The following is a 109,254-nucleotide window of genomic DNA, read 5'->3' as shown; positions in this document are numbered from 1 at the left end:
CACACAAGCTTGGTACACCAATTGGGCCCCACAAGACTCACTCCCCCACTCACCAAAAAGGCTAAGCAGGGGAGAACTGGCTCGTGGAGAACAGGTGGCTCGTGGACGCCACCTGCTGGTTAGTTAGATAAAGTGTACTCCACGAAGCTGTAGATCTGATAAATTAGAGATAAGGACTTCAATAGGTCTACAAACCCTAAAAGAACCCTATCAAGTTCAGCAAATGCCACGAGGCCAAAAACAACAGAAAATTATAAAGCATATGAAAAAACCAGACGATATGGATAACCCAAGCCCAAGCACCCAAATCAAAAGACCAGAAGAGACACAGCACCTAGAGCAGCTACTCAAAGAACTAAAGATGAACAATGAGACCATAGTACGGGATATGAAGGAAATCAAGAAGACTCTAGAAGAGCATAAAGAAGACATTGCAAGACTAAATGAAAAAATGGATGATCTTATGGAAATTAAAGAAACTGTTGACCAAATTAAAAAAGATTCTGGACACTCATAGTACAAGACTAGAGGAAGTTGAACAACGAATCAGTGACCTGGAAGATGACAGAATGGAAAATGAAAGCATAAAAGAAAGAATGGGGAAAAAAATTGAAAAAATCGAAATGGACCTCAGGAATATGATAGATAATATGAAACATCCAAATATAAGACTCATTGGTGTCCCAGAAGGGGAAGAAAAGGGTAAAGGTCTAGGAAGAGTATTCAAAGAAATTGTTGGGGAAAACTTCCCAAATCTTCAAAACAACATAAATACACAAATCATAAATGCTCAGCGAACTCCAAATAGAATAAATCCAAATAAACCCACTCCGAGACATATACTGATCACACTGTCAAACACAGAAGAGAAGGAGCAAGTTCTGAAAGCAGCAAGAGAAAAGCAATTCACCACATACAAAGGAAACAGCATAAGACTAAGTAGTGACTACTCAGCAGCCACCATGGAGGCAAGAAGGCAGTGGCACGATATATTTAAAATTCTGAGTGAGAAAAATTTCCAGCCAAGAATACTTTATCCAGCAAAGCTCTCCTTCAAATTTGAGGGAGAGCTTAAATTTTTCACAGACCAACAAATGCTGAGAGAATTTGCTAACAAGAGACCTGCCCTACTGGAGATACTAAAGGGAGCCCTACAGACAGAGAAACAAAGACAGGACAGAGAGACTTGGAGAAAGGTTCAGTACTAAAGAGATTCGGTATGGGTACAATAAAGGATATTAATAGAGAGAGGGAAAAATATGACAAACATAAACCAAAGGATAAGATGGCCGATTCAAGAAATGCCTTCACGGTTTTAACATTGAATGTAAATGGATTAAACTCCCCAATTAAAAGATACAGATTCGCAGAATGGATCAAAAAAAATGAACCATCAATATGTTGCATACAAGAGACTCATCTTAGACACAGGGACACAAAGAAACTGAAAGTGAAAGGATGGAAAAAAATATTTCATGCAAGCTACAGCCAAAAGAAAGCAGGTGTAGCAATATTAATCTCAGATAAAATAGACTTCAAATGCAGGGATGTTTTGAGAGACAAAGAAGGCCACTACATACTAATAAAAGGGGCAATTCAGCAAGAAGAAATAACAATCGTAAATGTCTACGCACCCAATCAAGGTGCCACAAAATACATGAGAGAAACACTGGCAAAACTAAAGGAAGCAATTGATGTTTCCACAATAATTGTGGGAGACTTCAACACATCACTCTCTCCGATAGATAGATCAACCAGACAGAAGACCAATAAGGAAATTGAAAACCTAAACAATCTGATAAATGAATTAGATTTAACAGACATATACAGGACATTACATCCCAAATCACCAGGATACACATACTTTTCTAGTGCTCATGGAACTTTCTCCAGAATAGATCATATGCTGGGACATAAAACAAGCCTCAATAAATTTAAAAAGATTGAAATTATTCAAAGCACATTCTCTGACCACAATGGAATACAATTAGAAGTCAATAACCATCAGAGACTTAGAAAATTCACAAATACCTGGAGGTTAAACAACACACTCCTAAACAATCAGTGGGTTCAAGAAGAAATAGCAAGAGAAATTGCTAAATATATAGTGACGAATGAAAATGAGAACACAACATACCAAAACCTATGGGATGCAGCAAAAGCAGTGCTAAGGGGGAAATTTATAGCACTAAACGCATATATTAAAAAGGAAGAAAGAGCCAAAATCAAAGAACTAATGGATCAACTGAAGAAGCTAGAAAATGAACAGCAAACCAATCCTAAACCAAGTAGAAGAAAAGAAATAACAAGGATTAAAGCAGAAATAAATGACATAGAGAACAAAAAAACAATAGAGAGGATAAATATCACCAAAAGTTGGTTCTTTGAGAAGATCAACAAGATTGACAAGCCCCTAGCTAGACTGACAAAATCAAAAAGAGAGAAGACCCATATAAACAAAATAATGAATGAAAAAGGTGACATAACTGCAGATCCTGAAGAAATTAAAAAAATTATAAGAGGATATTATGAACAATTGTATGGCAACAAACTGGATAATGTAGAAGAAATGGACAATTTCCTGGAAACATATGAACAACCTAGACTGACCAGAGAAGAAATAGAAGACCTCAACCAACCCATCACAAGCAAAGAGATCCAATCAGTCATCAAAAATCTTCCCACAAATAAATGCCCAGGGCCAGATGGCTTCACAGGGGAATTCTACCAAACTTTCCAGAAAGAACTGACACCAATCTTACTCAAACTCTTTCAAAACATTGAAGAAAATGGAAGACTACCTAACTCATTTTATGAAGCTAACATCAATCTAATACCAAAACCAGGCAAAGATGCTACAAAAAAGGAAAACTACCGGCCAATCTCCCTAATGAATATAGATGCAAAAATCCTCAACAAAATACTTGCAAATCGAATCCAAAGACACATTAAAAAAATCATACACCATGACCAAGTGGGGTTCATTCCAGGCATGCAAGGATGGTTCAACATAAGAAAAACAATCAATGTATTACAACACATTAAAAACTCGAAAGGGAAAAATCAAATGATCATCTCAATAGATGCTGAAAAAGCATTTGACAAAATCCAACATCCCTTTTTGATAAAAACACTTCAAAAGGTAGGAATTGAAGGAAACTTCCTCAACATGATAAAGAGCATATATGAAAAACCCACAGCCAGCATAGTACTCAATGGTGAGAGACTGAAAGCCTTCCCTCTAAGATCAGGAACAAGACAAGGATGCCCGCTGTCACCACTGTTATTCAACATTGTGCTGGAAGTGCTAGCCAGGGCAATCCGGCAAGACAAAGAAATAAAAGGCATCCAAATTGGAAAAGAAGAAGTAAAACTGTCATTGTTTGCAGATGATATGATCTTATATCTAGAAAACCCTGAGAAATCGACGATACAGCTACTAGAGCTAATAAACCAATTTAGCAAAGTAGCGGGATACAAGATTAATGCACATAAGTCAGTAATGTTTCTATATGCTAGAAATGAACAAACTGAAGAGACACTCAAGAAAAAGATACCATTTTCAATAGCAACTAAAAAAATCAAGTACCTAGGAATAAACTTAACCAAAGATGTAAAAGACCTATACAAAGAAAACTACATAACTCTACTAAAAGAAATAGAAGGGGACCTTAAAAGATGGAAAAATATTCCATGTTCATGGATAGGAAGGCTAGTCATTAAGATGTCAATTCTACCCAAACTCATCTACAGATTCAATGCAATCCCAATCAAAATTCCAACAACCTACTTTGCAGACTTGGAAAAGCTAGTTATCAAATTTATTTGGAAAGGGAAGATGCCTCGAATTGCTAAAGACACACTAAAAAAGAAAAACGAAGTGAGAGGACTTACACTCCCTGACTTTGAAGCTTATTATAAAGCCACAGTTGCCAAAACAGCATGGTACTGGCACAAAGATAGACATATAGATCAATGGAATCGAATTGAGAATTCAGAGATAGACCCTCAGATCTATGGCCGACTGATCTTTGATAAGGCCCCCAAAGTCACCGAACTGAGCCATAATGGTCTTTTCAACAAATGGGGCTGGGAGAGTTGGATATCCATATCCAAAAGAATGAAAGAGGACCCCTACCTCACCCCCTACACAAAAATTAACTCAAAATGGACCAAAGATCTCAATATAAAAGAAAGTACCATAAAACTCCTAGAAGATAATGTAGGAAAACATCTTCAAGACCTTGTATTAGGCGGCCACTTCCTAGACTTTACACCCAAAGCACAAGCAACAAAAGAGAAAATAGATAAATGGGAACTCCTCAAGCTTAGAAGTTTCTGCACCTCAAAGGAATTTCTCAAAAAGGTAAAGAGGCAGCCAACTCAATGGGAAAAAATTTTTGGAAACCATGTATCTGACAAAAGACTGATATCTTGCATATACAAAGAAATCTTACAACTCAATGACAATAGTACAGACAGCCCAATTATAAAATGGGCAAAAGATATGAAAAGACAGTTCTCTGAAGAGGAAATACAAATGGCCAAGAAACACATGAAAAAATGTTCAGCTTCACTAGCTATTAGAGAGATGCAAATTAAGACCACAAGGAGATACCATCTAACACCGGTTAGAATGGCTGCCATTAAACAAACAGGAAACTACAAATGCTGGAGGGGATGTGGAGAAATTGGAACTCTTATTCATTGTTGGTGGGACTGTATAATGGTTCAGCCACTCTGGAAGTCAGTCTGGCAGTTCCTTAGAAAACTAGATATAGAGTTACCATTCGATCCAGCGATTGCACTTCTCGGTATATACCCGTAAGATCGGAAAGCAGTGACACGAACAGATATCTGCACGCCAATGTTCACAGCAGCATTATTCACAATTGCCAAGAGATGGAAACAACCCAAATGTCCTTCAACAGATGAGTGGATAAATAAAATGTGGTATATACACACGATGGAATACTACGCGCCAGTAAGAAGGAACGATCTCGTGAAACATATGACAACATGGATGAACCTTGAAGACATAATGCTGAGCGAAATAAGCCAGGCACAAAAAGAGAAATATTATATGCTACCACTAATGTGAACTTTGAAAAATGTAAAACAAATGGTTTATAATGTAGAATGTAGGGGAACTAGCAGTAGAGAGCAATTAAGGAAGGGGGAACAATAATCCAAGAAGAACAGATAAGCTATTTAATGTTCTGGGGATGCCCAGAAATGACTATGGTCTGTTAATTTCTGATGGATATAGTAGGAACAAGTTCACAGAAATGTTGCTATATTAGGTAACTTTCTTGGGGTAAAGTAGGAACATGTTGGAAGTTAAGCAGTTATCTTAGGTTAGTTGTCTTTTTCTTACTCCCTTGTTATGGTCTCTTTGAAATGTTCTTTTATTGTATGTTTGTTTTCTTTTTAACTTTTTTTTTCATACAGTTGATTTAAAAAGAAGGGAAAGTTAAAAAAAAAAAAAAAGAAAAACAAGGAAAAAAAAAAGATGTAGTGCCCCCTTGAGGAGCCTGTGGAGAATGCAGGGGTATTCGCCTACCCCACCTCCATGGTTGCTAACATGACCACAGACATAGGGGACTGGTGGTTGGATGGGTTGAGCCCTCTACCATAAGTTTTACCCTTGGGAAGACGGTTGCTGCAAAGGAGAGGCTAGGCCTCCCTATATTTGTGCCTAAGAGTCTCCTCCTGAATGCCTCTTTGTTGCTCAGATGTGGCCCTCTCTCTCTGGCTAAGCCAACTTGAAAGGTGAAATCACTGCCCTCCCCCCTACGTGGGATCAGACACCCAGGGAAGTGAATCTCCCTGGCAACGTGGAATATGACTCCCGGGGAGGAATGTAGACCCGGCATCGTGGGACGGAGAACATCTTCTTGACCAAAAGGGGGATGTGAAAGGAAATGAAATAAGCTTCAGTGGCAGAGAGATTCCAAAACGAGCCGAGAGATCACTCTGGTGGGCACTCTTACGCACACTTTAGACAACCCTTTTTAGGTTCTAAAGAATTGGGGTAGCTGGTGGTGGATACCTGAAACTATCAAACTACAACCCAGAACCCATGAATCTCGAAGACAGTTGTATAAAAATGTAGCTTATGAGGGGTGACAATGGGATTGGGAAAGCCATAAGGACCAAACTCCACTTTGTCTAGTTTATGGATGGATGTGTAGAAAAGTAGGGGAAGGAAACAAACAGACAAAGGTACCCAGTGTTCTTTTTTACTTCAATTGCTCTTTTTCACTCTAATTATTATTCTTGTTATTTTTGTGTGTGTGCTAATGAAGGTGTCAGGGATTGATTTAGGTGATGAATGTACAACTATGTAATGGTAGTGTAAACAATCGAAAGTACAATTTGTTTTGTATGACTGCGTGGTATGTGAATATATCTCAATAAAATGATGATTAAAAAAAAATCAAATCGGATCCAATGCTCTAGCTTTACAATTCATTTAATATTTTGTTCATTTCCAGAACTTTCCTGGAAACCTTACGTGTTCATTTTCCCTGATGAACCTTGGCACCATTCTGTCAAATCCAAAAATTTTCCTGTTAGTGTTTTCACTGGGATTGCATTGATTTCTGGTTAAATTTAGAGGACTCTGACATCTTTTCAAAACAGATTCTTTGTTTCTGTGATAAGTTGAATTATGCACCCCAGAAAAAAAACATGTTTTTAATCCCATTCCTGAGGGTGTGAACCCATTGTAAATAGGACCTTTTGAAGATGTTTTTTAGTGAAGGAGTGGCCAAATGAATCAAGATGGGTCTTAATTCTCTTCCTGGAGGCCTAATAAAAGAGAAAGTCATGGGGAGGATTTGGAAGCTGGAAGCCAAGGAAAGCTGGAAGAGAAAGGAGAGAACATTGCCATGTAATGGGAAAGCCCAGAAACCCAAGGATTACCAGCCAGTGAAGACACAACTGACCCCAAGACGAAGCAAGCTTTCTGGCTCTGAAACCATGAAGCAATAAATTCCATTTTTTTTTTAAAGCCAACCTATTGTGTCTTTGTCATAGCATCCAGGAAACAACACATTCTCCAAAAACAATAATTTTCATATCACTAATTCAAACTTCCTTGTGCCAATTTGAATGTATTATGTCCCCCAAACACCATTATCTTTGATGTAATCTTGTGTGGGTGGAACTATCAGTGTTAATTAGATTGTAATTCTTTGAGTGTTTCGATGGAGATGCGCCCCACCCAACTGTGGGTGATGACTCTGATTGGATAATTTCCATGGAGGTGTTGGCCCACCCATTCAGGGAGGGTCTGAATTAAATTACTGGTGCATTATATAAGATCAGACAGAAGGAGCAAGTTGCTACAACCAAGAGGGACACTTTGAAGACAGAATAGGAGCTGCAGATGAGAGACATTTTGAAGATGGCCGTTGAAAGCAGACTCTTGCTCTGGAGAAGCTGAGAGAGGACAAATATCCCAAGCGCAACTAAGAGTGACATCTTTGAGGAACTGCAGCCTAGAGAGGAACGTCCTGGGAGAAAGCCATTTTGAAACCAGAAGTTTGGAGCAGATGCCAGCAACATGCCTTCCCAGCTAACAGAGGTTTTCTGGACACCATTGGCCATCCTCCAGTGAAGGTACCCGATTGCTGATGTGTTACCTTGGACACTTTATGGCCTTAAGACTGTAACTGTGTAACCAAATAAACCCCCTTTTATAAAAGCCAATCCATCTCTGGTGTTTTGCATCCCGGCAGCATTAGCAAACTACAACACTCCTTTTCTATTACAGCAGACTTTTAAATCTTTCTTCATCTATGTCCTCCACATTTCTTGGGAAGTTTGCTGCTGATCATTTTATGATGGTTGCTATGATAAATTAAATCTTTACTTCCACAACAAATAAAGTTGTATAATTACAGCCAGGTTCAAAGATTGATTCCGTAGGTTCGGGTTGAGACCCCAAGGAATGTGAATTGTTATTCCATGTTCTGGCTCGTTGTAATGTGCACTAAAGTCTAGGAACCATTTTCCTTCACCTACTCGTAGTGCTGGGATATAATGGTGAACAAACAGGCACAGTTCCTGTTCTCATGGAACCCAGTGAACAGTAGAAACTACTGTTCAAAAGGTAAAAATCAAGGTTGTATAAAATAGGGAAAGCTACCTCTGTGGGAGTATAAATTAAGCCACTGTAACAAAGAGACCCAGAAACACAGTCACTGTACCAAGTTAGGAATTCAGTTCTCTCACCTGACGGTCCAGCGGTACAGTGCTCCAGGACAGGCAGGAAGTTCTGCTCCCTGTGGCCCTCCAGGGACCCAGCCTCCTGCAGTCCAGTGCTCTGTCATCCCCCAAGATCAGAGCAGACCACCTGCAGCAGGTCCACACTCTGCCCAAAGGAAAGAGGAGTGAGTGGGGGCGACCACCAGCTCCCTCTTTAGTGATGTGGCCTCCTGGTTGTGCCCACCATGTCCATCTGTAACCCATTACTCACAGTCACACGTGGCTTCAGCGGGGGCCGGAGAACGGCGTCCCTAGCTGAGTGGCCACGTGCCCTGCTGAAACTCTGGAGGTTTTAAAACCAAAAGATGAGATGGGGTAGTGGTAATTGGGGGACAATTGGGAATCTCCTCCATGCCATCCCTTCTTAGCCCTCACCTTCATCCGTAATTGAAACCCTGTGCCCATGAATTCAGATCGAATAAGAATCTTCCAGTGGGCAGCATTTATATTTTTTTCTGTTGCCATGTTTCATATTGCTTGGAATTTCTGAAAAATAAAGAAATGAAATTACAGTTTTGCACAGCATAGAGCTGACAAGAGGAAGCTGAGTTCTTATTTATGTGAAACTAAACAAGAGCTCTTATATTCTTCCAAATCAGCAAATCAGACATTGTTCGGAGCAAACTGCTTTCTCTGTTAAGAAATAACCTTTCATGTCAAATCAGAACCTCCATAAACTGGTAGGAAAGGAGGCCCGAGGAGGGCATGGGAATGTTCTCTTTCCCTGGATGTGGCCCATGTTTGTCTGTGCTGGAAAGGAGTCTCTGAAAAGGGTTCACCGCTATTCCTTAGGTTACAAATGGGGATACTGAGGTCCTGAGATCTGAGACTGCCAAGTTCCACTTTTTGGTTCATTTTTCATAAATAAAAACCCTCAATTTCTATGGGGTTTTACATAAGAAAGCCTCAAAGAAACTTCCGGGAGGACACACAAGAAACTGGTAACAGGTTGCCTCTGGGAGGGCAGTGAGGGTGGGTGAGACTTACTTTTTGCCAAATACCCTTTTAAACTGTGGTGGTTTTAAAACATATCTGTGACCCTTCCCAGAAAAAGGTGGCACCTACTTCTCCTCTTGAACATGGCCTGCTCCATCATTCCCCAGGGAGACAGCACTGTGCCTACCATCTTGCAGCCCAAACGAAGCAGAGAGAGCGGAGAGCAACCAACTTCCTGCCTTGAAGATGTGACCTAGAAGTCTCTTCTAGCTTATATTTTTTGCTGTTGCCACATTTTATATTATTTGGAATTTCTGAAAAATAAAGAACTGAAATGAGAGTTTTGCACAGCATAGAGCTGACAGCAACAAGCTGTACTTGTCTCTGAAGCACTGCATGTGGTGGAAGTGACATCAAAGGCCTCGGAGTCTAGTTTATAAAAGGTGATGCAGAATCTGCCTGGCTCTCTCTTGGGATGCTCTTCCTGGGGTCCTGGCCACCGTGACAGGAAGAGCCCAGACCACACCAAGAGGCTTTGGGCAGGTGTCCCGGCCCAAACCAGCGTGGACTGGGAGTGAGGAGGCTTCTTGACGACCCAGGCCCTGCCTGCCCATGAGCACACGGCAGACCCTGAGCTGACCCCACCATTCCCCAACCTCTGCAAGATGGTCATCATCGACTGCTGCTGTTTGACACCACCACATTTGGAGTGGTTTATTAAATAGCAATAAACCAAAACAATACTGTTGGATTTTTTTTTAAACCACGTATGTGGATCAGGTATGTTTTTAATTCTAAGAAGATAATAAAAGCCTTAGTGCTAAATATTTGCATAAAACCTAAAAAGTCTAGAATAACTATCTGTCTGTGTATTCTCGGGCACTACCTCAGAGCTTTTTTCCTGATTGGGGAATATTTCAAACATTCATAAAAGGGTAAGGAAAAATGTAATGAGCACCATCCCAGAGGACCCCGCTGATGAGGCAAAATCTGAGCCACGACTGTACCATAGAGAAGGAGCAGCCATGGAAATATCAGAGCAGAGCATTCCAGTGTGTGTTGTGTGTGTGGGGGGGGGGTTGCGTGCAAAGGGCCTGCGGCAGGCGCAGTGTGGCAGGTGGGGACATGGAGAGCGAGGCAGGGGCGAGTCCATAGGTAGGCAGAGAGGGGCAGGGCTGGAGCAGCTATGCCGTGTCGCTGGGGTGAGGAACCTGCTCAGGCTGAGATAAAGTGTCTCCTCGAGCTGAGGAGGCAGCACTGGGGAGATGTGGAAGAGAGTGACTGCTTGGGAGAAACAACAGATGGGATGGACCCAGAAGTCTCTTTGAGGAAATGATTTTGACATAGATCTGAATGGTTGGAGGGTGGAGGAGAGAGTTCAGGTAGGAAGTGCTGGCAGGGCCTGATCTGAGGGGTTTTGCAGGCCAAGGAGAGGAGGTTAGATTTTATTTGTGTACACTGGGAAGAAGCCATTGGAACAGTTTAAGCAGGGGACAGAAATCAGGTGTATATTTTAAAGGAATCACTGGCTGCTTTGCAGAGCGTGGAGAGATTTTAAATACGAGCTAAAATCTTTCTATGTCGTACAGGTTTGCTCATCAGAATCAAAAAGGAAGGAGGAGAAATCACTTGGCAGTTTCTCAAGTTAAACATAGAATTACCATGTGACTCGGTAATTCCACCTCTAGGTATAAACCCCAAAGAACTGAAAACAGTTATTCAAACAAAAGCTTGTACAGGAGTGTTCATAAGCAGCATTATTCGCAATAGCCAAAAATAGGAAACAATGCAAATGCCCATCAACGGACAAATGTATAGACAAAATGTGTCATACCTGTACAACAGATGGTTACTCGGCCATCACAAGGAAGGAAGTAACGACACTTTCTACAACGTGGATGAACCTTGAAAACCTGAGGCTGAAAAGAAGCCAGACCCAAAAGGCCACATAGTGTATGACTCCATTTATATGAAAAGCCCAGAACAGGCAAATCCATAGAGACAGAAAAGAGATTTGTGGTTGCCGGGCCTGGGTGTAAGGGGGGGGTGGGGGGTGGGTGCATGGCTGCTTAACGGGCAGGGGGTTTCCATTTCGGGGGATGAACATGTTCTGGAACTAGATAGTGGCGATGGTGGTACAACACCGTGACTGTACTTAATCCACTTTAAAATGCTTACAATGGTAAATATTGTGTTATGTGTGTCATCCCACACTTTCTGAAAAAAGGAAGGAGGAAAGGAAGGCACGAGGAGAGGATGAGAGGAAGGATAGGAAAAAAAAAGAAGAAGGGGTAAGAAAACAGGTCACAAAAGCCTGCCTGTGGATAAGATTGCTTGGCTCTTCGTTTCTGCAGGTTCTGGGTTCCTTGTGACCCACCTCATGACACCCTCTGGTGGCTGGTGACGTTTGTGCAGCATCCTCGGGGAGAATTGGGGCAGCAAGACACACACCCGAATGTACACAGCTAACAAAGGAGGCTTTCAGGTCAGAGAGTCTCCACTTGGGTTGTATAACTTTCCACCTGAAGCCTTCTGCAACCCCCTGGCTCCCCATCCTGTCCTGAGTATGTCAGAAAACTTCCTCACCTCGCAGAGATCAGTGGGTGGCTCATCTTCCAGGCAACATTGTAGCATCTTCCCAAAAGGGAGACTCAACAACTGCTTTCTGCTTCCCCCCACCTGTTTCCTAAACGCATTTCCTTGCCTTATGCTCATGCACGCACTTATTTTTAAAAGTTATGGCAGTTTGGTTAAGTCAACAGTCCTTTGTCTCAGCGCTTCATAAAACTTGGATTCCACTGGGTCAGCCACTGATGATTAGGGGGCAGTGGCAGCCCCTTATTTGTTCAGCTAAATGAACAAGCTGTACAATTTCCCTGTAACTAGCTATGTTACCTTCGAGAGAATCATAATTTTTTTAAGTGACATCCAATTATTTTTACAGTTTGTTCTAGCTTTCAGCATTCAACATCTAATTTTGCCTTTTGTTCTGCACCCACCATGGCTACCAGCGAGCAGCACCACAGTCCAACACATGACAGATGAGGCAATCAGCACAAACATTTGACACCCTCCGGAGAGCAAAGTCCCCAACTGAGACTCAAACGGCTTCAAGAGATGTTTTTTCATATTGCAAGTGATTTTGTCAAGTGAAATAGTTACTGGGGTCCTTACTGTGTTAGGGGAAAGTTAAAATAATTTTTAAATCAAATCTATCATGAGATGCAATTGCCCCGGCAGACTAGCAAAGATCAAAGTTTAGAAAACCTCTGTGTTGGCTAGGATGTGGGGAAATGGTGATGTTGACTACTCCGGGCAGGTGTGTAAATTTGTATAACCTCTGGAAGGGAATTTGACCAAGCCTGTCTAAACTTAAAATGCGTATGTCCTTTGACCCAGCAGATTCATTCTAAAAGTTTCTCATCCAGAGAAATGTCACACACAGGCAAAGAAGAGTCTCTGTTGCATTGAGTATAGTAGCAAAATTTGGAAGCAACCTAAATTTCCAACAGTGAAAGACGGCTTAAGACCTGGGACAGTCTTCTTCCTTTGCTAATAGAATTGATTTTTTTTTTCAAGACAGCCACGTATCCAGCCTCAAGTGATGGATCATGGTTGGTTTAAAGCAGTTGTTCTCAAAGGGGTGTGATTTTGTACTCTGGGGGACATCTGGCCATGTCTGGAGATTGTTCTGATTGTCCCAGCTGTGTGAGGGAGGAGGAAAAGAGCCGCTACTGGCATCTAGTGGGGAAAGGGCAGGGATGCTCCTAAACTCCTACAATGCACAGGACAGAATCCCCACAAAAAAGGATTATCAGGCCCTAAAATGTCAATAGTGATGATTTGAGAAACCTTGGTTTAAATCAGTCATAAAAATCCCATTCCCTGCTTTCCAACCTCCTATGCAGCAATGGGAAGCCACGTGATCCAGTTCCGGCCAATGAGATCTGAGGATAAGCCAATGAAAGCTTTTGCTTTCTTCATTAAAGAAACAGACCTGGCAGACCCCACTCTTCCTCCCTTTTTCCTGCTTTGAATACAGATGTGATATCTGGAGCTGTGGCAACAATCTTGTAACTATGAGGGAAAGGCCAAGAGAATCATAATAAAGAAGGCCCTGGCGTCAGAGTCATTTGCTGCTTACATTCAGACTTCTTGTTAAGTGAGAAATTCTCCACCCATTTGTTTAATCCTCCATGGCTGTTTTCTCTGTTTCCGGTGGCCACTCTGAATTCACACGATACTATTTAGTCTAATACTAAGTTGGAGGACCGATGAGATGATTTCAGCTATCTCAGTCCTGGTTACATCCCCAGGTACTTCCCTTCTGCATATTAAAGAGTTAAGTGTGTTCACAGAGGCCAATCAAAGAGGAGACTGGCGCAAATGACTAACCACTCAACCAGAGAGAAAATAACTTTTTCTGGTGGAGAGGGTGAGACTTGACACAAATCACTTATCACTATTACTTATTACTAGCCATTTGTTATTATTCAAAAGTACTCTTTACTTTTGAATAATAGACAGAAGCTAGAGAAGGGGGAGTGGTTACCTAATATGTGGAGAATTGTTAACGAGGGTGAAAGTAAATGTTTGGGAATGGATAGAGGTGATGGTAGGTCATTATTGGAATTATAAGTAATAGTGCCTGCCCTCCCCCCTACGTGGGATCAGACACCCAAGGGAGTGAATCTCCCTGGCCATGTGGAATATGACTCCCGGGGAGGAATGTAGACCTGGCATCGTGGGAAGGAGAACATCTTCTTGACCAAAAGGGGGATGTGAAAGGAAATGAAATAAGCTTCAGTGGCAGAAAGATTCCAAAAGGAGCTAAGAGGTCACTCTGGTGGGCACTCTTACGCACAATTTAGACAACCCTTTTTAGGTTCTAAAGAATTGGGGTAGCTGGTGGTAGATACCTGAAACTATCAAACTACAACCCAGAACCCATGAATCTTGAAGACAATTGTATAAAAAGGTAGCTTATGAGGGGTGACAATGGGATTGGGAAAGCCATAAGGACCACACTCCCCTTTGTCTAGTTTATGGATGGATGAGTAGAAAAATAGCAGAAGGAAACAAACAAACAAACAAACAAACAAACAGACAAAGGTACCCAGTGTTCTTTTTTACTTTAATTGCTCTTTTTCACTTTAATTATTATTCTTGTTATTTTTGTGTGTGTGCTAATGAAGGTGTCAGGGATTGATTTAGGTGATGAATGCACAACTATGTAATGGTACTGTGAACAATCAAATGTATGATTTATTTTGTACGACTGCGTGGTATGTGAATATATCTCAATAAAATGAAGATTTAAGAAAAAATAAGTAATAGTGCCGTGTTGTAGGTGAATTTGGTTGAAAAGGGTTGTTTAAAGTCATGTATGTCACCAATTAACATGACAAATATAGATAAGTTGTTGCATAAACTAGTATAAATTTTCAACACTGGTACAAAGTGTTAATAACAGAGTGGCATATGGGGAAAAATTACCTATGGCAAGCTACAGAGTATAGAACATAATATCTTAATATTCTTTCAACAGTAACAGGTGTACCACACCAAAACTAAGGGTCAATAAAAGGAGTGGGGGACAAGCGATACGAGGTGTTTTGGGTTTTCTTTTTGTGTGTCTGTCTGACATTTTTCTCTTAGGAGAAATGAAAATGGTCTAAAATTGAGTGTGGTGATGCTGTACAACTAAGTGATGATACTGTGAGGCACTGTAGATTTGGATGGAATATATATCTCAATAAAATCTGCAAAAAAAAAAAACCTCTTTACTATTCTTCCAAAGCCTTTTGTCATAAAAACCTGCCATTTTACTGACTGTGCAGATCCGTGCAATATATCTGCCTCAAGTTTTTTTGGTTCTATGCCTAACAGGAGAGCATGGTTCTCAATCTAGTTTTCTTTTCAAGCAGAGTAGGAGGCCCAGCCATACTGTTTTGGCTACTAATGAAGAGCCCACAATAGGCTGCATCATGTACTTAATAAACGTGTCCATGTTCCGGGAAAACAGCAATGTCTGAAGGGATCTGCTCAATAATTATTTGTCATCCTTTCAGCCCAGAATTAACACGTGGATGCCATAAAAATTTCTTCCAAAAACTTTACATTTTCTCCTTCAGCAGGGAAACATTTGAAGAAAAAAAGTCTAGTCTGTTTTAAAATATATACAAAGAATAAAAAAAAGAAGGAAAAGAAAAGAAAAGAGCAAAGAAAAAGCAAGAAAAGCAAGGCTGATTTAAAACCACTGTCAGTCCTAGACATTGTTACTTTGGATTCCATAGCCAAATATTAAACATTTCATATTACATCACACATTAAATGCACCCAACATTCACTAGGACCCCCTACATCAGAGCTGAGCTGGGTGGCAGCTGAAGTGTTATCTTCTGTAGATATTAAAATACTTAAATTGAAGTTTTTCATTTTCACATATTGTATAAAATATTTTACAGTATCAAGCATTTTGAAAAGCTTATAACCCCTAGCAACTGGGCCCTTAGAATCTCTTTGATAATATAGCCCCAGAAAGTGAAAAAAAGAAAAATTATTTCCAATGACATATTATTCAGAGGGTGATATGCATCAGAAAGTTTTTACTTTGTATTTTAAAAACAATATAAAATATATAAAATAAAAATTCATTTGGTATCAGGCAAGATATGTTTGAAGCAGAAGCAATGGCAACTGGGAGCCAGTGATGTCTCTTTGAAAGAAAATGCTAAAAGACCAAGACAAAATGAAACTCTTTACTGATTTTGAACAAGGTCAAGTAATAGTAATTCAGGATTTCAGTGCAGGTATGACATCCAGCCTCCAAGACGGCCCCAGTGATCCTCACTGGCAACTGTCACGCCCCTGTGCAGCCCCTGCCACAGCAAGCAGGGCTGGCCTAGGTAGCCAATAAGATATTGCAAGAACATAGGTGTGTGACTTTCAAGACTAGGTCATAAATGACACTGCATCTTCCACCTTGCACTCACTTGAATTACCTGCTCTGGGAGAAGCCAGCTGCTGTGACATGGGGTCACTCAGGTTGTCCATTGAAGGGCACCAGCAGTCAGCATCATCTCACCACCAGGTGAGTAAGCAGTGGTTCTTCTGGCCCAGTCAAGCCTTTAGATGAAGCTGCAATTTCAGAAGAGACGCCAGCCAGAACCACCCAGCTAAGCCACGCTTAAATTCCTAATCCACAGAACCTGAGTGATTAAGCTACTGAGTGCAGGGGACATTTGTTACACAGCATTAGATAACTAATATAGCCAGTACATAAAGTAAGTAATCAGTGGATACAAAAGGTTTGGGGGATGTGGATGATAACCTTCTTAGCAACAATTTCACCAGTCCTTCTTCCTCACAGAACTTCAATTTTGTTTTAAGAATTCTCCTTGCATCCAATTGATTCAGGGAGCATAATTCTGCCCCAGGAGAAGATCCTTGCTAGCTTTGTTCAGTCATTTGTTATTCCATTCCCTATGGAAAATGGTGTAAGAACAAGTTTGCTTGCCATGTCTACAACCATGTGAATGCTGTTTTTTTTTTAAAGTTTTCAACATTTTTTCTAATTCATCTTTTGAGGAAAAACAACTCTTATGAGTGTTTTTGTCCAAAGGAAAAGCCAAAATTCTATTCTGGAATGAAGTTTTAAGAACAAGAAGCTAAATTTCCTGCAAACTAATATAAACTTTGCTTACAAAGTTATTGCTACAAAGTTATCTGGGTGTGAGATAAATCTTTTTTATTCTTTTACACTAGGCCCCAGAGAATGGAGTGGAGTTTGACTCCAGGTTTTGGGGTTGTAGCCAAAAGTGCTCTTACAGGGACAAGGAACAATGTCAGCGCAGGACCAAGGAAAATGATGGCCTATCAGAGACCCAATTCTAGCCAGTGAGGGCAAGTCTGCTAAGGGGATTTCTGGGAAAGGTTTTCCTGCTTCTAATAAGAATCACAGGCAAGAGATGTTACCTTTCCTTCCTCTGGACATTGCTGGGTCTGCATGTGATGCATCAGTAGCATGGAACTGCTCAGCCATGTAGCTCTCAATTTGAGAAAAAAAGACCAAGCATACTGAAGATGCCAGAGCCTGGGAATCACAGAGAAATAAAGGCAGGACCTGCATTACTTCTGAATGTCTGGTTATCAAGAAAATATATTTCCCTATTGTTTAGGCAAGTTGGGTTGAGTTTTCTATTACTGTAAGCTGGAAGCATCTTGATTCAGTAGGGATCCAATAAAGCTTTGATTAAATGAAAAACTTTATTTGCTAACAATTAGATTCCAAATAGTAACTGGTAGTGGGTACATTTATTATTTTTTCATGTATTTGAAGCTCTCTCTTCTGCAACCTTATTCTTAGTCACTGGTTTGGTTGAAAAGTATTTTTTAAAATAGCGTTTCACCCACATAATTATAGCAATGCTTTAAAACAGTGGTTCCCAATCCTGGCTGCACATTAGATCAACTAGGAGAGATTACTTTTAAGTGCTGATGCCCAGCCCCAGTCCAGAGTAAGCATTCAGTACTTGCTGAAAGACCCCCAGCCCCATCTCCCACGTCTTCATCATGTGTCAACCATGCTGGCCTCCGTTCTGTTCCTCCAACATGCCAATCTCTTCCAGGATCAGGCTCCTGCACTATTTCCTGCTGCCTCACCTTTTGCAATGCTGCTTCCAGCTCATCTTTCAGGTCTCAGCTTAAATAGTCTCTTCCCAGAAAGGCCTCTCCCCCCATCTGGTCACAAACTTGTCCCATACAACCTATGGCCTCAGATGGCTCTTTCTGCAACAGGTAATTATTATTTATTATCAAATGAAGGAATAGAGTCAAGCTATTTGAACCAAGAGCTTCAATATAAAAAGAAAGAGCTATGAGACTTCAGGGAAGAGATAATTTCCAGTTGGGACAGTCAAGGAAGGCTTTTTGAAATCCTGGAGTTAGGTTTTGACAGTGGGTAGATATGATTTGATGAGGTGGGGGTGGTGGCATCATAGAAAGTGGAAACTGAATGAAGGAAGGAAGTGGAAAATGGCAGTCTACGGGAGAAAGAAAGTGCTTGGCCAGCAGATAGGGAAGGACTGGGGAGAGCGTTTTGAGGGCTAGGACCTGAGATACAGCAGGAACAGAGAGTCTAAACTGAACAAGAGCTGCAAAAGGCATTCTAAAGTAATTCCAGCTGGTGTGGAAACAAGGCAGGCTGCAGGACTGGAAGAGCAGCTCATTCTAGGCTGAAAAATAAGAATAAGAAAGTAAAAGGCATTTGGGAGTACAGTAAATCAAATTTTCTAATGTGTAAACAAGCCCCTGGAACATGAAGCAAAAATTGCCTAGAAAACCACAACCACTTGGGAGCGCTGCAGGATTCATGAATTAGCTAAAGTGTAGCAATGGCTCCCTCTTCCTGCAGAAACAAGCACTGCACTCTAAAATGGCTGAACCCTTTAATCTAAATGTACTCGGCAATCTCTGAAAAAGAGACCTGTGTGCTGTATTTATAACCTAGTGAGGATTTTGTTGTGTTTTCAGACAACATAATAAGGAACAATGCTTTAAATAAAGAAAAGCTTATTTTTCTTCTGGAATATTCAAGACTCACAACAACATCGATATAAATGAATCACTTACATAGTATCCATTCCAGAGTGAACTCAAATTTTGGGGTGCTTTAATCATCCCATGAAACTGAACAAGCCTAGCATGCCTGTCCTTTAACTAGACCAAATCCCCCTTGATGGCAAAAACACTAATTCATCTCTATATCTCTATAGTTCCTGTCATGTTTATATTTATTGGATGGAGTGTTCACTGGGGATTCTGTAGCCATGGTGGTTTGAAATTACACAAGTCCTTTTCCTTCATTCATGGATGATATCGAGTGAAAAAAGTAAGGGACAGACAGATTATACAGACTAGTATAACACCTTTTTTGTGAAGGGGAGTGAAAATATATTAGCCTCTTGTAGAAGAGAAATTCTGAAATATACAAGAAAATAATACGGGGAGGGGGGCAACTGAACAGATTGGGACAAAGACTGGAGATATTTCACTACATACTGTTTTAAACTTGTTAAATATTTGAAACATGTAAAAGTATTACCTACTTAAAAACCTAAATTAAAAATAGGAAAATATCAATATGCGACAATAACAAATATGTTAATTGTGAATTTATTACAAAAATAAATCCTAAGGTTTTTAATCATCCCCAAGACTCATTAAATACAAATCTTGTATTTATACTATACCTTAAAAACATTTATATATGTTTTAATAGGATTTTATAAAAGCAGACTTTACTCATTGTACTCAAGTTCCACTTTGAAATCCCACATTTTAAATTCAAAAAATTTACAAGTATGGTACTGTGATCTCCTCAATCCAGAAGTTCCAATCTTAGTAATGTATCCTATAGAAGTATTAGTGTACAAAAGACTTGTGTTTAAGGATGTTTTCACAGCAGCATAATGGAAAAAGTCTAGAAATAAATATTGGTAGATAGGTTAAATAAATTACAGGGCATACTAACAAGAGTATTAAAAAGAACAACAGATCTAGATGTGTTGGCATGGAAAGATATCTGCAACTACCTGCCCACCACCGCCACACACACACAAAAAAAGCTGAACATAATGTTGACAATGGTCTATTTTTGTGTGCATGTATGTATTTATTATGGGGAGAGGGGAAAGTATTAGAACACCAAACTGTTTAAAAGTACTCGTCTCTGGAAAGTAAAAGTGGGTTAAGAAGCACACCTGTAAGTCGATTAGTATCTTCCATAAATCTGCATATAAATACATCGATTCTGTTTTGTCACCTCTGTAATAACTTCCTTACAAAATGGACTACCTATATTCATCATTAGCAATTCCTCTCATTTTTGACAAGCTGCACTTAAATTCCAAGAGCCAAGTGACGTTTTTGGGCATCAACCGAGCAACCCCCCAGTACCCCAACCCCCCGAGGTTATGCCAATGCGCCAATGCTCCCACATCAAGGGCTTTCCAGCTCCGTAATGCACTCAGGGTCCCCATCTGCCTTCAGTGGCACTGCTTTAATGACCCAGGCCAGTTTTCAGAAACAGTGTTATCCAATAACCTTACACCAATTTTGCAAAAACTCTAGCTTAGCAGCTGGGACTTGAGCAGTTTTCTTTCTTTATCTGTGCGCTGACTGCTTGGGTAAACTGGAGAGTGAGTTATACATTGTACAACCCATGTCAACCTTAAGCTAAAATCTGCTTAACGCATTTTCCAAAAAGTGCGAATTCCTAGTTACTAGGAATATAACTAGCGGAGTTCCTAGTCACTCCACTCTAAAGCTAGGAACGACTTAAACCTGACTCCTCCCTACTTTACAATTGATGGGAACGGCAAAAAAAAATTCTCGGGTTAGGCATGGATCCCTAAAGGTGGCCAAATGGAGAGGGATTGTGCTCTTTGGGTTAAACAAACCCTTCTTTCAAGTCCTGTAATGGATCTCGGGATGATCTCCTGGATGCCCACCAGCTGGAAGATGGATGTACCCTGTCTGACTCGTACTCAGCCAGCCTCCCTGCAACGCCCACCTTTGGCTCTACGGTAGGTCATAATGCCTTAGCAGTACCACCCCGGGTCCAAACTTTAGCTTTAAAGGGCAAATGCCACTACTAGACTTGTGTAAACGAAGACCTAAGAACAATTGTTTCACCCACCAATCGAGTTCTATTTCTAAATTACCAATAAAACTATACAAAACCTCTCCCCGATAGTCAACACAGGAAATTTTGAGGAATCAAATTCATCTTAACCGTTAAATGTCAATCAGTAACTTTCAATTTCAATCAATTCCTATTTAAACTTTCCAGCATGCCTGACAATATACTTTTTAAATACATTACCTACCACTTCCTTCTATTCTGGTTAAATTATGACCTTTTATACAAGTCAAGTGTTTACGTTGATTCTTCTGTAGGCTCCCTTCCACCACTCCCAGTCCAGTGAAGTACCTCCTTCCTTGTGGTGTTCCACCAGAAGCTTTCCCACATTCACAGGTATCTCACGACCCCAACACCACAGTATTTTTCAACTGAATCTACAGCTAAGTGTACATTGGGAAATTCTAAACCGTAACCATCCTCCAGAATGGTTTTTTTTTGTACCCACCCACTTCAGTTCTACATAAGGCTACATCTTTCATCACCAACATTTCTCACCTCAAGGTTCCCGATGACACACTTGGTGGACTAAAAATAATCCTGATATCCCCTCAATATGCCACCCCCCCAAAAAAAAACCCTTACACTAAAAAGATAACCCACACGCTATTTGGAATGCAACAACTTTATTGAAAGAAAAGTGCAATGAAATTTCTTGAAAGCTTAAAAGGAGGTACTTAAGATACCGCCCCTCAAGCGCAGGACCAGGTGCAGGGTGGACTCTTTCTGGATGTTGTAGTCAGACAGGGTGCGGCCGTCCTCCAGCTGCTTCCCGGCAAAGATCAATCTCTGCTGGTCAGGGGGGATGCCTTCCTTGTCTTGGATCTTGGCCTTGACATTCTCAATGGTGTCACTGGGCTCCACCTCGAGGGTGATGGTCTTCCCAGTCAGGGTCTTCACGAAGATCTGCATTCCCCCTCTAAGACGCAGGACCAGGTGCAGGGTGGACTCTTTCTGGATGTTGTAGTCGGACAGGGTGCGGCCGTCTTCCAGCTGCTTCCCGGCAAAGATCAATCTCTGCTGGTCAGGGGGGATGCCTTCCTTGTCTTGGATCTTGGCCTTGACATTCTCAATGGTGTCACTGGGCTCCACCTCGAGGGTGATGGTCTTCCCAGTCAGGGTCTTCACGAAGATCTGCATTCCCCCTCTAAGACGCAGGACCAGGTGCAGGGTGGACTCTTTCTGGATGTTGTAGTCGGACAGGGTGCGGCCGTCCTCCAGCTGCTTCCCGGCAAAGATCAATCTCTGCTGGTCAGGGGGGGATGCCTTCCTTGTCTTGGATCTTGGCCTTGACATTCTCAATGGTGTCACTGGGCTCTACCTCGAGGGTGATGGTCTTCCCAGTCAGGGTCTTCACGAAGATCTGCATTCCCCCTCTAAGACGCAGGACCAGGTGCAGGGTGGACTCCTTCTGGATGTTGTAGTCGGACAGGGTGCGGCCGTCTTCCAGCTGCTTCCCGGCAAAGATCAATCTCTGCTGGTCAGGGGGGATGCCTTCCTTGTCTTGGATCTTGGCCTTGACATTCTCAATGGTGTCACTGGGCTCCACCTCGAGGGTGATGGTCTTCCCAGTCAGGGTCTTCACGAAGATCTGCATTCCCCCTCTAAGACGCAGGACCAGGTGCAGGGTGGACTCTTTCTGGATGTTGTAGTCGGACAGGGTGCGGCCGTCTTCCAGCTGCTTCCCGGCAAAGATCAATCTCTGCTGGTCAGGGGGGATGCCTTCCTTGTCTTGGATCTTGGCCTTGACATTCTCAATGGTGTCACTGGGCTCCACCTCGAGGGTGATGGTCTTCCCAGTCAGGGTCTTCACGAAGATCTGCATTCCCCCTCTAAGACGCAGGACCAGGTGCAGGGTGGACTCTTTCTGGATGTTGTAGTCGGACAGGGTGCGGCCGTCCTCCAGCTGCTTCCCGGCAAAGATCAATCTCTGCTGGTCAGGGGGGATGCCTTCCTTGTCTTGGATCTTGGCCTTGACATTCTCAATGGTGTCACTGGGCTCCACCTCGAGGGTGATGGTCTTCCCAGTCAGGGTCTTCACGAAGATCTGCATTCCCCCTCTAAGACGCAGGACCAGGTGCAGGGTGGACTCCTTCTGGATGTTGTAGTCGGACAGGGTGCGGCCGTCTTCCAGCTGCTTCCCGGCAAAGATCAATCTCTGCTGGTCAGGGGGGATGCCTTCCTTGTCTTGGATCTTGGCCTTGACATTCTCAATGGTGTCACTGGGCTCCACCTCGAGGGTGATAGTTTTACCCGTTAAGGTTTTCACAAAGATCTGCATTGTCTGTTAGAACACAAAGACAAAAAGGACCGAAGAGTTTAGAGTATAATTCACGTCATCACATACCTAATCCTTAAAAGTAAACATCGTTTACGCATTGCTACAAATCACTTAAAAAAAAAAAAAAACACACACACCTTGCAGAGGAAATGTCAGAAAATGACAGGTCAAAGGCTTGAAAAATAACCCAAATCTAGGCTTCAGCAACTTACCTGGGAAAGCACAGAAGCCTGACTAAGGTAAATTCAGAATATCACTTCCGTACCCCCCTCACCGGATACCCGTCCCCTGTCGGTTCAGCACAGCCACCCCCCAGGTCCTGAACCCTGTGTCCTGAGCCCGGGAAAAGCCGAGTGCACACGGTTACCGGCAGGGGGCCCCACCCGCGATTATGCGCTGAGAGAACGGGGCGACGTCACCTGACGGCGGTGCGGGCGGCGCCCCCCCCTGAAACCACGCGCGCGCGACCGCGGGGCGCGGCACCGCCAGCGAGCACTTCCTCCCAACGACCGGAAGGCGAGTTCGCAGACCCCGACACACCGCACCGTCTAACCCCGAGTCCCCAAACGCTGTGCAGCCCCGACCGAGGGAAACAGCCACAAACCGCCGTGGGCCTCGCTCTACCGCTGCCAAAGCCTCACAGCCCTTTCGTGCTTCCTTCCCCCTCCCCATTTACCCTCTCCAACCTCAAGGCCCGTTTTAACCCGGCTTCTTCCAGTTAGAGCCCGGACCCGGCCGCCATGGCGCTGGGTTCCTTCCCCTCAGGACCACTCAGGTCGCGGGCCCCGAGCGACTTACAGCCGCGACTGCCCCTCCGCCCCCGGCGAGCAGCACCTGCCTCTCTCCTCCCTGGCGGCCTGAGGGGCACAAGGCTCCCGGCCAGCCAGGAAACCCCCCTCCTCACCAAGTGACTGTGGCAGCGGCGAACGCAAGAACAACAGAAACCGCACTCCGAAGTCGACGGACCTCACTGCGCCGCGCCCGGCACGCCCTTATATAGTCATCGGCGGCCACCGCCCCGATGAGATCCCTCCGCAGAAACGCCGAGAAGGGACTATTTCACTCATCCCGCTTTGCCCTTTGAGGAGAAACCTAGAACCCCGAAATCATCCACTCGCCCTCCTAAAACATTCTCCCGTTAAGAATGGGACTTTGGGGCGGAGTCGGGTGGGGAGTGCGCCGCCGTCCTGAGCGGTCGGGCGGAGGGATCAACGCGTTTGCTGAGCTCTGCGGCGGAGACGTGGCCGGAGCTCGGCTAGGGGAGCAGGACGAGGGCGGGGCGCGGACGGCGCGAAAACCCGGTTCGGAGCCGCCCGCGGGTCCGGAGCGGGTGCTGGACGCCCCCTCCCCTCGGCAGCAACGGTCCCGCCGCTCGCGACCCCCGCCCTTGGCGCGCGAGGGGTTCGGGCCGAGCGCCTCCGGCCGGGTCGGGGGCCGCCTGCCCTCGCGCGCGCCCCGCGCAGCCCCCACCGAAGCCGAGGGGTCGTTACTTGGGGTCACTCGTAGGATGTTGGGAACGTGTTTGTTTTCCTGCCCCGGGGAGGGGGCAGCCCTGTCGCAGAGCCCCCCGACCCCCCGCGTGAGGCGGCCGGGCCCGTCCCCGCCCCGCGGGCACCGGGACAAGGCGAATGACTCGGCAAATCTGGCATCGGCGACGGGCGGCCGGGGGCCACAGGCCGAGGCCGAAACCCGCACCCCGGCCGCAAACCAGGGCGGCTCTGCCCCGCGGGACCAGGGTTTCAGAAAAAAAATGAGGGGAGAAGTGAGGCAGAGAAAGGAGGAAATTCCTGCTGAAAAGTGTATTAAAACTACACAGCTTTTTAAACGTATTTGAACTGGAGAAAGCCGAGGGCTATTGCCGGGCTGCTCGTCAGCCTTCCTGTTTATTCTCTGGGGCCTCGGGTTTCGGGAGGTTGTACTTGATGGTAAACAAGGAGGCCTCGAAATCTCAGTTCTCCTGATAGTTTAGTTTAGAAACCGAACACATTTAGACTTGAGATTTTAAAAGACGGTTACTGGGTCTCAGTCCTGTAAGTTTGTGAGAAAAAAAATTAATACCCCAAATATGAAATTTGCTTCTATAGGTAAATTCCATTTTGATTAAAGAGGGGAAAAAGAATCAGCGTCCAGATCTTTTTTAGTTTTATGTCAACGTATTTTGAAATGTGTCACTTCTGTGTCACTTCATTTTAATTTTTAAATACTTTAATGTGTCAACAGGGATAAACCTGGAACCTGGAAAAACAGGTTTTTAAAAGTTCACAGAGAAAAGTGTTCCTCTTACCCCTCAATTCCCCAGCCAGTTTTCCTTCTGGAACCTTCTAGAAAAATTCCCTGTGTCTACAAATATGTGCAGATGTGTATTTTAATTTCTACCCTTGAAGCCTTCAAGAAAGATAGAAAAAGCCAACTGATCCAAAGATGTTGTGCCCCTAAGGAAAGAATACATATCTATTTTAATTATACACTATATTTTTAAACATATTTAAAAAGTGAATCAAACGGAAACAACGCTGTATGTTTTTTATGGCAATCTATGTATGTATGAAAACACAAAAGATCTATTTTGAACACAAAAAAACGTGCTCCACCTAGACTTCAACCTCTGATTATTTAACATTTCCCCAGAGAATGAATCCATGTGTTATTGGCAGATGAAAAAGAATAAGAAATAAAAGTCATTTTCCAAGTTTAACCGGAGACCTCAGCACTGTCCAGTACGGAGGCTCCCGAAGTTTCGAGAAGCTTTTACAGGAAGGAAAAGCTGCGGTTCTTTCCAAGTGCCCGGCTTAGCTTCCAGCCACGCCCTGCTCGCTCCGGGCTGCTGTTCGCTGCCAGCTGCGTGACTCACCCCGAGAGGCTGAGTCACGAGCTGTGTCACAGGTTTTTTTTCAGATTCCAAACCTTAGAGAGAAAAACAGCCTGGATTTCAGGGGAGGAGGAGGGGAGGACGAGGGAAAACAGGCTGTCAGAGGCCGGGGAACGCACCAAGGGTTCTTTCCAAGGAGAAAACAAAATTCCCAGGAGGTAGATGTCTCCAGCAGGGGGGAAAAAAAATCCCTAACTCGCCCTAGCATCCCTGATTTAAGTCTCAGGGTGGGTTTTTTGTTGAATCAGACAGAAATAACTATGTCTCCAAGGACTTTGAGGTGAGCGGGGAGGAGGATAAAATGGCCTCCCAAAAGAGATGGCTGCTGCTTGTGTAGAGCAGGGGTTCTCGGCCAGGAGCGCTTTTGCCCGCTTCCCTCCCCCAGGGACCTTGAGCAGTGTCTGACTGTCACCATTCCAGGGAGGCAAAGAGGGGGCGACTCCTGGCATCTTTTGGGGTTTTGGCCAGCGATGCTGCCAAATATCCTACAATGGACAGGACAACCCCCCACAACAAAGAATTCTCAGGCCCCAAACGTCAGTAGCCCCCAGGGTGAGAAACCCTGCGCTCCAGGATTTTTGTTGTTGCCTGAGAAGGGCCCCAAAGTCTGTCCCACTTGGACTCAGATGTTGGGTGTGGAGTCACGCTCCCCAAACCTAAAATGCCTTGACCTAGAATGCAATGTGCTAGAACGTGCGAGAAGCGGGATGAGTCATTGGATCTGTAGTCATCGGATCCGTTTCCAGCTGATTCCGACATCCGTCCTTTGAAGGCGCCGCAGAAAAGCTGGCTCCCGGCAGCCACCAATGGGAAAGTGACAGAGGCCCAGCAACAGGGCGGGATTGGCGGGAGGGCGAGGGCACGTGATGGGCTGAGCTCACAAAGGGCCTGGTGGGCGGCGGTGGTGGCGGCGGCGGTGGGGAAGGGGCTTTCCTGGTCCTCGCGTCTGCGCCTGCGCCGCGGCTTCCTTTCTTCCTTCCCCGCAAAGGGTTTTCGGGACCCGTGAAGGTCACGGCCCAGTGTGTGGTTTCGTTCCGCAAATGTCCGCGAGAGCACAAGGCTCAGCAAGGGCGAAAGAAAACTGAATGAGAAAGGTTTGCCTTGCTTTGTCATCGGTTTATATAACCAAAAAAAACGGTGGTCAAGGGGATCTTGCAAGCAAAACCGAAGCAAGTGCGAGGGATTTTGTTCTTTTTCCTGTTTACATCTCTGCACTTGAATTATGTGGCTTAAAAGTAGCCAATTTTATCTCCCACAAGTCAAAATTAGACTTCAGTTCTGTTCTCAAAATTTGCCAATTAACAGCTTAGGGACATTAGGAAATTCTTTAACCTGTTTGGGCTTTGGATTTTGAAGTGTAAAATAAAACATAATGGTTGAAAAGATACCCAGCTCCTTTTCTAGAAAGCTCCATTTCCCAGCCCAAGGTTTTGACATTGGCTAGTTCCTTATGGTATTCTTTTCCTATCAGTGAACCCCGGAAAAAAATAGTCATTTACAAGATACAAAGTAAAGTATACCATAACATTACGTGCATGCCAGGCCTGATCAGTTTAGAAGTTAGAAGTAACCTCAATGCTTTGTTCTCTTAAAACCTTCCTGACATTTACGGAGTAATAACCTCCATGGGAGCTCATGGGAAACAGAAGCTGGTGAGTCACTTCATGGATTTCAGTGTCCTCATATCTTTATATAATTTTCTTTTCCTTAGTTGCTAGGGTATTGGAATAGTTAAAAGGAAGGAATTGAAATGGTGGAACTGTAACCCATAGCATCCTTTGAAATTTGTTCTGCAACTATGTCCCGGCCCGTGGGACGATCAACGGAGGCTCCAAATCCCGTGAGGGAGGAATGGTATGGGACAAGAGACGCGAAGAACGACAGCAAGACAGGTTTCTGATCAAGCTGCAAAACTTTATTGAAGAGGCAGGGTATATATGCCCTGGAGGGAGAGGGGGTGGCTAATAAGGACAGGTAGCGGTCTGGGATTGGTGATTGCTGTTGCTAGGGTGGATGGCAGATGTAGGGTTAGCATTTTTGGCGCGAACTAGCACTTTTGGCGCGAACTACTTCCGTAAAGAAGGCTGAGGGTAACTTAAGCTATTGTTGTATCAGCCCTGGCGGCCATGTTGCACATCTCCAGCATAGCTGAAGGTGGGCTTCATGCATGCTACCTTAATCGCCCTCTATATCTCCTCCCTTTGTTTTTCAAAAGGATGGAGGAAGAGTGCTGATTGAGCATTCTTTTGGCATTAACCTGCTGGGGGAAGTAGAGGCCTCATCCCCCAAGTTGTTTGTGGCTTCTGTTTTTCTGGGGAGGGGGATTTGTGCAGAGCGAACCCCTATGCAAATGAGGCATACTTCTCAAGGAGCTCGAAAATGGCCTTTAATTGTTTTGGCCCTCCTTTGCAGTGCTTTGCCTCGCACCCAGTGGTACCAATCATAGCATAAGCTAGAAGCATACTTTCGAGTTATATGCTGCTCCCGTAGGAGGGGGCTTTCTTACCCGAAAGGGTGGGTAGCAGGTAGGTTTTCTGGATCCACACCTTGGTCAGCGAGGTGAAGCCGGTGATAATGCACTTGAATAGGCTTGCCTAGGGCAGAATCAACTTGGTCCTTAACTAGCTGTATTATTCTTTTTATGGCCCAAGGTGCAAAAGATATTATAAGGAGTATGGTTATAAAGGGGCCTAATATAGGGAGGAGGTAAGGGAGAATTCCGTTGAGCCCCCAGGAGGTACTTCCTTGGGTTTCTCGCTCACGTTTGCGGTTTTCAATTCCTTCCCTAAGTTTGGTCATGGAATCTTTAACTATGCCAGAATGGTCAGCGTAAAAGCAACATTCCTCACCTAGTGCAGCACAAAGCCCTCCCTGCTTAAGGAAAAGCAGATCCAAACCTCTTCTGTTTTGGAGAACAACCTCCGATAGGGACGTAAGGGATTTTTCAAGATGGGTGATGGAGGTTTCAATGCGGGCTAAATCTTCGTCTATAGCAGCTCTTAGGTGGGAGAAGCCTTGGTTGTGGAGGATAAGAGGCGGTTCCAGCGCTTAGGCCAGCAATACCTAAAAGAGAAGCAATAGTGACAGCTGTGATAATTTCTCTTTTGTTTCTTAGCATGGTTGGAGGTTGCGCTGTTAAGTGGTGATAAAGGTCTTCCTCTGCATGGAAGAGGACATGGGGTAGCACAGCCACTAAGAGGCACATTTCCCCTGTTTCAGTGAGGGCTTTTGCTGATACACAAGGAGTAAGCCCCGTGGAAGAGCACAGCCATTTTGCCCCTATTGGGGGAATATAGAATTTACCTTCTGGAAAGGACGACTGTGCACAGACCTTTTTTAAGGAGGAGGAAATGTTACCAATACAATGCCCAGAGTGAAGAACGGATTGCATAGTAAGGCCGATTTTTCTGTTTGCATTCCAAGGACATTGTGGAGGATTGTCTTCGTCAGAAATATTAAATGAGGTATTAAGGGCTACAGCATCATAAAAAGGGGGATTAATAGAGAAACATAGCCAGCAACTGCGAGTAAGGTTAGGCTGGGAGGAGTTTAGAGAGAGAAAGGTGGCTTGGAGTATTTATAGATTGGGTTAAGCTCTACGGAAGAGCTTGAGGGTGACAGTGTTGGGTTGGTAGTAGGGGAAGAATTAGCGGGTTTGCGAGAAGGGGTAGTTGGGCGCGGGGGAGTGAGCACCACATTTGGCCCTATGGCGGATGGTTTTTGCTGTACTGCTTCTTTTTTTATTAGAATAAGAGATCCCGGGTCGGATCCTGCTAAATAGATTCGGAAGCCCCAAGTTCGACCCATGAGCCAAGAGGTATCAGTAGGGTCTAGTATGGTGAGCATAAGTTTTTTTGGACAGAGGTACCTATCGTACCAGCGGTTGCCTGGGTTTTGGCAAGTATATGGGACCTCTGTAAGATTTAGAAATTTGTCAGGGGCATAGGGTTTCCAGCTAGTGGCCAGTGTTTCACACCCCCAGTATGCACAGTAGTATTCATAGGGGGAATTGCAGTACGGTTTTCCAGGATTTGAGGATGGGCACATGTAATAATTCTGTATATTAAGGCTGCCAGGATAACCAACAGGTTTTGGATTAGGAGGGGGAAACAGATCAGTGGCATTAAAAACAAAAGAGGGGCGTCCTGCAGTGGTATTGCAAAGAATTATTTTGGAATCTTCCCATCGCGCAAGGGTCCATTTCCAAGGCTGGTGGGGGTTGGAATTGCGATCAGGATTGCCATGCGATATACTAGGTAAGAGAAGGCATAAAGCGGCAATTTTGAGTGGTAGTAGGCTTAACATGGTTGTATTGATGAAGGCTGAAGTCCTTTAGTTAAGGGAAGGAAGTCAGCAGGGTAATGCACCCCACAATGCACAGGTATGTTATAGCAAGTAAGGCTTTTTCAAATAGATTCCAATCCTTTGGGGCAATAGTAGCTAACCTGGCCGCAAATAGCAAGGCCAGAGAGCCAATTAGTAAGAGCTAATAGTTCATGTGGCCTTAGCAATGGGGCAAACCTGTAAGTTGGGCCTTTGTTGGTTGCCGGCTGCACGCAGGTTGGGCGTGTTCTGGGCAGGCTGCAGCGGGTGCTCTTCTCTGAGGGAGGGCTGGGTCGAGCGGCGACGGGGGCGGGCCCCTGGTGCCGACGCAGGCACGGGCAGCTGACGCAGGCACGGGCAGCTACCGCAGGAGTTGTGAGGTCGCTGGAGTGTTGATGCGCTGGAGGAGAAAAGAAAGAGATTTTTCTCAGGGAGAGGCTTCTTCCCTGGAGAGGTTATTATCAAGGGGGGGTTTGGGAGTTTGAGGGGTTTGCTTTGGCAGTGGTGAATTGACATGTTTAATTAGTCTTTCTGGGAGCCAGCGAGGGCCTTCTTTCTCTTGATCATATATGCAAGCAGAGCCTCGTCCCCAAATAATAACGGGGTCAGGCCCATTCCACTTCGATGTCAAGGGGTCACGCCACATAACAGTGGCTTGTTGCATTTGTGTTTTGGGATGCCAGTGTCTATCAGCTACAGATTGTCCATTAATATCTAGGGTTAAGAAGTTAAGGACAAAAAGGGCATGGTATAGAAGGTCTCGGGGACGTTGCTTTGTGAGGTTGAGAGTGCTATGAGCTAGACGGCACAGGGCATTTTTTAGGGTGCGATGTGCTCACTCTACTATTCCCTGTCCTTGGGGATTATAAGGTATTCCCGTAATGTGCTTAATTTGCAATTGCTGACAGAATGTTTGAAAGTTTTTTCCAGTATACCCAGGTCCATTATCTGTTTTAATGGTTTTAGGCTGGCCTAAAACGGTGAAGCAGTGTAGCAAATGAGAGATGACATGCTTTGAAGCTTCCCCTGATTGCAAACTAGCTAGTATGAATCCACTGTATGTATCAATACAGACATGTACATATTTAAGTTGTCCAAAACTAGCGAGATGGGTGACATCCATTTGCCAGATTTCGTTTGGGATGAGCCCTTTTGGGTTGACTCCCATATGGGGGACTGGCAGGTGAGTTACGCAGTTTTTGCAGGCTTTAACAACTTCTCTTGCCTGCTCCCTTGTAATGTTAAATTTCAGGCGGAGAGTGTTTGCATTTAAATGGTGTTGGGCATGGGCTTGAGAGGCCAGGGTTAGAGAATCGCAAAAATTGGAACATATTAGCTGGGTGGCAGCGTCTGCTAGTGCGTTACCTTCCGCTAGAGGGCCTGGCAGGTTCTGATGGGCACGGAGGTGTCCTATGAAGAAAGGGAGCTGTCGTTTGAGAATTAATTTTTGTAGCTTTGAGAATAAGGGGACTGCATTGGTGGACGGTTTGATAAATGGAGTTGTTTCTAATAGCGGTATGGACTGAGCTATATATGCACTATCAGTGTATAAATTAAAAGGTTGGTTTTGAAGGTGGGAAAAAACCTGCAGGACTGCATAGAGCTCGACAAGTTGAGCTGAGGTATAGGGAGAGCGCACGGAAAATGCTTGACCCTGGATGACATATGCTGCGGTCCCATTTGCTGAACCATCAGTAAAGACTAAGGTAGCAGAGTCTATGGGTTTTGCTTTAGTGACCTTTGGGAAAGTGAATTGATGGATTTTAGCGAACTGGATTAATGGGTCGTTTGGGTAATGATTATCAATATCGCCTAGGAATGAAGAGCATGCGATAGCCCATTCATCGTTGGTTTGGAAAAGCCAATGGATTTGATCTTGGGTGTATGGGACAATAAGGGAATCGGGATCTTTTCCAAACAGTTGGCGGCTAGTTTGCCGGCCTTTAATTATGAGGGCAGCTATAAGAGCAACGTATGGCGAGAGCACTTTTGTTGGAGTAGCTGGGAGATGAACCCAGAGTAGTAGGTGGCCTCGCCCGTTTGGTTGTTTTAAATTGGATTGCCAGAATACGCCTGTAGGCGTGTGAATTGTATGAAGAATTATAAAAATTAAAGGCTGGTGGTAGTTTATTTGAAAGCAAGTTTGATTTTGGATAGCTTGATTTATGATGGTAAGCGCTTGCATTGCCTCTGGAGTTATGCTTCGGGGAGAGGAGGGACTTGCGTCTCCTTTCAAAATATTAAAGAGTGGTAGAAGAGTTTCAGTGGGTAGTTTTAGGTAGGGGCGAAGCCATTGAATGTCTCCTAAGAGTTTTTGGAAGTCATTCAACGTTAGTAGATGGGAGGTTCGCAGTTGAATGTGGGGTGTTAAAACTTGCTGGTGCCAAAGCTCGAACCCTAGATAAGAAAAGGGGTCTGAAGTTTGTACTTTGTTAGCGGCTATTTGAAGACCTTTTGCTGTTAAATTTTTAAGAAGGTCTTGAAAACAAGAATGTAGGTTGGACATGTCCTGACTCGCTAACAGGATATCATCCATGTAATGGAGAATGTAGATCTGTGGCCATAGCTGTCTGACAGGGTTAACGGCGTCAGCAACAAATTTTTCGCATAAAGTCGGACTATTGGCCATGCCCTGTGGCAAGACTTTCCATTGAAATCGGGGCATAGGGCCTTGAAAATTGATTTGAGGAACACTAAAGGCAAAATGTTGCCTGTCTTCCGGGTGAAGAGGTATGGAGAAAAAACAATCTTTTAAATCTATGACTATTTTATGAAAATTAATAGGGATAGCAACTGGTGAAGGGAGGCCAGGTTGCAGTGCTCCCATGGGCAGCATTGCTTTGTTTACAGCTCGTAAATCTTGCAAAAGTCTCCATTTGCCTGATTTCTTTTTTATAACAAAAATAGGAGTGTTCCAAGGGGACTGAGTAGGTTCAATATGTCCGGCATTAAGTTGTTCCTGTACTAACTCTATAGCCGCTAAGGTTTTTTCCTGAGTTAGGGGCCATTGATCAACCCATACTGGTTCTATGGATTTCCAAGAGATTTTTTCAGCATGGGGTACAGGGATGTCAATGGCCGTCAGGCTAAATTTTGGGAGAGCCTGAGTCCTGTTCTAGCTATATTAGGTGTTATAGAGATGGGCTGTCTTATTCCTTGATTAGCTTTGCCTAGGCCTTTGCCAGGGAGAAAATTCATTTTTAGCATTTGAGCAGTAACTGTATCACTAGGGCTACACATAAAAACTTTCATTTGAGTTAAGATATCTCTGCCCCATAGATTGACAGGGAGATGGGGGATAACATATGGTATAACTGTACCAGTGTTTCCTTCCTCATCCTCCCATTTAAGGGTTTGTGAACAGAGTCGCCATTTTGGGAGCTGGCGGCGCCATTTTGGGTTTGACTACGTGTAACTGGAAAGGCGTAGGTGTGGTGAGCGCAATGGGGATGTGATGAGGGGGCATTTTCTGGAAGCACAAGGGCTGCAACGCTTTGAGTTGCCGACCGGAGGTCGGCGAGCAAATTGGCGGCTCGCAGCCGCTCTTGATTAGAAGTTTCTCTAAAGTTATTGGCGTGTAGCCGGAGGTTTTCTGTGGCTTCTTCCAAAGCGCGAAACTGAGGTAAGGACGTGACTGGATAAAAATGAGAATATGGTTTTGGAAAATCGGGTGCGTAAGGGGGTGGCCGAAACGGAGAAAGGGAGTTGATCGCCAAAGAGGGAGAGATTTTAGCCTCCGGTGCCTCCAAAGGGGGAGAAATTTTAGCCTCTGGTTCGATATCGTGCTGATCGGGCGACAGACTAGCTTGACTGGTTGGGGTATTTGGCCTATCCCTGTTGGGGTTTTTGTTTAGGGGGTTTTCAGGTATGTTAATAATTACTGAGCTGCATGCTGAAGCGGGGCGAGAGTGCTCTCTTAAAGCTTCCTCTCCTTTTTTGCAGAGGTTTTGAATGTCTGGAGCTAAAGAATGGACTCTTAGGATTTCATTAATTAGATTCCAATAAGAAAAGGCGGTAACCGGGACCTTTTCAGGACCAAAGGTCCGGGAATAATCTTTTAAACAGTCGCCGACTCTTAGCCAGCATTGGTGGTCTATAGTACCTTCTTGAGGGAACCAAGGGCAGGTTTTTAACAAAAAATCAAAAAAGTGCGTGAGATCCTTTTTCTTAACTCTAGTTCCTCGTGCCTTGAGCGATTGTTTGACCTGACTAATATATAATTCATGTTGGGAGATTGCTTGTCCCATGTTGGGGGTGGGGGCTTACCTTTTGTTGCTTTCTTTTCTTCTTTCCGTTTCTTCCTTTCGCCGGCACTGATCGACTGCTGAACGGATCTGTCTCGCGAGCGCGCTTCCCCGCGGCGATCCCGGGTGCGGTGAGTGTGAGAGGCCTCTCTCCTTGAGGGCGGCGTTCCGTCTCTCACAGAACTCCGGGCCCCACGTTGGGCGCCAGTTTGTCCCGGCCCGCGGGACGATCAACGGAGGCTCCAAATCCCGTGAGGGAGGAATGGTATGGGACAAGAGACACGAAGAACGACAGCAAGACAGGTTTCTGATCAAGCTGCAAAACTTTATTGAAGAGGCAGGGTATATATGCCCTGGAGGGAGAGGGGGTGGCTAGTAAGGACAGGTAGCGGTGTGGGATTGGTGGCTGCTGTTGCTAGGGTGGATGGCCAATGGGTGGCTACTGTTTAGGCGCGAACTAGCTACTGCTTAGGCGGGAACTACTGTTACTTCCTTGAAGAAGGCTAATTATAGCTTAAGCTGTTCTTGCATCGGCCCTGGCGGCCATGTTGCATGTCTCCGGCACAGCTGAAGGTGGGCTTCATGCATGCTGCCTTAATCGCCCTCTACACAACTACTTGTTAGTTTGTAATTTGAAAGCTATACCTTTTTGTATATATGTTAAATTTCGCAATAAGGAAATGACTGAAACTATGGTACTATAACTCATATTAACTTTGGAAGCTTCCTATATATCTACCAGTTAAATCATACTTCAAAATATATTACTGTTTTGTATATATGTTATATTTCATAATAAGGAAGTAACTGAAACTGTGGAATTGTAACCTATATTATTCTTTTGAAATTTGCTCTCTACTTGTTAAATTGCACTTTGAAAGTTATCACTTTTATGTATATATGTTATATTCTACAAGAAAAAGTTATGATAAATTAAAAAAAAAAAAGGAAGGGGTCAGCAAAGAGGCTCGGACACTGTCGACTTACAGGCTTGAGCTCTGAGGCCAGGAATGAGTCACCCGTCCCCGAGGCCTTTTACTGCGGCGCCAGGGAGCGTTTAGGAAGCTCCCAAAGGGGTAATTTCAGCTCACCTTTGATCTGGTGGCGATCATCAATTTACATCTTTGCCTTTACATGGTTCTGCTAATTACTCCCGGTACAGAAAGGGAAGATTGTGAGAATCCCAGCTCCAAGTATTACTGTAAGAGTAACAAATTGTTACAACGGGTCACACCCATGGTGTTTTAATACTCTACCTCTCATGAAAAAGAAAAAAGAAAGAAAGAAAAAAAAAAGAAATCAAACTGGAGATGCCGGGGATCGAACCCGGGGCCTCATACATGCAAAGCATGCGCTCTACCACTGAGCTACATCCCCTTTTTTTGCTGCTTCTTTTCTACAGAATGTCTGCTGCACTGTTTTTTTGTTTGTTTTTTAATTAAAATTTACTGTACATTCAAATAGGTGTTAGGGTTCACTAAAAGCAAACTAAATTGTCTCATGTCTCCCAAAGAGGCCTGTTCATCATAGCTTTGCAGCTAAAGTGCTAACTGATATCTGAGTCAAAGCAACCGACCCACTCTTGAATGTTGCTTCTCACCTGTTTGAAAAGGGGGCAAGGAAAATGAAAAAATTTCTTTCTAATAAAGACCCTGCCCCATTGCACCTCCACCAGAAATTTCTGGTTTCCCATCCTTTAGAACCAGTCCAACTTTCATTGATTTGGGGTTCGTACATCTGCTTGATGACTTGTCTCCCCCCCAAAACAAAACAAAACAAAACAAAATACTCTTCTGAAGATAAAAATGGGCAAACTAGAAAGAAAAGGACCCAGCTCCCAAAATCATGGCTAAACTGAGGAAGAAGTCTTTTTGCAGTATTTCACTGAAAAGAGTTATTCTTTGTGAGTTATCCTTCAGAGAGTTTATGAAGCACACCAGGAGATAGGCGGCAAAGCCCTTCACAACATTTCGGGGTGAAAGAGTGAGCGAGAGGCAAGGACAGGGCAGGAAACAGAAGGATTCTCTTTTTTCCACCAGGGCTTGAGATTTCCTGGCAGGAAATGCTGATTATGATGGAGAATCTCACCCCAAAAGGGTCCTGCCTGTTGTCCCCCAGGCAGCTCCCTCCCAACCTGCTGATGCCTGGAACTTGGCAGCTAAATACCCAGCAGCAGCTCCCAGGCAGAGTCGTCCAAGGAGAGTTCCAGGCCTGGTCCCCAGGAGCCTCCCCACCCAGCAGCTGCAATTTCCTCTTGACCTCACTTCTGCAGGTCTCAGTTTCTTCATCTGTAAAATGGAGATTGGCATACCACCCACCTCATGGGGTTGTCCTGACAATTCAAGGAGTTACACACAAAACATTTAGAGCAGTGCCTGGTTCAGGTTCGTGCTCTAAAACCCGAGCTGTAGTTATTATAAATGGAGTCATCATGACATGAATTCTGGCTTGAACTGAGCTTCACACTCTGTTTTGGGGAGACAGAGGGGAAGCACAGTGGGGAAGTGGGGTGAAGAGCCCACTGGGCTCCTGCATGAACCATCCTGTCCTTAAGCCTCTGGCTGAAGTGGGAGGGAAGGAAGGGATGGTGCCACAGGTGGTGTAATTTTGAATATAGTTTGTGAGAAAGCCAAGGGGTCACATTCTGTAGAGCTGGGGCCCACCTGCCCGGCAGCCTGAGCCATGTTTCCTCTTAGGATGAAAGCCATGGTCCTCAGCCTAGCCCCTGGGGAGCTGGCCTCTGCCCCCCTCTGATTTCCTCTGCCCCCCTCTGCCTCAGGGCACTTGGGCACACCAGGGGCTTTGCACTTGCTGTTCCTTCTGCCTGGAACACGGTTCCCAGACCTTCCCTCCCATCAGCTCTTTCATGGGGCCAGGTCCTGGCTCAGATATCAGAGTCCTTCCTGGCCCCCGCTCAAAATGTGTGCAAAATGGCCTACAAATCCGGCTCTTTCCCCATCAACCCCACTGTTGAGGTGTGTCAATTTTCTCCATGGCCTTCACCACTCCCTGAACCTGTTTCTCGACTAGTTGTTTATTGACGGTAAGCTCAGCAGGTCAGGGCCTCATCTGTCTTGTCCCTGCTATATCCCCAGTGCCTAGAAGGGCGCCTGGCACCTATTTGTAGAATGAACATGAAAATACAAATGAACGAGTGAATAAATGGATGAAAGAAAAGGAAGTTGGGTTTGTCTGCAACCAAATTGAGACAGGAAAACCTTTCCAATTAGGGCCACCCTAACTCACCTTCTCAAACCCATAAGCATTTTCTCAGGACCAGTTGGGGTGGGAGCAAGACAGAAGAAGATGAAATATTTGCAGCTGAATCAGCAGTTCCTGGCACAGCAGCACCCTGAGGACCCGGGAAATGAAAAATAACACTTCAGCGCAGAGAACTTTTTTTTTCTAGCCATGTAACTGACTATTCAGGATCTAGATTTAACTGAGTCACAGCAGAGACTCATTCGCAGAACAGAGTTTCACTTGATTTTCAGGTGTATGTAGTTTTCCAGAGAAGAATAATGAATTTCTAAGAAACGAAAAAGAAACTGGACTAGTCTCCCCGTCGGGGAATCGAACCCCGGTCTCCCGCGTGACAGGCGGGGATACTCACCACTATACTAACGAGGAGTATTTGTACTGGTGTGGTAGAGATCTACCTTCTTCTAATCTTTAACGAGTATCAAGGCATTCAAAATTTTCTCTTCCTACACTAAAATAAACAAAACAGTCCTATTAACTTAACCCAATATTAAGGCGACCATTTCCTTGTCAGTCCTAGATTTAGCTGCTAAGGTCTTCGAAGAAATTAATAGGCACTAAGCCTATAACGAACCAAACGAAGTTTCTAAAATATTGCTTGCTATTAAAATGTTCACTATTAAACAACAACAAAAAATTAACGAATAAAGAAAAGCATTAACAAACTTTATTAATAAGCATTTATGCAATAAATGAAGTCCGGAAAATCTTGACCTTCTGGGATGTTCAGAATTGGCAAATTTGAAAGTCATGTCCCCTCGGGCTTCTCCTGGATGCTGTCCTTTATGTTTTAAATAAAGTGAGACCCCTCATTTAAACAGATAGAATCAGAGATACACCCTCCCGGCTCCACTTTCGCGTGGGGATAAAAAGCGAACACAACTGCCGAAACCCGGGATCGAACCAGGGACCTTTAGATCTTCAGTCTAACGCTCTCCCAACTGAGCTATTTCGGCGGCCGTTGGAAATGCACTTCTCTTTCTTCCCCCCAATCATTCTCACTGCTTTGGGACTGACGCCTACCTGGGCTCCACCTGGAATCCGGTACTAAAAAGAACCCATCGTTTGTCACTTTTTGCCAGGCACCCTCATGAGACCGCCCCCTTTCCGCCTAGCAAGGCCACCTCCTCCTAGGAGCCTTCCTTGATCACACCTCCCCACATGGCCACAGACACTTATAATAATTTATTGTTAGTTTATTTATTGTTGTCCTTGTCCATTATCTGCCTCCCCAGCCTGAATGACATCCCCTTGAGAAGCAAGGAAGTCGTCTGCCTTGGTCACCGCTGTAATCCCTCAGTGCCTAGAACAGTGCCTGGCACATAGTAGGTGTTCAATAAAAATTTGTTGACTGAATGAATGAATCCCACCTGGCTCAGAGCTCAGCTTTTTCAAGCTGCTTCTCTGCGCAAAGGAGTAAGTCCACTCACCCCTTGGATGCAACTCCCCAAACAGCCCGAGGTGTGGCAGGGATGCCGATCACTCACGGCCGGGGGAGGACACATCGCCGGGATGTGGCTTTCCTTGCGGCAGTGACTCCCTCACATCCGGCGTCAAAGCTGCTCAGCTAAAAGGCATGAAAAAGTCAACAGGTCGGCACCCAGCTCGGCCTCTCCCTTTGGGGAATGGGTGGGTGGAGAGCCAGCAGGCCCTTCTTCATGTGGACTCATTCCCAAAGGGTTTGCTGAGCGCCTGAAGACCGCCTGGCCCATGCAAATGCATTAATGAGACAGTTTGCTGCGCTTGTAAATGCCAAGAATGAATCACGATAATGGGGTGGAACACCTGGGTGGGGAGCAGTAAGGGAAGGGGGACCCGAGAAGACCTGAAGGACGAAGAGGCAGCCAGGGTAAGACCGGAAGGGGGGTATCCCCGGCAGAGGGAGCAGCTAACGCACAGCCCCGAGCTGGTCAGAGGAAGAAGCGGGCGGGGGCAGACGGATCAGCTTGGAGGAAGTGTGGAGGGGGGAGAAGGGAGGATTGGGGGGGTGAGGTCGCCTTGAAGGTCACGGTGAAGAGTTTGCATTTTATTCTGAGTGTGTTGGGAAGCGGCATGTCCTCTCACATGCGTTCTTAATAAAACTTCCTACCTGCTTACTCAAACTGTGCCATGCCCTTGAATTCTTCCTGGCGGCATGGCCAAGAACCAGAACCAAAGTCGGCCACAGAGCCAGAGCCAGACAGCACGCCGATGGTTTTGGGGGGCTGGGAAAGGGGACTGGGGAGCGACTGCTGGTGGGGACGAGGGCTCCTGTGGGGGTGATGTACCAAAATCCGCTGAGTTGTTCACTTTAAAATGGTTAATTTTATGTTAAGTGAATTTAACCTCATTATTTTTTTTCAATAGAAGTAATTGAGGTATCAAATTAAAAAAAGTCTCCGCTCACTGCTGTGTGGAGATGAGGGGACAGGTGAGGAGACTACTATGGGGCCCTGGCAGGAGCTGACCCGGTCTTAGACCAGGGAAGTCCTGGAGGAGTTGAGAAGGGGCCACATTTGAGATACGGTTTGGGAGGAGGCTGAGGGGACTTGGTGGATTGGATGTGCGGCATAGGGGAAAGGGAGGGGTGAAGGCTGACCCCCGGGGGATGCCTTTGACCAAGCTTGGGAGCACTGCAGGGGGAGGTCACGGACGTGCTCCCTGTGAGATGCCCATCAGACTTCCAAACGGACATCTGATGCTGACTCAGCCATCCTCCTGAACTTCCTGCAACAAGCCAGACCCCTCAGGATCCCTGAGCCCACGTTGGAAGGTACCAGCCCATCCTGAAACTCACAGGTGGCTGCGTTTTCCTGGAGGTGGGGTGGAGGGTGGATTTCTCACTTCAGAGGTCTGGGATTTCTAGGAGGGTTTGTCTGCATCCTGTTTGGCTCTCTCACTGTTGAAAATAGGACCCCCCCTGAAGGTTCTCCTGCGGAGACCTTCCAAAGGCCTTTAACGGGCTCGGCTCAGTGTGTTCATTTTTGATATCGGTGTCAGGTCTGGCTAGACCCAGCTCTGTACAGAAGCTTTCAGCCTCTGAGAGAAGGAGCAGCCTGTAATGTCTATCTGGCCCTTGAATCTTCAGTGATCTCATGGCAAAGTCTGTGTTTTGGAAATGTAATTTATATCATTAAAAATTGGGAAGGGAACACATTTCCCCATTCTTAGAACCATTGCTAATACTTTAAGAAATTACATAATTCATTTGTTTTGTTTCCCCATAAGTTTTTTTTTTTTCAAATAATTCAGTTCATGGAATTCTGTCTCTTTTTTTCCCTTGGCAGTACACAGCTCAGTGCCTAGCACACTGAAAGCTCTCCATAAATGTTTTTTGAATAAATGAGTTACAAGATCTTAATTGCCATAATTTTATTTTCTTTGTATGACTTTACTTTTTATTAAAATATGCTCACTATCAAGAATCATAGAAAAGTAGGATAAGTCAAAAACCACCCATACACCTCTACTGTAAAGCAGCCCCCACCGATGGTTGAACATCATTCTAAGCCTCTCTCTGTGACTATATACAGAGAGAAGGAGAGATGGACAGATAATTTTTTAATGGGGTCATAGTCTATGTTGTTTTTAACAAAAAGCATCTACTTTTATTTGAATTTAGCAAAAGGAAAATAAACAAAATGAAAGGAAAGGGGTTACTGAACTTCAGATAAATGTTTTCTTTGCCCCACAAGAAAAAGTAATTTTGAATTGATTCTTCTGTGTTAAGAAAAAAGATTATGAAGGAAAAAGTAACCATTTGAAGGTATTTACAAAAACTTCCTATCAATTTAAATGGCTATGTGCTATTCCATCACTGGATCTATAGGTAATAATTTAACTGACTTCTGATCTGTGGCTATTTAGTTTGTACATAGGCTTTTCCTTCTGTATTTAAGATTTGTTTTATTAAAGGAAAATTTCCACATGTGGGATTATAAAGTCAGAAAGTGAGATTCACAGGATTCCAAAGGACTGAGGCAATTTACACTCCCTTCCCCAATTTGACTCCTTTCTCCCGCAAACAAGTCTTGGTCATTAAAACAAACAAACAAACAACAACAACAAACAAGTTTATTGATAAGGCCAAAGGTGGTAATTTGTTGTGTTTTCTTTTCCTTTATTTAAATACTATAAGAGCAAACACTTCCCATGAATTTTATTAACCAATTCCTCTTCCTTTTCTGTGAGTGAGTTCATTGTCTGTTTGTGATCTATTGGTATTTTAGGATTTTTCTTAGTGATCTGAATAAACTTTCCATAATAAAGATATCAGTCCTTTGCCAGTATTCTTTAAACATGTCCTACATACACCAAAGTAGTGCATGGACAGACATAACAGAAATAGTACCTGAGGCTTGCAAGGAAGAAAGGGTGTCTCAGTTCCTGCCAAGGAAGCGTGGCAAGGTTTCTGGATTCCTTGAATGCTTGTAAGGCCTGACTGGTTGTTTGACGTGCTCTTGTACTTCTAGTTTCATCTCTTTTGCTTTTAAAAATACATATATGTTTTTAATCCATCTGGAAGTTAATTTTGCACAAGGGGGAATGGGAATGGAATCGAAATTGGTTTTGTTTTCAATGTAAAAGAAAGACGGATTTCCATGGACCCAGGCTGGTGGATGGAATTTTCAATAGTTTCAGGATTTCAATTAAATACAGAGAGGTATAGGAAGGAAAGAAAGCTACAGAATGGAAAGTCAAAGGGTCCTTCCCACCCACCCCAGTTCTTCTCCCCAGAGGTGAGCAAGTCAGCCTGGGGCCAATTGTGCGACTTTCAGGATCTGTCCAACGTGGCTGGGACAGGGCCGTGAGCCTTACCCAGTGACACGCGAGCAGCACGTCCAGCGGCGCCCGAAGAGGGGACAGCTCTGTAGTCTTCGGCTACGGTGGTGTTACCCCCATCGGAAAGAGAAAGAGGCACGAGTTCACACACTCCTATATTTTTTCTTTTTTACGTAAAAGGGAACCTACTGGGATCACTGAGGAGCAGGTAGCGGGTCATCTAACACGCTACGCTCCGGGACAGCAGCTATCCTTTGAATGTGCCGCAATTTATGAGAATACAGGTAGAGCTGGGATCCTCGAGGACCTTGAGGGGGGAAGCAGAAAGGTTTCTTTCTGGTTGCACCTTGATTAAAAAGTGCTTTCGCCTCCCCGTCGGGGAATCGAACCCCGGTCTCCCGCGTGACAGGCGGGGATACTCACCACTATACTAACGAGGACGTGGCTGATAGCGTGGTCTCCGAGTGAATTCATAAACCATTAAGCACTCCGTTCTCGCTTCCGTCCCCTCCCGACTCGGGCTGCCATGGGCTCAGTGACTGCCGCCGCTGGACACTGGGCCCCTGCCGGGCGCGGTGAAATCTTCGGGAATCGTTGCTGGCACGGAGCACTCAGAAGCAAAGAGACACGAAAGCAGAGGCAAAGTGACCCTTCCAACATCCTCCTCACTCGGAAACCATGCGCTCGGCTAGGGGATGTAGCTCAGTGGTAGAGCGCATGCTTTGCATGTATGAGGCCCCGGGTTCAATCCCCGGCATCTCCATCTTTTCCCTCTGAGCCACAGGGAAGGGAGCGCAAGGGACCCCACCACCGGTCGGTGCCTGCGGGAGGCGGAGCAGCGCCAGCAAGCGCATGTCTGATGCCAGATTCTCTCTAGCGTTAGAGGATCGGCTTGCGGGTCAGGGAACCCGCACTTTTAAGCAATCATTCCTTGCAATATACCTTTCATTCAGTAACTCCTGAGCGCCCAATGCCGAGTACTGTGCACGCATTGAGCAGCTACTGTGTTCCCAGGTAGAGGACCAGGAGCCGTGGTATCCATGGCTGACAGGGGAGGACCTCAGCCCTCCCGGACTTCATAGTCTAGCCCAGGGAACTGGAATAAGCAGCAGTGAAAAGTTTTATGAAGACAACGAAAGTGGTGCGCTGGAGGCTGAGCGGGGCGAGGACCTGACTGTGAGCGGTGACCTTCCAAACCTGCGGGCACAGCGCCTGGGCAGGAGTGCGCAGCGCGAAGGCCCGTGGCTGGGACGCGGAGGCTGCGCTTTGGGGGCTCAGAGCGCGCCGGGGTGCAGGGGCCCCGCCAGCAGAAGCCTGGACCCTCATCCGTGAAGACCCTGGAAATGCTTGGCGCACAGGAGCCCCAGGATCCGATTTCGGTTTCCAAAGGCTCCCTCTGGCTGCCGCGTGGAGAACAGTCCGTGAGCCGGCAGGGTGCAGACCTGGAGACCAGCGAGGAGGCTAGAGCCGTGGGCGGTGGAGGTGCGGCCAGGTGGAGAGAACCACGGGATCCTGCACAAGTCCCGGCGGTGGAGCCCACAGAACTTGCAGCTGGGGCTTGGCTCAGGGAAGAGGGAGAGAACGGCGCGGGGTCGGCTCTGGGGCGGGAGCACACTGGGGCTGGCGGTGGGGGGGCGTGAGCCGTGTTGGAAGACTAAACTGTGTTCCAGTCGGGGCGCGGGGGCCATCCCTGGCCTCTATGCACTGTCCACCTGCACGCCCAGGGCCACGATTCTCCAGGAATCTGTCTGTAGGTGAGCTCACCCCTAGGATTTAGGGCAGCGATGTAGAGAGGCTACGCGGCCCAATCGCGAGGGAGAGAAGGCAGGCAGGTTGGGGAACCCATGGGAAGCTTCCGTCGGCTCTCCCTCCCACGAGGGGCCCCCCAGAGGGAACCCAGCCCTGAAAAGACAGCCATGGGTGTGATGTTCTGACCGGAGAAGCCCGTTAGAGACCCTGCCCAGGGTCTTTATTGGGGGCTCCTCCATAGGCACCTTGTTATGACTTGAATTGTGTGCCACACACAAAAGGCTTGTTCATAAGGACAAATCTATGAGGTCACATATGAGATAGCTGGAAAGCACACATTGGTCAAGACAGAAAGTAGATTACAGGTGAGCAGGGGAGGGAAGGAGAGGGGAAGGGGGAGTTGTTGATTGGTGGATATACGGGGTAAATCTGGAAAATTTTTAAACAAAATTAATTATAATGTTGAGTAAACATTTTTTAATGTTTGGTGGGGAAGGGAGGAGGAAAGCAAAACAAAACCAGACACATTCAAGTTCTGACCACTTCCAGCCCCCATATTGGGAAGGTGACCTTATTTAGAAATAGGGTCTTTGAGGATGATATTAAGATGAGGCCAAACTAGAGTAGGGCAGGCCCTAAATCTAATGCGGGGGGTGCCCTTATAAGAAGAGGAAATTTGGATGCAGACTCCAGGGAGAAGGAGGAGGGATCGGGGTGACGCAGCCACCAGGCAAGGGCCCGCCAGGAGACCGCACACAGGCCCAGGCTGGAAGAGGCCACGGAGGACCCTCCCCGACAGAATTCGGAGGGAGCGAGGCCCTGCAGACACCCGGATCCGGGCTTCCGGCCTCCAGAACTGAGACAGTTTCCGTTGTCCTGAGGAACTCATAGGGCTCTGCAGCCCCAGGAGGCTAAGGCAGCCTCTGCCTGGCATGTGCCAAAATCCCAGAAAGCAGGTGTTCAGTATAAACCACAGTTTGTACAAAACTGTCCAGGCGCAGTGAGCCACCCCCATAAGTGAGGGATGTTCCGTCACCTGACAGCCCACATTCCAGCCAGCCCCTCTCCAGATGCCAGCCAAGGGCCTTTCCAGGGAGAGCAGCCACTGCTTTCCCACCCAGCGCATAACAAGGTAGCATCGCGCTGGTCAGTTCATACTTCAACACTGCTTCATGCTCATGACAACACAACATCACGGTGAATGACTGCGAAGTATTCTGTGATGTGCTTGTGCCCTAATTAAATCAACCAACACCTCCCAAGCTAAACTGTCATCGTCTCTTTTGCTGCTGTCAACAGCACCTGCAAAAAACAGAAGTCCTCTACATCTATCTTCCCGCTCTTTTCCAATTATTTTCTTTTGCAATTTCAATGTTTTCTTTTCCCTTTTTTCTTCTATCTGTTCCTCCACAGACCTGCCCCGCCCACATCCCCACCCAGGTAGGACTGCTAACAGCCTGGGATGCTAACTGTCTCCATTCCACACAGTATCAAATAGGACACAGGGAGTCAAAGGTAGGGGCCGGGGGTGCCATTTTACTGAGGTGGAACTGGGGTTTCTCTGCAACTTGCATTTTTCACACTTGACCCCTCATGGGATTCTCTCTAGGTCAATAAATACAGATGCAGCTTGTTTTTAAAAATGCACATTTTCTGATCCAGGTGCACCACTTCATTTGACAGTTGCTGTCGTTTGCTCATGTTGTAGAGTAGCCATCAGTGTCGAGGCAGAAGTGACCCCTGCCCTCTGGGTGTTTCTACAGGCTAGATCCCCATATGCAGCATCACAGGGTTAAAGGGCCTGGACATTTTTATTTAAAAATAGCTATTTCTAATTCATAGTTGGAAATTAGAACACAGGTTACCAGGGTCCAGGGTGGGGTAGGGGTGGGGAGTTATGCTTCACGGGTAGTTTCTGTTTGGGGGGATGAAGAGTTTTGGTAACAAATGGTGGTGATGGCGGCAAAATGCTGTGATTGACACCACCAACCTGCACGCTCGGAAATGGTGAAGATGGGCAATTTTATGCCTATGTATATGCTACCGCAATAAAAATAAAAAAATAACTTGCTGAGCTGTACAAGTCAATGACTCTGGGCTGGTTTGGATGTATTATGTCCTCGCAAACGCCATTATCTTTCATGCAATCTTGTGGGGGCAGACTTTTAGTGTTGATTGGGTTGGAACCTTTTGATTATATCCATGGAGATGTGACTCAATCAGCTGTGGGTGAGACTTTTGATTGGTGGGTCTGAATTAAATCACTGGAGCCATATGAAAGCGCTGATAAACAGAAGGAACTCAGAGCAGCTGTGAGTGACATTTTGGAGACAGCCATCGAAAGCAGACTTATGCTAGCCCAGAGTTTGCTCCAGAGGAGCTAAGAGAGGACAAAACGTCCCGAGAACTGACATTTTGGAGAGCGCCATTTTGAAATGCACCTTGGGAGCAAGCACACGCCAGCCACGTGCGTTCCCAGCTAACAGAGGTTTTCCGGACTTCCAGTGAAGGTCCCCAAGTGTTGATGCCTTACCTTGGACACTTTATGGCCTTAAGACTGTAACTGTGTAGCCAAATAAACCCCCTTTTATAAAAACCAATCCATTTCTGGTGTTTTGCATCCCGGCAGTATTAGCAAACTGGAACAGAACCCTAAGGTAAACTACGGACTTCAATTAATAATATAGTCATCATGTTGGTTCATCAATTGTGACAAATGCACCCCACTAATGCAAAATGTCAAGAAGAAACTGTGTATGTTTGAGTGTAGGACCAGAACTTTCTGTAGGATTTCTCTTGTAAACCTAAAACTGCAACAATTCACACATTCACCAGCAACACGGGAAGGTATTTTTCCCCAAATCTGCATCAGCAATGGACTCCCACTCTTCTTTTTTCTAAATCTGCTGTGTACAAAGTGCTGTCACATAATTTTCATTTCCTGCCCCTTTGAAAGAGCAGATTCTTTCGGGCATCCACTAGCTATTTACATGAGTTTTTTTTTTTAATCACATCATAGCCTTTGCTCATTTTGTCATCAAATTGCAGTAATGCATCCACACATGCTGTAAAACATGTACCATGTTTTGCAATAGCGTCCCTTGCCTACTGTTTCGTCTTTCAACTTTTTTTATATAATTTTCCATATCAATTAGAAATTTCTATGAGGTCAAACATCTTTTCCTTGTGTAGCTTCCGGAATGTCTTATCTCGCTTTAAATGGCTTTTCCAGCCTCTCAAGAGCACTCTTCACACTTCCCCTCTCAGTATTTGCATACCTCGTGTTGGGGACGCAGGACAGCGAGAAGGGCGCAGGAGCCCGCTGTCACTGGGCTTGCATCTGGGGCCGAGGGCCAATAGGTGAGCCCCCTGGGGAGGGTGCAGAGGGGCTGGCCGGAAAGTGGGCTGTCAGGTGATGGAACACGCCTCGGCCATAAACAGGCACGGAGTGCTGGTACACAGGGCCATGGATGAGCTTCCAAAGTGTGCCGCCAAAGAAAAGGAGCCAGACACAGACACCACGTATTGTACGATGCTATGTGGTTATGTGACAAATCCAGAATAGACTAATCCAAAGAGAAATTACATTGGTGGGTGCAGGGCCTGGGGGGTGGGGTTGGGGGGAAGGGGACGGGTGACTGCTAACGTGCACGGGGCTTCTTTTTCGGATCATGAGAATGCTCTGTAATTAGACGGCTGAGGGCTGCACAACTCTGAATGCAGTATATACACTTTAAAAATGTGAATTTTATTTTACATTAATTACATTTCATTAAAAAATAAAATAAAAAAAAAGAAGAGTTGTCTAGTTACAATTCTTTCTCTCCTGTGGCTGCTGAGCGTCAGCAGGACGGAGGGGCAGGGAAGTCAGGGACCGTGGGGTGGGTGGTTGAACAGCTTCTCTGTTCCCCTTAGCGGCAGAGCTGCCAGCACCTGTGCAGTTGGAGTTTTCTAGAAAGGCTGGAGATCTGGACTTGGGAGAGGGAAATATCCCAATTCTAAGTGTTAGGAAGGATTCACGTTCTCGGCAATCACAGTGCAGGTCAGGCAAAGCGAGCCTGCAGCTGCCAGGGCCCTCAGCTCAGGGACGCCGGGACAGACCCTGCCAAGGACTTGAGAGTGGCCTGGGAGGGAGGAAAGCCCAGTGAGGGTGATGCCTCCCTCAGGATCGAGGACCGCGGGGGGTGGCAGGCTGGGTGCCGACCGTGCTGAGCAGCGATGGGCCCAGTGCTGGGCAGAAGACAGCGTCCCCAAGTCCCTGGGACAAGGTTTTAATTCTGTGCCTCCCCCTGCGTCAGAGCTGAACGCCCCAGGCCCTTGCCATGGAGGTTGGAAGGGAAGGGGGCCTGGGTTCTGCCCCAGGACCCTCCTGTCCCTCTTTCTCCCCTGGGGACCTACCTCTGCCCCTCTGCCTCCCTCTTCTGCCATCAGAGGACCAGGGGGCTCAGGGGCCCAGGGGTCCCTCTTCAGCTGACAGCAGCCACGTCCTCTGCGGCACGGAGCAGAGGGGACGAGGACGTGTCACATCTGTCCTGCAGTGTGGGAGCTCACGCGGTCGGGGAGAGCGAGGTCCTGCCCCTTATGGCCGTGCCCCTGGAAGGTTCCAGCGGTCATCCTTCACAGAAGGCTGTGGACGTTCGGGACTCCCCAGCCAGCGGCAGGTACACGGCGGCCCCCCCGTACGTTTCAGGGAAGAAGTGCAGGCAGGTGCTCCAAGCGCTGCACTGGGCTCTCTGAGCAGGGGCTGGGGGACTGGGGGTGAGGTGGAGGAAGGGCTTATAGCAGGTCTGCTCCCCGCTGCTTCACTCCCCGCCGCTGCTCTATCAGCAACTAACAGAGCCCCAAGTGTCCACTGCAAAGGGGAGCCAGCAGAGATTAAATTCTCCATCGTGTAAGAAACAGTCACAAAACGTCCCAGGTCGGGGCCGGCTGCCCAGGGGTCAGTGGTCGGCAGTGGGGGGCCAGGTTTTCCTGATGTCTGTGTGCATGGCCTGTGGGAGCCACTCGCAGTACTCAGCCAGGAGGTCTGTGAGGGGCAGGAGACAGGGCGTCAGAGCGGGGCATCTCCTCCTGCCAGCCCCAGGGCATGCACCCTGCCTCGGTGGGCCTATCTGGGCCTCTCCCAGCCCACTGGCCATGGGGCGCCCTGGCTCACACTCACATTTGGGGTTTTTCTTCCAAGCAGCCAACAAGGCGTCACGGCAGTCTGCCTTCTCAGCCACAAGGGCTCTCAGGAGACTCTCTGTTCTGGGCTGCAGCCTGCGGGGCGGGTGGGTTGGGGAGGTGGGGGGCTGAGTCTGTGGGAACCACTGTCAGGCCCAGTCAGGAGCGAGGGGCGGGGACGGAGAGCAGGGGGGCTCCACTTCAAGCCAGCCCTGCCCAGAGGGTCACGGGGTGTCAGAGGGAGGGAAGGGTCACGGACCCTGCTAGCTGTGAGCAGACAGAAAACAGAAAGGGAGCAGGAGGGGCAGGGGCCAGGCAGCCCGGCCTGCAGGGGTCCCGGCCCCAGGGCACCCCCCACCCCCACCGGCAGAGGCCGTACCTGGCCCAGGTCTTCAGCATCGTGCTGGGGCTGGACAGCAGACAGCCTCGGTAGGTGGCCAGCGGGCGGAAGACCTAGCCAGGCGGCCACGAGAAGGGTGAGAGGTGCCCTCGCCACCCGCCCTCAGAACTAAGAGAAGAGCCCGTGGGAAGCCGCCCGGCTGCGTTACCTGCCCTTCCAGCAAGAAGCGGGCAAAGTGCCTGTAGCAGTCAACACCCTCGGGAAACTCCACCTGGATGGCAGGGAGCGGCCAGCCGACCCGATCTGGAGGGCAGGAGCCAGTGAGCGAGGGGCAGGGTGGGTCCCTCCCACGCCATCCCTGACCACCAGCTCTGCCCAGCCCGCCCTGCCGGGGCCAGGCCACCCAGACGCCACCCCCACTTACAGAACACGCTGGCCCGGTGGCAGAGCACCCGGCCCCTCTCGGGGCAGTAGGAGGGAGGTGGCTCCTCCAGGGGCTTGCTGAACTGGCAGTAGGTGGGCAGGAGGGCCGGGATCCACTGCGTCTCCACGGCCGAGACACCTGGGGGCCCAGGCAGCAGGCAGGGGTGAGGCGGGTACCGCCGGGGCAGGGCCACACCTGCCCTCTCCCCAGCAAGGTCCCGGCTCCCGGAAGGGGAAAGCTGGCGGCCTCCAGACCGGGCCGGCGATGAGCTGCCATACCTTTCATGTACATCTTGGTGGTTTCCACGATTTCCTGGTAGACCACAAACTCGGGGAGCTCCTTGAAAAGGATGGAACTGGGGTGGATGAAGACAGGGTCGTCGAGGAGAGGAGTCTGCAGAGAGAAGACGCTGCAGTGCACAGGGCCAAGAGCTACCAAGCACCCAGGGACCCACACGCTTGGCCCAAGGGGAGACAGAGAGGCTGGATGGGGACAGATAGATGGACACGGCATGGCCACCTGGACAGTGGGACACCACGCAGCCACGGGAAGGACTGAAGCGCTGATCCCGGCTACAGCATGGACAAGCCTGGAGGTCCTGATGCTAAGCAAAAGGTGCCCGACACAAACGAAGAGACGCTGTCAATCCCACCTACACACAATGCCCAGAAGAGACAGACCCAGAGACAGAGAGCAGAACCGTGTCCAGGGGGAGTGGAGGGAGTGACTTCCCGGGTATGGGGTTTCTTTGTGGGGTGATGAAAATGTTCTAAAACTGACTTTGGTGAAGGCTGCACGACTCCGTGAGTATACCAAACCAGCTGAACTGTGCACTGTAAATGGGTCAACTATGCGGTATGCAAATTGCATCTCAAAGTATTACAAAGAAAGTTGAGAGAAAAATGAGTCTAACCCGAAAGGAAGGTGTGAATTACTGGACCCCGGCCCCCTCCTTGGGTCCCAGAGTTTGCAGGGACACGTGACCCAGGACAGGCCCACCCGGACCCCAAAGGACCCCACAGCCCACCCCTGTCAGGTGCCACAAGTATCCAGGCTGCCAGGTGCAAGGCTGGGGGATGGTGGGGTGGGCGGGGGGAGGGCGGGGCCTGGGGCACAGCAACTGCTAAGGGGCCTGTCTGGGAGCCCACCTGTGCCACTCCCACCCCACCACCCCGCCAAGAGCCCACCTTGTAGCCGTTCTTCCACTTGTCGTCCAGCAGCTCCTCGCTCTGCACCCGGCGAGCCAGGTGGTCGCCCAGGCCGGCTGTCACAATCTGCCGCAGGTAGGTCACCTGGCTGTCGGAAGGCGGCTGCATCTTGGGGTCCACGAAGAGCCCGGCCTCGGGGCACACAGTGTTGACTGGAGGGAGAGCAGAGCGAATGTGTGGGGCCTGCTCTCGCCGCTGCCCTCCCAGGAGGCCCTGCACCACCCCACACATCTCTGGGCCCAGCCACCTGCCCCAGCTGCTCTGTGGAGGCCGCTGGGAGGAGAAAGCCCCACTGAGCAGAACTCTGCGCTGCCCACCCCATACCCGCTCCCTCCTGCTTCTTGAGGACAGAGCACCAGCTGGCCCTGGGCCTCCTTGGGCCCATGACATGCACATGGGAGCTGCCGGCCTGACTTCTGGGAATGTTCCGGTAAGAAATCAGGCGGCTGTCAGAGTTTTATGCCACTGTCTGCTCCCATCTTCTGCTTGGAAAGCAGATGTAATTAAAGGTCCAGCTGCCCGCTGGGCCCACGAGAGGACCTGAGAGTGGACACCATGTGCACAGGATGGGGACACGTAAAGGCCCCAAGCCCCTATGGGCTGCTGGCTGCTCTTCCCTGGGGGACAGATGGCCGACAGCGCTAGGTGGCCGCAGTCGGGCCATGAGCAGCTGCATGCACTTCTGACAGACACCCTGGTGGTGGTTCTGAGGTCTGCAATGAAATCCCCTCCTGTCTGCCCCACAAAGCCTTCCGTAAAATCTACACTGCTTAATTTTAAAGGAAAGAAAAGGAAAGAAACAAGAAGGAAGGAAGTGAGCAGACCTCCCACGGCCCAGCCCCAGTGTCACCTCCAGCCCCCATCTCATGCGATGAGCAAGCTGAAAGCAGGGGCTAGGAGACAAGTAACAGACTCTTCTCCACACTGGCTGGGGGGTGAGAACGGGGAGGGATAAACAGACCAGGGCTGGGGACCCTCCTCGGGAGCAAGGTGACAGGAACCCCAGGATGAGGTGAGGGATTGAGGGGCTGTGAGGGAGGCTGCCAAGGAAACCCTGAGACCACCCAGTGCACACGTGAAGAGGGGATTTCAATTTTCAGGGCGCAGCCTGGAGATGGATTAGCAATGGGGGCACGGGAAATGAAGCAAGAGACAAAAAGGAACAATCTTTAGGAGCAAAATAGATGTGTAAAATGCAACAAGGCTCAGCTGAGAGTAGCATTTATAGAGTCAACTGTACATTGTCCCACCAGAAAAGACACTGTGATTTTACGGGGAGACATGTGTGGTGGTGTGAGAGCGGGAGTGGGAGGGAGCGTGTTTCCATGGCAGGAGGGTGACAGGCGCCTTAAACGGAAAGATCCAGAACGGCAGCATCCATGTGCTATTTAGAAAGAGGACGGTGAGCACTAGAAGCAGCAGCTGGAGGAGTGGACGGCATTGTTTCCTTCTAGAGCACAGGGCTGCAGGCTGTGGGGGTTCTGCTGTCTCCTGTGACAGCTGGTGGAACCCCTGATCGCAGGTACAGTTGATCCTCGTTACTCGGGAAATCGCCGACTTGCTAAAACTTATTTGTGGCCTGCAAATCAATACTCGCGACACCCTTGTGTTCTTTCCACAGACGTGGGCAGGGCATGAAAACTGTGAGTTGCTGATGTGCACCTTCCCAGCTGGGGGCAACCGCTGCGTGGTTTCAGCTTTCACACTGCAAGCAAGTGCCCTTCTCGCGAGACATACAGTGCCTCTTTTTCAAATTTTTCTGGTATTTTTTCTTGGTGATTACACCATGTAAAATACTCCCCAGTGCAGGGATGAAATGTTATCTGGCGTTCCTGAATGCAAGAAAGCCACATCTCGGCCTGAGTTACAGAGCTCTGGCCATGAGTCTGATGTCAGCGCATCACAATACACGTGACATGAGGTATCTTTAAACAGTGGCACAGAAAACAAGGTTATGCACTGACTGGCTGGAAAAACCGTGGTGAGCAGAGGCTCATGGGAACATCACAGTGGCTCTGTCTGCGTGGGTTCCGTGCTGGCGGTGTCTGTACAGCGCACGACCACTGCTCCAGGTAGGTTTACACAGCACAAAGGGCCCAGGAGTGCCTCTCCGAGCAGGAGGACTCGAGGGTCCCCGGGAGGGCTGGGGTGGGGGGGGGTGTACCTGCCGTGGTCAGCTGGCCCCGCAGTCGCCGGATCTCCATCATGGCCTTGTACCGCAGCCCGTTGGCTTCGCAGAACTGGGGCGAGCAGCCAGCGAACTCGCAGGATCCCACGGCGCCTGGTGGGTGAGCCGGGAGGTGCTCACACACTGCCCCTGCCCCGGGCCCACGTGCCCACTGCCCAGCCCCTGACCCTGGCCCATGTGCCTGCCCCCCGCCCCACCCCGGCCCCCACGCACCCAGCAGCACCATGAAGTCCCCGAGTTTCAGAGATGCTCCTCGCCCGGCCCAGGCCCTCTTCACCTGCGCCACCCGGGCCTGCTTGCCCTTCAGCCTGGAGAGCTCCTCGTCGCTGGCAGCGGGCCTGCAAACACACCCCCAGCTGGCTACTGCCCTGGCCACCGCGGGGCCTCAGTTGTCCATCAGGACGGGCCACATGCTGGGACAGGGACAGGGCGCCAGGTGGGGTCTCTGAGGGACACAGCCCTGAAGCTCCAGCCAAAATTCCCCGCAGGCAGCCACCACGCTTACAGATGTGCAGGCCGCCACGCCAGCACTTCCACGCCAACAAATAACAAGGTATTTACTGCTGCACTGCCTATAAAAGTGCTCAAATATCCACGGTGCGCTGGGTAAATGAGTCACGTAGGACTCCCAATCCAGAACCTAAGATGTGTAGCTGCATGTGCCGGGTCCTCAGTGCTGTGCATGGGTTAATTAATTTAATCCTAACAACACCGGAGGATTACTGTTCTCATCATCCCCATTTTCCAGATGTGACAAATGAGGTCCAGAGGGGTGGAGTCACTTCCCCAAGGCCACACAGCTGAGAAGGGAAGCGGCAGGTGGAGTTTTTGGCTGTCGGGCTATGCTACAGCCAGCATTACGTGGGGAGTTTCATTAAAATTAGGGTTGCTGGAGCCAGGAGACTGATTGGGGGTATGGGGAAAGGCCAAGACATCTGGGCTTTTAAGAAGCTTAAGGAATTCCGACGCACAGTCAAGTTTGGGATCACTAAATTAAGAGACACCCGTTCCTTGAAGTTTTGAGAGGGGTTTAAAGAGAAGGGTATTAACTCAGAAACACTGACCACCAGAAAGCAAGGCCCGGGCACCTGGTGGGGAGAAGGCAGGCTGCAGAACCGTAGGATCCCATTTCTGTAAACCTCTACACGGTCAGAAGCACAGAGAGACTCTAGAACTGCACTGTCCAATACGGTAGCTACTAAATACATGTGGCTGTTGAAATTAAAACTAATCACAATGCAATAAAACTACAAATTCAGTTCCTTTGTCACACTCGCCACATTCCAAGGGCTAAAGCTTGATTTTTCCTTATTGGCTCCTGTGTGTTTGTAATTAAACAGCAAAAGGGGAAGCCACCGTCTGGCCCCTCCCCAGCCGCCAGTTCTCTCTGTCCACGGCCAGGAGGGCAGAAGCGCCTGCCATGATGAGCAGGGCCCTTCAGCACCACGACACCCAGGGGCTGTCGGTCTCCAGAGCCACCGATCCTAAAAGCATCAAATGAGCGGTCCTAAAACAGCGCCTGCGTTTTCCAGGGTTCAGGGCCTGCTGGGCTCCCAGATTCCATATGCTGCTTCCTCCCAGCTGCCCTTTAACAGTTATGGGAAATGACGCTTTCAGGGTGCCTCACAGTGCTAGCGTTGGTCCTGAACACACATGATGCTGGGCAACTACAGGGAGAAACCGAGGGACGAGTAGACGGAGCCTGGGAGGAGCAGCCCAGACTTCGGGGCCACAGGGAGGGCCCAGCCGGGCTCGTGGGCAATGCCTGCCTCCAGGCCCCCCACCCTCCCACACTGCCTATCCCTGGAGGAGAAGGAGGGCCTTGGGAGTGGATGCTGTGCAATCCCCATCAGTGGGGATGTTAACCCACGGAGGCCTTTGTTATTAGAGGCCCACACATCAGCAGGTACAAGGAGAAGCAGAGAAAAATCACCAAAACGCAAAAACCACCCTCAGCTAGCTAAATAACATCTACCCCAACATGTCGCCCAGTCAGTGTTTGCCCTCGTCATCTGACAAGATGATGCAAATCGGGTCCCAAGGGAAACTGCAAATTTGCAAAAGATGCAGGAGTTCACGAAGTCAAGGAAAGTGACATTGTGGAACTCTGCATCACTCAGTTGACAGATAAGACTACAGCGAACAAACAAAGAGAGGGTCACACGTGTCAGCCCAAAGGCTCTTCAAAGGCTCTCCCACAAGGGATGATTTGAACTTCAAAGAACTAAGAAGTCCCTAAGAAACTGAAATTGCCTCCAGAATTGTTTGCAGAAACAATCCTTTCAATAACTAAGTTGAAAAGGTAGATAGGCAGTGAGGGGGCACATCAGGTACTCCAGTACCTACCAGTGCGTCAGGAAATTATTAAATGAAGAATAACCTAATCTAAGCATTAGCATGTAGACATAACTGTCACCCGTTTTGTTAAAATACCCTACAAACCAAATGCATTTTCCTATTTTTTAGTACCATCATTTCAACTGGATTCCCTGTAAGTGGCCTTTTTTGGAATCAACGACCCTCCAATTACTGGGCCAGGACCCTGCTGACCCCCGAGATTCACCATTGCCCTCAATTTTCATACGGGGGTTTACCCCCCACCTCGTAGACATCAGATCTGTGCAGGGCCCAGAGAGGACAAGGCCGCCCTGAGAGCTGGTCAATCCCCGGGGGCTGGGGTCCGCCCGTCTCCCAGCCTGGGCCCCCCGCCGTGGGCCCCCACCGCGCACCTGTCCAGCTCCTCGAACAGCTCCCGGACCGTCATGGCGGCCACGATGGTGATGGCGTAGGGCAGGCAGCCGTGCTGTCGGCTCAGCGCCAGCATCTTGGCGTAGCGGGGAGCCACGGGGAAGGCGGCCATGGTCCTGCCCAGTGGGGTGATGGGGCAGCTCACCCGGGACTGCTGCAGCTGCTTCACCCTGGGGGAGCGGGGTCGGTGAGGGCGGGGGCCAGGGCTGAGGGGCCGGCTTGGGCCTGGGCCTCCGCCCTCCCCCGCTGCCCTTGCCCTACCTTTCTGTTTTGGGGGGTGCCTGCAGGGCACCCAGAGAGATCAACAGCTCCTCGGCAGCGATGAGGGACTCCACAGAAGGGGGGGTTGGGAAGGGGAAGTTGATGACCTGGAGACAGGCAGAAGTGGTGGGGGACAGAAGTGGGTTCAGAGAAACCAGCCCAGTGAGTGCAGGGGGGCAGGCCTGGCTGGGTGCCCCCCACCCTGCCCCAGCGAAGAGCCCGGCAGGAGGATGGGGCTCCCACCAGCCTGTGCTTGGAGCACCTCTCACGCCAGCTGGCATTCCTGGGGGCCTGGGCACTCTCCAAGCCCACAGGCCATTTCCAGAACCCCCCAAACCTCCCTCCTTCATTTATTCATAACATCCATTTACTCAATGACATTTCACGAGCAATTCCACTGAGCCAGGCTTGGCCTCCGAGGAGCTTTCGCTAGGCCAGCACAGGCTGCCGCCGGTCAGGGAGAAAATACGCAGATAAACAGAATTTCAGAAGAAACCGTGCACAGATGGTAAGACGGAGAGGCAGCAGGGAGGGACAGGGCTCAGGGATGGTGGGGCTGTAGAAGGGAGACTGCCCAAAAGCCGGCATTCCAGCCCAAACTGCACACTGTTCCCGGGAGCCCAGAGGTGGCAACCAGATGTGTGTCCTCAGACAGAGAAAAAAATGGGGCCCAGCCACTCAGTGGAACATTACTCAGCCATGAAAAGGAAATTCCAATCCATGTTCCAAAGAGGATCAACCCTGAAGACATGATGCTCAGTGAAAGAGGCCAGACACAAAAGGACAAATGGCGTATGATTCCACTTATACGAAACATCTAAACGAAGCAAATTCATAGAGACAGAATATAGATTAGACGTTGCTGAGAGCTGGGAGGGCTGGGGGCATAGAGGAGAGATGGCTAAGGGTACAGGCTTCTTTCCGAAGTGATGAAAATGCTCAAAATTGACTGTGGCATTGGCTGCAGATGTCTGTGAACAGACTAAAAACCAGTGAACTGCACACTAAGTGGGTGAACTGTGTGGCAGGTGAACTTTCTCAGTGAAGCTCATAAAAAACAAAACAAAACAAGAGTGGCCGGGAGAGACTTCTCTGAGGAGACTGTGGACCCTGAGCCTGCAGGGGTAACCATGTGAGATACGGCCTCGAGAGCAGGGACAGCAGGTGCCAAGGCCCAGTGGAAGACGCCGGGCCCATGAAAGGAGTGGCCAGGGGCCCAGTGAGGCTGCAGCGAGGGCACGGGGGGGAGTGACGGGAGACGAGGGCGGAGAGCAGGCAGGGGGCGGGTCCCGCAGAGCCTCATGGATTCTGCTCAGAGCCGGGGAGGCCGTGGGGGACTTTTCCCAGAGGGGTGACCAGCACTCAATTGTAGAAAGGCGTCACACGGGGTCACGTGGAGCAAACCCCCATCCTGACGCTCTCCAGGTGCGGCCCCGCGCCTCAGTCTCCTCATCTGCGTAACAGGAACAACACTGCGGCTCCTCCCGACTTGTTTGAGAACACCCGCCTGCACCCACCACGCCCCGGCCATCAGGAGGTGAAGGAAACCAAGCCCCAGACAGTACACACAGAAACCCACAGGGTTAACATTAGGGGGCACTAGACGTTTAGGAAACGGGCACAGACGGTGGCCAGCTCCTCCTCGGTGTTTCCGAAGCATCCAAATGTCCGTCACTTTGTATATGTACAGCCAGAGAAGTCAACGAGGATGTGTATTTCAAAGCAAGAAAAAGCAACTCCGGGTCCTGTCACTCATCACGTATGTGCCTAGACAAAGTCTTCACCTCTCTGCCTTGGTCCCTTTGTCTGTTCAAACGGGGGGCTGGATGCCTGCGTGACAGGTGGGGCGGCCCAGCGAGCCGCCATGCTCAGAGCGCCACACGCAGCCTGGTGCCCTCCCTGGACAGTGGAGGGGGTAGGACCCTCCTCCTGCCTTCATCTGCAGGGGCTGCAGCCAGGCGGAGCCCAGGGAACATTCTGTGAGCCCAGGACACTGGCCAGCCCACCAGCAGTGCAGGAACCTTGTGGCCAGCATGGCCTGGGTGGCTCAGGGCGGCCATGGCCTTGGGGGAGTGGTAGTCCTGGTGGACTCCCCACAGTGTCCTCCAGGTGGCCGCCAGCTGACCAGACTAGCATCACCGGGCCCCGCCCCTGGCTCCCAGTCGGCACAGGACAAGCCCATGTGACCGCTGCCTCCCCAGGGGGCCAGGCCCACCAAGAACACCAGGCCCGGGCACTGCGGCTTCTCCCTTCAGGAGAGCCAGGTGCCGAGCACGCTGTGGGGGCTCCGTGGGGTGGCGGGAGGGCCTGGGGGCTGTGACTAACCTTCTCGATATTCAGTGCTTTCATCTGAAGGATCAGGTCCTCCACGGGCCGCCGAGTGATTTCAGGAGGAGAAAACTGCTCAAAGTCACTGAACACCGCAGACGAATACAGCCTGGACGATGGAAAAGAAAATTTTAAAAAGAGTTAAAGAGCTCAGCCAGACCACCCGGGCTTGGGTCTGGGCTCTGCCACCTACCAGGTTTTGCTCGCTTCTCACTGGGGCTAGTCCCAGGAGCTCCCTCGAGGGGAACAGGTGAAGGTAAAGCAGGCCCTACCTCTAAAGTGCCCAGAACATGCCGGCACACTGCGCGCCAGGTGGAGGGAGTTATTGTTATTTTTTACTAGTTTTCCTTCTATATTTTCTAAATTTTCTATTTTCATCATTTCAAACAATGTTGAAAGAATAACAATAAAGCTAATAAAAACTAACAGTGCACAGAATGGGAGAAAACATCTTCCAAAAAATATCTGATAAAGGAGTCGTATCCAGGATGCAGAAAGAACTACTCTAACGCCATAATCAAAAGACAACCCAATTAAAAAATGAGCAAAGCATCTGAATAAACAGTTCCGCAAAGAAAAGATACAAATGGCAAATAAACAATTGAAAAGAGGCTCAACATCACTAGTCATAAGGGAAATGCACATCATAACCACAATGAGATGCCACTTCACACCCCGTAGGATGGAGATAATCAAACAGTCAGACAAGAAGAAGTGTGGACAAAGAGGTGGAGAACTGGGACCCTCGGATGCTGCTGGAAGGGGTGGTGTGTGTCAAATGGTGCAGCCACTTTGGAAAATGGTCTAGCGGTGCCCCAAGCAAATCAGAGCTAGCATCTGACCCAGCAATTCCACTCCTAGTTCTAGGTAGAACAGAAATGAAAATCCACGTCCACCCAGAACCTGCCTGGAGGCTCACAGCAGGGTCACCCCATGAGAGGCAGATGAGTGGGGGAAACAACATGGCCTCTCCATTCTGCGTGATCGATGTTAGTCCAGCATAACAAGGGAGGCGGTTCGGATCCCTGCTCGGACACGGAGGGACCTTGAAGACATGATGCTCAGTGAAAGGAGCCGGACACGCGGACTACACACTGCAGAGCCCACTGAGTGAACTATCTAGAATAAGCAAGTTCCTCGAGTCACAGAGTAAACGAGGGGCTACGAGGGGCTGTGGAGTGGGATGGAGTGACTGCTAATGGTGACGGGGTTTCTTTTTGGGGTGGTGAACACGTCCTAATTGTGGTGATGGCTGCGCAATTCTGCGAATATATTAAAAACACTGAATTGAACACTTTAAATTTACACTTTAGTCTCAATAAAGCTTTGAAAAAGCAAAACTAACTAACCAAAAATGACAGCCCCCAACAGTAGAATAAGGAAATGAAAATACTTGAAAAAGCAAAGGGCGTGCGTGGCGTCCCTTGGGCTCAGTCTCCAGGGGACGGGGGCTCCCGACAGACGGGGCCAGTGGTGGACGCCTGAGGCCGCGGCCCAGGCTGGCAGAGGGCCCTGGCACCCACCTGTAGCAGTGGCCGGGCTCCGTCCGGCCGGCCCGGCCTGCCCGCTGGTCAGCGGACGCCTGGGAGACCCAGGTGACGCGGAAGGAGGACACGCCGGTGACCCGGTCGTAGTAGCGCTTCTTCACCTTCCCACAGTCCACCACGTACTTGATGCCGGGGATGGTGAGGGACGTCTCGGCCACGTTGGTGGCCACCACGCACAGCCGTGTGCCCTCGGGGGGAGGCCTGAAGACCTAGGGTCAGGGAGGGGCGGCAAGAGAACCCCAGGTCAGGACGGGGCTCCAGGGGCGGGAAGCAGCACAGTCTCCTGGTCCTGGAGACCTTAACTAGGGTGGGTGGGGCCTGGGAGGTCAGCGGTCACCCGGTCAACAGATCCGCACCCAATTCCGGCCTCGACACTGCTAAACCTAATGCAGGGGGAGTTTTTCTCGTCTCCGAGGAGATCCCAGGCTCCCGAGGTTCATGGAGTGTGGGGGGCTGAGGTGGGGCATGGGGGGTGGAGCGGACAGGGCTGGGGTGGGTGGGAGGGAGGGGAGGGTGCTGATGCAGGTGTGGGGGAGGTAAGTCTGCTGGGGCAGGTGGGGGGCACTAGGCACACACCTGCCTAAGGGGGCAGGCTTGCCCAGCCTCACCCAGAGCTCTGTGTGTGTGTGTGTGTGCACGCGGGGATCTGAGACCACAAAAGCCAGTTTTCCCAAGAGAAATAAATCTGGGTTTTTATCTCAAATCACCTTATTTTCAAATCTCCTTATTTTGGGGCAATGGACCCAATTAAAAAATACTTTGCAGATCAAACAAAAACTCCCCTGCTGGCTGGAAGTCAGCCGAGGTCCACAAATCAGCTATTTTTAAAGGGAAAACATTAAAAAAAACAGCAGTATGCCACATAAAAATGTGTCTAAATCTTTATATGTTTATATTAAACTCTAAAAAAATTTGGTAATTTCTGGGGGAAACAGAAGTGCTTTTTAATTTGTTCTTCATACTCTTTAACGGTTTTAAAAGCACGTGTCTGAACCAAAACCAGAAAAAAACAAAGTTTTAATGCAGGGAAACCTGACGGGAACCAAAACCAAATGTCGTGATGCCGATGAGGATGACGGTGATCGTGGTAAGGGCTGCTGACAAGCATGTAGCACTGTGAGCTGCCACCATGCTCAGTCTCATTCTACAGGAGGGGAAACCGAGGCACAGGGGTGGCATGACTTGTCCAAGCTCTCATGGCTATGAAGTGGCCAAGCCGGACGGAGTCCCCAGGGCCACCCCAGCGCCCGTTCCTAATCAGGCCATCGTCCTCTCTACAAGGGAATGGGGGTGCTGGTCAAACGCTGATGGCAGGAAGGGCTGGAACATTGTGACGCCCGTAAGAGCCACCCCCCAGCCACCTGTCCCGCCAGCACCGTCACCTGGGCCTGTTTCTCCGGGGCCAGCAGAGAGTAGAGCGGGAGCACGTGGAGGGGTAGGGAGGCATCTGGCTGCTCACCTGGGGGAGAAAGCAAAGGCTGGCTGGCACCTGGCGGGGACCAATGCCAGGGCTGGTGCTGTCCCAGGCTGCCCAGGGCCCCACTCTGCTCTGCTGGAGGGGTCCCTGCATCAGCTGCTGCACAAGGGGCCTCCCCCTGGGGACCAGCCCAGAAGGTGGGCAAAGGCTTGGTGGACGGTTGAGGGGGGCCCAGAGGCTCTCCCCTGCCCTCTGCCCTGGCCCAGACCTGGAACACTCGCCAAGCTCCGCGATCTCCTCCTCGGAGTGGCCCACCCCACATCCCAACAGCATCGCGGTTGTGTGCAGGCTGAGCGGGCAACAGGCAGCAACGTGCACCCTGGGGCACGGCGGGAGCAAGGAGGCAGCCTGCAGGCAGAGAGCAAGCAGGGACCCCAGGGAGCACGCCCCAGAGCCGGGCAGCCCCCTCAGCCGGCCCGAGGCCTGTGTTCACCCCACAGAGGCGGGCCCCGGGGGTGGTGCCCCACAATGCAAATGGCATGCGTCCGAGGGCCGCCTCCGCAGCAGACAAAGCAGACAGCCTCCCCTACAGCCGAGACAAGGAGGCTCCGCCAGGTGCCCACCGTCATCCGCTCCCTCGTCCCCCAGGTCCAGGTCCAGGTCGGAGCCCAGGGCCGCCTCCTCGTCATCCATCTCGGCCTCCCTGTCCTCAACACCTTCGCCCGCTGGCAGCACCGAGTAATTGTCCAGACTGATGTGGGGCAGTGTCTGCAGTGGAAAGGGCATCAGTGCTGCAGGCTGCTGCGGCCCGGGGTGGAGACTTGCCCGACAAGGAGAGATGACCCCTGAGCCGGAAGCCCGGGTCACTGCCTGCCAGCCACGCCGTCTCAGGCAAGGTGCTCAGCTGTGTTCTGCCTCAGTTTCCTTCACTAGGCACGGGGGATAATCTTAGTGCTTACCTCGGAGGGCCACTAGAGGATGCTACTGGGATGACACACATGAAGAGCATCAACACTGCCTGGCACGCTGTGCATGATACAGGAGGTCAGGGCACACCCCGATGCCTAGCCTGGCCTTCGCCTCCAGCTGCAGGGTGCCTCGCCCCCTCCAAGGGGTCCCCCACTCCACCCACCCGTCCAGGGGAACCTCACAGGCCCTGCTCGGCCGATCAGGGTTCAGCCTTCCGGAATCTTCTTTCTGACCCACAATACAGGGCATCTCAAATGTGTTTCAAATCACAGCCCTCCACGAGGCCTCTAGAGCAGTGCCGCCCACGGTGAAAACGTCCCAGAGCTGTGCTGTCTAACACAGCAGACCCAGGTGGCTGCTGAGCACCACAAATATGTCTAAAGCGACTAAGGAACTCAGCTTTTCATTTTATTTAATTGTAGTTAATTTAAATAAACACATAGGATGAGTTGAACCATGACCCCAAAGATTTGTGATGAACGTGACCACATTGCAGAGGTCACTGAGGTAAGACGGGTCATCCTGGGTTAGGGTGGCCCGACACCCACGACTGGTGTCCCGGCCTGAGAAGGGAGCGGGTGCCAGGTGGAGACGGAGTGGGACACGGCTGCACACCCAGGAGCGCCAAGGCTGCCCGGGGGCCACCGGAAGCTGGGAAGGGGCCAGGAAGGACCCGCTCCAGAGCCTCGTGGAGCATGGCCCGGCGCACACCTTGGGTCCCGACTTCCGGCCCCAGAACCGAGACAACGAATCTCTGTTTTTAGCCTCCCAGCTTCTAGCAATTTGTTGCAGCAGCCACAGGAAATTAACATGCTGCGGCAGCTCCTGAGTGCCCAAAACATGCCAAGTACAAGAGAATGGACTTTACATTTTTTCTAAAGAGGCTGATGGGGCAGCGGCCACTGCACTACACGAGGAAGCCCCCGAGCCCTGAGCACCCCACAAGGCCTTACGAACCGCTGCCTGCGCCTTCTTCGCCTTCGCCCGCGACTTCTTAAACCTCCGCATCTCCTCTGCCGAATCTTCCTGAGCTTCCTTTCCTGGAAGAGACAAGTGGGTTGGGGACAAAGACACCCCGTGGACCCTGCCAAGCCATCGGGGAGCTGCTCTGCCGTGTCCCGAGCGCGTGGCTGTGGCAGCCACTTCATCGGGGTGGACAGAGGTGGCTGACGCTTGGAGAGGGGACCCCGAGGCCGACGGCCAACGCCCCTCCAGGCAGGCACCGAGGAGCCTGCTGTGCAGCGCCCGGGGTCTCACCACGGGGGTGTGCGCGGTTACCTGGTGGCTGGCGCCGGGCGCGTGGAAAGGCCCTCCGGAGCCTGCGGCACAGTGCGTGCACCTCGGCCTGCCCCGTCAGGAACGCCAGGATGCCGCCTGCGGGGAGGACGGGCGCGTCAGTCCTCCGTTTGCTCGGCAAGGAGCTGGGGCTGGAGGAACACAAGGCCGGGAGGGACCCACAGACACACAGACAGCTGGGCTGGGCCGGGGAGGGACGGCTGCCGCCAGGGCAGGAGGTGCTGGGAGCACTGCCAACAGCGCACACAGGCCGAGGTCAGTGAAGGGACGGAGCAGTGGGCAGGGCCGCCAGGGAGAGTGCTGGTCAGCAGGGGCGCGGCATGACCTGCTCCAAGAGTATGGCTGTGGTACGGGTGGGGGGCAGCCTGCAGGCGAGGAGGGGTCTGGGAAACCAGGTGAGGGGCAGCCTGGGCGGCAGGACCCAGCCCGGGAAACGGGGTGTGCGGATTGCATCTGAACGCCAGGTTGTGTGGCACCCGCACAGCCCGAGGGACAAATCCTGCTGTTGCTTGTCTTGTTTACAGGTGACGTGATAAGGCGTCTGGGGTTTGCTTCAAAAGATCCAGGAAAGGGGTGGAATGTTCTGGAACTGCACAGTGGTGATGGTCACACGCTGTAAATACACTAAAAGCCCCACTCTAAAATGGTGACTTAAATGTTGTGCTAATTTTCTCAATGAGAAAGACTGGAAAAAAGAGAAAAAAGAAAATAAACACCTCTAGGAAAGAAAATAAAGAGGGAGGGGTGGCTGTGTGCTGAGCTCGGTGAGGTTGGGTGATGGGTACAAGGGGTTCACGTTACTGCTCTCCCTCCCCATGTGGATGTTAGAAGTTTTCCATGACAAAAAGTAAAACAGCAAACTGAGTAATAAAATGATTTTTAAAATCCCTGGGAGGACATGATCCTGGTCTGAATGGGGGAGAGGGGGTGATGGGTGGAGGGAGAGCAGTGAGGGCTGAGAGGGCAGGGGCTGGGGGTACAGGGTGTGTGGGCTGGTGGGTGCCAGGGCCTCTGAGACCGGGCAGGGGACAGGGAGGGTGGACCGATGACCCAAGGCCCACTGGCCAGGGACATCACCCGGGCCACACTCCTCGGGACGGACGTGCCAAGGGCCTGGAGCTGCAGCCTCGGCCCTGCCTCCTCACCACGCCTGCTGGGAAGGGAACAAACTGGCTTCTGGGTCCTGGTGCCACCAGGAACACCAGCCTTCCACCCGTCATGGGAGGGAATGAATGAAGACACCAGGCTTGGGTTCAAACCCGGACCCTGCCGCTCACCACTGTGTGGCCTGGAGGAAGCTGCTGGGCCTCTGTGGTCCTCAGTTTCCCCAACCAGTAAATCAAGATAAAAACAAGCTCTCTCGATGGAGTTATTTAATCAAAGAAGGAATGCACGGTAAGCCTCCTGGCCCTGGGCCTGGCACACACAGTTCTCAGTGAATATTAGCTGCTATTTTTAAACAATAAAAAATGAAAAAGGGGGCTGGAGACAGGGAGGGGAAGCGTGCGGTGGGCCAGGCCTCTACGGACGGGCGTCAGGCCCAAGGCAGAACTCTGCGAAACGGTGGTGCTCAGGGAAGAGGGGGACCCACATGCAGATGGGAGGGAGAAAGCGGGTGGGAGAGGCGGGGTGGAAGGCAGCAGAGCGGAGAGGAAGCTTCCCGCGGGGGGAGTGGGTCACGCTGGGTGCTGCCCATGGGCCGGCAGGCGCAGGAGGAGGAGGGGATGACGATGCTCCCCAGTGGGCAGACACCCCGGCTCCCCGGACACCCCCGCTGCCGAGACCTGGGAGCACCCTCTGTCCAGGCTCCCTCCTCCCTGCTGCCCTCTGGGCTCCTCCCACCATCTCCTCACCCACCGGCTCAGCGATCCCGAAGAGCGGACGCAAACCCCTGAATCCCCGAACCCCTGTGATTCCTTATGTGGAACAGGGACGGGGCATTAGGGCACGTCCAACCCCAGGCTGCCCAAAGGACCAGGCAAGCTTGGTGGGGAAGCAGCTTCACTGCTCTCCCCCTTTCTAATGTGCGAGAGCACAGGCCTCGGGCTGGAGCTTCGTCAGACAAGCCTCTGGCTGGAAGTTACTGTGACTGTATTCATATTTTCTGCTATATATATTAAAAAAATGTTTATTTTTTTAAAGTGTGGTTATTTTCTATTTCTGATAAGAAGGATTGATTCCTATTGATATTCAATTTCCTTTATACATAAAAGTATGCATCCAGAAAAAACCAAGTCAATTTAAATAAAAACATTAGGTAGTCAGACGACTGCTGCGGTGACACGGCAACAACTGCACGGGGTACGGGAGTGAGGTTCAGGTAGTGTGCACCTGTGCACCTGTCCTGTCTCGGCACCTGTGCCCACCGGCACGTGCTTGCACCCTACGGATGGCTCTGCTCGTCAGATGGGGCCCGCAGGCCACCCCCCAGAGCCAGGCATCGAAGCCACATGGTAACTCAGGCCAAACAAAGCAGAGCAGGTTTCAGGAACACTCTGGAACCGGTGGGGAAACTGAGGCCCGCAGGGACAAGAGACTTTTCGATGCATCTGGGTGCCAGCCGAGAGCCGGGCACCACCCTCCTCCCACACTGCCCCTCTGCCAGGGCCTCACCTGCAGGCAGCATCTGGTGGATCTTGCAGACCTTCCGGAAGCACTCACCGCTGTAGTCTTCCAGTGGTGTCCGCTTGTTAAAGTGGACCGTCACCGGGAACTGCCGGGATTCCACCTACGAAAGGGGCCCGGGAAGACTCAGGGGTGGCGCCGGGAAAGGCCTTCCCTTTTCCCTTCCTGTCTGACCCGTTTGTGCTCACAGGCCCCTCCCGCCTCTCCAAGGCTGTTCATCCCTCACATGGCAAAGCGAGGTCTCCGGAGCCTTCTCGCGGCCACACCCCAGCTCTGAGCCTCACCTTGATGACGGGGGGCGGCTGGGCGAAGAGCCGCGGGTTCTGGGTGAAGTCCTCCACCCGCAGTGTGGCCGACATGATCAGCAGCTTCAGCGGCAGCTTCCTCTGTGGACAGCAGAGACTTGGTGACCCGAGGCCTGGCCAGGTTGGAGCCTGGGGGACTGAGGGCAGGAGGCTGCTTCTGGCCCCCTCAGCCCCACCCCTTGGCCACCAAAGACCCCAAGGGAGAGGTGAGCTGGCGGCAGGACTTGTCTCCCCCAGGGTTGTGACCTGTTCAAAGGAGTGTCTTTAAACTCCCAAAGTTAAGCTCTAACGTGGGGTGTGAGGTGGGTGGGCAAGGCCAGGGCCCACCCGATCCTAGAGTGCAGCGGGCACCCTGCTCCCTCCGTCTGTCTGTCCTCATTCTCGGAACCACCTGACGTGCCTGAGTAGCTGCTCCATGTTGGCCTCTGCCCTCAGGCCCCTGGGTGCTGCCTTGTGCTGCTCAAAAACCACGCCCACAGGCCAAGGAATCCTGAGTGACTGCGGAGGCCGCAATCCCCTTCCCACAGGGACCCCCACACAGGCCCCCTTCACCTTTCTGCATCACCTAGCCCCCCCCCCATCTCATTCCCTGTCTCACCACCCTGGGCTCCAAGACCATCCCCAAAAGACAGATGAAACCCATTTCCCACCCACCTGGAAGGCTCTAATCAAAACAGATAAACAAGTACTGGCAAAGACTGGGGAAACTGGAACTCTCATACACTTTGGGGAACAAAGGTTAAACAGAACTACTCTATGATCCAGGAAGTTCACTCCTAGGTTTGTAACCAAGAGAAATGGAAACAAACATCCACACAAAAACGTCTCCCCGAGAGTTCACGCCAGCACTTTCCACAGGAGCCAAGAAAAGGAACCACCCAATGTCCATCAGCTGAGGAACGGATAAGCAAAACGGGATCCAGCCGTGCAAAGGAACGTGATGTGGCCACGAGATGGGATGAAGCGCTGGTGATGCTACAACACGGGTGAACCTGGAAAACATCCTGCTGACGCCAGACACCAAGGACCATGCACCACTGGCAAAACAGAGGAGACGCCGGGCCGGCTTCAGCCTCTGCGGTCCCTCCTGGCCCTCCCCGGCCGTCCACTCTGCTCACACCGCCCCTCTCCAGACCTCCACTAAGAGGCTGCCTTTGCCCACCCTCGGCCTCCTCCCTGGCATTCTCCTGCGCCTCCCTGGCTTTGTCCTTCACCAGCTCGTGGACCTCCTGAGCTCGTCTGCCTTACTGCCTGTCACAATCCCTAAAACGGAGGCTCCACTAGGAAGGCATTTTGTCAGCCCAAGCACCTTGAACAAAGCCCGTCACCCGGCAGGCACCCAACTAAGATTTGACGAATGTTCTGCACTTCCAAGAGTGAGGCATGAAAGTGAGCAGCAACTTCTCAGCAGGCCTGGGGAGGGCCAGAATAAAACTGCTCCACGGAGCCCCTGCCCCAGGCAGCGTCCCTTGACTCAGCCACCCCAAGGACCGCTTCTGCCCGATTGGGGGCTGGGTGGGGAGGCAATGGGAGGCCAAGTCCTCCCTGGGCTCTGAGGAGGGAGAGGCTGGGGCCGCGCTGGGCCCTGGGTCTGCAGCTCACAGCCTGGGGAGCAGAAGGGCTTGGTCAGGCTGAAGCCAGGACCCAGCTTTAGGGAGAAGAGGCTGGAGCCAGGGGCTGGGCAGCAGGGTAGATTCCCACGGGGTCTCTTAACACCGAGAAACGTCCTGGCGCAGGGCCTGGGGGACCCTGACCTTGGGAGACCCTCACAGCAGCAGCCCAGGGTGCAGACAGGCATCGGCTGTGAAACAGGCTCCCGATAGCAGTGGGGCCTTGGCCTTGGGGCCCACCCAGCACCCCACCTCCTGCCCACCTTTGCCCGGAGACACACGATGCGGGACAGCAGGCCGATGAGGATGTCAGTGTACACGCTCCGCTCGTGGGCCTCGTCGATGACCACCACCTTGTACTTCAGCAGCAGGAAGTCCTGGTGGCAGAGGATGGCAGGGTCACCTCCTGGCCCCTGGGTGGGAGGCCGGCCAGGCCTGGCCCCCGCAGCAGCCCTGAGCACCCTAAACCTCCTGCTGCACCCTGACTGCCTGCAGGGACCCTGGAGCTATGGGGCCTGGTACAACCCCTTCCTGGCCCTGTGACCTCGGGCAAGTCACTTTATCTCCCTGTGCCTCAGTTTCCTCATCTGTGAAATGGGGATAATAATGGGTCCACCTCACGGAGTCACGGTGAAAAGTAAAAGAAGTTAATGCCCATGAGGTACTGAGCACAGTGCATAGCAGGAAAAATGCCACAGAAAAGGGAGCTCCTACCTGTTAGAACTGAGGGACCAAATGCAAATGTTGGGGGTGTGGGGTCAGGGGGCAGGTGCCCCTGGGTGGCCCTTGAGCCCAAGGCCAGGCCTCAGCACGGGACCGTGCCCCCCACTCAGAACTGTTGCTGCCCCATCACCCAGTGCAATCACACGCCCTCTGGACCAGGCAGTCCATGAGGAAAGCAGGGCCCTGCCTCAGCCCACCACTTGGTCCCCCACACACCACCATGTCCGCACAGCCTGGGTGTCTGGTGTGCACTCAGTGGGTGCATGGACTGAACTGAATTACAACGGAACTGGGGGCTCACACTAAGAGGCACCCACTTGGCACTGGGCACTGTTGGAAGCAGTTTTCTTGCTTTATATGATTTCAGCTTTTAAACAAGTCTATGAGGAAGGCAGCAACTTACAGATCAAGAAACTGAAGCTCAGAGAGGTTAAGCAGCTCGCCCAAGGTCACATAGTGGCAAAGCACATGTGACGCTTTGCCAATAGCTGCCTGCTCGTTTCGGGGTGGCCTCCTGACTCCCTGCCCCCTTGCTCACCGGCCTTGTTCTGGGAGACAGGATGCGCAACCGACCTTCTGGATTTCCTTCAGCAAGACGCCGTCCGTCATGAACTTGATCCTGGTGTCCTCAGTCACGTTGCCTTCATACCGGATTTGGTAGGAGACGACCCTGTGGGGACAGGAGTGTGGCTCAGGGCACGGAAGCCCCGCGAACAGCGCACACTGTGGGCACACGTGGCATGCGTGCATGTGGCGTGGTGTGTCGACAGGGCCCGACGGCTCCAGACGTCTCCCTGGTTCACTCCCTTCTCCGGAACCCCGGTCTCTGGTGGGAAGGGGGTGTGAGGGCAGCTCTTCCCACTTGAGAGCCACATCAGCCAAGTACATCGTGCAGACCCTGGCTGGAGCCTGATGCGAACGACCAACTGCCAGAAAGCTTTGGACGTGACTGTATGATGAAAGCACAACTTGGTGATTATCCCAAGAACCACTGATTGTACACGTTGGAAGGACTATACGGTGTGGGAATAAAACTTTTTTTTTTTTTTTAAAAAAAGAAAAAGCTTTGGATGAACAATCTGGGCAAGGGGACCGCGGACTGGGGAGATCCAGGAACTGTCACTGTGGACTTGCTGGACATGACGACGGTGCAGTGCATTCCGGTATGACAACGGTGCCACAACTGTGTCACTAACCCCCTTGCAGCCCTATATTGGGACAGTGCAGGTGACACGACACGATGTCTGAGCCTGGCTTCCAAGCAACGTGGGGGGCTGTGGGGAGCAGATAACAGAGGTGGCCGTGAGTTCACCATTACTGCAGCTGGGTCCTGGGTCTGGAGGGTCTGTGGTACAACTCTTTCTACTTTTCTGTATGCTTGAAATATTCAAACTAAAAAGTTTTTTTTTTTTAAAGCAATGTTGTTAAATGGAACAGGCTAGAGATACCACGGTATATACGGTACGCTGCCATTTATGTAAAGGACAGACAGACAGAGGACAAGTACCTGCTTCCAGGAACCCAGAATGTCTAGAAGGCTGCACAGGAAACGGGCAGGACGGCTGCTCCAGGAAGGGGGCGGGGACTGGCTGGGAAGGGGTGCCCTCTCCCTGTCCCCGTTTTATTTTCTCCAAGCACTTTGCCCAAAGAACCCACAAACAGCATCGGCGGCCCCCAGCGGGGTGCCAGCTTCGGGGTGGGTGCGGATGTGTCTGTATCATTGGCATTGGGTCCTCAGGGCCCAGGACAGTGCCTGGCACGCAGTAGGGCTGCTCGGTGGACGGCCGCAGGAGACCACTTCACGCTCCCTGCATTTGTGCCTCTGGGTTTCAGGCCACGCTGCATGAGGCGCCTCTTCAAGACGCCTTCAGGAGTCTGGGCTGCGGCCCAGGAACCTGCACCGCAAACACGTACCCCAGGGGCTTCTACACCAAGCCTGATACGGGCTTTGTTCCGATCGCTTTCAAAACCAAGTCCTTATGGGCAGGTGAGTAATAAAATAATGACAAAAAATATGTAAATAATAGGGGGAATAAGGGGTACGGGACGGTTTGGGTATTCGTTTTTATTAAAATTCTTTTTTTATAGTTTTATGTATTTTTTTTTTGGAGTAATGAAAATGCTTGAAAATTGATTGTGGCGATGAATGCACAATTACATAATGACACTGTGAGCCACTGATTGTATACTTTGGATGGATTATATGGTGTGTGAATGTACCTCAGTGAAATTGCATTTAAAAAACAAACAAACAAAAAGTCTTGCCAGGATGGGGCTTTGCACGACGAACCCCAAGCTTTAAGTTCACTTGGCAACGCTGAGCGCACGTTACACGGCGGCCTGCACTGGGCCACCCGCTGCTCTGCAGCCCCTGGCGTCCCGGAGGCCGCTGGTCCCCTGTGCAGTGTCTGTGCAGCGAGCGGGGCTGCAGCTGGCTTCCTCCCGGCTCCGCGCCCCGCGCCCAGGTTGCTCCAGCCGTCTAGGGCGCAGGCAGCTCCCCGGGTGTGGAGACCCCGCACTGAGAAGCAGAGGCGGCACCCTCACCCCGCACCCACCCAGGATGGACAAAGCCTACAACCCGCTCAGCCACTGCCCTGCCCTGGGCGCAGCCACACACCCCCTGCCATCCCCAACTCCCCACAGCCGGGACAGGCACCCTCACCGCTCTGACAGGTTCATCTCCTTGGCCACTCGCTGGGACATGGCCACGGCGGCCACTCGGCGCGGCTCCGTGATGCCGATGGTGCCGTCCTCGCTGGAGGGGGGACATGACACCAACACGTCAGCAGTGCCCGGCCCAGCGGTCAGCCCCATGTTGGACGCGGATCCACGTCAGAACCCCCCTCAGATGCCCACCCTGCCCAGGGCCAGGGACACACACACGAAACACGGCACAGGGCTACAGGGAGGAGCTGGAGGCCACCAGGCAGCAGGTGGTTTTATAGCAAAGGTGCGACATGACGGCGTGCAGCTGCTGAAAAGAAGGCCATGCAGCAGCATACATGTGGCAGGCCCCAGCTGCTCCCCTCGGGGCCCACCATCTGGGAATTTGGAATTCAGGAGGGCTCCCCTATTCCCTAACCAATAAGGGGCTCACAGTGCCTGGACTGTCTGTGCAAACAATGTAGCTTATGCCGAAGGGGGCCCTGGGTGAGCCCAAGGAAGCCCCTGGGTGCTGAGCCCCTAATGAGCTTCTCTGAGACCTTGCTCACGGGTGGGCAGATGCGTTGCTGAGACCTGGGTGGACCCTGTGTGACTCCCTGGGGAGGCCCCCCCCCAGGGCCGGGTTTCCCCTGGACCTCACCCCTGCACCCTCCCACTTAGTGACCGCTTTGTGGGCTTTTGCTGCAGTAACACAGAGCCATGAGTCCAACCAGCAGTCCTGCTAGTGAAGCACAGAAACCGGGGGTGACCTTGGGGACCCTAACAACGGTCACACATACCACAGGCAGCCCTGTGACAACATCAGTAAACACACACACTGTGTGCAGGGACTGATTCTGTGTTTTCCGTGAATTCACTGATTTAACCCACCCAACAACCCCACACAGAGCTACGATCATCCCAAACTGAGGCACAGAGGGGCCAAGTGGCTTGCCCCAGGTCACACAGCAGGTGAGTGGCAGAGCCAGGGTCTAATCGTCAGAACCCTGTGTCCTCAACGACTTCCAGGGCCCAGTTTCCACTGGCTCCTGAGGGCCCTGCATTGCCCCCCACCCCAGAGGACGCTGGGGCAGGCTCCCACCTGCTGTAGCCAGCTTCGTAGAGAAACTGGGGCACCTGTGTGGTCTTCCCACTGCCCGTCTCGCCACACACGATGACAATGGGGTGCTCAGCCACTGCCTCCATGATCACTTGCTCTTCCGAGAGAATCGGGAGCTTCAGCCGTTCTTCCTGGCAGGAAAGAAGCAGCCACTGCTCAAAATGGCTAGAGAGCCGAGTCACTCAAGTTAAGATCACACAGGGCAACGTGGTTCCTACGGCAACAGCAGCCAGCACGTGGACGGCTGTGCCTGCTCGTGAACGGGGGCTATGGCAGGGAAGACAGACCCGGCCCCAGTGTCCCCCCCGATGTCAGGCCGGCATCCCCGGGTACGAGAGGCCTCTCTGAAATGGGAACTTGCAGCTGTGCCTGGAGGGGCCCTACATTTACGGCACGATCACCACTAAATACGTAGGTGCTTGTTTTATTAAAGACAGGGACACACACCCCGGCAGCTCCTCACCTGGGTGCACAGTCAGGAGCAGTGGCTCACACACACTTTTACCACGCCCCATGGGAACAAACCCATTGTACACTGTATCTCGGTACACACACACACACACACACACACACACACACACACGTTACATATGGAAGGAGAAGTCTAGTGAGCCAATACCTACTCCGTGATACATGGTAATGTTTTTTATTCTCCTTTATTTCTGTTCTATTCTACTCCATTTAGGTAAAAAAAAAATAAATAAATAAAGATGTCAGTCATCTCACAACCCGACAACGGGCTGATTTGCAGTCTGCATACTCTGCCCCAGAGAAACTCTCCCACGAGTGCCCGGGAGAGGAGGACAAGGCTGTTTAGCACAACAGTGAAGGCAAGAGTAAAAGCTAACACAACTCAAATGCCCAGCAACAGAAGAGACGTAACCTGGGTGCACGCACACAATGGCACCCTCTACAGCAGAGAAAACCCCAACGAACCTCAAGCCACACAGAGCACCTGGCTACTCCTTAGGGACCTAACATGGAGTAACAAAAAGCAAACTGCAGAAAAATGTATTACATGACTCCATTTGCAACAAGAAGCCAACCTAAGTGAAATATTGCCAAGGAAGATACACGTGGTCAACCACCAAGAAGTACAAGGGGGTGAAGCCCAGGGAGGGCAGGGACCGCAGGGGAAGGAGCCTGGGCCCCCCCCAGCCACCCCCCGCCGCCCCCCACCAAAGTGCACCGAACTACAAGACGATCTCTCCTAGAAATGAGCCTTCGGGTGGGAAGCCGCCGGCCCCTGGGGCTTTGTTACAGAACTTCGCTTACATTGATGAATGTGTCATACATACGCACACAGTGTAACTATAATTTCATTAAATTCATTAAGCAGCACTATTTTCATTTGTAATAACACCCTGATACTTTCTACTCCAGGCTCTTTCTTACCCACCCACCTGTTTCCACAATCCAATGAACGGCTTAAAACAGCTGCTCTCGGGACCTGGGGGCCTCCTGCCTCAGGGCCTTGGGGACACAGGGTCTCAGTGGAAACGTCCCCCATCCCCTCAGCTCCTGCCGCCCCTCAGCTCTCGCTCCAATGCCCCCTGCCCAAGGAGGCCTGTGCTGCCCTCCTGTGGTGCCCAGTCATTTCCTCCACGGCTCTTGCCACCATTTACAACAATGTTTGGTGATGTTGGTCTCCCCCACTGGACAGAAGGTTCCAGAGGGTGCAGAGCCTTCCACGGCCTGTGCCCAGCACCAGCTCAGTGAAACCGTGTGATGGACAGAATGACCACTGCCCCTCCACTGGGCCTCTGCTGGCCAGGCCCATTGCCACTAAGCGCCCCGTGGTATCCACAATGCTGCAGAAACCTCACACCCACCCCAAGACAAGACAGGGAGGACCACACCGTGAAGGCTGCCCCGGCTCTGACCGTGGACCATGGGCTTTACACTCTAAACCCTTAAACTGTCGTGACAACCCAGTGAGATCCTCGTTTACCAGATGTGGAAACTGAGGCAGAGAGAGCACCTTAGGCAGATGAAGAGCCCCCACGTTACAGGGAAGAACCAACTGAGGCTCAGAAGTGAGCTGGAAAGTGGCGTAACCAGACTCACCTCCAGGTGAACTGATGCCCAAACTCCTGTCCAGGCTGGTGGCCGCCCGGGCCGGGACCCACCCCAGGAGCCGAAGGTGACGACAACAATGACGGAACGTGAATCGACATGGTATCGACAGCCCTGACCGCGTCAGGCCCGTTCCAAGCACATTCTCACGTGATTCACTTGTGACCTCCCCAACAGCCCTATGGGGCAGGTGTGCTTATCCTGCCCCTTTCCAGATGGGACCACCAAGGCCCAGCGAGGGGACTCACCTCTCACCACGCCCTCGACCCCTCGCCGCTACACCCTAAGTCCCTAATCACACACCCGGAGTGACGCACCTGCATTTTGGGGCAGCGGTCTACAGGGACGAAGATGGCGGGCTTCGCCAGGGGCCTGGCTGGCGTGGGGGCTGCTGCTGGCCAAAGGGGTGGAGCAGCAGGGGTTCCAGCTGGACAGGGCTGGTCACTGGGCATTGGGTGCTCGCCCCTGGCCTCCGGTGGCACCGGCAGCAGACGAGTGGCCGCTGTCCCTGCACCAGACTCCGCCTGCCCGGCGGCCAAGGCCTCATCAGCCTCTGACGCCTCTGAGGACTCGGCGTCCTCCTCTTCCGACAGCTGGCGGCGGCGCTTCTGGTGGGCCCCGCTGAGGCTGCTGATCCTCTCCTGTCCCGGGGCTGCGACCTCGTCGGGCTTCCTGCTGGGAGAGCAGAGCTGTCAGGCCCCGGGGTCCTGGGACGGGCGCAGAACACCCCAGCAGGTCTGGGTTGCCACTCATAAGAGGTCAGGACTAAAGTGCCAAGCCCTCCCCTCCTCGGGGCCACTGCACTCGCTGTTGCCTCCCCCGTAACACCCTTCCAGCAGATAACGTCTCCCTCACCTCACTGGTCAGGTCTCTGCTCCCTGACCACGAAGCCTGAAAGGCCAGCGCCACCCCCCGCCAACGCTTCTCCTGTGCTTAGTATTTATCAGCACCAGAGACAGTCTGTGTTTGCTTCTTGCCCATCTCCCCATATAAGCACGCAAGTCCTGAAGGGGAGGGACTTGACTTCTGTGCACTGCTCTATCCCCAGGGCCTCAGGGAGCACCATGGACACAGTAAGAGTCCCGGAATGAATAATGTGTACAGGGAGCAGGCCCGCAACATCATGAATGTAATACCAGAATCAGGGAGCAAGAATTTGCTGTCCTGGGAGAGGAGGACGGCACGCAGCCTCTGTGGACCCCGCTCACTGCAGGCTTTTCCGTACTAACCACCGCCAGCCACGTGGCTCACCTCACAGGCGTTCCTAAAACGCCCTCCGCCCCCAGCATGTTCCTAAACGGCCCTGGAGGAGAGGACCGCAGGACGGACAGAGGGACTCACTCTTTGGTGTGGTACATGCGGTCTCCAGTGCCCAGCTTGGACGTGGTGTAGAAGAGTTTCATCTCAGCTTCTGAAACTTGAACTTCGCTCAGTTTCTTCAGCATCTCCGCTCGCTGGGGGAGAAAAGATGTATGTCATACATGTGGCACTGGGCCCCCTCTTCAGAAGGGAAGTGAGGATCTAAACAAAATAGTGGCACTGCTGACACCCAGAGTCCTTTTAAATCGAGGACAAAATGCAATTCTTTTGCCGCATGGTGTTCTTATGTCAAGAGACACGGCGCACTTGCAATGGCTTTCTCGTCCCTCTCGCGGAGACTGGTATACAAACAAGGCTCTCTCGCACCGCTGTGTGTGACAGTGGAAGATTACTGACCCTCCAGATGTCCACCAACAGGAGACTGGATAAATGAACGATGGCCTGTTTGTATACCGCAGTCCTCCCAGCAGCGCTAGGCAATGTGCCAGCTTCATGTGTGCTGATGGGCCCTTTGATTTCTCCCAGCTGGCTCAGGCTCCCACGGGTTTTTGCTTTATTATTATTGCTATTGTACACATATGCTTTATATACACTTCAATACTTGTACCTCACAATTAATTTTAAAAAGCAAGGTACAGAACGATGCGTGGGGGGAGGGACAATGAAGAAGATGCAAGAAGGATCCAGCACAGCAGCCTGTACCCTTTAGCAAGGGAGCTGGCCCCAGGAGGCAGCGGCTGCTACGAGAGGCTTGCCTCCGGGTGACGCACCCAGTGCCCGGGTGAGTGAATCTTGCCAAAAAGCTCAATGTGAATCTCAGGAAAGCTCTAGGTCGGGGTTTCTCTGACGTTTTGGGCTGGGTAACTTGTCTGTTGTTGTCCTGTGCATGGCAGGAGGTTGTGTGGCATCCACGGCCTCCATCCACCGGCTGCCAGGAGCAGCCCCTGCCCCGCTCGGAGATGGGGGAGTCAAAACACGTCTCTGGACATGGCCGAGTGTCTGGGGGGCAAGGTGGATGGCAAAGGCACCCGCGTTGACAACCACTGCTCTAGAGCCAAACACCAACTGTGGGACATTCAGAGAGCAAACAAGCACGTTTACACCAGGGGGTGCAAGCAACTAAATTCAGACAGTGGGACACTCCACCAGACCAACAACCCAGTTTCTAACAAATAAATTCCAAGGGGGAAAAAAAGAGATGGGCGGGGGCATCTTTAAGACATTTGGAATTTTACCATTTACTGAATATTTGGTAATAACTAAAGAAATGTATTAGTGGTTGCCTAGTAATCCCTACTGAGGGGATTGGGAAGTGGGGTCTAAAAGACCTGGGGTTGAAAATATTCTAAATATTCTAAAATTGATTTTGTGATGATGGTTGCACAACTCTGTGAATATATGAAAAGCCATTGAATTGTACACTTTAAATGGCTAAAATGTTGAATTTTATGTTATATGACTTTCATCTCAGTGAGAAAGATTAAGGAAATTAATTAATTGAAATTCTCTAAATTAATTCCTCAGTTGCACTCACCACATTTCAAGTGCTTGTTAGGGCTGGACGGTGCCGCTACAGGACATTCCCCTCATCCCAGAAAGTTCTAAGGGCTGCACAGCGCTACATGGCCCTGCTCTACAGACCGTGTCGGGGGTGCAGACTCCACCCTTCCCCACCCCAGCGAGCTGGGCACAGACCCTGACGGAGCACGGCATACCTGGCTCTTTTTTTCCTTCTGTTCTAAGACTTTCTGCAGCATTTTCCTCTCTTTCTTGGTTAGAGGTTTCTTCTCCTTCTTGGACAGGGGAGGGGCTCTGGCCTTCTTTTTCTTCTTCCCCGGCAGGACGAGCGCGTTGCTCGCATCGACGCCCTTCAAGGTCCCCTTACCTGAAAAGATGTGCTTTCCTGGTCCCCGGAGGCCCTCAACAGGCACTAGAGCAGCAGGACAGATGGCCCTGCTCCCGCGGGTAGGGGGACAGACAACACACAAGCAAAGCAAGCAGGGGGTCGTGTTCAACCACGGCCCGCACTGCCACAAAGATCTCAAGGGCGGGCTCCCTTTCAGGCATCTGTGAGGTCAAAGCCATGTGCCTAAAAAACCTAAGACTTTCTTTTAAGAGAAAGGTTATGTCATACCTATTTTTAAACACAATAGTCTGAAAGTGCACAATCTAGACCTTCGTAGAACACTTTGGCCATCACACCACTCCTTGGATTTGGCCTACCACATGCTCGGAGGGAAGGAGGAGATGGGAAACTACCCGCTCCCGCCTCACATCTGACTCTGGAGTTTCCTCTCCCGCCTTCCTGCATGGGCAGTATCCAATTTTTTTTTTAACTGCTCAGTGTTCCTAAGCCGTTGTTAATGTTACAAAGTGTAGAAGACGTCACGAGACCCTAATTAAGAAGAATAAGATCATTTCAAGCAATGCAAACTGTCCATTCTGTAGCTGTCAAGTAAGCAGAACTAGAAGAAAAAGAAAGGGTGTACAGTGGAGTCTCCCAGAGGCTCCAAATCATGCAAGGACATTGTGGTTCTGATGGCTAATGGAGTATGGCTCATATATCCTTGTGTTTCAAAAAATTCTCCACTTTAATTTCTATAGATAGATAGATACAACACAAACTAATGAAAGCTGTTTGGGGGTCCTCAATTTTTAAGAATATAAAAGGGTCCTGAGACCAAAAAACTTTGAGAACTGCTGTGCCGTAAGGAAAAAAAGGGGGGAGGATATGATAAAAATATAAATAAGGAGGTGGGTGGCAATACTGGCTGGGGTGTTTGGGGAAGGCACTTCAGAGAAGATGGTACCAAAGAGAGACCTGAATGGCAAGAGGGAGCCAGGGAAGCCGGGAGCTGGGGGAAGACAGCTCAGGACGTGCCAAGGCCAGAGGGCAGGAGGAAGCTCACACACCTGAGTGGTGGCAGGAGAGGGGGTCAAATGGGGAGCTGGGGCCGGATCACATGGGACACAAAGTCAGGATTTTATTCTAAGTGTGAAAAGAAGGCACTGAAAGGCTTTAAGCTGGGATGCCATCTGATGTGTTGAAAAAGATCCCTCCGGCCTGAGAAAGGTGGTTTAAAGAGAGACATCTCATTCTGACATCAGGAACAGCTTCCCACATATCTTTGGGTCTGAGACCTCGGCCCCCCTGCTCTGATCACCAGTTCTAGCTGTCAGCCTGGTCGTCCTCTGTTTCCTTAGGGTTGTCATGCATGTTTTGAGCTGTCGCAGCCCTTACAATGGCACATCATACCTCCATAGCCTTCTGTACTTCTTGGTTTACTAAATAAACACGTCTTCCCAATGCCATCTCCAAAACCCCAACAGCAGAAGGGACAGCTATTACTATTGGCCCCATCTCACAGATGAGAAAACCAAGGCACAGAGGTGTCAGATGATTTGTCTCAACTCCCAGCGAAACCGTGCAACTGCAGAGGAGGGAATTCAGACCTCCAGATCCCTGACAGATGTCTGGTACCCTCCCTGCCTCCTGGGTCCAAGAGAGTGGAACAGAACGCTGCTAACTGGTGGGTCGAGGACAGCAGGCTTCTCTTCCCTTCCTCCATTTCCAGAACCTGGGCCCATTTTTTCCCAATGCCTGCATCTGCCTGGCCTGCGTGGCACTTACAGTCATGAGGCTAGATGAGGTCAGTTCCGGAACATGTTCAGTTTCAGGGGCCTGCACACATCCTTGAGTCTTCTCAGTCTAGCCTGGTTCCTACTCTTCTCTGAAACTGTTCCCGTGGAGGTCATCAATGACCCCCTTCCCCCCAGGGTGAAATCCAGCAGTCGTTTTCTCTCGCTCTGACCCTGCAGCAGCACCTGGCACCCAGGGTGAGTCCTTCTCCTTCTCCCTGGTCCCAGGACCACCACACTCTCCCGCTGTCCTCCCACCTCACAGCTGCTCTGTCTCTGCTTGCAGGCTCTTTCTCCTTTCCCTCGCTCCAGCGCTGGTAGGCCCCAGGACTCGGTCCCTGCACCTCTCTCCTCTCCACCCAGGCTCTCTCCCTCAGGGAGGCAAGCCAGGCTCCTGGCCTTAAATACCATCAATGTGCGGATGACTTCCAAACTGCTATCTCCAGCTGGACTTGTCTCTCCTGAGGATCCAATACAACCGTTGCCTGCCCACCCTCTCTCCCTGGATTATCTGTCAGGCACCCCAACCACTCATATCCAAAACTGAGTTCTTGGTCTTCCCCTCAAGTCACTCAGCCTCAGACTTCTCCAGTGGCTGGGCGCAATGCCCAGGAGTCATTCTTGACGCCTCCTTTTCTCTTTTAAAGGCATCCAGACATCAGCACATCCTGACAGCTCCAGCTTCAAAATATATCCATAATGGAACTACTTCATCTTCCCTAGTGCTACTGCCCCGATCCAAGCACCGTCAATTCTTGCCTAAACTAACCTAATGAACAGCTCCTAACTGATCACCCTGATTCTACCTTTCTCCTCTACCATTTTTTCTTTAACACAGTAACTAAGAAAGGCTGTTAAGATACCAGTCCACATCGTGTGCCTCCTCTGTTCTAAAGCCTCCCGTGGCTCCCATCTCACCTGGAGTAAAAGCCAAGGCTCTACCTGATCTGCTTCCCGGTTTTTCTCTCAGCCACTCTGGCTTCCTTCAGGTCTTGACTCAAATAGCCCTTTCTCAGTGAGACCTTCCCCAGCAGCCCTACAGAACCCATTAACCCCTAGCCACTTATTTTGCTTTCTCTCCTTACTACTACATCCACATACAAGGCCATATATTTTATGTGTTTATCTTTGCCTGTCTCCTCCCCAAAGCAGGTAAGCTCAGGAGGGCAGGGATTTTACAAAATCTTCTCTGCTGTCTCCAGCAGAGAAGGACCTGGCACATAGCAGGCGTTCCTACTAGAAAAGAGTCCCAGCGAAAATGTTCAGGAACCTGCGGCTGAGCAGACAGACCTGAACTACACAATAAATTAGGGCTCGTTGGGCATGGCGATTTTAATCTAAGTCAGCGGACCGGATGGACTGACCTCATTTTCTGGTCCGAATCTCCTTGCTCCTCTATATAAGCTCAGCAAGAGAAACCCCGGGTAGTGCCCCATAATCACCGTTAAAACTAGGCTGTCGCTGCATATCCCGCGCTCCCGCCCCCCGCTCCTTTGTATCCTCTGAAATACGGGCTCCTCGCTGGGAGGTGGGGCACAGTCCGGAGGATCCCCGGGCCCCCACAGGCCAGCCCTCCCCCAGAAGCCAGCCCCGCTCCTTTTCCCTTTACCTTCCAGTTCCAGCCGCACCGGGGGCGGATCGGGGCCGCCTTTGGAGGGGCCAGGGGCCGCCTGCTGGCGTCCCTTGACGTTGTACCGTCGGCGCAGCTTCCCCATGGTAAGCCCGCTCTGCTCCTCTCCCGCCTGCCCAAGCTGCAGCGAAGCCCCAAGCCCAGCCCACGTGGCCTCCCAACCCACAATTCCAGGCCGCGCGACTTCCGGGATGAACTATCGCGAGATCTCGGGCTCATCGTAAGGACTGAGGGACGGAGTAGGATACGGGGCGGGGCCAGGGCTGGGGACGGTCCCAGGGTCAGGGGGCGGGGCAATTTACGGGAGGGGCGAGTCCCGAGGTCCCAGCAGAGGCCTGAGTTTAAACCCAGGCGGGTTCTCACGCCGAGTGGTTGAGTCTCGAAATCTGAAAAGCTACCGATAATAATTTCACTACTAATACAAACTTCTTCCCCCATCCGCTTTTTGCTCAGCTGCATTTTCTGATATTCTTGCAACAAGCATGTATTAATTGTGTAGTAAAAACGCGCTAAATATTTCCTTTACAGGGACAGAGAGAAAACTAAAAGAACTTTAAAGGCTCATTACCATATCACGGCGTCTTGAGCACACTCGGAAATAATGTATCTCCTGAATCTTGTAATTATCTTGCGAAGAGAGCTGTAATATTCTTTCACATATTTTTTTCTGTTAAAATCTAATTCCTCAAGCAAACATTCAAATTATATCGTGCACACAAAAAGGCGAGGCACTAGACGTTTTTTAGAACGGATGAAGTTATGTTTTAAGACTGCCTCATGAAAAACCTTTGGAGAAACTGGAACATTTGGCTGCAGAGTAGGTAAGCAATAAATACCTGCTGCAGGAAGGAAGGAAGGAATGAAGAATGTGATTTTATTTGGATAAGCTGCTCCCCACGCCCCCACCCCCAACCCCACAAGTGGCACGGGAGAAGATTTTGGTAGTATGCAGATGAACATTTTCTAACAGTATATATATTAATTTTGATGTATTTTGCAAAAAAAAAAGTATAAGTAGCACATTGAGCCTGTGTTTCCATGAGTTTTATAGTTTGGAACGATAGCAATCCACTGTTTCTTCTTTAAATATATTTAAGTAAACTAAAGGTGCATCTATTTAAAAAAGATTAAGTAGGTCATGGTAGATTTGCCTATATTTTCTTCTAAAATCTTGCTTATCAGAGTTTAGCTTTGGATAACTTAAAGCTGGATGTTAGCTTCCAGAAGATATCAAGAACATCTATAAATGAGGGAGGTTCACGACCATATGGATGGATTACATAAATATAATATTGAAAAAAGCCAGATAGTCGTATCGTGTGAATCCACTTACATGAAGTTTAAAAACATGCAAAACCAATCCTCTAAATTTGGGGGGATTGCAGTGAATGGGAGGGGACAACAGGGGACTTTCTGGGGGCTGGTATGTTTCATTTCTTAATCTGAGTGGTGGTTACTCTGTGTGTTTGGTTTGTGAAAATTCATCACTAGGTACCTCATGCTGAGTATATTTTTCTGCCTTATGATACAGCTCAATAAAAAAGGAAGAGAACACAATTAAAAATGGCCAAAGGATATGAACAGGCAACTCCCAAAGGATAACATCAAATGACCAATCATATGAAAACCTCACTAAGAATCCAGAAAAAAAGGAAGTTAAAAAATAAGATGCATTTTATTTTTTTACTCATCAGATTTGCAAAAAATAGTTTCATCTTCCTGATTGTCTCAAAAAAATATCTTGTTAGACTGGGTTTGTTTGATTTAGGATGCGAATAAGGTACCTGTATTGTATTTGGTTGTTAGGCTCTTCAGTCCTTTAAAATCAACAATCCCCTACTTTTATGCCATTTCTTCCTTGAAGGAACTTGGTCGTTGGTCTTACAGAATGCCCCACACTCTGCATTTGACCGATTGCTTCTTCTAACCGCCCCCCTCCCCCCATTTCCTATAAACCGTTGGTGAGAGCTAACGGCCAGATTAGATTCAGATCCAATAAAGTTTGGCAAGAATCCATCACAGGTGGCGCTGGATACTTCCTAATACTAAGATTGTTTAGCGGGTTCAGGTCGTGACAACTTGGTTCCTCCATTTTCAAGTTTTCCTTTAAGATTAAACATCTTAATTTAATGACTGTCGTCTGAATCCATAATTAAGGGGTGCAAATGATTTTCTAATTCTATCACTCTACTCATTTATTAGCTGGACTCTTTTGCAACAAGAACTTTTCCTCCTCAGCTATTTGGTGACTCTGAAGTGCAGCTCCTTCAGAAGCTTGATGTTATTCCTTTGTTAGTAAATTCCAGAATGATGGGCTGGTGCCCTTGCAATCGGTATTGGTGGCCAGTTTAGGAGCATCATCCGGAATCCAGGGATTCATGCATGTGTCACGTTTCCCAATCAATTGCAGTCTCATTCTGGCCAAAGCTGTTGCAAGTTTTACAGGCATAGGTTGCTTTTTACAGTAATGTTCAAAATCAAGAATCACGTTTTAAAAAGATTGAGAAACTCAGGCCGGGGAGGCTTCCGGGCTGATCGGCCGGGAGGCATAGGACCCAGAGCAGCCACCGCTCCCTCCGGCAATGTCAGGGTCCCCGGGAGCCGGCGTCGGGGGGCGGGGCGAGGCGCGCGGGGCGCACGTGGGCAGGGCCATCGCGCCTTTGCGCGCGGGGCGGGGCAGGTGGCGCGGCGGTGGCGGCGGCGGGCGCGGGCAGAGGCGCAGCGCGGTCACCAGCGCGGTCCTCGGCGCAGCCCGCGGCGTCCCTGCGTGTGGCTCTCGTCCCGCTTCCCACACCCCGCCGGTCGAGGATGGGCGCGCGCGTCTCCGGGGGGCCCCGGGCCCGGGCAGCGCTCGCCGCACCGGGGCTGCTGCTGCTGCTACTCCTGCTCCGGCTGGCCCCGGGCGTGCAGGCGGCGCGGGGCCGCGGCGGCGCGGAGAAGAACAGCTACCGCCGCACGGGCAACACCTTCTCGCAGAGCGTCAGCAGCCTGTTCGGCGAGGACAACGTGCGCGCCGCGCAGAAGGTGGGCCCCGGGCCCGCGCCCGCGGTCACCTTGCCGCGGCCGCCGCGCACCTGGCTCCCGGGGCCGGCCTGGGCCGCGCGCGGCCTCCGGGTCTGCTGGCCCAGCCGGGGCGCGGGGAGGGGGATGCCCGGCTGGCGGCCCGGGACCTGCCCGGGAGGTGTCGGGTCTGAGCGTTGGGGCTCAGGGCCAGGGCGCAGGGTCTCGGGGCGCCCTCTCCAACGCGCAGCCCTTCTCCTTGGACCTTGCCCCTTAGGGCGGCGCGCGGCGACGGCGTCCGCACCTCTCATTCATTCATTCAGCACGTTTGCTGAGCACCTATTATGAGGCAGGCCCGGTGCCCGCCGCCCAGGGGGCGCCCTGACCGCGGCCGCGCTCGCCGCCTCTCCCCACCCTGCTGCGCGCTCCCGGGGCAGCCCCGCGTTTCTTCTACTCTCGTACCCCGACCCACTTCCCCTGTGCACCTTAGGCCCTCCTGCTGCTTTCAAAGGATTTGGGTTTATTTTTCCTTCACCGGAAAAGAGAGGGAGCCATGCGATCGGCTCTGTTGCTTTGGCAACTTGGCAAAGTTTCCCTACTGAGCGCCTAGCGTGCGCCGGGCCTTTAACACGGAGCGGGTCGTTTACTTCGGGCTGTGGAGGGACCTGCAGCCCCTGCGGATGGTGTCGGGCCCCCTGGAGCTGGGGGGGATAGGGGCACCTTTCTAGGTCAACGTCTGCCTGGGAGTTCCCAAGAAAGCCCATGTTACTGGGGAGAGTTGATGTGGCGATGGGGGGCCCTGGTACCCCACTCGCTGTTCTTTCTGGTAATCTCTTTATTCCGTGCTAACCCAAGGATTTTGGAGTCTTGACAAGTTGGGGTTCTAGTTTTGACTTGACCACCTTCTTTAGGCCTCCATTTCTTTATCTGTTAAAGGCGGGTGGTAATAATGCCGCCTTCTTTATGAGGTTGTTAGCAGTTTTTAGTCCTTTGCTGGTTCACGGTATTGGCTGAATTTCTGCTAGCTATTATTATTATTATTATTATTATTATTATCATTATTACTATTATTATTATTATTTTCTGGCCAGGGTGCAAAGCAGCACTGCTAGCACTGCTGGAGGACTGGCACTGTTCTCAGAGGGACATACTGTTATCCTCATTTTACAAATGAGGAAGTTGAGGCACAGAAAGTTTAAAGCTCTTGCCCACGGTTTGGCTAATTGGTGGTGGAGAACTGGGAGCTCTGACCCTCATAACCTCACCTGGGACAGAGGCCGGGGACGTGAGCCAGGCCTGCGTAGCGAGGACCCAGCCGGGGAACGGCCTTCCAGGTGGGGGGAGAGCAAGCACAGAGAACTTGCCTGGGGAGTGGGCTCGGCGTGGGGAGGGCCAGAGAGAGGTTGTGGGTATGGTTGGGGCAGAGAGAAAGAGGGGACGCAGTGGCCAGATCACACAGGACCTTGGGTACAAAATAAAGTAGATGCTGGCACAAGGGGATCATTGCCAAGAGCCCAAAGGTTCAGGAAGAGGAGGAGGAAGGGGTTCAGGTGTCCTGCCTGGAGGGGGCACGGAAGAGGGGACAGGAGTTAGGTCTAGGAAGCTGGGGCATGGGGCCGCCTGCCTGGACCTCATGTATCAGGGAGCACAGGGTAAAAATGAACTTGGACCTGTGGGTGGGACATCCCCAAGGTCAGGTGGAGAAGTTGGCCTATTTCCCCTTGCACTTTTGCTTTCATTTTAGGTTTTATGATTTTATTTTAAAGAAGCTTTTATTATTTATAGGTATTTTAAAATAAGGTCATAGTTGTATGAAGTATGATTTCAAATAGTTCAAAAGGGTAAAAACTAAATCTTCTTCCTACCTCTGAACTCCTCCCTCCCATTCCCCACCCCCAAAGCAACCAGAGACTCTGAGCATATATAAGTATTTAGAGACTTCTCCCCTTTTGCTAGTTTTTTGTATGTTTTGCACTATACATACTGATCTGTACCTTCCTTTTTAAAAAATTAAAATATTTTGGGAGGTCAGACCTTATCAGTGCATTCAGCTTTGCTGGATTCCTTTTGAAAGGCTGCAAAGAGTAGATTCTTGTAAGAACGCACTGTAGTTTGTTTAACCCGCCCCTTACGGTTGGTGTTTTGTTAGTTTCCTGTCCTTTGCCACTCCAAACAGGGCCCCAGTGAAGGTCTTTCTGTATATGTTGCATGTGCACGTGGTCACATTTATTGGTAAATTCTTAAAAACACAATTGCTGAGTCAAAGAGTGTGTGCATTTTTGCAGCTTTTAATTGAACTATAATTTGTGCTCTTTTCTGCAAGCACAAGTGTACAGCATAATGAATTGTCACAAACTGACTACACCCATGTGACCAGCAGCAGATCTAGAAATGGAACTTTCTGTCCCCAAGATGCCCCTACGTGCTCCCTCACAGGTTACCCCTTCAGGTGGCCCGTCTCCTGAGTTCCTGCAGCCATAAATTAGTTTTGTCTGCTTGTGTACGTTATACACAGTTCTGGTTCCACGTGCAGTTTTAATTTGGAGAGTTATTACCAGATTTTCCTCTAAAGAGCTGACACCAGTTTACACTCCTACCAGCCACATTTGAGAGGGCAGGTTCCCAATCCCTCTGCTACAGTGTGTCATTTAACTTTCTGATTTTTTTGTGTATGAGATAGACGGTTCATTTGTTCAGAATCCATTGGTGTTTTCTTTTCTAGGAGCTGACTTGTTTTCTTTGACATTTTTCTATTGAGCTGCTCTTTTTTTTTTTTTTTAACATAGGCTTGCATTTTTTGCTAAATAACACTTTTGTCCTTTTTTCCACCATTTTAACACTTTTTTTTTTTTTTTTGAGGCATTACTGTCATTATAGCTCAGTAGACTTGCACATATTTAGGGTTTTCCGTTAGATAAGTTTTGACATAGTTATATGCCACAATCAAGATAATGTTCCCCTAACTTTTTTTTAATCCTCTAACTTTTTTTAGTTGTGGTAACATATATGTAGAACGTAAAATTTGCCGTTTTAATGATTTTTAAGTACAATTCAGTGGTATTGATTACATTGATAGCGTTGTGCGGTCACCACCATCCCTTACCAAAACTTCCCCATCACCCCAAACAGAAGTTCTGTCCCCATTAAGCAATAGCTCCTCATTCTTCCTCCCCACTGCCCCTGGCAATCTCTAATCTTTTCTGTCTCCCTGAATTTGCCTAGTCTATATTCTCCCTAAAATGGAGTCACAGTATTTGTCCTTTTGTGGCTGGCTTATTCACTCAGCATAACATTTTCAAGGTTCATCCATGTTGTAGCATGCAATTAATCCTCTAACTTTTTATTTTGAAGAATTTCAAACTACAGAAAAGTTGCAAGACTAGGACAATGCCTAGCTCTAAACCCCTCAGGTCAGTTCACCAGTTGCTCACATTTTTCCCCCAAACTTGTTTTTCTTTTTCTCTACAAACGCACACACACACACACACACACTTTTTCCTTTGGCTGAAGCATTTGAAATTAAGTTGCAGACCTCCTGACACTCTACTATAGAACCACTGGTCCTGTTGAAGAAACTTAAATTTGATACAATAATATTTTCTAATGTACATTCTGTATTCAAATGTCCATTATACCTTTTTTTAAAATCTAGGACCCAATCAAGTTCTGCTTATTGCATTTGTTTTCATGTCTTCTTTTGCCTCTCTGTCCCCTTGCTTTATTGGGGGTGGGGTGGGGGCTTTTATGTCATTGATATTTTTGAAGCATCCAGACCAGTTGCCTTTTTTTTTTTTGTAATAGCTTTATTGAGATATAATTCACATACCATATAATTAACCCATTTAAAGTGTACAATTCAGTCACTTTCAGTGTTTCACAGAGATGTGCAACCATCACTACAGTCAATCTCAGAACATTTCCATCACCCCCAAAAGAAACCCATAGCTGTTAGCAGCCCCCACTTCCCCCAACCCCCAGCCCTAGGCAACTACTAATCTACTTTCTGTCTCCAAGGATTTGCCTATTCTGGACATTTCATGTAAGTGAAACCATGCACTGTGTGGCCTTTTGTGTCTGGCTTCTACTCAGCATCATGTTTGCAAGGTTCATCCATGTCGTAGCATGAATCAGAACTTCGTTCATTTTTGTAGCCACAAATATTCTGTGTATCCGCTCTGCCCTTCGTGGGCATTCGGGCTGTTTCCACTTGGGGCTGTCTTGAACAGTGCTGCAGGGAATGCAGCACTTTGGGATGTATACCTAGGAATAGGCTTGCTGGGTCAGATGGCAACTGTCTGTTGAGCCTTTTGAGGAACCAACAAACCGTTCTCCACAACAACTGCACCATTTTACATTCCCACAAGCAATGGATTGAAATTCCTATTTATCCACATCCTCCCCAACACTTTATTGTCTTTTTTCCTAGCCGTCGTCATGCAGGTGAAGTGGTATCTCACTTTTTTTTTTTAATGCACACTGTTATTGAGATTTATTCACACACTGTACAAAGCCATCCAAAGTTTACATGCCATGGCTCACAGTATTGTCACATAGTTGTGCATTCGTCACCACAACTCATTGGGTTTTTGACAGACTAGTTGTCATTTGGAATTTTGCACAGTGTGCGCCTGTCCGATTGTTTTTTGGGCATTACACTCGCAGCAGACCTTTCCAGAAGGGACTCCACATGGGGGTCTGCGTCCTCTTGCAGCAGCCCGTCCACGGACGTGATGTCAGTTTGTCCCACTGCTTGCAATGCTCAGCTCATCGCTTGGTTGCGGCCAGACAGACCCTCCAACTTGGGGCTACTTTTCCTTCGTAATTCACTCACAGTCGGTGAGGTGCCAGGTCCTCTCATGTTTGTCTTTCTTCCTTACCCCAGTATCCCAGCTCACGCAACCGTTGCTTCACCATGTTCCCTTCGGAGGCTTTGCAAACCTCTCAGCTGCCGAAACGCTCACTCCCTCCCTGGCCTGTTTGTTGAGACAGGCTGCCCTTGCCACTGGTTTTCCTTGGGGCCTGCTGGTTTATCTGTGACCGGGGGTTCCTGGTGGAGAGGAGGGGACGGTGGCAGGAGGGTGGCCGTCACCCAGGGCCCCGGGGCATTGGGTGTCCAGGCCCCTGCTGCAGAGAGGAGGGCGATGAAACCCCTCGGCCTGGAGAAGCAGTCTTGTCCCCTCGCCTGGAGTGGCCTGGGCCTTGCTTTCCCGGGCTGCAGCCGTCCTGAGGGTGCTCACCTGCTTCCCTTTCCCCCAGATCTAAACCTCCCACTCCAAAAACTGTCCAGCATACACAGAGGTGGAGAGAATGGGATAAAGCCCCCTCCATGCCCATCACTCAGCTCATCCGGTGGTCAGCTTTCTCCCATTCTTCTTACACCCGTGCCCCCACTTTTGAAAGATCACTCTCTTTGAATTGGGATCTGAACAAGCTGTGTACACTGCATTTACTTGATATGTCTTTTAAGTTTCTTTTTTTAATATAGTTTTTTGCAAACAGCTGTAGATTTAGAAAAAAATTGCCAGCACAGTACAACGAGGTCCCATACCCCACTTCCCTCAGCTTCCCCTAATATTTATACATTATTATTTTTTTTTAATTTGAAATACAACTTTATTCTGATTCTAAACGAAAAGGAACGGGTATGACAGTAACAAACAAGACTTCACCACTGAATATTGTGATGTGACTGTAGCAGTCTTATATTTGAAACTCAAAAAGGAAACAACTGTGTTCCAAAACAGCTAATATGCAGGTCCAAAAAATGAAGGTTTTTTTTTTTTTAACTGCCACATTCACTCCGAAGCCCATTCATCTCCTTCAGCATCCCAAAGATTAAGCACATGTTCTGCTTAGCTATATAATAAAGTGGCAAACACGCTGCACCACTGACATCACAGGACAGTTGCCTATAAAACTAGACTCTGACGCTGGGCTCCAGCTTCACTTCCTCACAGGTCGTCATCCTCATCCGGCAAAGCGGTCGTCTGAGCAACCTCTCAGTCGTGTTCATACTGTGCCGCCAAAGCCGGGTCCATGACCACCTCTGGGGGGGCGAGAGCAGGCATGGCCACGAACTCCAGGTCAGGGTCTCCAATCAGTTTTCTAGCGAGCCAGAGGAAGGGCTTTTCAAAGTTGTAGTTACTTTTGGCAGAAATGTCATAGTACTGAAGATTCTTCTTTCGGTGGAAGACGATGGATTTTGCCTTAACTTTCCTGTCCTTAATATCCACTTTGTTGCCACACAACACGATGGGGATGTTTTCACACACTCGTACCAGATCTCTATGCCAGTTAGGCACATTCTTGTAAGTAACTCTTGATGTTACATCAAACATTATAATGGCACACTGGGCTTGGATGTAATAGCCACCTCTCAGGCCGCCGAATTTCTCCTGACCAGCCGTGTCCCACACGTTGAATTTAATAGGCCCTCTGTTGGTGTGCAACACAAGGGGATGGACCCCCACGCCCAAGGTGGCTACATACTTCTTCTCAAATTCACCAGTCAAATGACGTTTCACAAATGTAGTTTTTCCAGTACCCCCATCGCCAACCAATACAAGTTTAAACTGAACTTGGGGTTCTCGTTGGGCGGCCATCGCGATGGTTCTTCCAGAAGCGTCTCTGTCCCCCGTCTGACTCACATTATTATTAACTAAAGTCCACTGTCTATTCTGATTTCCATAGCTTTTCTTTACTGTTCGTTTTCTTCCCAGGATCCCATCCACAACACCCCGTTCCATTTAGTCGTCCTGGGTCCCGAGCTCCTCTGGGCTGTGACGGTTTCTCAGACGTCCCTTGTTTTTGCCAACCTTGGCAGTTTTGAGGAGAACTGGGAAGGTGTGTTTTGTAGAGCGTCCCTCAGCTGGGGTTCGTCCGATGTTTTCATTGTGGTTGGCCTGGGGTTCTGGGGTTCTGGGAGGAAGATGCAGACGTGGAGGGCATTCCTGCCCCATCACGTCCAGGGCACATACTGTCACCATGATTTCAGGCTCTCCGTGTTAATGGCTCCATCTCCCACCCGTCCCCTGGGGTCTCCTCCAAGCCATGTTATTCGGTGGAGAAGCTGCTTGTCCTGAAGAGTTTCCTGCAGTCTGGGTTTCCCAGGTGCATCCTCGTGGCGTCACTTCCCGCATTCCTCAGTCCCCCATGCTCCATGAGCTCACGGTTAGATCCGGAGGCCTGGTCTGTTGCAGGTTCAGTTTTTCAACCAATGTCTAACGGAACTGCTTGCAAGCTCTGGGCTTCTCTCGAGCACCCCTAATGGCTCCTGCTTCTTCATAGCAACTGAGTGAGTCAAAGTGTCCTATGGCCGGAGCAGTAGCCAATGTGTGGATAGTGGCCTTGGTGTGGACAGCTTTCCTTTTTCTGCCATTTGAATACATTATAGAAATTACTCTGTATTGAGAAATGTCTATTAATCATGTACTTTAAGCAATTATAACAGAATAAACAAAATGTGGTACAGCCACTTAATGGAATATTACTCAGTCATGAAAAGGAGTGAAGTACTGATATATCCTACAGCACGGACGAACCTTGAAAACATGATGCTGAAAGAAGCCAGACACAAAAGGCAACATATTTAATAATTCTATTTATAGGAAATGTCCGGAACAGGCAAATCCCTAGAGACAGAAAGCGGCTTAGCAGTTGCCAGGGACTGGAGGGGGCCTGGAGTGGATGGGGAGTGACTACTAATGGATACGGGGTTTCTTTTTGGAGTGATGAAAATGTCCTAAAATTAGATTGTGGTGCTGGTTTCACAGCTCTACAAATATACTAAAAATGATTGGATTGTATATTTTAGACAGTTGAACTATATGGTATGTAAATTACCTGCTAATTAAGTTGTTAGCAGCAAAGAATAATAATAACTAAACCAATGCCTATGTGCCTCCCACCCAGGTTAGGTCCGGAAGCAAGCAGCCCAGGGATGCTTTTTCCCCTTTACATTCCACCTGACCCCCTGGAGGGCTTGTGGCAAGGCAGGTGGGGGGCCCCTCCCAGAGGGTCTGTGGTGGGCCCAGGAGCCTGCATTTCTAACGAGCTCCCGGGTGAAGCGGCTGCTTCTACCCTGGGGATCCCACTTTGAAAGTCACTGATCTGGAATATGTGCTGAGAGGGGGATCTTCTGGAAGACCCTCTCCTCCTGTTTGTGATTTTGATCCATGCTGGTTTCCTGCAGACTTTGCTCCCAAATCCATCCCCGTCCCACTCCCACCCGCCAGCACCACCAGTCTCCTCTTCAGTGGGTAAGCTGCCTTCTGGCGTTCTCCCTTAGGTCTTCTTTTGGTTTTTATGGAAACCCTTTGATTTTTGTTTAAGAACACCTTTACAGAGGCATAATTCACACACCATGCAATTTACCTATTTAGAGGATACCCTTCAGTGGACTTTAGTATACTCAGAGTTTGTGCACCCGTCACCACAGTCTGTTTTAGAACATTTGCATCACCTCATGACACCTCTCAGTTGTCGTCCCCATGGCCCCGGCCCCTAGCAGCCGCTCCTCTGCTCTGTCTCTAAGGATGTGCCTGCTCTGGACGTTCCACAGAAATGGAATCAGACCATGTGTGGCCTGTCTGCCTGGCTTCTTTCACTCCACATCACGTTTCCAAGTTCACCAATGTTGCAGCACATCACAGAACTTCATTCCTGTTCACGGCTGTATAATGTTCCACCACATGGATAGACTTGTTTATCCATTCGTCCGTTGGTATGCATGTGGTCTGGATGTGCAAATCCCATTAGTGCTTGCAGCTTGGCGGTTTTCTAAGGCTGAGAGGGTGAAGTCCTGGGGGGCCATCTGGGGGTCATCGCTTCTGTCTGGGTATTGAACATCAATAGGCGTTTTCCACATTTACCACGTGCTCAAATGTAATGAGCTTTCACACAAATAATCCCATTTCATGCTCCAGTAACAACAAGAAGTACGTACCGTTACCCACATTTGTTAGCTGAAGAACTGGGGCCTGGGAAGGCCTAAGAACATTTACAATATCCCCTGGCCACCCGGGAATAAGTGGAGGGCTGGATTTGAACCCAGCAGTCGCAGCCGGCTTGTTTAACCAGGCTGGTTGAACCCAGCTTTTCCTTTCTCCCTTCTGCTGGAGAAACAATCCAGTAAGGACCTCCAATTTAAAATGATGTGCCAGCTCACTTGGAGGCATTTGTCCTCCACTCGTAGGCCACATGGCCCATGTGCAAGGATTTCGTTGCAGCTCTGTCTATAATTGCGGAGAGCTGGAAACAACCTAAGTGTCCATTAATGGGGGGTTACTGCGCAGCTGCAGGTGCACCGTCATTTAGAAAGGAGGCAGCTCTGCCGTCTGAGGTTAAATGACTCCAGAGGGAGTGTGAGGTGAGAAAAGCTGCAGCCCCCTGACCACAGGCTGCCAGGTGTGGGGGAAATGTGCGTCCGCTGTTATTTACACAACACGTCTAAGGAAGGACAGACAGGTGACGGGTAATGCTGGGTGCACCTGGGAGGGTAATCTAGTGGCTTGCCTGTCACTGAATTCCATTTGTAGTTTCAGGATTTATTCCATGGGTATATATCACTTATCATTCATCCCATGTGTCTATGTCACCTGGCACAGTGGTTCTCAAACCTCGGTGTGTGGTGGATTCACCTGGAGAGGCCCAGGGTGTTACGGGCACAGGGTGGGCTGAGTTCCCAGGGAGTTCTGATGCTTCTCAAATTTGAGAACCACTGTCCCCCTACTTCTGAGTCACTCCTTTGTGGAGCCATCAGGGGAAATGGGTTGGAGCAGAAACTCCCACGTTTAAAACTGAGAAAACCAGGCAGAGGAAAGCAGAGAACTTGCCAAAAGAGTGAGCAGTAGCAGGGCTGTGGGAGAAACCGGAAGAGGCATGAAGCAGCTCAGCCTGTAGAAGAGAGATGTCTTCTTTTCCCAGATTTCTCTCTGTGTGTGGCCTGCCGCTCATGAATCCCCAGCTCAAGTCATCACCTCTGAGCCTCGAGACCATCTCCTGTGTGGCATCCATCACCAGCTCATTACTTCTCCCTGTTGGCGTGGGGGGTGTGGAACGCAGGCCTCTGCTTGGCCGGGCTGGGCGGGTGACCGGCTGCTGGACGTGCAGCAGTGACGGTTCCGTTCTCTTGTTTCTGCAGTTTTTGACCAGGCTGACCGAGAGGTTCGTGCTTGGAGTGGATATGTTCGTGGAAACATTATGGAAAGTTTGGATGGAGCTTTTGGATGTTCTTGGACTTGACGGTAGGTGTGGGGGTTCTTGTAAGGTGCTGCTTTATTACAGAGGTTTTTCAGCTGCAGAAGCCAACCCCTGGCGGGTGGTACCCAAGATGGGGGGTGGGGTGCAGTGAATCCACAAACGAGCAGTTCAGATGTTAGCAGTTGTGTCTATAAATGGCACACCAGAGCTGAGATTTCACAGTTACCATTTAGGATAAGGTGGAAGCAGGTTGACGTGTCTGCCTCTAGCAAACCAGTCAGACCAGAAGTGCAGTTCTCTGGCTTATTGGGATCTGTAACAGAAACCCCTCCAGTTATTGAAGCAGAAAGGGATTTAACACGGAGAATTAGGTGCTCTGGAATCAGCAGAAGGGCTGAAGGAATGATGAATAAATCCCTGAACGCTGCCGAGCTGGCCTCCTCTTGCCCCAGGAAAGCGGAGGCTTTGGGTGCCGCTGCTGAGTTCAAGGACATAACAATTTTAGCTCCGAGTCAAGCATCAGGAAGCCCCTTCTGTCACCCCAGTGACCCCACTTCCTGTGTTGCTGCAGGAAACCCTGACGTTTCCAGCTGTGGCGGGAAGGCAGCTCCTGCTCAGCTCACGTTCCAAAGCCCCCTTGAGGGCAGCCACAGGCTGGGACCTAATTTCTCTCCAGTGCTGGGCTGCAGGGGAGCCTGGGTGGTGGAGCTCTTGGCTTTCCAGCTTCTGCAGCCCCAGAAGGCAGGCCGGAAGGAGGCCGGAACAGCTGTGGTGAGAGCCAGGCCACCAGCTCTGCCACGTCAGGTAGGAGCTGTCGAGGGAGCTGTCGAACGCTGCTTGTTGGCCAGCCAAGAGAGTCAGAAGAGCTCCTTCCACACCGAGATTTAATGGTGCATTGCTGGCCGCACGTTTTACATTCTTGACGAGAGCTTCTGTTGAGCACAATCCCATCCTCCCTGCACTTCTGAGGGTGTTGTTTTTGGTCTCTGGCTGATGACGAGGCACAGGCAGTGGAACGGAGCGGTCAGCGAGGAGCAGCTCTAGAACCGAACCGAGCACTCCTGGTGGAGGGTCCTGGCCTTGGGCCCCCAGCCATCCCCACCCTCGCGCCCCGTCTTCCCGTTGGCTCTGCTTCCTCCCCCACCTGTCTGCAATGGCAGGGACCGATGACACGGCTATGCAGAACACTAACCTGTGCAGAGCACCTGCCGTGTGCCGGCTTCCCGCCCACATAAGATCTTGCCCTTTCAGAGGTTCTTCAGAAGCTTCTGGAACAGCGCCCAGGACAAACCACCTTTCAGTTTTCTAAGGGGCCGCCCTTGGTCAAGTGGCCGGGCAAGCAGGCCTCTGCCAGCAGTCCCACCTCCAGCTTTTATCAGGGCCGAGGCCACTCTCTCCACTTGCTCCCATCCAGAACACACCCCCCAGGTGGAGCCGTTTTCCATCTCCACCTCCCTGCCCCAGGTGCCACCTCTTCCACCAGGAAGTCTCCTGGAGCCCCGTGTGCTGGGGTCCCCGAGACCACCCCCACATGTGGAGGAGGACTCCTAGGACTCAGTGTCTGTTGTGCCCACGACTACGATTTATCACAGAGAGGACACAGCACAATCGGCAAAGGCAGAAGGCTCATGGGCCACAGTCCCGGGGAGGCTGGGCCAGGCTGCCTGAGTCCTGTCCAGGGGAGTCACGCAGGACGTGCTTACATCCGCCAGCGCCGAGAGCACCCAGCTACGGGAAACGCTGTCTCCCTTGGAGCCTCTTTGGAGGCTCCGCCAGGGTTTTTATTGGGGGGTGGTCACGTAGGCCCCTCTGCTTGGCACGCACCAAAGTTCTAGGCTCCCAGCAGGGAAGCAGGCACCCCGCACAAGCCAGGCACAGGGAGCCTCTCTTGTCAGGGAACCGCGGGGACCCTCCTGAAATGCAAGTTCCCAGGTGCTGGCCAAGGGCCTGCTTGCAAGCAGGCCTTTCTGGGCAATGCTGAGGCCCGCTGGCTTGCCTCTTCCCCACACACCTTCTAGCTAGGATTGTGCTCTCACCCCCTGCAGGCCTTTCTCAGCAAATCAGCCAGAGTGACTTTTTTAAAACATGAATCAGGTCATGTTACTCTCCAGTTTGAAGTGCCTGGGTGACTTCCAGTGTACTTGGAATGAACCCACGGTCCACACTGCAGACCATGAAGCTCTAAGAGTCTGTCCCTAGCTTCCCCGACCCCCTCTCCCGGGGTCTCCCACTCTCCCTTCCCTGCATGCCAGCCCTGCTTGCCTCTGTCCCACTCTGTGGACACAGGCCGTGGCCTGTCACAGCCCTGGTCTCAGTGCATGTCCCTGCCTAGGGCTCGTCCCCTGCCCCTGCCTGCTCGGGTCTTTCCATCTGTAGGTCTCGGTGGCGGGATGCCTCCCCCAAGAGGCCAACCCCAAGGCCACGTCCAAGGCGGCTTCACGTGTGTTCTTACACCCCTGTCCTCTGGATTACCAGCGCCTGCCCACGGGGGTCTTGCTGGTGTCCTCCGGGCCCTATCCGTAGCTCCCCGCTCCAGGTCTGGCACCAAAAGGCCCTTTATAAGGAGGAGCGGACGACTGCCAGCCCCGCTCTAAATCCAGTGGCTGTTGTCGTTATAAGAATGGGGAAATGTGGACATGGAGATGCAAAGAGGGACAGAGAAGATGGCCACGTGAAGACGGAGGCAGAGCTGGGGGGCTGCAGCTGCAAGCAGGAGGGGCCCGGGAGGACCCTCACCTGGAGGCCCTGCCCACACCTTGGTTTTGGACCTCTGGCCTCGAGAACTGTGATGGTATGAATTTTTGTTGTTTGAAGCTGCCTGGTTTGTGGTGATTTGTTATCAGCAGCCCCAGGAAACCGAGAAAGCCAGTTGTCTCTAGACATGCTGCTGTTGGCCTCAACACCCCATTTTACAGATTGGAAACCGGGGCCCTGAGGTTGAGCTGCTCATCCAAAGCTGCACACCTGGGGGGCACCGATTCACGCGCCCTGGCATGCTCCCTCTGCCGCCTGGAACCTGCCTGCAGCCTGGAATCGTCCACTTCGACATTTGAGGGGCTTCAGACCGACTCCCGGGGGCTTTGCTGCTTGAGCAGAGAAGCGGAGGCCGCAGCATGACTAGCTGAGAGGATGCTACCAGCTGCCGTCTCCCAGGGCCACTCCTGGCCCCTCCCGGGACCTGGCTGAGTCAATGCACGGCCCAGATCCGGCAATTTCACACAATCCTGCTTGGAATCCATATTTGCCACCTGCCCAGGCTGTTGAACTCCCGGCATTTCCATCCCCGAGCAGCAAGCCCTGAAGAAGCAAATCTGATTGCAGGAAATTGTGTGCAGCTTGGAATGGAAAACTGCAGAGTAGGAGCCGTCTCCCAAGCATGTGCGAGAGGATCAGAACCGAGTCAGCACACAGTGGAGCCCGGAGGCTGTCAGTGCTCCCGTTCACAGTGAGAGCTGGCACACTCTTCAGGGGAAAGAACTTACTTCTGTACCTGGGTTTTCCCATTTTGTTTGATACCACAAGCTTCAAAGTATCCAAAGGCCTTTGCAATTTGTTTCTTATGCTTAAAAGTTTGAGTGTGCAAAATACTCCATAGACAATTGTATACTGAAGTCGGTATTCTGGTGCAAAACGTTTCTGGGAGCACCAACCTCTAATTTCCTTCTGCGAATTTTTCGGAGTGCTGGTTAAAATGGAGAATCCTTAATGCAGCATCGTCCAATAGAAATGTAAAGTGGGTCACATATGTGCTATTTTACATCCTCTACTAGCCACCTTAAGAAAAGCAAAAAGGAACCAATGGAATTAATTTTAATAAGGTATCTTATTTTGCCGAATATACTCAAAATGTTATCATCTCAACTTGTCATCAATGTAAAAATTATTACTGTGCCACCTTACGTTGTTTTGGTTCTAAACGTTATGGGCTGAACTGTGTCCCTGCAGAAGACAGGCTGAAGTCCTCACCCCTGGCCCCTCAGCAGGTGGCCTTATGTGGAGATAGAGTCATTGCAGGTGGGATTAGTTACATTCACCTGAGGTCCCACTCGGGTGCAGTGGGCCCATCATCCCATGTGACAGGTGTCCTTATAAGAAGTGAGGGAGGGAGGCTGTGATGATGGAGGCAGAATTGGAGGGAGGCAGCCGCCAGCCCAGGGGCCCCCAGCCGACTGCACCCCCGGAGCTGGAAGAGGCCAGGAAGGAGCCTCCACTTGAGGCTTCGGAGGGAGTGTGTCCTGCTGGCCCCAGGATTCTGGACTTCCAGCCTCCAGAGCTGCGAGCCCCTGCATCTCTGCAGTCCGAAGCCCCCGTTCCGTGGTTCTTCGTCTCAGCAGTCCTGGAGCGCGACATGTACGCCTTCAGAACCCAGTGTGTACTGTACAAGATGCACCTGGTTCTGGACCTGCCACCCTGCTAGTGCTCAGAAGCCACACCCGGCCAGTGCAGCCGTGGCCCCATGCCGGGTCTGAGTGGAGACTCTTGGAGGATAGAGCACTTGCCCAGGTCAGAAGGAGGGGTCTGAGGCTCTTGTCTCCCGCACATTGCTTCCTGGAGCCTCCGAGGCGTCTTCCGAGAAAACGAGGGCAGTGTCAGTCCCGCTGGGATATGCGATCCAGGTAGAACCACGACGAGGCAGGTGGGCTGTGGGAGCTGGGCTCCTGGGTTGGAATCCCACCCTGGTTGTCCTGCGGTGAGACCCTGGTCAGCGCTGCTGACTGCGTTGGCAGGTCCTAACGATTGAATGATGACACGTCCACTGCCCGGAGCAATGCCTGCCCCCTGTGAATGCTCAGCGAATGCTCGAGGCCCACGAAGGAGCTCTGCCCCAACAACCACATCATCGTCTCAGTACAGCGACCCGGCGACCACAATCCCCTATGCCGAGGGCTGCCCATGGCCAGCCGCAGTCCGGAGCTGCCGACCCTGCTCCCTGGTGAGCATGTCACAGGATGTGCAGTGACCGAGATGCTGCCCCACACTGAAGAGCAAGCCTGCCACCAAGCCCCTGGCTTCTCTCTCTCCTTTTCATCTTTTTTAATTTTTTTCAGTTGATGCAAAATTCATGGAACATAAAACTAACCATTATACAGGGAACAATTCAGAGGTATTTAGTGCATTCCCAATGTTGTACAACCACCGCCGCTATCTAGTTCCAGAACACTCACTCAGCTCCAAAATAAACCCCATCCCCTCTAGCAGTCCTCCCCGTGCCCCCACTCCCAGCCCCCAGCCACCACTGACCTGCGCTCTGTCTCTGTGGACTTGCCTGCTCTGGACGTTTCACATAAAGGGAATCCCAGTACGTGGCCGTCTGTGTCTGGCTTCTTTCACTTAGCATCTTGTTTTCCGAGCTTCATCCATGGTCTAGTGTGTATCAGTGCTTCTTTCTTTTTTATGGCTGATTCTCCACTGTATGGATAGACCTAACTTTTCTTTCCAAGCCCCCGTTGCCGTGAGGCAGGAGAACCAGTTAACAGTATCCTGATTAAGATTTAGAGTCTGGGGAGCAAGGTCACATCTTACTGCCTGTCCTTGAGTGGAGGTGAGAATTCTCATCTCTGGTCCAGTGTTTCCCACAGGTGTTTTTGTACCCACTGATCCCCTCTCTTCGGTCCCTTGATGACATAATAGTGCATTTTTGTGGCTCCAGATGTATTCCAGCCCAATGGTTCTCAAAGTGAGGTCTAAGGCACGCTGGAGGGGGTCCCCGAGACCCTTTGGGGGGCACTGTGAACTCAAAGGTTCTTTGTGTACTTCGGCCACCACAACATACGGCAGCAGGTGACACCCAGCAGAGGGGAGGAGCCGGCTCTCTTCTATCGGGCCAGATGTTAAATAGATTTGTAAACACACAAAACAATACCACTCTTCTCACTCCTTTTTTTTTTGAAAATTATTGTTTCATGAAAAATTTGTTATTTGTCTCAACCGATAACAGGTTTATTTTTGTTTTTTAAAATGAATTAATAAATAATTTTTGAAGATTACTTTTTTAAAAACTAATTTTAGTTTCTAATATGGTTAATATCATTAGATGGAATGCATATAAGGAAAAGCTCTTTGGGGTCCCCACTAATAGCAGAGTGTGTGTGACGGAATCCTGAAACCAGCTCTGAGAATCTTGTCTTACACAGAGGTTAGGTTTGAAAGTGAGCTCCAAGGTCAAAAACCATGTTGAATTGGAGGCCCTGTGTTCATCAGGATGGAGTGAGACGCTTCAGGGCTCTGTCCCCACACAGAGGCTTTGGAAAACTTGAAAGAACTGGCAGAAACATCTTTCTCAAAGCTACAGAAAACAGTTAAAAGGACTGTAGCAACAGAGCATGCGCCACATCAAGAAAAAGGCCACTTAAAAGCGGTGGGGTCTCGTGGTGTCCTGGCTGGCCCCCTCCCCCCACCGGTGTGGCACGATGCTGCCCAGTCTCCCGCTGCAGATCCCTGGTCCCAGTTCCAGTGGGAGCGAGTGACCCTCATGTGTGCACTGGGAGCGTGCATGCCTGGCACAGTCTGTGTGGTGGTGGCCTGCAGGACTTGCTGTCCCAGAGCTTGCCCTGCGTGTAGAAGGCGGCTCACAGAGCTCTCCTGCAGACCATGGGAGAGAAGGCAAGTCCTGCTGCCTGGGACCAGGGGCTGCTGGCTGTGGGACCAAAGTGCAGTGCCCGGGATCGTGAGGACATGGTTTCCTAGGGAGGAGGCGGCATTCACAGCCATGTAAACAGGGTACTTCTTAGGTCCATACACTTGTATGTGCAGAAAGGACTGGGGAGGACCCTATGCTTTAGCCTGGAGCTGTTCTCTAAACTCATTGTATGGATAGGCCCTGAAGGAGAGAGAGCACTCCCACAGGTTAATCTTTTCTTTTCTTTTTCTCCTTCATCTTTTATTTTTATTTTTTGAAAACTCTTGTCAGAACACTAGCTAGATACAAGCATAAAGAACAGATGCCTCAGAGTCCAAATTTTGGCATAACATATGAAAATATAAAAATGTCCAGATTTCAGCAAAAGGTTTCAAAACACGAAGAAACAGGAGGTGATGGCCCAGGCAAAGGGGAAGTTTAAAGCATCAGAAACCACTGGGAAGGAGGGCCAGGCCTGGGGCATACCAGAGAAGGACTTTTTTAAAAATGGTCCTAAATATGCTCAAAGAGCTAAGGGAAAACATGGATAAAGAACTAAAGGAAATCAAGAAAGCAGTATATGAACAGAAAGAGTCTTATCAAAGAGAAATGGAAATTATGAAAAAGAAATCAAATAGAGCAAAGACCTCAGCATCAGAAACTAAAAATTCCTGAGAGGGGCTCAACAGCAGAACGCTTTCTTGGAGCAAAAGAAAGATTCAGTGAACTTGAAGATAAGACAATTGAAATCATCCAGTCTGAGGAGCAGAAGTTTTGAGAAAAGGACGAAGAAAAGTGAACAGAGCCTGAGGAACCTGTGGGACACCATCAGCGAACCAATATACGCAGTGTGGGAATCCCAGAAGGAGAAGAGAGAGGGGAAGGGGCAGAGAGAAATAATGGCTGACAACTTCCCAAATTCAAGGCAAGACATGAATGTACACATTTGAGATGCTCAACACACTCCAAACAAGATAAACCCAAATAGGCCCCTATTCTAGTTTGCTAATGCTGCCAGAATGCAAAACACCAGAGGTGGATCGGCTTTTATAAAGGTGGTTTATTTGGTTACACAGTTACAGTCTTAAGGGCATAAAGTATCCAAGGTAAGTCATCAACAATCAGGTAACTTCACTGAAGGATGGCCAATGGCGTCCAGAAAACCTCTGTTAGCTGGGAAGACACGTGGCTGGCATCTGCTCTGGAGTTCTGGTTTCAAAACGGCTTTCTCCCAGGACGTTCCTCTCTAGGCTTCAGCTTCTCTCCAAAATGTCACTCTCAGTTGCTCTTCGGGTGTTTGTCCTCTCTAAGCTTCTCTGGAGCAAAAGTCTGCTTTCAAAGGCCATCTCCAAAATGTCTCTGTAAACTGCAGCTCCTCTCTCTGCTCCTGTGAATTCTTCAGTGTCCCTCTTGGCTGTAGCAAGCCCGCTCCTTCTGTCTGAGCTTATATAGTGCTCCAGCGAACTCATCAAGGCCCATGATGAATGTGCGGGGCCACACCTCCATGGAAACCATCCAGTCAGAGTCATCACCCACAGTTGGGTGGGGCACATTTCCATGGAAACAACCTAATCCAAACTTAATCCTCACTAATATGTCTGCCCCCACAAGATTGCATCAAAGAACATGGCTTTTTCTGGGGGACATAATATATACAAACTGGTACAGCCCCCCACAGCGTATTTTAATACAACTGTTGATGTCCAAAGATAAAAGGAAGATTCTGAAAGCCTCACAAGAGAAGCAACGTCTTGTGTACAAAGGAGCCTTAATAAGGTGAAGTGCCTGTTTCTCATCAGAAACCGTGCGGGCAAGAGGCAGTGGGAAGACTTATTTGAAGAGCTAAAAGCAAAAAATTGCTGACCAAGTATTCTACCTCTAGCCAAACTGTCTTTCAAGAATGAGGGGGGCATTAAAACATTCTCAGATACACCAAAGCTGAGGGAGTTTGTCACCAACAGACTGACCCTACAAGAGATGCTAAAGGGAGTTTTTCAAGTTGAAAGGAAAAGACACTAGACAGTAGGTCAAAGCCACGTGAGGAAATAAGGATCTCCAGCGAGGATAACGACACGGATGAACATAAATGCTGCAACTATAGTAGTTTTGGGTTTAACTCCACTTTTTCCTTTTTACAGTGTCTGAAAGGCAAATGCATAAAATGTAATGACAAATAAGTAGTTTGGGACTCATAATGTATAAGTATGCAATTTGTGACAAGAATTATATAAAGCTAGGGGGACGGAGGGACATAGGAACAGAGTTTGTGTAACTATTGAAGTTAGATTGTTATAGATTTAGGATGTTAAATTTAAGCCCCATAGAAACCACAAAGAAAATATCAGAGATATGCAAGCTCTTAAGAGATTCAAATCAGAGCACAGGTCACTATGGGGCAGGAGGCAGGGGAAAGGGGGAGTAGATGCATAATGGGGGGAGGGTCTCTGGGGAGATGGGGAAGTTTTAGTAGTGAGGGTGGTGAATGTGGTGAATCTCACTGAGTGGTGTGCATGGAGTGGTTGAGACGGGGAAGTTTATGTTGTGTCTGCGTTCCTACAATTAAAAAGAAAGAACTAAAGAGAAAAATGATAATTAACTATAATGCATGATCCTAGGTGGGATCTAACAAGGAAAAATTAGACTGTGGACTGTAAGCGTTTTATCGATGTTAAATTTCATGAACTTGACAACTGCACTTGAGGTGGCTACGTAAATGAATATCCTTGTTCTTAGGAGATGTACATGGCAGTAATAAGTGTTGAAGCAGCATGATGTGTACAACCTACACTCACATGTTCAGAAAATGGATTGATACACAGACAGACAGGTAGATGGACGGATGGATGGATAGAATGATATGGCAAGTGTGGCAAAATGTTAAAATTGGTGGATTTGGGAATCTGGGGTGGGCTGGGGTAGGTTGGGATTCTCTGTATGGGATTTGTACTAGTTTTGTAACTGTCCTGTAAGTTTGAAAGTATTTCAAAATAAAAAGTTAAAAACCAAACGCCAACAACAAAACCACATTGAGTTAAAATGATCCCAGTCCCTCAGAACCAGCACCCTGGCTCGTAGGGGGTCCTGGTGGTTGCTGTGGACATCGTTGGCCCCAGATAAATGGCAGCTTGTGCATGGAACTCAGCTGTGAACCCTGGGATCCTTTTTGAAACATTCTGGTTGTGCATGCGTTAGAGCCCCAGGTCTAAGCTGCCACCTCATGCTTGCTCTGGGCCCAACTTATGCCCTCTAAATGGTCCCATCACTCTTCTCCCCACTACCCCCCTTTTTTCCCCACATGTACAGAGTTGAACCTGTGTCGGCCAGTGGACCTCAAAGCAAGGTCCTCAGTTCAGCGGCTTCCCCTGGGAATTTGTAACAGGTGCCAATTCTCGGGCCATCCACACCTGCTGAGGCAGATGTTCTCAGGTGGGGCTGGCCCCTGTGTTTTCACGGGTCCTTCAAGGGATTCCCACACACGCTCAGATTGGAGAACCGTGGGCGTAAAGTAAATGCACTTAGGATAGAACTGTTCTGGAACACATTAGACAACGCCATGAAAAAAACAATGTGATGCTTCCAGAATGCAGGACTTCCTACAAGAAAACTAGCCCAGGCTCTTCTGGGACTCTTCTAGATTAAAGGAGACTGAATGGCGTGGCCAAGGGCTGTGCATGGACTGGGATGGGATCCTGTTTGGGGAGGCAGAAACAGCTATAAATATCACATATTACACAATCGTTAATATTCTCGGGTGTGATGATGTTGTGGTTTCGAAAGAATGAGGTCTTTCTCCTTAAAAGATGCTGCAATAGGATGTGTGTGTGTGTGTGTGTGTGTGTGTGTGTGTCTTTCACATGGTTCAGGAAAAGAAAATCTGAATAGAGACATAAAGCAAAATACGGCAAAATGCTAATTATTGTTAAACCTGGGTGGTTTGGGTGGGCGTATTTTACTGTTCTTTCAATTTTTCTGTTTGAAAATCTTCACCAATCAGGCAAAGAGAAGATGCAGCTCCTTCATTTCACGGGGTCAGATCTTATTCCTTAAAAGGTAACTCCATCTGTTTGTACCAGTTAGGATCAGGTTTGGCTGTGAGTAACAGACCCAGAATAACAGTGGCTTAAACAAAATGGAAGCTTGTTTCTCCCTTATGTGAAAGGTCACATGTAGGTGGTTATGCAGGTGTGGCGGTGTGCTGCACATTGTCCTCAGGACTGAGGCACCCCCTAACATAAGGCTCCCCCATAAGAGGCCTCCCTAGGCCTCCCTTCCGTCATGGCCCAATAGGCTGCTCCAGCTCCAGCCATTGTGTCCAAAATTCCAGCAGGAAGAAGAAGAGGCAAAAGGCACACTCTTGATGCTTTTAGGTACTTTTTGAAGCTATTGCAAAACACTTTCACTCACCTGTCCTTGGCCAAAGCCTAGTGATGTAGCTGTAAGGGAGGCTGGGGAATATCTTTTTATCCTGGGCAGCCCTGGTTCCAGCCTAAAATTGGGCATTTGTTAACTATGGAGACAAGGAGGAATATCAAAGGACAATTTGCAGGCTCCAGCACACCGTGAAAGGTGTTTCAGGGGCACGTCATGGTAGGCAGCGTCTGCATTCCACAGGGCTGCCCTCTGTCTTCTCAGAGAATCAGCTTGACGCGCTCAGAGAAAAGGTTAAAGGGGTAGCGTATTTCACTTCTTTGGGTGGTTGCAAAGGCCCGGTAAGGCCACCGCGTCGCCCGGCTCCGGTGTGTCCTGCAGCCCCCGGCTCCCGAGTGACGAGGCCCTGTTTCTCTCCTCTGTCCTGCAGTCTCGAACATGTCCCAGTATTTCAGCCCCACCTCAGTGTCCGGCAGCCCGGCCCGGGCCCTCCTGCTGGTCGGCGTTATTCTCCTGGCCTACTGGTTCCTGTCGCTCACGCTGGGCTTCGCCTTCAGCCTCTTGCACCTGGTGTTCGGCCGCTTCTTCTGGGTCGTGCGAGTCCTCCTGTTCTCCATGTCCTGCGTGTACATCCTGCACAAGTACGAGGGCGAGCCCGAGAGCGCCGTGCTGCCCCTGTGCTTCGTGGTGGCGCTTTACTTCATGACAGGGCCCATGGGGTTCTACTGGCGCAGCAGTCCGAGCGGGCCCAGTGTGGAGGAGAAGCTGGAGCACCTGGAGAGCCAGGTCAGAGTGCTCAACATCCGCCTCAACAGGGTGCTGGAGAGCCTCGACCGCTCCAACGACAAGTGAAGGCTGGCCGGGGCCCCTGCCACCAGTGCGCACGCTCGGAAGAAGAGAAAGAAGCAGCAACCGAACCCCAAACACTCTTAATAAACGTGACTGAGCAAGAAAGCGGCACCTGGCCATGGTATTTTTGACCGCGTGTCGGCTCTTAGGACGTGTGTCAAGAATTCAAAGGCCATTTATTTAGAACTACACATTAAGTGTCATCGTGGAGAAAATATTTTTCAAACAAAGGATAGAATCACACTAGCTGCACAGTACGCGAGAAGCGTGTCTGTGCACAGAGCATCAAGTTAATTTTTCAGGCATTTAAATACATCTTTTGTAAGGTTTTTTAATAAAGGCGGATTGAGTCGAGTTTATTAAAACTTTAAATCGAGAAGAATATTGCTAATTGGACAAGTTTAGAACGGTTTAAACGCAAGCGTTTTGTTTTCACGGCTTGGGAATGGGTGGGTGAGGTCTGTGTGTTTTGTTTTGTTTTGTTTTGTTTTTTCCTCCGGTGTTCCAAAACCATGAGCTTTATTTCTGTTTATTTTGGGTTGATGTTGACTTAGCTAATGAAATGTCATCATGTCTAAATGTGGATAGGTGGACTTGACAGAGCCTCTTTTGGATACTAGAAGCCAGCTATGTTTCTAAATGAAGAAATCACTCTTGGTAGAAAACCTGAGGTTTCTTTTCCTCTGTGCTTCAATGTGTTAACCTCAGTATTTTGTAAAGGAAAGATGGGAACATCAGGCAAGGGAGTGTCTTTGGGGTTTGATTCCAGGAGCTACCTGGATAAACGCTGAAGGCCCTCCCTAGGATCTGCTTCATTTCCCAGCTTAGCTGTTCAGCAACAGGCTGTACATGAAAGATCTACCACTGAGGGCTTTTTGTTGATTTCTTTCATTTCGTTTTTGGTTGACTCAGAACCTTAGAAAGAAAACAAACATCATCAGGCAAATCACATTTTCAAGTCTGTTGTTCCTTATCCAGCATTCTCAGGAACAATAAGCAGCAATAAGCAAGCCTTCAAGACGATCTGGATTTCTTCTCCCTGAAATTTTTACAGTACGTTCGTTAGGTGTTTTTTTGTCGGAAGTCTGCTGTGTCCTCGTTTTTGGCGGTCTCTAGGGGCAGGCAGTGGTATCTGCAGGAAGGATAGCTGGGGTGGGGGGTGTCCTGGAAAAGGGAGCTGTGCAAGGCTTGGGGCAGGGGCAGGTGGACACACCCAGCTTTCTGGGGACCCCCTCCCCCCAATTCTCGTTGTTAAGCACCAGCCAAAGAGAACAAGGAAAGGAAGGCGTTGCTTTTGCAGAACGCGGTGTTTGAAGGCTGCCAGGGATTGCAAATGTCTCCATGGCCCTTTTGTACCCACCCCCAAGCAGCCCCCTCCCCAAGCCTCTGCACCGAGATTTGCAGAGATGCCTGGCAGATCTGGTAGAAACGACCTCACAGCCCCAGTATCAGTTTTATTTTTGGTTGCAAAGAATCAGAAGTTGATGTTTTTGAGGCTGTGTATGAAACTTCTATTTTTGAGGTACATGTAATGGGACCCCAAACTCCTCAGTTTGGTTCACTTCCTGAAGCACACACGATCTCGGGGATTTGCTTGGGCACCTCTTTTTCAATGGGCATTTGAAACAGGTGTTTCCTGGATGAAACCATTCCAGGCTCACCATTTATGTACTTCCAGATGAACCTGTTTTAGCACAGGGCATCCGTAACCAGTTCTGGGAGAGGTTGTCTCTGCTCCCCTTCCTTTCCTGCATTTGGCTATACCGTGTTTAGGTACCAAAATGTGCTCTGCTTGTGTGGGCTGGGGCGAAAGTACTGTCTGCACAGCCAATACCAATTCCTTCCTTCCCTGGTTCTTCTCCTGCACACAGTCGTCTGCCAGCAATGCCCAGGTTTTAAGTCTTAAGCCATCACTGGGCTGGGTATAATACCCACTTATGTCTTCCTCTCACTCCCGTGCATGAAACACCAAGGGCACTGCATCGTCTCGGGCTCTAAATCAGAAAACCATTTAATTTCTCCTCAATCTGAGGGAGGCACCCAGATCTGGGCACTTACAGTAGACCCTTGTGGATAGAGACCACAGCCATCAATGAAAAATTGCTGTCAAGATATGCACCATTTTTTCCAAATTCAGTAAACGCAGGCTGTGAGACCCATTTTATAGTTTGATATGCTCCAGTAAAAAGATGCCTATTTTTAATGGAAGAACCTACAGTTAATTAGGGTTATCCCT

General features: G+C 49.8%; 4 protein-coding genes and 5 non-coding genes across 10 annotated transcripts; 2 read left to right on the top strand and 7 right to left on the bottom strand.

The window, feature by feature from the left end:
* Positions 1-21,523: 21,523 nt before the first annotated feature.
* UBC (ubiquitin C) lies at positions 21,524-24,254 on the bottom strand. Its single transcript, XM_037817281.1, is given in 3 exon segments — positions 21,524-22,174; positions 22,176-23,198; positions 24,100-24,254. Coding segments are annotated over 2 exon segments (1,617 nt in total). The 5' UTR covers positions 23,196-23,198; positions 24,100-24,254; the 3' UTR covers positions 21,524-21,577.
* An 11,682-nt stretch (positions 24,255-35,936) lies between these two features.
* TRNAA-UGC lies at positions 35,937-36,008 on the bottom strand. Its single transcript has one exon. It is a non-coding gene; the product is annotated as a tRNA-Ala (tRNA).
* Positions 36,009-38,189: 2,181 nt separating this feature from the next.
* Positions 38,190-38,261, bottom strand: TRNAD-GUC. Its single transcript has one exon. It is a non-coding gene; the product is annotated as a tRNA-Asp (tRNA).
* A 514-nt stretch (positions 38,262-38,775) lies between these two features.
* TRNAF-GAA lies at positions 38,776-38,848 on the bottom strand. The gene has a single exon. It is a non-coding gene; the product is annotated as a tRNA-Phe (tRNA).
* A 4,173-nt stretch (positions 38,849-43,021) lies between these two features.
* On the bottom strand, positions 43,022-43,093 carry TRNAD-GUC. Its single transcript has one exon. It is a non-coding gene; the product is annotated as a tRNA-Asp (tRNA).
* A 251-nt stretch (positions 43,094-43,344) lies between these two features.
* TRNAA-UGC lies at positions 43,345-43,416 on the top strand. The gene has a single exon. It is a non-coding gene; the product is annotated as a tRNA-Ala (tRNA).
* Positions 43,417-48,129: 4,713 nt separating this feature from the next.
* Positions 48,130-82,122, bottom strand: DHX37 (DEAH-box helicase 37). 2 transcript variants are annotated; one of them, XM_037817003.1, is made up of 27 exons: positions 81,962-82,122; positions 78,429-78,598; positions 76,735-76,847; positions 75,711-76,068; positions 73,300-73,448; positions 72,217-72,309; positions 70,128-70,224; positions 69,095-69,208; positions 67,201-67,302; positions 66,905-67,019; positions 64,274-64,369; positions 63,953-64,035; positions 62,650-62,794; positions 61,992-62,068; positions 60,586-60,818; positions 59,060-59,171; positions 56,735-56,841; positions 56,455-56,643; positions 53,939-54,063; positions 53,702-53,818; positions 51,517-51,689; positions 50,608-50,722; positions 50,330-50,467; positions 50,114-50,208; positions 49,945-50,018; positions 49,564-49,661; positions 48,130-49,428 (listed from the first exon to the last, which is right to left on the bottom strand). In XM_037817003.1, the coding sequence occupies exons 1-27, from the start codon at positions 82,065-82,067 to the stop codon at positions 49,343-49,345; spliced, it is 3,480 nt and encodes a 1,159-aa protein (XP_037672931.1). In that variant the 5' UTR covers positions 82,068-82,122; the 3' UTR covers positions 48,130-49,342. The 2 variants fall into 2 exon arrangements, with proteins under 2 accessions (XP_037672931.1, XP_037672932.1); XM_037817004.1 differs by having other exon boundaries at positions 75,711-76,065.
* A 2,668-nt stretch (positions 82,123-84,790) lies between these two features.
* Positions 84,791-107,372, top strand: LOC119519178 (BRI3 binding protein). The gene is made up of 3 exons (XM_037816683.1): positions 84,791-85,006; positions 95,124-95,226; positions 106,600-107,372. Exons 1-3 carry the CDS (start codon positions 84,791-84,793, stop codon positions 107,019-107,021), a joined length of 741 nt encoding a protein of 246 aa, XP_037672611.1. The 3' UTR covers positions 107,022-107,372.
* Positions 90,982-91,615, bottom strand: LOC119519179 (GTP-binding nuclear protein Ran-like). The gene has a single exon (XM_037816685.1). It carries the CDS (start codon positions 91,582-91,584, stop codon positions 90,982-90,984), a length of 603 nt encoding a protein of 200 aa, XP_037672613.1. The 5' UTR covers positions 91,585-91,615.
* Positions 107,373-109,254: the final 1,882 nt, after the last annotated feature.

The sequence above is a fragment of the Choloepus didactylus genome, chromosome 23 (assembly GCF_015220235.1).
Source record: "Choloepus didactylus isolate mChoDid1 chromosome 23, mChoDid1.pri, whole genome shotgun sequence".
In the NCBI taxonomy this organism is placed as follows: domain Eukaryota; kingdom Metazoa; phylum Chordata; class Mammalia; order Pilosa; family Megalonychidae; genus Choloepus; species Choloepus didactylus.
This window is presented reverse-complemented; position numbering and strand designations above follow the sequence as displayed.

Bases quoted from the DNA above. Each gene is read 5' to 3' on its own strand.
- LOC119519179 (XM_037816685.1), bottom strand. From the start codon at position 91,584: ATGGCCGCCCAACGAGAACCCCAAGTTCAGTTTAAACTTGTATTGGTT.
- LOC119519178 (XM_037816683.1), top strand. From the start codon at position 84,791: ATGGGCGCGCGCGTCTCCGGGGGGCCCCGGGCCCGGGCAGCGCTCGCC. The intron at 85,007-95,123 runs GTGGGCCCCGGG...TTGTTTCTGCAG, and splicing joins ACGTGCGCGCCGCGCAGAAG to TTTTTGACCAGGCTGACCGA. The intron at 95,227-106,599 runs GTAGGTGTGGGG...TCTGTCCTGCAG, and splicing joins GGATGTTCTTGGACTTGACG to TCTCGAACATGTCCCAGTAT.
- DHX37 (XM_037817003.1), bottom strand. From the start codon at position 82,067: ATGGGGAAGCTGCGCCGACGGTACAACGTCAAGGGACGCCAGCAGGCG. The intron at 67,303-69,094 runs GTGGGCAGGAGG...TGCTGTCCACAG, and splicing joins TCGTGTGTCTCCGGGCAAAG to AGGAAGCTGCCGCTGAAGCT. The intron at 64,370-66,904 runs GTGAGGCCCTGG...TCCTCCCCGCAG, and splicing joins CCACCAGATGCTGCCTGCAG to GCGGCATCCTGGCGTTCCTG.